This window comes from Aythya marila (genome assembly GCF_965140915.1).
Source record: "Aythya marila genome assembly, chromosome: 1".
NCBI classification, from domain to species: domain Eukaryota; kingdom Metazoa; phylum Chordata; class Aves; order Anseriformes; family Anatidae; genus Aythya; species Aythya marila.
The window spans coordinates 16,874,776-17,018,954 of NC_139042.1; the positions used below are offsets into that span (position 1 = coordinate 16,874,776).

The 144,179-nt window shown below is 41.9% G+C and overlaps 3 protein-coding genes across 6 annotated transcripts; 1 reads left to right on the forward strand and 2 right to left on the reverse strand.

Annotated features, from left to right (window-relative positions):
• Nucleotides 1–2,429: 2,429 nt before the first annotated feature.
• ALKBH8 (alkB homolog 8, tRNA methyltransferase) lies at nt 2,430–50,392 on the reverse strand. 3 transcript variants are annotated; one of them, XM_082752034.1, is made up of 13 exons: nt 48,707–48,845; nt 47,631–47,717; nt 45,931–46,074; nt 40,579–40,819; nt 39,350–39,481; nt 38,416–38,511; nt 36,851–36,955; nt 34,570–34,640; nt 16,977–17,083; nt 13,086–13,240; nt 11,986–12,251; nt 4,185–4,334; nt 2,430–3,121 (listed from the first exon to the last, which is right to left on the reverse strand). In XM_082752034.1, exons 3-13 carry the CDS (start codon nt 46,063–46,065, stop codon nt 2,552–2,554), a joined length of 2,028 nt encoding a protein of 675 aa, XP_082608160.1. In that variant the 5' UTR covers nt 46,066–46,074; nt 47,631–47,717; nt 48,707–48,845; the 3' UTR covers nt 2,430–2,551. The 3 variants fall into 3 exon arrangements, with proteins under 3 accessions (XP_082608160.1, XP_082608161.1, XP_082608162.1); XM_082752035.1 differs by lacking the exons at nt 47,631–47,717; nt 48,707–48,845 and adding an exon at nt 50,376–50,392; XM_082752036.1 differs by lacking the exon at nt 47,631–47,717 and having other exon boundaries at nt 48,707–48,844.
• An 11,602-nt stretch (nt 50,393–61,994) lies between these two features.
• ELMOD1 (ELMO domain containing 1) lies at nt 61,995–103,901 on the forward strand. 2 transcript variants are annotated; one of them, XM_082776158.1, is made up of 12 exons: nt 61,995–62,046; nt 76,664–76,758; nt 87,888–88,033; nt 88,180–88,208; nt 89,434–89,531; nt 92,987–93,116; nt 95,720–95,853; nt 97,096–97,164; nt 97,451–97,474; nt 99,979–100,029; nt 101,253–101,386; nt 103,498–103,901. In XM_082776158.1, exons 2-12 carry the CDS (start codon nt 76,742–76,744, stop codon nt 103,668–103,670), a joined length of 1,005 nt encoding a protein of 334 aa, XP_082632284.1. In that variant the 5' UTR covers nt 61,995–62,046; nt 76,664–76,741; the 3' UTR covers nt 103,671–103,901. The 2 variants fall into 2 exon arrangements, with proteins under 2 accessions (XP_082632284.1, XP_082632285.1); XM_082776159.1 differs by lacking the exon at nt 97,451–97,474.
• A 19,243-nt stretch (nt 103,902–123,144) lies between these two features.
• Nucleotides 123,145–125,165, reverse strand: SLN (sarcolipin). The gene is made up of 2 exons (XM_082757039.1): nt 125,051–125,165; nt 123,145–123,784 (listed from the first exon to the last, which is right to left on the reverse strand). The coding sequence occupies exon 2, from the start codon at nt 123,676–123,678 to the stop codon at nt 123,583–123,585; it is 96 nt and encodes a 31-aa protein (XP_082613165.1). The 5' UTR covers nt 123,679–123,784; nt 125,051–125,165; the 3' UTR covers nt 123,145–123,582.
• Between the last annotated feature and the right edge of the window lie 19,014 nt (nt 125,166–144,179).

The following is a 144,179-nucleotide window of genomic DNA, read 5'->3' on the forward strand; positions in this document are numbered from 1 at the left end:
GAGAGGAATCCCCACCTGCTGGGTGCACTGAGAGGCACTTCGAGGACGTCTGCCTGGCCCTGGGGGAGGACTGCAGCAGGAGACGCATTGGCATTCAGAGCACAGGTCGTACCCACGTGGAGCTCTGCCTTCCCTTTATCTCCTAGACCACAAATGAATAACTATTTAAGCGCATTTGTTATTTAAATAAGGCCAAAAAACGGATCACAGTTATTATGAAAACCACTGCACTGTGAAACCTGTAACATTTAAATCCAACTGTTGACCCGAAAGAGCTTCAGCTCATTACGCTCCCAGGGAGAAAACAGGGGTGAGCGAGAGCTGCAGAGGGCATCGGTGGTGGCACGTAATTCTGTTGGGTAACGAGCTCCTCAATAAACCTCCCCAACAGATTCTGTTAACATCTACCTGTCGTCCTCCCTCGGCATTTTCATCCTCTCTGAGCATCTAAAGAGACTGGCTGGCTATAATCAAATATAAATCTCAGAACATTTCCAAGCCTTGGAGGATGTCAGAGTCATTTCAACTCTTCACACGTCTTTAAAGAGCTGCCATGCTGCTGGGCCAGGCCTCCAGCTCGCAGCCAAGCAGCACCCTGCTCCCCATGCAGAACTGCACTGGGAATGCCAGGAAAACCCCTTTGGTAAAGAATTACACATGGCAAGTTTAACCCGCCAGCCAGCATCTCCCAAGGTGGCACTCTCCACGTGAGAATCTGCTTTCACAACCAGTAACATCACTTGGCTACACCAAGTCCATGCTCAACTTTCAGGGTTTGTTTGCTGCAGCAGGGCCCTTGATTAGGATAGTGTTTAAGCCCATGCCCAACTCAGCACCAGTGGTGAATACGGAGGCACCACAAAGTGCTCTCATTCTGACTGAGGTGCCTGTGCACCTGCTTACGCCGTGCCCCAGTGCCAGCAGCATGCAGGGAGAGTCCTTCACAGCTAATTGCCACAACTCCTTCGGTTTTCATAGCTTGAACATACAGTATTCGGTGTTTCTCTTTACTTGTGATGTAAATAACTACCAGCACAGCACACTCCTGTATGTCTTCCCAGCACTGCCCTCGGCCCACGGCATGTCAGCTTCTAGCAGAAGCAAGGATAAGCAAGTTCCCCTCTTGGGTCTGAGCTCAGCCCCTTGCCCTCTGTGACTCTGCTGGGACACACACCGAGCTGAAACACCCAGCAAAGACTGATGCTCCTGCAAGGGCAAGCCTTAGTTTCCTCCTGCACATCTCACCCGAGGACACCAGGACTTGCTCACATCACTCCTACAAGCAGGCTGACCACAGATGTTAGCAAGGGGCAAGCAAGGCTTCTCCTGCAGAAATTCACCATCCAGTCCACAAACACACATGAAGATCTTGCTTACCAGCTACGTGGTATGCATTGAATATATGCAAACCGACTCCTAAGCGTGCCCAAGAGGGCTCACCTGCCAAGGATGTGCCTCTTTGCCTCCACATGGCTCAAACAAAAGAAATCAGCTAGGACAAGGCTGCTGCTCCAGGGTCAGTACATGCAGCTGAGGAATGAGATCGTCTTCTCCAAGTGCTCTTCGGGGGGCTCACTAGGTCAGGTCACTCAAAGCCCTGCCAATCCCATTTTCCACACTTCCAGGGATGGGGCATCCACAACTTCTCTGGACAACCTGTTCCAGGGCCTCACCACCCTCAGTGTGAAAAGTTTCTTCCTGATATCCAATCCAAATCTATTCTGTTTCAGGTTAAAAGCATTGTCCCTCGTCCTTCACTACGGGCACCTTGGTTTAGATGCTGTTAATTACAGCAGCATTGACCTGCTTATGCTGTAGAGCTACCCACAGGCAATGAATCAGTGAAAAGGGCAATGAAGGCATAGCCCTGCAGGTCTGGGTTTCAGAGACACCGATAGCCATTCACGCTGAAAAAGCGAGTCCATTATATTTTAATTCTGGAAAGTCACTGCAGGTGGCGTGCCCCTTTGATAGCACGAGGGCTGCGTTAAATAAATCCTGCTGTGACTCTGCGCTGGTCACTGCAGGCAATGGCAGCAGCGGCTGCGTAACTGTGAGTCAGCCAGCTCAGCGTCAGTTCTGAAGCACAATAAATAAAACTCGTTCCAGCTACCAGCATTTATGGGTTGAATCTACCCTGCAGAAAATTTGCACTGCTTCTGCCCTTAATTTAATCTTTTTCCTGAATTTTTCAGGGCCACCTAAGCTGGCACCACACCACAAGGCCACTACAGCAATATCAGCATAAACTGGCGTAAGAGAATGAAGAACCAGGCCTTTTGTCTTTAAAAGCTCAACCGTGGCCTTACTGACTTCCATGGCCAGTATTTTACTCATTGCATTCTCTTCCCTGTAATTCACAGAAGTGAAATAAACACTCCACGGAGGTAATATCTGAATTTGGTCCTTATTTAGTTAACACAGGCACACAGTGATAGTTACTAATTCAGTAAACAACCTTTTATTCTGTTATTTTAAAAGAGGTAATAGGTATAGCCTGCATTAAAAGTACTTCCAGAAAAAAAACAGGTAATGGAGGAAATACCAAGGACTACAACTTTTCTAGAACCACACACCAGTTTCCCTGATCATAGTAACTCTTCTGAACCCTCACACCATCCAGGGATCTGCACGCTGCTTCCAGCTCGCCTTCGCAGAAGACGTGGTAATAGCGGTGGAAAACAGGGCTGGGTCCTTGCGATTCCTTAGAGCCAGCTGGAAACAACACAGTCTCACCACTTTCCCCTCTCTTTTTAGTGCCACCTTTCAGGTGCCAGGGAACCAGCAAATCCTGAGAGTGAAAGGAGGTTCGGTTGGTGTGAACGGGCAGTCTGCAGTCCGCCACTGGCTTTGCACCACAGCCTTTGTCCTTGGAGTTGTCGAGGAGCTGGTCAGTACACGCTGAGTCTTGGCTGCTGCTCTCAGGCATCTGATCACCAGGCAGTCTCTGGGCCATGCCAGAACTGATTTCCTCCTCCTTGTCTTTATTGCTGTGCTTTTCCTTAAGGTATTTAGACTTCTGGTTCTTGTATTCTTGTTCCATTGCCCAGACATAAATGAGTGCTGTTCCCCCAGGTCTCAGAAGCCGGGCTAGTTCACGGAGAGCTGCCAGCCTCCTTTCCTACAACAGAAAAGCAGAAGTGGGAAGTTAGTATATAAACAGACATAATAACAGACCTGGCAGCACGTCCTGCTTACTGCCGTCCGTCTGCTCACCCCCTGATGCAATGAAGACCAGAGGAATTTTTTCCACTCTGCATTTTGGGCAACGTCCATTTCTGCCTGACATGCGTGGGTACAGAGCACCATAATCCACTAATGGCCAAGCACTGGTAAATAACTCTTAGAATCACAGAATCATTTGGGTTGGAAAAGACCTCTAAGATCATCTGGTCCAACCTTTAACCTAGTACCGCCAAGTCCACCGTTAAACCAAGTCCCTAAGCACTACATCTACACATTTCTTTAAGACCTCCATGGATGGTGACTAAACAACTTCCCTGGGCAGCTTGTTCCAATGCTTCACAACCCCTTCCGTGCAGAAATTTTTCCTAGTAACCAACCTAAATTTCCCCTAGTGCAATTTGTGGCCACTTCCTTCTGTCTTATCACAGTGCTTAGGAGAAGAAACTGACCTCCATCGCACTACAACCTCCTTTAAGATCATTGTAGAGAGCTATAAGGTCTCCCCTGAGCCTCCTCTTCTCCAGGCTAAACAGGAGAAGCTTACACAACCCAGACAGAAGGCAGACAAATGACCAGTCTCCCTGTTGTTCTTTGTAGATGAAGAATGAAGGCACATAGGAAAAACGATGAGATCTGTTCAAGATCTGGGCTAGGAAGTAACGTATCTGCTGATTCCCAAAGCAAAGCCCCTTCCCCAGAGTCATTAATTTTAAGCAGAACAAAATGAAACACAAACACCCAGAGATCCAAGTGCCAGGAGGAGCAAATGCACCTGACAGGGAGAATGTAAAGAGAACGTCTCAAAGGCAGCAGCACTGTAACAGCTTAACTCTGCTCAGACAACAGCTTATTTGAATTAATAGCAAACGCTAGTCTTCAATTTCACCCCGCTTGTTCTTCCCTTGTGCTCCCATGAGCCCAAACCAGCAGATTTTTATACCATTAGTAGCTGTGCACAGCCATACAGCAGTACAGCGGAGCACAGGGGGGCGACTTACTGCTGTTGAGAAATGGTGAATGACGGCGATAGAGATGCAGGCGTCACAGGAACCACTTCGCATTGGCACTGACAGGGCATCGCCCACAAAAGCCTGGAAATTTTTTTCTCCACAAATATCCACAAGGTTTTTGCTGCGATCACAGCCAATCTGTAACAGAAAGTGTTTCATTAAGCTTTTCCTAAGAGGACAATTACAAGACTGGAAAATGATTTTCACTCGATGCTTACACTAATGGAGTCATCACAGTCTCCTAGCAAGGTAACACATTTTAGTTCAAAACAAAAAAGCAAGTGAGCATGAGAAAAGTGTCAAATAAGCAGCAAATATGATTCCTGGGTACGGACAAAAAAGAAAGAAAAAAAGTGTTTACTTAAAACTGAAAGATAACAGATGGGCTATTAGACAGCTCATTATAGCACCTTGATTTTGAACCAGCATACGACAGAACAGCTTTCAGCCTAACATTTCTCAAAACTGGTCACAAAAATAGCATAGGAGCCAGAAAATAGTAACGGAAGAGATGACCCAACCTAACCTCGGTATCGTTGTCTCCTTTCAATTGCTACTTGTAATCCGATGACATTTTAAGCAGCCGAATTCTGAACTCACAAATGCTGAATCTACAAGTATAAACACCAAAGTGTCGACTTCGGTGGCATCTCTAAGGCATGTCACACAGCTTCATTAATCATCCAGGTTTTGTCATTTCAGTGTAAGAAAGTGTTCAGGTACAGTCCTTTTCAACCTCAGCACCAAAATGCACAAAAGATTAAGCTTTCCTATTCAGCACAACAAAATTTTCAATGTCCCTGTACAGTCCAAACAAAATGATCCCCAGGAAGCATTTCAGAACACGTCATTAAATGTTTCTTTTGGCCTTTGAATCTTACCCAGTGTTTAAGTCAAAGATAGTAGGAAAAAGCGTCTAGAAATTTTTTTTTTTTTTTTACATTTGCATAAAAATAATAAATCCAAACTAGTCAACACTCTTCTGTAAGAGGAGACAGCGTGAGGCATGTACCACTCGTTTGCATGTCAGCCACGAACATTCACTACTCAAACCAAAGCCCCACTACCAAGCCATATATATCAAACTCAGCCTGCATCAGAATATTACGTTTATTTTGATTTTCAATGATTAGCAACAAGCAAATACCAGAGCACAGATTCAGGTTCCTATATAAGTAATTCTGACAGTGTTTATTTTGTTTGATGCAAAAAGAATACTAAACTGTCCTTGATGCAAGAAGAATAGCAAACTGCTCTGGTTAATCAACCCAGTAGAGACAACAGCATTGCTAAAATTCAAAATCTCTTTTGCAATGATTAGTCTATTTGCAATGATAAATCTATTTTCCAACATAACTTCTCATTTTATCAGTTCAGTTTATTTTAGCTTTCCACCTACCATCACAACTTTGAGGAAAAACATGATTCTGTCCCAGTCAGATTTCCTGAAAGCTTCCAAGTGAGCTTCTGTCTACTGATGCCCCTGACTTTTGGTCCAAAGTAAATTAAACTGTTGTGGAAATGCCAGTCTGACTACCCAGGATCATTTTCCAGAAAGCCAGCACTATGGTTATGTACATATCATCCTGCCAATTAGCTCTGAATGGACCTGAAAAGATCAAGATCAATCCAAGTATTGCTTCCTTCCCATTTATTTCTTGGCCTCTTCTCAGAATTTACTGAAGCATAAAGTGAATAAAAGAGGGAACTCTTGTCTACTTGGAAGTACACATAAATCCCCACCATTTCATGCTGGAAACCAACTGAAGTATCTTTAAATTACTCTCATCAAGAGGCAGGCTTAGCTGACAACCTGCATGCTGGTGATTCCACACCTCATTACCAGTGCCTTCAACTACTTTTGCAATTAAGACATTAGCATGGGGTACTTAATAAAGCTCAAAGGGTCCAATTTGATGCAAACCAAAAAAGAAGGAAGAGCATTTGCAACTTCCACAGGCTTTCCCAGAAAGAATTGCTCGGGCACTACACTACCACAGTAAAAACAGGCTGGAGAGTGAAGTTCGATCCTCCCCTCCTAAAATGACCTTGAAAAGGACTACGTTGTATGTTGATGAAATTCAGTGAACTGAGAACAAGAACAAAGGCACGACTGCCAGAATGTGAAGTCCTCATTTGCATCTAAATTACATCAAATAATTACGAAGTCAGGCTTCCTTGTAATGTCATACTGGTTAAAGTGGATCTACATCCAAGCAAAAATATTCCATTTTGCAAGGAAAATTGAAGCCTTGAAATGGATCAATTTGGATGCACAGCTGCTCTGAAACAGGTATATTAGGCTTACCTTTAAACTGGTTTTAATGCTTACCTTATAATAGGTGCTACATATATATGCATAAATACTGAAGTTGGGGAGTCACCACAAACCTGCCTGGTGCTGGAGCTAACCAAACTTAGCACCCTTATTCAATAACCTCCCCATGATATTTTAACAAGACTTCTAGTCACCACATTCCTGTATTTTGTAGCTTACAAGAAACGCATTCATTCAAAACCAGTATCTGTTGGTTTCAGTCTCTTTGAAACCATTAACCTAGCAAAAAGCAGCTAACTTCAGCGGTGTAGTGCCAGCTTATAGGTAGAAACTGGCTCTATCTATGATTTTTAACATATGGGGCATTTTCCAAAACAAGACGGACATCCCATAAGAAAACATTTACAGCAAGAGACAGAGACCTGAAACTAAGCTTCTTCCAGTCCTGTTACTAACAGATTTCTAGTTCTGAAGCAAGTGGAAGCTTTGATGTGATGAAGCTTCATTTACAGAAAATAGTCCAAAGAAATGTTTTGATTCAAAATAGTTTTGTTTTTTTTTTTTTTTTCTTTCTCCAGTTAAACACAAATCATTTAAAAAATCTTAAAATGAAACTGGAATGCTTTAATTTTCGCCAGTTTGTATTTCTGATGTTGAAGTTTAGCACAGGATACTGTCCTTGCTAAGCTCTCCTAGAACCACGTAGAAAGGTAGAGAAAGTGCTATTAGCTCGGTGTCCAAAAAGAAGAAAATCTTTATCTAGCATATTCCTTGATGAACCAAGCTGTATACATTTTAAGGTTCCCTATTTCTCGTTATCTTTGAGTCTTCTCTAATATTTCTTACACTTTTCTCAAAGTTTTCCAGATCAAACTGCTTGCTTCAGCCATGCAATTTCTTACATGTATCCCCAACAGCATGGCTGACTGTTCAGCTGAACCCAGCTCTTAGCCAGTCCACCTCCAAGCAAGCTGCTCTGCTCCTCTCAGTGTTCCCCCAGAGGATGTCTGCTTCTCAGGATTCATCAATTTTACTCCAGGCAGCCATTCCCTACATCCCTGCCTTTTTGTCAGGCACGTACAAACTTCTTCACTGTTTTTTGTTTGTTTGTTTGTCTGTTTTTGTGATCACAGGAGCTCCAGAGTCAGAGTGGCCACTGACACCTATTTGTTGAGGCTCATGGTACACTTTTTTTTTTTTTTAAACAGGTATATCTGCCACTGATTTTCATTTTATCTGGATAAAACCATCTACATCCAACTCCTGTTTTAAGCCAGGAAATGTGTATTATCAAACCTTTAGACAAATTAAAGAAGCATCAAAAAAGACTAAGATAAAAGATGGGGAGAAGGGAAGGGAGAAAGACATGTAAAACCTGTGATTTGTCTGAGTTTCCAGCAGCTCTGCACTGGGTTCCTCGGAAAGGGATAAGACAGGCAGAAATCCCATCCCAGTCCTTCAGGTTCTCAGGCAACTTCACCTACCCCATTTCAGCTAGGAGTTGTTAAACTAAATTTTATAAAATCTTGTTAATGCAGTTGTTTGGAATTGATCATTAGGGGCCATAAGACACTAAATAAATAGCTTGCTTTGTAACGGTACTGCAAATCTGCAAAAGGTAAATCTTACAGGCTTAAATAAAGATAGGTAAAGACAGGTCAGTGGTGCCCACCATTATATATTTTCTATGTTATCTCATTATTACTAACTCTACCTGGTTGAATTAGCTCATTTAAGTATCTGGGAACCTGATTGATTCAGCACATTAGAAACTGATGAAGAAAACCACATCTAATTCTGAAATGCAACTACCAAATGCAATTATGTGGCTCCCCGGAGGAACACCTCAGCTATAACTAATAGCGTCAGAGCCTCAAGGAACCAAATTACATTCCAGCACTAATGCACACACACAGGAAGAAACACCAGCGCAGACACGGCAAGGAAGACAAATCTCCTTGCTCCAGTTGGTCTGCCAGGCCTTCAGCGTTCTCTTCACGCGGTGCTTTGTTTTTCCATCGCATGCAGTCAGGGTGCCTATGGAAACTGCTGGGACTAAACCGGGAAGCTCATTCCTCAATTACACAGCAACAGAGCCAAGTTGAGCAAGTCAGTGCTCATTCTGGTTTTGTCTTGCTCTTGTCCAGTTCCTTTTGAGCCCCGAACTCCCATCAGTTTAACGACTCCTAATTCAGTGAGAGAAAAGGGCAGGAAAGGTTCCTCTGCCTCACCCTGCAATCACTGAAATATACAGTGACCTGGCTCTACGTGTACCTTGGCCAGATAGTTTTGTCCTTCCTCACTACTAAGGCCTTCAGATAGAAATCTGTTCTCAAGCAGCATGGATCCATTGCAACTAAAAACCACTCACAAGTACGCAACATTAATGCAGCTGATCTTCACAGTCCCTCTTCCGCACACCCTCACAAAATCGAACTTACATGTACTTACAGTTCCAGCTGGTAACAGGTTGGGACAATAATGCAGGGGGGAAAAATAAAGGAAGATACGCATCTCACTGCCATGGGGTGATTTACAAGGTCACATGAAATACAGACAACATTACTGAGTGCCTCTGAATGACATGCAACGCAGAAATAGGAATGTCTGTATTAAAACAAACCCTTTAGGCTCCTGTGTTGTCATCATTTTTCTTCCTAGCATCAGTATTCTGGCAAGTCAAGTCATTTCTTTTTATATAAGAAAAACAGCTACCCAATGCACGGTCAGTTATTACTGGTTTTCCCACCAGTTTTAGTTCAACTGCAAGTGTTAACCACAAAACTGAAAGGCTTCAATGGCTTCCACTCACACTAGCCCCACAGGAATGCTGCACATTTCTGTGGTGATTTACACATCACCACACCTGCTTGGACACTGGGAGACAGAGCTACAGCTCATCAAAATGGATGAGATACACTGCAATGATGTCAACAGGCTCTGGAAGGAAACCCTTGTGGTGATGGGGGAACAGGAAAGGCTGAAATACTGCGTTCCATAAAAATAAAAGTGCTGCTTATACATATGAAAATTAAGCTTGAAAACGCTTACATATATAGTGTTAAAGTAATCAATCCCCCCAAATGAGGTTAGGTAGGAAAACAAACAAAAAACCTGTAGACATCTCTATTTGCATTCCTTCCAATATAAACATAGCTGGGGGAGACAGAGAAACAAAAGTAATCTGAAACTAGAAGTCAGATTTTCTCCAGTCTCTGCCCTAACTACATCAGACACAGATTCTCTCTCTCAAACATTCTTAACCTGAACTTGTGCTTGTCACGAATTTGCTGTTCCTTGACTGTGTCAGAACAATGCAGCTGTTGCAGTGCTGTCATTTTCACTGAGCACAGCTGGACTCGCGTGCATTTCGTTGTAACACAATGATACCCGGGTAGGTAAGGCTCTATGTAATCATCCAAAGAAACTGAAGCAAATTCAACTGCTCAGGCCACGGCAAAGACATTTTCAGGCACTGCCTGAAGATTAAAACATCAAGAGAGATACCTTAGCTGTGACCCACCGTTAGAGCTGCTACTTGGAAGCATCCTGTCTAAAAATGTACAGTAACCTTTCAAGTACATCACTTTACCTCAGAAAGTGCTTGTCTCAGGTCCCTCTGCCTAATTTTCAGTATTTCTGAGAAAAACATTTCCAAGCTGCATGGCTGTCCTGTTTTTCTCCTTTCCCAACTAGATTCAGAGCTCCAATGCACTGTGCATAAAAACTTACCAAGAGGCACAGCAATCCTGTGAAGGAAGGATGCAGATGAGTAAGTTTCCTCCTTGACTTTATGCTCACGAGCTACAAGGAGTAAGCGAGGGAGGAAATGGGTGCCCTGTATCTAGAGACCGTCCTGTTAGCCCAACAATGCACCTGGTATATAAAGCATGAAGCACCCCCTCAGCCTCAGATCCATGCCTAACCCATGGTAAGTGGCCAGCTGGAGGAAACCATCTCCAGATGCTTATTTTCAACTGTCTCAACTGCTTTAAAACTTTCCTTTCTTTCACTCTCACTTTCCACTTTCGGGACTTCTGCAGGCATGTAGGAGATGAGTTAATACCCAAGGGAACAGAAGGGCAGGGCTGGCATTCAGCTGACTGCCAGCAGAGGCATGATCCTTCTTTCCCTCCGTTGGTTAACTGTGGGCTCCAGAACACAGCCTGGTCCTGGGAATTTCCGAACCTCACCGAGACTTCACTTTAAAAGCCTACCAGAAACCTATACAGCAGCAATTTCTCAAATTCATTCTAGCACCAGGTGACTTACACGAAGCCCTGGAAAACCTTTTTCCCCTCTAGTTAGGTTTGCTGATTTTTCTTACAGGAAAGCGATTAGTTGGGAGCAGAAGACTGAAATGTATTGAACATTAATAATTATTTTCAGGCTACTGCAGTCAGGCACAAACATGCCTACTTATAAATCAGTTGCTTTTTTTTTTTTTTTTCCTCTATCTTATAAGAGCTGTAATGAAAATAAATGCATTACAAATACAGACAGGGCTGTAAATAACAACTTATGTCTTATAGCTGAATATAAATAGCAGTACAGAAACTCTCGTTTCTCTTTTGCAACAGACAAACAAGTCTGACTTTTATTATTGATAATGAATGTTTTGCCTTGCATAGAATCTTTCAAGCCTGATGGATTTTTAAGTGTTTCATGAAAGAATCAGTTCTGGAACAGGGGACAGCTTAATGTACACCTCTCAAAGTTTTGCTTTGGGTAAAAGGAACAACAAAAAGTTTGACCCTGCAAGAAAGTCTTTGAAACATTTGCAGTAAAACAGTCTGTTGGTCCATATTTGTATGTGCTTCATGATCCCATAATAGGAAGGGAGAGAAGTAAAACTGAGCTAAGCACAGACTGTGCGAGAGGGAAGGTGATGAGAACACAGGAACAATGACATCAAGACGACTGAAAAGTGAAGAAAAGAGTGAGAGAGAAATTATAGAAACATGTGCTGAAGTTGAAACTCCCGCACGCATTTTATGTTGGTATATTTACCGGGACTATGCACAGATTCCAGTGGGAAGGCCAACCATGGTATCATTCACAAATGAGCCATGCCATCAGGCCAAAGGGAACTGAAGATGTATTAAAACAAGGAATGTCCATGGAGACCTCAGCAACCTGTACACTGCATTTCCCACCCATCAGCCACTTCTTGGAAGAATTCAAATTGCCCAACTATTTTCCCTTTAATAATCTTACTTAATAACAATAACAAAAAACCAATAACATGCATTACAAATTTTCAATCAACTGCACCCATCACAATTTTTTTTCTTAACATATTCTGACTTGCAAAGCAAAAATTGTTTTGAAAGGTTAACACACATCGCAAATGGATCAGGAAGCCTAACACAATTGGTAATTGATCTTGGATCAGGCAACAGCTTTCTGTTCTTGGCACTCCTCCTGCAGTTGAAGCTCCAACATAGTACAACTGCACAACAGAATAAATGCTAGTACTAATGAAAACAAATGACTTTGGCTACTACTTACCATGTACAGATCCTTGTTGATGCCCAGATATTTCCCATTTCCACAACCAACATCAGCGACTACTGACCCTTCTGGTAGTGACCTGAGAAACTCCACAATTTGGGGCCACGGGCTATGCCTGGTACTGCTGAAATGTGTGGCAATCTCTTCATACACCTTGTGGACATATTCCTGCTCCAGCTCCGAGGCTTCCATCTCATTGTGGGGAAACGATGGTTGTACCTGTCTTTGCTGTCCTTTCTGGCTGTCACAGACAGATGGGTAAACTAGATGTACCAACAGATATGCAAACAAGAACATCTTTTTTTAAACAAAGTCATTTCATATTAATTAAACTTACTTAGCAAAACAAAACAAAAATAAAAGTGAAATATTAAATTGCAACAAGTGTTTCATTCCTTCCTTTACCTTTTAAGAACTGAAACACAGGTCAAACTGCAGCACCGTTTGATGATTTTACAGCAAGCAACCTGCCCATGTGTACCAGAGGCTGTCTACAGCGATCACTCATCCTACTCTATTAACAAGGTTTGTGTTTTCAAAACTGAGACAGTGCCCCTAGCATCAGAGACCATGCCATTGCAATTCTGCCTCTGAAATTCCTATGAAATGCTGTTCTGAGGGCACAACTGGACTTCAGGTTCCACATAACAACTGAGCAATCAAACAATTATTATCTGTACTGCCCTAAGGCACTTACATGGTTCTATCATTGCAGATCTGACTGCTTTTCCCACTCTAATGTACTTATTTCCACAAAACTACAGTCCACTTCAAATACCCAGAACTGAAGAATAGTAGCTACTTCTGTTATATTACATTCTTCCAGCACTTAAGGTCCCAGAAAAACACAAAATTCTGTATTAATCATCTGACTCCAGTGTTAGACAAATACCTTCCTGTATACTGAAACTCCAGCAACCACGCAGATGCAACTAATTCAAACCATACTGCATGGCTAACCCCGTAGTGTTTAGGAACAACTCCCAGGACTGCCAAAATTATCTAAAGGCATAAACCAATTTGCTCAAGAAATGTGCTTACATATTGATGATATGCAAATAACAGTTTTGACTGGGAGATCACCTCAAGACACTTACTGCAGTTGCAAGGGCTTCTCCTCACTTTCCTGAATGTAAACGATGTCCTTGTTTTCCTTTGATTTAGTGTTAAATCTCCAACATCAGCAGTGATCGTTCCAACTTTCTGTCCCAGCTCAGAAGCTTGAATGATATCATATTTTCTGGGTGTAATCCTAAAACAAAGTAACACAAAATCAACGAATAATTCAATTTGCATCAGAAAAAAATAAGCAATCCATCTTTATAACAAGGCAATTCTTAAATGCTCTGACAAGTGTGATTACAACATGCCATTTAATGTACTGTTGCTTCTATTTTCAGCTTATTCAATTTCAGAGAACAAAAAAAGAAGTGCTGACACATAAACTAATGATGTTAATTAAAGTGTTATTTAATTGAAAGGAACTATATTTCCCTTTCCTTACTTCTTTTCCCTCCACAAGTTCGATTATTTTTTAGGCCTTTATCTGAAATATATTCATTAAAGATAAAATACACTAGAAAAAATGGAGGCTATGGACTTAGAATAGTATTGACCAGCTCTAAACTGGCAGATTGAAGGTTCTTGTTACAAATGAGCCTTTTCACAAAGCCTGCTTTGCAACAGAATTGCTTTTCCATTTATTGACTGCAGAAGATGCAAAGACTAGCACTTCAGAGATCTGCAAAAATGCCTGAAGGGTGCAGCTCTGCTGTTCATCTTTCTTGACGAAAATCTATCAATCAAGTGAACTGGGAACAGAGCTTCGTAAGCTACTTCTGGCTTTGACACAGATCTTAATGGAAAACAAAAACATTTTTGGAAGCATAAAATTCATAAAATGAAAGCAACTTGGAACATTTTTTGGAGGTGAAAAAAGTTTCAAACAATTTTATGAAGAGATTTACATCGCAAAAAGCACCACAATGTAGAATTTTGAATAGCTCTACAGTAGATCTCTTAAAATTGACAAGAGGAAAATGAGAAAGTAAAACGGGAAACACAACATGAGATAAGAGATACAGCTGCACCCACATGTGGCTTCCTATCACTTGCACATGGGATAAAGTAGATATTCTTTGAAGAAAATCAAAACTCTTTAGGGAAATAGCTTGGTACTTCAAAGCTGCTACTGTCACTGATACATTTCCCTTTCCTGAACTTAGTCATCAAGGAGACAAATGCAGAAATTTTCCAAAGGAAAAAAAAAAAAAAAAAAAAGAGATCATCTCTAAGGAATTGGCCTCAGTGAAGCCTCTTCAGAGCTGCTGACTTCAAAGTCCTTGATTCCCAGAAGGAAAAACTCTCAGTATAAAACTGACTTCCATATTGGTTAGCTGTGTTTAACCCTCATAAGCTGAACTAGAAGCAAGGGGAAAAGTCTCTGATATTTTTCAATAAAGCAGAACAGTCTCAACTCTTATTGCTACTGGAACTTGTTTGCAGGTCACACGAAACTACTGATCAGTGCCTGTGCTTAACCAAGCAGCAGAATGATGTGAATGCCAAGAAGGCAGCCTGATCAGCGGGACAGTACTTTGTTGTATGTCACCTTTCCTACCGCAGGGAAGCCAATCATTAGTCCCATCACAGAGAAAGAGCACAGGTCCTTCCTGTCTGGAAATCACTGATGGTCCATGAAGATCTTGCACAAAGACAACACAGGGCAGACCTAGTAGAAATCTCCCAGAGACAGCCATGGGAAGCATGGGATCTAATAAGAAAACTGCCTTGTCCATGGCAGTTATTACAACTATGATGAAATAACCAGCTAATGATGGCCAAGATTCCCTTGACAGCAGAACTTCAAATCCCAAGTTTGCAGATTTGCTATTTGATTTTCTCTTTACATAAAGTATTTTTGAATCTGCAGCAATAAGCTGTGAATGCTGTGAATATTTTCAGATATAAGTCTTCTTTTTCTGGGCTCTGTGGTTCCAATCTACATGCTTTCTCCTTTTGTCCATGCTACAAGAAAGAATGCTAGATAAAGGCTGGACTGATAACAATATTCTCAATGTCAACAATAAAATGCTGTAAAAATCCTTTTCCTGTGCACCTTTTGTTAACAGGGTTAATTAAAATAAAATCTCTAGTTCTCTTGGCTCCCAAACAAACAAAGTGAATACATTTCCAGAATGATTCCAAAAATGAACCTTTTGCTCTCTAATTTGATTTCTGGGGAATAGATAAAAGGCATCACAAACGATCTTAAATACATATTGATGTTATGTATGCAAGTGAATTAACTACACTTGTTTGCTGGATTATTCATCTCATTAATTGCAACGGCGTATTTCACTAGCATGAAGGAAAACTTGCTCTTTACTGGCAAACTGTGCAAGCCCACCCTATTATCTCTGTTCTCCTTGGTTTCAGATGATGCCCATTAAGTAACAAAGTGCACCAGGTGAAGTTGAGAGAAATATCTGAAGTACCTATTGTTGCAACATCAGAAAAAAAAATAAGAAAAAAGATAAAAGAAAAACATAAAAAGCGTTACCCATTCTGAAATAAAGAGATTCCATTACCCATCTACCTCAGTTGAGCATCTTGACCCACTACTGCTTTTAAAAATATTTATCGTACAGAAAAACTATTTTTAAGGAAGGCAGACAAGCACCAGGAATGAGAATATATGGGTAGAAAGTCCCAGGGCTGGAGACGCCCTGCCAGCTCCCCTGGGCCACCTCCTGGTCCCCAGGCCAGCAACATCACTGACATGGAAGCAACTATGTTCTCAGATTTGTAGACAACCCTTCCAAAAAAGACTGACAGTATTTGACAGAACAGAGTAAGAAGTCTATAATGCTGGACTTCATTGCCCTGGACTTCTTTCAGGTTGGAAATGAGGAGACGTTCCTTCTAGGAAAGAGCAGTCAGGCATTGGGATGGGTTGCCCAGGGAGGTGGTGGAGTCACCGTCCCTGGGGGTGTTCAAGGAGAGGTTGGACGTGGTGCTTGGGGACATGGGTTAGTGGGTGACAGTGGTGGTAGGGGGATGGTTGGACCAGGTGATCTTGGAGGACTTCTCCAACCTTAATGACTCTGTGATTCTATGATTCTATAATAATGCATGTCAGGAGTGCCAGCTTCTTTTTACAATTATTTAATTTAATGAGGGAATATACAGGTAGTGTAAGTGCTCTATAAAAATGAACAATGTAAGCATCATTGGGGAGTTCATATTCACCCTTTTTCATAATACAAATTAACCAGTAAAATTAAAAGGCAGAAAGTCTGCCAATAAAAGGATTTGATGTTTAATTTACACAATGTAATTAGTCTCTCCAATTCACTGCTGTAACCAGTGACTGCTTGGGTCAAACAAAGGAAGAAACATTTATCATGGGCATTTTTGTCCAATACAAGGGTTTACACATTATTCCTCTGAAGTACACTACTGTCACTCTCAATCCTCACCAAGTTTTTAGCTTTCTTTGTCAATTTCAGTGCTCCTATTGTAAGTATTTCCCAGTGGTGCACGATTTAAAAATCTTATTGAAACTCTACAATAAGCAAAGCCTCAAGACACCTTTAAAGAAATCTCTTTTCCTAAGATCCCAAACATGTTCACTATACTGCAGCCTTATCAGTAGTTAAAGTGGTCCTAAATCAATGGGAAAGAGCCCAGGAGGACTTCCCTTTGTGACCTTGTGGACTGACAACTAGCTTCCTAAAATTCCCTTTTTTTTTTCTTCAATTTAACCTGAGCAGAATCTAGACAGAGGAGAGAATGTGTATAGTTATCTTAAAACCTCTTGGTTTCTTTCAGAGTAATTTTAAATACAGAGTCATTTTAGATACAGATAATACATTATTTAATACATTATCAAAGCAAATGAATAATAACATTTAATACATTATCAAAGCAAATGAATAATATACTTTCTCCTCCTATTATCAGCATGCAAGGGCTCTTACACATACCCATGTGTCCACAGGTATCTGGATTCTCCAGACATCACCAATAAACTGCATCGGGGCAGCAAAACTGCCACTGTGTGGCCATCAGGGTGTTTGAAATCCATCACAATCTAAAAAGAAACAAAAACGACCACCAGCAATGAGTACGACTTACAGAGCATCACAGACATGCCAGGCATTTCCAAGTCTCAAGCTATGTTTGTCTCCTCATTGTGTTAATCAGAATATTGCCACAAAACAGCTACATATGTCCTAGAGGAACAAAAGCCTCTAGGTTTCTATCCTGCATCCTTCAGATCTCTTCCTTTCAGCAGTGTGTTCAGAAATCTAAGGCTGTCACAAAATTTTTTATACACATTATCTTATATATAATACAATTGAGATACTAAAATAAATAGTTTATTTTCACAATAACAACTTCATTTGCAAGATCATGGGAGCTCTGTTTAATCTTTATACATACCTGTGATGTAGGAAGAGATGATTACCTTACAACTAAAGGCAGCTGCCTAAGGAGAGGGGTCATTTGCTAGCCCAGATGTGTAACTTGGATAAGGCAGTCAGCTACTGCCTTTTTGTAAGGTTTATGCAGAGAGAGAAAAGTATCTCCGCACGGCAATTCATCATAGTCTAAAATGCAGCTAAGTGATGTGGGATGACCCCAAGCCCTCTAGAAATGCCCATTTATTCTCAGCAGATTGAGCTGAGACAATTAACTCAGGGTAGATACATAACATTTAAAGAACAAGTATTAGGGCAGACAAATCATTTCCAACCTGTCCACGTTCTTAGAGCTCTGCAGCACAAAAAGGACAAGGAGTCTCCCAAGATCCTGACTAAGATGCCAACTACCAGAGCAGCCTTTTCTTACGTGCCACCTGGCTTCTACCCATGCCAATATACTGAGGTAATGCTTTCAGCTTTACAAAACTTCCCAAATGAGAGAAAATCCTGCTGTGAAGAACAAGGAACAGGTCCTTTAAGCATGCCAAATGATTAAGACTTAACGATAAAAAAAACAGTGGTCAAAAATCATTCAAGTCATGGTTCTAACTACACTGAGAACAAACACCATGAAAAGTGGTGCCACCTGATTTGTAACCTACTAAGGATGCAATTTAAAAGCAGACTTACTACGCTACACCAGATTGAAACAAATTAAGCAGTTTTGCTTCTGCATACAGATGCATTAATCAAAAGAAAACAATGGTGCAATGATTAGTCATTCAGCACAAAAAAAAAAAAAGACAGACAATAAAACAAGACTGTTTTAAACACTATAAATTACCACTTGCAACTATTGCTATTTATTGTTGTGCACACTGGAGCAAACTACAATGCCATTTACATTTTTAGGGAAAAAAATATTTATGCTTTAATACCACCTACATAGAGCACCAGCTTCTGCTCCTGATGAACTACATAAAATTTGAGAAAAGAAATCAGCATGACGAACAGTGGGACAGAAAGGGTAAAGGAAACACGGAAAAACAGGAATACAGCCTACCTGTGAGCTCTGATTAATTACTATGAAACATTTCAACAGCTACACAAAAAAATGAATGGCAGCCACTTTCTAATATACTCCTTCCCTTGCACATTGCAATTTCTTCCAGGTAAAGAAGCTTCACAGATCTAACAGGGGGCTGCGCCACACAAAGCATGGCTAGGCACATGCCTCTGTGAAAAGTAGCACTCTGGTAAGGTAAAGAAACCAGAGGATGACTGATCAAGAACAGCAAGTAGGGGAAAGGCATGAGAAGAAGTGAAGAGAGAAGTGGTTGGATTAAAGGGATGAGAGGACACCTCAGCCTCTTTTGCTTCTCTGTCCAGCTGCTGCTCAGGGACAGGTGTAAGGAGCATGAGACTGGGTTCTTCAGGAGCGTAGCAGAATAAACTGAAAAAGAGACACTGTCCAGATTCTTTCTTTGGAGGCTTAGTTACCCCTCTGTCCCGCTATCTGGTAGTAGCAACAAAGCCCAGTTCTTGCAGATGACATTCAAGAGTTACATTTTCTCCAAGAGCTAGTGCTTGCCCGTTCTGTAGGGTCTCCTACACTTCCAGTTCCCATCTCTCTCCAGGACCTGTAAGAGGACCTTGGCCCCTTTCACATTTTCATGTGGGGATTTACATTTCAGGCTGTATGAAGCATCTGGCAAATCTAATCCTCACCAGCAAAGGATCCCAGCTCTGGCCCTGCTCCCTACTCTCCTGTGTAGGAAAAGTTTCTGTGTTATTATCTCACAGTGTGTGGCTGTTCCCCTTCTAAATGTATTTCACCCTTATGTCAAGCAATGATGATTTGGGGCAAAATATAAATAAAGGATTAATTTATTTGCAAATGAGCAATGACATTAAGTAATTAGCTGTAATGGGAAGAGTCAAAAATCCAAATTCAAAACTGATTTCTGTTTATGAAGCAGACAGATATCCTTAGCTGAAGAATACAGAAATTCTGCAATTTTCTCTTAACAAATTAGACACTGCAGTTCAGAAAGAGAATCAAATTTAAGGAACCCACTGTGAACATTTGAAGAAAAATTAGTGCAATTTCTGCGTTAATGTTTTATGCCTTCATCTATAATACCTGCACCTGAAGGCTTAAAAACCAAGCCAAAGTACTTCTGGTCTTTGTCTATTGTACAGTAGAGAGCATTTAACCCAGAAGGGTTTTGAAGAACCCCGTTCTTATCTCTGAAAAGCCTATTACTGACTGAAGCAGATAACATCCCCACACTCCTATATGTGTCTTTATCCTGACAGAGCATTCTCAGTTGTCACTGTCACACACACACACACACAAAAGATTAACGCATTCAGCCCGCTTTTTAATTTACTAAGGACTCACAGTCAATAAAGTAACTCTGTCACTGCTGAATCAATCCGCTTCATGACAGCTTTGCTCCACGGGAGCTATTTCCAATTTCTTTTTTTTTTTTTTTTTTTTTTCTTTTTAACCTATTTACTTCTTTCTCTTAGGTGGCTGAGTCAATAAAGATCAAATTTCCTGCTAGCCCATGGTGCATCACCCAGGGATTACATTCAAAAATAAAGAGAGTGGATGCTTTGATCTTACATAACTTCTACCTTCTTTCTTCGTAGTGTGGAAGAAGTGTCTCTCTATATATACACCAAAAACTTGAAAGAAACACAAACAGCTAATAATACCTACTCGTGGATTTAAACATCTTGTCATGATGCCAGGTTATTTAAGAGTGTTCATGACGAGGGAGCACATGAAGCAGTAAACAGCTTTCAAGGATGGCTAAACATCAAAGCAAAACAACACCCACATCACAAACATTGTTCCTCTGGTATAAAATACAGCTAAACAAACACACACAAAAAAAGAGAAAAGAATCCAGCATGAAAGTAAAAGGGAAGAAAGTATGTTTTTCTCAACTCCTCAGGGAACGAGAAGTCTGTGCTACCTTTCAGTGCTGCAGTAATGTACCTCCCAAAAGTGCAGGGGAAAGGAGGTGAATGACTGGGCTATCAAATAAGTACTGATCCAAAGGCAAAACAGAAGTAGAGCAAGGGGACCGTAAGGACAATGTCAATAAGAATTTCACTGCTACAGTGGGGAACAACAGGTTTTTTCTAAGCTTCGTCTCCGATGCAATTTGTATTTGATGTTAATAGACTACCTTAGATGAAACATACTCTAAAACTCAAAGAAGTGCAACATGGAATATTTTTCCATTCTCTGACATTATTTACTGAATTTTCAGAGAGAAAACACACATTATTAGCCTACACAGCAGTTTCCCGCGTGTAAAACAGATGAAAAAGAATTTCTACTTCAAAGACAGCAGAGAGGTTTAAAGCCCACACACAGAGCTTGAACAACACAGTGCAGAGATGAGAGCCTGTTGGCCTATGTGGGACTCAGGGAATCAATCAATAACTTCCAGCATCTTTCATTGACTGCAAAACCCATACGAACTTACAAAATTTGGAATTTAGGAATATTCTGAATATTTAGGGGCAGAGAGTAGGATTACCTTTCCCAACCTATGTCATAGGAAATTTATCTTATGTAACCTGATATTTACATCCACTATCATGGTCTCTAGCCATGCTCCAGAAAATGAGTGCAATGATCACGATGATGAAATATTACTTCACTACTGCCTACCTCAAAAGTCTCTAACACATGCACCAGGCCTCACCCAGATCAGATTTAAGTTAAACCATACCAGCTCATGCTAAGCTTGCTTATCTATCTAGACACTACAATGACACTAATCAGATATTTAATATAATTCTAGGTTCTCTTTCTTCAAAAATTGTATTCAATATTTGATCCATGCAATGCATTATTTATTCCTCTATCATCCTATTATTATATTATTTATATCCATATACATTATATATAGTATTTAGATTTATTCTTGTATTATTTATTCCTCTTAGTTTTTAAGCATTCATTTCCTAGACCTCAATTATTCCAAAAAACAGAGTACTAAGTTCTTTTCCTTCTGAGGTCTCACCTTGCTGTTAACTGTCCTGATAACCACAAGGAGATTGTATCCATGGAACAAGATAGCAGTACTTCTCCCAGCTCAGGCTGAATGTTTACCTACAGTACAATGGATCAGTTGCATTACTACTGCTTCCCTCTCTCTTCCACTACAGTTATAACATCGTCCTTTCTGAAAAATACCTACTCAACCCCAGCATATGACCTCAACGTCCTCCTGTGAATCCTGAGACAGAGTGTTCGTCAAGTTCTCAACATCCAGTTTATTCAATTTTTCAAACATGCCATTTTAAATCTTTAATAAATGGCCTCCCTAGGTCTTAGCTTAAATTATTTTAGGACACAGAAAGCAGGAGGCTAATGCTGTTAGTCTCCATTTCATTTCTTCTATTGACTTAGCCTTCTCTGCACTATTTTCCATCCTTTCAGTCGTATGTCTTCCCTTACATCCATGGGCAGTCCTACACTGACATACTGGGAGCTGCATCCACCTACACCAGAGCAGAGCATGCCCCACATGCACCAAATCTCTCATCTTCTTTTCCTGATACTGTGTAATCTGTACTGTTAGCTCTGTACTGGGACTACAGTTCAATGAAAGAGCACAAGAAGACTATAATAAAAAGGCAAAATCCTAATCCTAGTGGTTTCCAGAGGGCTCAATCTGCTCACGATTTAGAGCCAAGACAACCCAAGGAATCAGTTCTGTACCTTCAAATACATCTCCTCAGACTTGTACTTAATGTATTACTCCACGTCCTGAAAGCAAATACTCCCTCTATTTACACATTTAATGCTATACCAAATGACCACCAAGAAACCACTGAACAAGTCTTTTCAACACAGACACAGATGTTCTGTAATAAGCACAACTTTATTATGCAAGTGTGATGACATTTACAGAGTTCTAGCATGCACATCTGTGCACACGCTGCTCTGGTGTATCCACTTTTTTTCCTACATGTGATAAAAACTTGTAAGATCTCAAAAGAGATTTTCAGGATCTCAGTAGAAAAGAAAGGATTTCAGGGCTCAAAAAGAGTATATCACCTTTTAAAAATCAATGGTCATTTATAAACATATGTGGAAACACGTTGTAAATCAGCTATTTCCGTGTTCCTGAGGTTACAAATACATGTGCAGAACTCTTCATCCCTAACCTTGTTCCCATGCCACCCTACCTGTACATTTATCATCCTGTCATTGACAATTATAATCTTTAACAGCAAGCTTTCTGGAGCAGAATCAGCGTGAAGGACTGTGAACAGTGCCTCCACATAACATCAATAATAATCAATACAGGACAAACCAGTCCTTGGCTGAGTAAAAAATACTACTACATGTGGGATAGGAAACCCTTACAGTAATGAGACTCATTTCCAGAAAAGAGGACCTGAAATGCTTACAACTGGGGTGATACTCACACCACTTACTAGTGTAGCACAGCCCTTCTAGCTGACATAACACTCCAAGTCCTTCCAGGTTCAGGATACTTCATGGCATGGATAAAACACGCTGCATGTTCATCATCCAGTACAGTGGAAGATCATCTTCCCTCACTCTTCCGGGTTGTTCATCAAATCCTACTCTCCTCTGCAGGTCTCAGCTTTCTGCTTGTAACGCTGTGGTACAGGAAGCCAAGGTAACTCCAAGCAGTAGGGTAGGATTCAGCTCAAGATGAAGACAACTACATTTGTCCATAAACTCTTAATGCTTACATTAAGGTCCTGTTAGGGCACTGGAAGCTGTGAAAGCAGGTACTAGGTGCCTACATTAGCATAACCTGAATCACTCCCCAGGCTGGCCTGACTCAATCCCCATTGGTATCAGTGGAGCTCAGGCATGAAGTGCACATGTACACCCATTCTTCCAAACATAAAATTTTAAGTGTCTTAATCCTGGACTCAATACCATTGATGACACTATTAAACACAGCACTTAACAGTATAGATTCACCAGATGCCTCAAATCTGTTTAAAACAGTCCTGCCTGAATTAAAACTTCTTCCTGCACTATCGTCACTATGAACTTGCCCCCTACACACTGAGGAAGTAGTACGTAAACAGCCCGGTGCTGAGCATCTGTAATTCAGCAGGATGCAAGGATGAATCTGCTCAGCCTGAGACTGAAGCAAAGCTAGCCGCTCTCATGACTCCATCTAACGACAGTCCCAGAGACCACAACAATAACAAAGAACTGACAGAACACAAGACATCCAAATCCTGTTTTTTCCTGTTTTTTCAAACTAATTCTTGCATCATACCTCACAAAAGAGAAGTAACAGGTTTGAATTAGAAAAAAAAGTAGATTTCGACTAGCTCTAAGGAGGAAATTCTTCACTCAGAGGGTGGTGAGGCCCTGCCACAGGTTGCCCAGGGAAGCTGTGGATGCCCCATCCCTGGAGGTGTTCAAGACCAGGCTGGATGGGGCTTCAGGCAACCTGGTCTGTGGGAGGTGTCCCTGCCCATGGCAGGGGGTTGGAATTGGGTGATCTTTAAAGGTCCCTTCTAACCAAAAGCATTTTATGATTCTATTCTATAATTCTACTATGAATGTACCACACATCTGAAATATACATATTATTTTCAAGTAGGTAAAACGAAGAGAAATAAACATATTTTGATGTTTGGATAGGTGTTGTTCTAATGCTGCTGATTTTCATCACAAATACCATATATTTCTTCTCTCATACCCTCGAACTGCTTCACTTGCTCAATGAGTGTCTTCACATACTGCAGCTGGAAGTTATGCACAAGGGCTCTACCACAGCATCAGCACCTGGCCATGAATTTACAATTGATGGCTTCCATGCACATGTACTGCAGAGAGGTGTAAGCTCTAAGAGAGGAGGAGGAGGAGGAACACTGCACAAGGAACTCTGAAACATGCAGTTGTCCCTGCCTTCAGCTGCACCATCAACCTGGGTTCCCTGCAACACTCTCCTGCAGCCCTAGCAAACAGACCAGAGCTTCACCTGCCCTTTCCCAACAGTCTGCCTGTCCACTTTCTGCTCCTCTAAGAGCACAGCTCTCTCTGCCCCCACGCAGAATCTATCTGTCAAGTGTAGTATCAGTATCACAGGATTGATAGCTTTGGTTCCAGCACACTTTTAACCTCTCTAAATTGCTAGTTCCTCACTCAAAATTTCCAGAGTCAACTCCACTGGATAAGAGCTCTGTGGAGAAACTATTAAAACACTAAACACAGATGAAAAGAAAAACAGAAACAAAATTGGTGCAGTATACAAGATGCTCACAGAGTATAAAGGCAGGCAGAGTTCAAACCCCATTTGCTGTACTTACTGGTATTATCTAAGTCCAGGAGTGACAATATACCACAGCAGGAGCTTAACAAGTGAAGCTTGTTTCTTTGCTTATAGACTACTTGTGATTGTTATTACTGTTTGTCATTTCTACATGAAACTTGCCACAGTCTTAAAATAGGCTCCTGCAACAATAGCGATGACATCACCACCTAATGAAATTAGATTTCTCTATTGAGTTCCAGAGCTGAACTGCTGCTGAAATGCAACAGCTAAAGATAACGACTTTTTAATGCCCTAGAGCTCAGTCTGTTTGCTGTTAATTTGTGGCAGACACCAGGATTTCATTTCATGCACCAAGTACCAATCTTCTAAAAATAATGTGAGGAATAAGAATAACTTCCACTGATAAATCTCTTGCAGAGATTAAAAATTCTTAAAAAAAAAAAAAGGAAAGAAATGAGTAATTCTACTCAAACAGAGGCTTCTAAAGGCAAATATAGCAGAATAGTATTTAAAGAATGACAACCTAAAACTTGGCTTAAAAATAAATTAAGCTGTAAACATACTAATTGTATTAGTTTTCTTCTATTACATGATTACATTTTTCACAGGAATTAATAGTAACTTCATACGGTTAATCCAACCCACCACAGAAGAGTAGTTCATGTATCATAGTGAAGGGTACATGGGAGAAATGAAGTGGAGCAAGAGAAAAAAAAACAGACTTTAGTTTATAAACAACAATATCGAGTTATAATCTAATCCATTTTTTCAAGAGTTTTAACTAACTTTGTACTTTATATGATATGAAAACCAATTAGAAGTTTCTAACACAATCTATGGAATTGCGAGACAGTTTCTAGAGGGTCTCTTTGATTCCACTGAAAAATTCAACCTATGTATTTGTGTGTCATAGCAAAGCATCAGCAGACAACTGAGAACTGGAAATGAAATAACGCTGCCTCAGCATATGAAATAAGCACACTACAAAAAAAGCAAATAAGTTTGGAGATAACATGTGGCATTAAAACAAAACCAAGTTGATAAAGTGATTACCTAGTTCTCCTTCATTATTTAACAGCTAGGACTGCAGTCAGATAATCTTAAACCCTATTGCAGACTACAAACATTTTAGAAATGTGTTTTCCTCACAGTTTCTTACAATCAAAACAAAATCCTGCTAAATGGAACCATGTCATATTTTTCACAGCATATCTACATATTCTTCCATGCAATACCAAGTGAATTTCATTTTTAAATTATATCATCCTAACTGCAGTTTCTTTTGTCTCTCATTCCAGCAGTGGACACAAGTTGATGTAACTGCCCAGAGGAGGGCAGGACAAGAACATTCTTCCCACATCCCCTTCTCAACACCAGGGACTCAAAGAAAATGCAGGATTCTAAAGAGCAACCAACCGGGTGGAAGGAAGCAAAGTGATAGGAACCAGGAGGAGCTGCAGCTCTGCCTTCCTCTCTCAGCAGCCAAAATAATGGACCACATGCAAGAAACACAAAACTGCTACAGAGAATACAGTAAGACAACTTCCCACCCTAGCAGAGCCAGGAGAGAGACCTCAAGTCACAGCACACTGCATATTCCTACAGCAATCTAACTGTGGTCTGCTCTTCCTCAGGGCTGACACAGGATTTTAGCCAATTTAAGAGCAATCAGGTCTTGCAGCGTGGGGAACAGCTTTACAGAAATGCAAGTCAGACGACACGTTTCTTTCTTTCAGGGAAAGGAAGGGAGGCTGGTATGATTTGTATCTTATCTGTGGCAATTCTCAAAACCAGGCTGGACACAGTCCCAAGCAACCTGCTGTAGGTGACCCTGCTTGTGAAGGGAGAGTTGGTCCTCCAGAGGTCCCTGCCAACCTCGGCTATTCTACAAATCTATGCAATATGAGTCCATGAATCTGATAAAGTGAAGATGAGAGATAAAGCTTTCCAGAGCTATTGGCCCAGTACTGGGCCCACCAGTAGTAAATGCCAGATGTCTGGGACTCACCACAGGAACAACTCATACAAAAGAGACACATGGAAGTTGGAATGTCTCACCAAGATGGAAGAGCAGAAAACTACATACAAAACTTTAAAATACGGGTTCTCTCATAGTTTAGCTTTGATTTTGTTCCTCTGATGTAGCCGAGGAGGTAGTGGGGACGGTAAGATCTCCATGCTCTGTCTCATTTCACAGCAAATTACTGTCATGCAGCTTCTACAATGAGAAGACCTTATAAACAACCAATGCTACAGGAGAGTGGAAGGAGGTGATTAAGTATTGCAGCACAGACTCCCTCTGAAAAATGTACATGAAAGCGGGCTTTCATGACCCTTGCAAAGATCAAAATAACTGATCAGGTGGAAATGTCAGTAAGACACCTTGGTATCTGTGAACAGGATCCTGTATGAAAAAGGTAAGGCAATATCCAGCACAGAAATAAAAACTCAGAACAGTTCATTTACTGAATATTCATCTTTCCCTGAAAACACAGTAAGACTACTATAAAAATTCCCATGAAGGGCTGCAGGCATTGTTGCTTGTCTTGGAGGGTTCAATTCTCTATTCATTTACATCAGGAAGCTCTCCCTTGATTTCAGTGGGTCTTGTTCACTTTGTTGGGATCCAAGTTCAAATAACAGTATGCTGTGGAATGATGTGGGCAGAAAGAGACACACAGGACATTTATAGAGAGTAAGCATGAAGAGCATCAAGCCATTATGAAGCCTGATGCATTTAACTTGTGGTGCTCAGGACAAATTTTGCATGGAGAAATTCTTCAGTAGTTTTTAAAAATGAGAAACTACTTTAAATGGTAAAAACTGCTAACTGATAAATTATTACAAATGCAACCCCCTTTGGGTTTCCAACTAAATGATACAGAAACTGATGCAAACTGCTCTTCTTCAGAAGCAGATGAAATCCATGACAGTAGGTTACAGCTCAAGAAACCTGTCTTATAGATCTGAAAAACACACTACTGAGCTTCACAAATACCACAACAATCATTTGAGCAAACCTCTGAACTGAGCATTAGATCTTAGCAATTCAAATGAATGTCTTCCATTCAGGCCAAGAGACGTTTTGGTCCTGCCAACCCAATCTCATTTTTAAACATGCATTGCTACTATTACATTTTCACCCACTACAATTATGCTGCTAGCATGGACAGAGTTAAAGCTTTGTCTTAGAGCCTCTATCAGAGTAATTCCTTAAATGAGTTAAGATGTTTTGTGCCTTCCCCTAAAACTGAATCAGCTACTAACCAAAATAAGCAAAATATGACTGAGACCACACAGTTAACACAGTACCATCCAGTACCTGCCTACCTTGTTAGAGCTCCTGCAAGAACTGAAACAGGTACCAACTGTCAATGGCTGGATACAGTCTAGGCTTTTGAAAGGCTTCTGATAAGATCTGTCAAGCAGCTTATTACAGACCAGCGGCTGCTGCTACAACAGCTACAGATTTGTGTTTGTTCACCAAGACAGATTAGAAATAGATTAACAAATAAGAAGCAAAAGTGCAGGAATAAATGGTCAATTCCCAGCCTGGGAGAAGAGTAATAGCAGGGCACCTCATTCTATCAGTTCTATGACTACCACTGGTCATTCATATTTCAGAAAATCTAGTGGAGTACTTCTTTGTAATATCACTCTGTTTTCAAGGCTTAAGAGAGTCATGACTTTTCTTTACAGATCAAGGCCCTTAATATCTGCAGGCTAGGGCATGATGGATGTGTGTTCAGATGAACAGAAGTCAAGCAGAAGACAGGGATGATCCACGCCCTCAGCCTCACTGTTTAACCTTGAGCCACATGTCTGCCTCGAAACCCTGAGGCTTCCCTTTCACAGAAGTTAGGAGCCTCAGCAGGGCATCAGAGCAGTTCTCCTTGGTGATGTCAGTTTTCTGCCAGGACAAGGCACAGGGACTGGAAGTAGAGTAAGGCACTCAAGGGGCAAAAGCAAAAGCTAAGGAAAAGAGAATGACAAGCCTGTGATTTTCATATCAGGGACAGATATTAGGGAAAAAAAGAACAGAACACCAAAATTAGAGCACAGTGCCAACATAAGACACCCCTCAGGAAGACTACAACTGGCTTCACCCTCTGGCATGGGGGTAGTCCCCCCCGGTTTCCAAGAGAACGAGGCAGGGCTGATAGGAAGAGGGAGTGCAGTGTATCACCTGCTATTGACTGGGGGTGAGATCTGCAGCCAGAAAGGGAAAATTCCTTTCTGAGTTTGAGGCTCTCACAGTGGCACTTTCACAGAAACATTACCTCTGTATTTCTAAAACTCCGATGAATCAGGGTTTACATAACAGCATGTTAAATGGCAAATTAGGAAAGACAGAAAAACAGAGATCTCAATATTGATCGAGCTCCTGTTGCAAGCCTTCAAAGGGAAATTTGACATGGGTTTTGACTAGGATTTTTTCAAGGCAGCTGCAAACTTGGCCAGGCTCCTAAGATGAAATATTGTGAAGTTACGTACCGTTAGAGACACCAAATGGAAGCACTGAAAATAACACCCAAATCAAATCAATATAGAAAATTCTTACCAGAAAGGACTATTCCCTGCTTTGTAGCACTCTCTTCAGATTCACAGACACAAGGATATATGGTTTACCATTAAACTTAATAAAATCACTTCAGACTGATTTTACCCAACTACCTTTCTTTACCCACTGTGGCAACTTCTGAATTGAAGAAAACTATATCCAATATCCTAACATCAAAACTGACATTTATTAATATTTTTTGGAAATCAGCTCATATAAAAAAAGGTGAACGTGATAGTTTATAAAATGTCATTAGAAGCCCATAGGACATTCTGGAAGTCTCACTTCATTCTGCAGTTCCCCAGGAGATGCCAAAGAAATAGATCAAAACCCGAGAAGTGATTACCCTGTCCTGACACTCTCACCTTTTCTGGAATACTGTGGGACAAGACACATCACGTCTCACTGCTTTGCCTTCAAACTGTATAGTGGTTTGTATAAGATAGACAGAAGCCCAAAATAATAGTGACATTTTCTCCTTCAAATCATTTAATGCCTTGTAAACTCCATAAAGCACAACATACTGCAGCAACTAGAACAAAATTGAGCCACTTGGTTTCACTGCGCCTCTTGATAGACCAAGTTGTTCCATGCGACTAAGATGGGAATGAGAATCTCACACCTCCATTTCTGCCTCATTTCATGGAAGTTTAATAACTTGGATTGCTGGAGGTTATCTGCTATACTACAAACGCAGTGTTGTGAAGAATCACCCCCTTCTCCAGATTGTTCGTATTTTTAAAAGTACATTCTAATGCCAACAACTATTCCTTCTTCAACATAAATGAATTTTGCAGAAACAAATCACACTTACAATGATTCCCCTAACAGAATAGTCCAAAGTGCTTTCTTGCTGGATAAACTCATTCTGCAGAGGAAAAAACTGATTTCAGTAGTGTTTCAGACTGCAAGGTAGCACTGACGGTGGCAGTGGCACTAAGGGAAGTAGGAGACATGTCAGTGGTGGTGTCCTCTAGGGGTCAATACTGGGGCTAGCACTGTTTAACGTCTTCATTAATGACCTGGACGATGGGACTGTGCCCCCCAGCAAGTTTCCAGACAATACAAAACTGGCAGACTGACCAATACACCAGTGCTGCCATTCAGAAGGACTTAGGCTGGAGAATCACAGAATCACAGAATTTCTAGGTTGGAAGAGACCTCAAGATCATCAAGTCCAACCTCTGACCTAACGCTAACAATTCCCACTAAACCATATCCCTAAGCTCTACATCTAAACGTCTTTTGAAGACTTCCAGGGATGGTGACTCCACCACTTCCCTGGGCAGCCTGTTCCAGTGCCTCACAACCCTTTCAGTAAAGAAGTTCTTCCTAACATCTAACCTAAAACTCCCCTGGCTCAACTTAAGCCCATTCCCCCTCGTCCTGTCACCAGGCACGTGGGAGAACAGGCCAACCCCCACCTCGCTACAGCCTCCCTTGAGGTACCTATAGAGAGCGAATGGGACAGACAGGAACCTCATAAAGCCCAACAAAGGGAAGGGCCAAGTCTTGCACCTGGTCAGAAATAAGCCCAGGCACCATCACAATTTGGAAACTGGTCAGCTAGAAAGCAGCTCAGCCAAAAAGGATATTGGGGTCCTGATGAACTTGGCCGTGAGCCAGCAATGCACTCTTGTGGCCAAAAAGGCCAACAGCCTCCTGGGTTGTATAAGGAAGGTCACTGTCAGGAGTTCGAGGGAGGTGATCCTTCTTCTCTGCTCAGCAGTGGTGAGGATGCATTCGGAGTACTGTTTCCAGTACTGGGAACAAACTGGGCTCCCCCATATGAGAAACACAGAGACTTACTGAACAAATCCAGCACAGGGCCGCAAAGATGATGAAGGAGCATCTTTCATATGAAAAGCTGAAAGAGCAAGGACTGTTCAGCTTGGAGAAGCTTCAGGGGAGATCTTATCTATGTGTATAAATACCTGATGGGAGGGAATGAAGAAGAGGGAACCCAACTCTTCTCAGTAGTGCCCATGGGCAAGACAAGAGAGAATGGGCACAAATTAAAACCCAGGAAATTCCATGTGAACATAAAAAAAATAATAATAAAGTGTTTTTTTTATTATTATTATTATTTATTTTTTTATTTTATTTATTTATTTATTTTTAACTCAGAGGTCAAACACAGGATGCTCAGGGACAGTTTTGGAGCCTCTATCTGCAGAGACAGGCTAAATGCAGTCTGACAACCTGCTTTAGCTGACCTAGCTTGAGCAGGGCTTGGACTAAAACTCAGGAGGGCCCCTTCTAACCTAAACAATTCTGTGAAGATACCACATGAAGTCTGTAAACCTATGCTACTGATTACTAAGGCACTAGGCTAGGAAGGCACTCATGTTTAGTCCACTGGTCTGCCTCAAACTCCCTTTTCATATGCCAAGGCATTTATTTCAATTACTAGTTACTAGAAGCTGCCTAACTCAGATCCTTGAAGGACAAGCATACAAACAATGGGAGAAAAGTTCTTTCATGACTTAACACAAGAATTATGAGGCTTTCTGATTTCTTTTTTTTTTTTTCTTCTGAAGTGTTTGGTTAGCCAACTTCAGAAAAAGGTTACACAACTAGTTGGGCTGCAAGATTTTTTCTTTATGACACTCCCTATTTAAATGTGTGCATTTCCTTTGGAGAAGAACACAGAAAAGACTAGACATAAGGCTTTATGTTTTTTTTTTTTTTCCAGTAGGTTGCAGCCTAACTTATTCCAGTGAAAAAAAACAAAGTCACACTACAAGGAGAGGAATAGAGAAAACACAAGAGTCAGGATTTGCTGACGTAGATGCTACTCCAATTACTTATTATCAGAGCGTATACATTTTATGAACTGTGATGGGAATAGAGTTGCAGGCTTTGAGAAACTCTTGAAATAACTCACGTATTACATTTTTATCTGATTTTAAAATGTAAACAGCAGTTGCAGTAAGTGCACAAAAATGTATTAAAGAAATAAAACGTTATAAAAGTACCAGAAAGCAAAGGCATCAAATAAAGCAGCATTTTCTGTGCCACTGGCTTGTTTTACTGCATGCGTGCTTTGATTGACTGAATCTGAAAAGTTCATTGATAGCCCATTAGGAAAAGGCACTGAAACTTGGACACAGTCTGTTAGCTCCCAATGTCTGTGTCTGAAATATCTATAAGCGGCCAAAGTCTAGCTGTTTCCCTGATTGAATTATATACATTCCAATTTTTAACAGCACCATAATCCTCCAGGCAGTCCTCTTCACAGAAAGGTTTGTATTTCTTAAGTGATTAAAATCACTCTGCTTTTGGCCATCTGTTTGAGACCATCACAAAGCTACGTTGTAATATAATCATCTGGAAATGCACTGCCTATGGTGCCTTATTGATGAAGTAAGAGAGCATCCAAGTCAGAGTCAGTCTTTTAATTGAAATGAAAAAGGTAAGAAAGCCTGGGGCTGCAGAGTGAGGCAGAAAAGGATGTGAAATTACAGCAGCACCAATATAGCTTTTATAAAGAAAACTAAAGTAACGTTTTCACTCACAAGGTCAACATAGGATTAGATGTAAGGCAGGGTCATCTATCTATTGCTGCTGTGCTGCTCTACATACTCAGCATGTATTAGAAAATTAAACTTAGGATTGATAAGCTGCACATAAGATCAATTACAGCTCTTTCCCTAGAGAAATTGCATGAAGAAATGGATGTTCTCAGGTACTATCTAGCATGGAGGTGCTGACACTGTTAAAAGATACCACTGCCATTGCACAGATCAGAACACACTGCCACAGAAAGTGTTGCCACACTGCCACACCAAAACGAGTGAAGACTACTGACAGTGTTTGCAACACCATCACACCTAATTTTAGACTCTCCTACTCTAATCTGATGCTTTTCTTAATGTTTTCATGGCTTAGATTAACAAATGCATCCATAACCTGTCTGAGAGGACAACGCTGACACTGACACTTCCCTTTCAGGGCATCAAGAACACAGAAGTGCCACTGCCACACACAATATTGGGAAGGTTACTCTTCCTCAGACTCACCCCTAGTCCCAGAAGTAACACATCCATTTTTTTTCTTGAACATTTTTTTAAAAGTCAGTGTAAGAACCCAGATTAAAGATGCAAAGAATGTCAGTGCTCATAATAGCCATGGTCCTCCCTCTGCCTAAAGAGTAAGACAAACCAAGAGAAACAATCAAAGTTGCTGTTTCATAACAGAAGGACACTGTCTATTGGTATGCAGGTACATCTAACTCTATATGCACACACATCTGTGTCCTCTACACACCACTGCCAGAACAAAGCAGCAGATCAGATTGTCCTCACACAGGGTTTGCAGCTTTTCAACAGAGAAAAAAAAAAAAAAATCAAAACAGCAACAAAAAACACTAACAACAAAATCAAACCTCTAATACCCACTGCAATGACCTTTTGTTCTTAACACTGTTAAACTTCTAGTTATACAGTGCCATGGGAACACACAGCAATATATACCTTCCCTGTAACAAAAAGCACAAGGTCTTAACGGAAATAGGCCATGCAGCTATGTCTAGAATATGAACACCCTCAGGAAAACATAAGAAGGTGCAACGGCCAACTAGAAAAGACTCGCTGCAGTAGTGCTTAAGGCAGAGTAGGTACCACTAAATTTGTGAAACAGGATGGCACAGGTGCAGCACATGAATTTCAATAGAGTAGAAGTATGGCCACTAACTAGAGGATTAGATGATACAGACTGTTCTCAGCCCTACTACTGGGACATCGTATAGCTTCTTTCCACTTCACTTTTCTTACACTTCCCTTCCTACTCTTTGCCTGCACCACCTGCACATGTTGGAAGCTCTTGAGATCAGGGCCTACCTCTGCATGCATTATGACTAGCTGAGTAGGGTTCAGACTCTGACCAGACCCTCTACAGGTCTGCCCATTTACATTACCTTACTGTAAACACACTGAATATAAATATTGCAGACCAGAGAGAACAGGGGATGGCACAGGAAAAAATGGAAGTAGAAACATAAACAGGGTATATACTCCCTAAGATGAATACAAAATGAAGGAAGGTCAATGCAGCACTGGATGCTAAGATTTAAAAACAGGATATCACTGCCAAATCATCCAGTGACAACATCTCATTGCAGTTGCTTATTTAATTGGCATATCACATTACCTTGCATGCTTGAGATTGAACTCAGATGAGTGTGAATAGACATTATGCAAAAACAAATTAAATTGTATTAAACAATATAAAAATGAAACTTCTCAGTAAAGCATCATCAAAATATATACAGAGATAAGTTTACCTCAGCTCCTAAACTGAGAGAGATTATTTCATCCTCAAAAGCAGAATGTGTATCAATATGAGGAGGAATTCCTGCACACAAAAGGAAAAAAAAGTTGTTATAATAACAGAGGGGTATCTCTTCAGGCAAACTCTATTTACATGGATGTCCTCTTTGAATGGGCTGAAGAAACAAAATTTATAAAGGAGCCTTCCAAAACAATTCAGGACAGGATCAGCCCATCGGATTTACATGCCCAGATTAGATATTAACCACACAGCTAACCTAAGTGTTCTCTATAATCAATGGAAATACCTAGAAGACAGTTCAGAGCACCCAAAGGCCTCACTCACCCACTGAAGACTCCTACTGGTCACCTTGCTGCAGCAAGCACCTGAGATCATTATGCTCTCCTCTTGGCTTAAAACTAACAGTTACATTATGCTGGGTGTCTTTGGGCCTTAGCTCGTCCACGATCATGCATTTCTCCCTCAAACTCTTCCCCAGGAAGGAATCACCCCAAATACCCCTTGCGTTGCTAAGCAAATGAAGGTGCAAAGGGTTTCAGCTTCAGAATTAGGACCTACTAACAGATACTGTCAAGGTCAAACCCTGCCCCTCTGCTTTGGAGTTCTCAAGAAAAATCTACACACCGCTGCTGGGCTAACCCCTAGGTAGTAATTCTTTCTGGGGTGTGTATGAGTAACCACATGGTTCTGAGAATTTCCAAAAGGACAGCAATTTCTTTCTTTCTATTAAAGAAACTGCCATTCCCTGCAGCCCGCGCCACATATTTTAACACAATCAAATTTCTTAGTTGAAAACATTTTTTCCTAACACTGTCAGTCAGCTCTACAAAACATCATTCTACACCAGATTTTACCTCCAGATATAAATAACCTGAATTTCATTCATTTCAGTGAAAGCAATACTCTTGTTTTATGGAGGCCAACATTTAGTCTAATAGAAAATCAGCCAGACTTGAAAAGCAAGGACACATATCTGCTTGTGTTTGTTCATAAATTTTCTTCTGTATGAAGCACTGAAACTCTTCTTTCAGACGCCCACTAAAGGCAGCATAATTCACTGTGCAACAAGAGGACAGTTCTGCATCACCCAAACAATTCAACCAAGACCACACTGACCTTCCTGCCGTTTACGCTCCACCTACACAGCACATAGTAAGAAACAGTCACCTAAGCATTCAAATGTGGGTGGTTACTTTCAAGTATAAATCCAAAACTTAAAACATTATTAAGATCCTGAATGAAAAAAGTGCTTTCAAAAATGAATTCATTTAATGTGTCTTCAACGTGGCCCCTACAGTTTAGATACAGCTTAGTCATCATTCACTTTTTAAAAATCTCAAGTTTAGTGTCCAGTGACAGAATCTGGCTCACAACACAGGTACTAAAGGCATTAATCTGGCTGCACTCTATGTTCATTTATATCCTAACGATTTGCACTCCAGAAAGGGTATTGCTTTATCTTGGTTTGTTTTTAAAAAACTGCTTCTGTTCTTGATAGAAATCTACAATCCCTGCTAATCTCCTGAGGTCCCTGCCAGGAGTACATGACTGTAACAATTTAACAGATCGGCAGATACATAAACAAATGCAATCAGCTTCTCAGACTCCTGTTTGGCACACACTAAATTAGCTGTCAGACATTGATTCTGAAAGAAAAGCTGTTGTCCTTCGTTCCTAAGGACAAATTAGATATCCACTCTAGAGGATGCCAGATAGTTAGCCTTGATGACTGACCTTAGCAAAAAGCACAGCACATGATTTATTCCCTAGAGGTGTGATGAGAAGCAAATTTCTCTCCAGTCTGGGAAAGATTACAGAAATTGAGTAATTTCTTATTCCCCAGATAAGAGAACACTTCTTGCAGCATACTTAAGAGCCTACTAACATTATACCATGTAGTAGCAGCAAGAGCTGTTTTCTGGAGACTATGCACATTACAGGGAGAAAGTAAAGCTTGGGGAAGCAATGAAGAAGTACACAATTGCAAAAGCAAATACAACTGCTTATTCCTGTATCCTTTTGTTTAGTTTCCATGTTATGGTCTTGCATTCTGGAATACCATTAACTTCTGTAAGTGTTATCAAAAACTGTACTTCTGAACACAAGCTCCTGGGTTCAGAAACCAGTATGAAGACATTAGGTTTGATATCAAACATCTCAGGTCACAAAGTAAATACATTAAGTAAATGCTTAAATCCTATCCCATTAAATGCTACTCTCTTCTGAATTTCAATTAAAAGTACAACATTTTTGAAAGATAAAAAAAAAATTACCTTGTCCAGGTTCATACTGATTTACAGTCAGTTGATCAGGTTTATGTTTGATATATCCCTGCTTCAAGCACTTCTCCAAGAACAAGCTACAAATTTCAGGAAGACCTATTTACAGAAAGAAAACTTTAAGCAAGACAGCTTTTTACATTTTTATCCTTTCCGTTTAGATTAAATATAATAACTGGGCAAAATACACAGATACAGCTTCACAGATATGTAAGGCCATCTTTAATAATAATCACTATCAATTTGTTCTAAAAGACACATCAGAATCGTTGGTCAGATCTTCAAGTACCATGTGTATGTAACACCTCACAATTAGAAAGGCCGTTCCTCCAAGATCACATTTAGAGGCAGGCCAGGTCCACTCCTAACACATGCAAACTGTGTTAACCCTACATATAGTCACGGAATCGTCTAGGTTGGAAAAGACCTCCAAGATCACCTAGCCCAACCTCTGACCTAACACTAACCAGTCTTCCACTATACGAATAAAAGCATATCAAATCAAGGGCAAAATTTCCACCAACCACTGCAATAAGGAAGCTGCAGACAAGAACTATATTATGCAGAAAGTCAGAAATTCTGCAGAAAGCTCACTAAACAAAAAAAAAAATACCCCCTAAAAGTCTGTTACTGAATTAAATATCACCACATAAATCTGCTGAAGTCAACCTGTTTTTGAAACAGGAACAAGAGTCCTTCAACTAATCTTTAGTGTGCTATTTTATTAGAGGACGTCATTTCTATTCTGTTGGATATAACACCCACAAACATGTTAATAGCAGCCCTTTCACAAACCTATTGATTTTTATTTTTTGTCTTCCCCCAGTGAAGTATTTCCATTTATTCTCTGCTCACACGTAAAGAGCACTAGCTATAAGACTAGAAAATACTCAAATATCAATGCTTTTATGATTATATACAGTTTCACTGCTAGAACCAAAAGTAACCAGAATCCATCTGTTGAAAGCTACATCCACCACAGTACCCATGCATGACCTTAAACACCTTCAGGTTTCATAGGAGTTTAACCTCCCTATTTTACTATTTTTAAATCTAAGACTATAAGATGACTCACTTGATTTGCTCTGACTTCACAGCCATCAACTCCAAATAAGAGAGTTAGTCAAACCTTTTCAAGCTTGCTTTCAGTCCAAAGGAAAATTTTGGAGCTTCAAGCACGTCAAGATAAATATATGTTGCAATACACACTGCAACCCCAAATTAATATGCGATTTTAAACACAAAATTATTTTATGGAACAAAAGGAAAATAAAATAACAGTTAAAGAAAAGACAATTATAATCCCCAAAGCCTTATTTGATTTGACCTCAACAAAGGGCAGTAACTCCTGGCCACAAGTGTCTGGAAAACAAGCTTCAAATGCTCACAGCAGTCTGGAATGGATCCCATTCACAAAAGCGCTGTTCAGTGTGTGCTTAAGATACAGTGAAGATTCTCCTTTTATTACAATCTCAAATCTATACCTTAGTGAGGATTAAAAACTTTATATAATGGTTCAAATATCAGTGCAAATTATTATTTTATAGGGAAGTTCTTACCTCCAGGTAAAGGTTTGTCTTTATCAACGTTGTTGTTATCATAGCGAAACTCATATCCAAAATGTTTTACTTTTCTATGCTTTAAAGTCTTCTGGGCTGTGAAAAGACACAAGTTTAAAGTAACATTAGACTGCATAAAAGAGTAGAGGCAAATTGCTATGCTTCCCTGTTCCATTTGACCTCTGTTAAACCTAAACATTCTTTAATTAACAGTTAAAACAATCTATGCAACCCTTGTTATTCATGGCACATAATTCTTCTGCCTTGTTACCTTTTGTAACTGCATCAGGCATTCACTGTTGTTTAAAGTCAAATTGACCCTGCTTTTGTACATGCAGGAAGTAGAGAGTACCAATTTTCCGGACTCCTAATGCGTCTTTATTCTTGCTTTGACCTCTGGCGTAGCATTTGACTGATAACCCAGGGATACAGCAAGATCCTCCACTTTCACCAAGTTATATGTTAACTAAGGTCAATATAACCATTTGTGTTGTTCCAAGGGGAAAAAAAAAAAAAAAAAATCAAAATCTTGAAGTGAATTCCAAGACATTCGTTTTTTAAGAGACTTGATTCCACAGAACTCGTATGAAAGCACAGAAGCATCCAGAAAGCGTGTTTCACTAACTTATTTCTGATTTAAAAGAAGCAAGATTTTTAAGTAGGACATAAGGGGTTTTTTTTAGAAAAGATTGCCACATCCAAAAACAACTACAATCTTATTCAAGTAAATCTGTATTAAGATACCAATTCAGACCACTTCGCCCAAGTAGTTCATGACTTGTAATATAAGACCCAATTTCTAAAATACCAAAAGCAAATACACAATGATTTCAAACAATACATTTATCAACATGCAGACTTTCTTATAAACTGAAACTGGAGGAAATAACAGCATAAAATCATAGGAGGTATGAATTTCTTCGGTTTTACCCACCATTTTGAGCATCTTCATCTCCTATCCAGTCAATACTTTCCAACATTCTCCTTTCTTCTTCTGGAGAAACCACCTTTTCAATGACTGTGAGGCCTGGAGGCAAGTTTGTAGGAACAGCATTCTTCCAGAAAACTAGGGTGTACGGAAAAAGAGAATATTGTCACTCTGTAGGGAAAATAAAACCAGGTATTCCCTAGAGGATTATTGCTATGTATGGGAATATATTATAGCTGTAGGAATATTTGCTGTAATGATACAATGGAGTATCTAATTTAGTGAATGAGTAATTCATTTTTGACACAGGGAAACAGGGTAAGGCCCAAGTTTTGCATCACAAAAAGCACTTTTTAGATGTTCCTGCGTAGGACTCCACACTACCCAAACGCAAAACCACCTGTGATTTTCCTGTCAAAATAATGATAAAAAAAAAAATCCAATCATTTCAGGATTCTACCAGCATTTTAGTTTTCTACAATTTTGATTTACCTCTACTTATAGCTCAAAAGCAGAGTGCCACTGTAATTCTAATATTCCACCTACCACTAACAGGAAAAAACGTGATTTCTTATTTTCTATTAGTTTTTGATATTTGATGTCTAGGGAAGCAATTTGTAACCAAATACAGACAGCCATAACACAAAACCTAGAAAAATAGAAAATGCCTGTGGTATACAGGCCTTCAATTTGATGTCCTTATTTTAAAAGCTTTTCACTGGCAGAATATACAAACCCAGAAGTCTTTTCACTAGACACTATAAGAACTCATAGACAGAGGAACCAATCTTGTATGAAATAGCTTATAGGCAGCCATAAAAAAAAGTTTGAGAAGAAGGAAAAAAAGCAGAAATTTTATTCTGCCTATGTTCAGTCTTGGAGCTAAGATAGAGATCACAAGACTGTCACCACACAAGAAGTCCAATGAAGTACTCAGAGATCCCCTGGGTACCAATTTAGCTCCTTATTCACAAAACCTTCAAATGCAGCAATGAATGGTCTTGAAACTACTTAAGAGGCCACCCTTCTCCTCATGCCTCCAAGTAAAAGAGTTCAAATTCAAGTATCCTATCATGGAACACAGACAAAAAGTTATTTTCTGTGCTGAATCTTAGATTCTGGCTTTCATTCTCTTTCTCTACTTAACATACTGTGTGCTTTTATCTATATTTACTGTCTAAGAAGTTAAAGCAAAGAGAAGTGTGCAAGTTTATAGATAAGCACAAAAATAATACCTTTTTCCACAAAATTACAATACAGTACAACATTTTGGTCGGAGTCTCCCAGCATTAATTCTTTTCCATTGAGGGCATCAAAGGCTTTCTTGGCTTCTTCCGTTGACCCATATTTCACAAAGGAATATGGTTTATTTGGTGGCATTAGAAGTGCTTCCACCAATCCGTATTCTTCTACTGTCTTGAGAAGTTGTTGTCTACTCATCCCATTACCTAGGCCGGCATTGGCAATAACTAGGCTCTACGTGAAGAGAAATAAAAGAAAATTTAAAGTTATTGATTACTGCTGATTGATCTAAATCTAATACTAAAAAATCAGCTCTCAAGAAAAACGAAGAAATCCCATGATTACTTTTTAACATATTCCACACAAAAAACTTGTATTTTAATTTGGTAGGTATATGAGGCTACGGCAACCTGTCTTAGCATAAATTCTAGTAGAAATGCTTGCAAATGCTATTATAAGACCACTTAAGCTTCAAACTGGCATATGTAAGAAGTGTTCTGTATGCAAAAAGTGACACCTGCAAAATCATTTTGGAGTTTTCCAAAATAAAATTTTTCTAGAGCCCAGTTACTGCTAACAAAAACAAACAAGAAAAAAATCCTTCAAAGACTATGATTCTTTGTTGTTTTTATGAAAGTTTTCTCTTCTTTGCCAAAGAATCTTTCTAAGTATAGAGTGACTGATATTCCCAATCACACCATACACCAGGTTCACAAAAAAAAAGGCAGCCTCTATAAACAGACCATTAAATTCTGCTCCACCACTCTTTTCTGAGAATTCCCACTTTCTTTCTTTTCTAAGCAAAAAGGATTTATGGCCCATTCTAATTAACACAGATTACTTTGAGCACCATCAGAATAGTATGGGTTTGAAGGGACCTTAAAAATCATCTAGTTCCAACCCTCCCTGCCATGGGCAGGGACACCTCCCACCACACCAGGTTGCCCAAAGCCCCATCCAGCCTGGCCTTGAGCACCTCCAGGGATGGGGCATCCACAGCTTCTCCGGGCAGCCTGTGCCAGGGCCTCACCACCCTTCAAGGGAAGAACTTCCTCCTAACCTCTAAGATAAATCTCCCCTCTGATAATTTAAAACTATACCCCTTGTCCTATCATTAGTCTGTACTCATGTCTGGAATTGCCCCGACCCAGGTGCAACACCTTACACTTGGACTTGTTGAACCTCGTTAGTTTCACGTGGACCCATATCTTTAGCTTGTCCAGGTCCCTTTGGATGGCATCCCTTACTTCAACTGCACCACTCGGCCTGGTGGCATCTGCAAACTTGCTGAGGGTGCACTTTATCCCATTGTCCATGTAATAAAGATATTAAACAGCACCGGTACCAGAATAGACCCCTGAGGGACACCACTTGTCACTGGCCTCCTCCTAGACATAGAGCCATTGACCACCACTCTCTGGGTGCAACCTTCAAGTCAACTCCTTATCCACTGAATGCTCCACCCATCAAATCCATCTCTCTCCAATTTGGAGACCAGGACGTTACATGGGACAGTGTCCAAGGACTTACAAAAGTCCAGGTATGACATCGTTCAGTCTTCCCTTGTCAACTGACGCAGTCACTCCATCATGGGATGGAGTGGTGGTTGCACACTGGAACAGGCTCCCTAGGGACATAGTCACTGCACCAAGCCTGTCTGAATTTGAAAAGCAATTGGACTGTGCACTTAGTCACATGGTCTAAACTTCTGGGTAGACCTGTGCGGTGCCAGGAGTTGGACTTGATGATCCTTATGGGTCCCTTCCAACTCAGGATATTCTGTGATTTTATGATCACAAAACACCACCAGATTGGTCAGGCATGATTTACCCTTGGGGAAGCCACGTTGGCTATCTCAGATCACCTCCTTGTCCTGCATGTGCTTTGCGAACAATTAACTGCTTTACTCTAGGTCTTCACTGTGATTTATGTACAAAATTCTCAATGAGTATGCAGTTCGTAATACTACTGCTGGTTTGCTAAATATTAGAAGAAACAATAATATAGAACTTTAAAAAGGACTGTTATAAATATATATACATATATATATGTGTGTATATATATATACACACACATGTACTTCGCAAATCCACAATCTTTTTAAAAAGATTTAAGTTTTTTTTGACATCTAGAGTGCTATTTGCTGTAACTGGATGTTCAGTCTAATCATGGAAGTTTAAATCCCTTTCTAAGGACAAATAAGGATGCAGTCTTGAAGTTTTGACTGAGCCCTGTAACTCCAAACAACTAGCAACAATTTACTCAGATTGACTCGATGCAATACCTTTCCAGAAAGCTTTCACACAATCTTTTCCTTAAATGCTATAAATGCTCTATGACCTTTTCTGAAAGCAGCTGGCAAAGCATTCAATAGTTTCAAATTGTAGTGTTGCACTTCCCTAAAAGACAGAAAATTATGTTTAAAACTGAACAGAAAGATTATTAACAAGAAAGATTTTTTTTTTTTAAATCAGTGAGCACGCCTGAGATACTGCTGTGATTATGCCTTTTGTAGTGGCTCTGTTAACACCTGCCGTTAGCAACACATCAGGCTGTCCGTACCGATGACATTTTTCAAAGGTGACCGTATCACTAATTATTATTTTCTGGAATGTTACTAAAGGGGAGGCCCATGTGTGCAAAGGAAATGAGGAGACTCAAACCAGTGCTCTCACTGGCTGTAAGCAGACAAAGCAGACAAAGACCTTCACTACACCACAGCAGCATGTACAGAGATTGTTCACATTCTCATGACTGGGCAATTTCAGTAAAATCACTCTTATTACACAAAGCCTGCAAGCATTTTCTGTACTCTCTGCACAAGTTTGTTGTGGTTTAACACAGCAGGCAGCTCAGCACCACATTCACTCACACACTCCCTGCCAGTGGGATAGGGGAGAGAATTGAGGGGGAAAAGAAAGTAAATGCTTGTGGGCTGCGATAAAGACCATTTAATAGCACAGAAAATGAAAGAAATAACGATAATGGTAATAAATTGTGCAAAGCAGGAGATACACAACTCAGTTCCTCGCCACCTGCTGAGCAATGCCCAGCTCCTCCCCAAGCAGCAGTCCCCCTCAATCCCCGCCAGCCACCCCATTAGTTGCTCAACATGGTGTCATATGGCTTGGGACATCCCTTTGGCCTGTTGGGGTCAGCTGGATGTTCAAAGGAACGATGCCTTCTACGCATCATGCGGCTGACACTACGTGGAGTGAGTGAATTACACTGATCACACAATGGGATCGAATAGGAAACCCCAGTCACCCAGGGATCTGGGAAGTGATCATGGACTGGCCAGAAGGCAAAAATTTTGGATTATCACCAGAGGAGGAGATGACACATGCTGAAGAAGCCCCACTGCATCATAAGCTATCAGCAAATGAGAAGCAATATGCCTTGTTCACTGGTAAGTCCTGACATATCGTGGGGAAGCACTGGAGGTGGAAGGCTGCTCTATAGATTCCTACAAGGCAAGTTGCAGAAACTGCTAAAGGAGAAGGTGAATCGAGCCAATTTGCAGAAGTAAAGGCCATCCAGCTGGCTTTAAATACTGCTGAACAGGAAAAGTGGCCAGAGCTCCATCTCTATACTGACTCATGGATGGTAGCACCCCAGGAAGAACTGAATCAGACAACGAGACTTATTTCTGAAACAACCTCATAGATACCTGGGCCAAAGAGCATGGTTTTGAGTGAGTGTATCATACCTCCTCTTATACACCAGCCTCTGGGAAAATCGAGTGACATAATGCACTGTTAAAGACTCCACTGAAAGCAATGGGTGCTGGGACATTCAGACTTTGGAATACACATTTGGCAAAGGCCACCTGGTTAGTCAGCACTAGAGCATCTGCCAACTAAGATGGACCTGCCCAACCAAACCTGTTACGTAGTGTACAAGAGGATAAAGTCCCTGTAGTGCATGTAAAAGACATGCTAGGGAAGACAGTCTGGGCTATGCCTGCCTCAGGCAAAGGCAAACCCATCCGTGGGATTGCTTTTGCTCAAAGATCTCTGTGCACTTGGTGGGTAATAGTGAAGAATGGGGAAATCCAATGTGTACCTCAAGGGGATTTAATGTTGGGTAAGAACAGCCCATGATTTGGGCTGCATGATGTTAATTACTATATAATACTGTCTGTCATCACTACTGTGATTGCTGTATGTCATACTACTCATGGTAACACAGTAAGAGTCACCCAGATAATCACGAATGTTGATAGAACTCAACAAGCACGGCAGTGATGGAATCAGAATTGGCTTCAGCATGCAACAATCCAACAGCACACACCATCTCTTCTGTCCTGAAAGATTGTTGTGACAGGTGGAGCCCAAAGTCATGGACTAAACAAACTCAGTGGACATTTTATATATGAATGTATATATTGTATGCATATATATAAATATACATACATTTCTGTATCTGAATGGGAAGAAGTTTTAGGATCAAGATGAACAAAGCTAGAGTAAGTGGTATAGCTCTACAATACGTTCCAAGCCAAGTTAGCAGCTTCCCACAACTGACAGAGGGAAGTAAGACCCTCTTTAATTTCTTCTTTCTACCTGAAAGTTCCCAACACTTATCTTCTGCTACACCAGTATTTGCCAGGTCCACTTCTGATCTCCTGAAACTCTCTACTATAGCAAAAAAAAAAAAAAAAAAAAAAAAAAAAAAGTAAAAGATCAAACAGATGGGCAGTTTGCTGGTAGGTTAGGAAATAAAGCATCTTATGGTAAAGTTCATTGAGTGTCATAAGAAAGAAGCAGAACTGCCCCATGTCCCCTTTTGTGCATGTGAAGAGAAAGTTCTCTTTTTAACAGCTGAAAGTCAGTCAAACAGTTCAACTCCCACAGAGCCACAGCCTAAATCAATTTAGGTGAAGAAAACAATGTGGAAAAGATTTCTAAGACAGACATGCTATTTTTTTTTCACCACAGAGTTAATAGATGAGACAAATTATACTTGATGGAGAAGTATAGAAGAAAAAGATACAAAAGCTAAAAGCCAGAGAAGAAAAGAAATCATAGAGAAAAGAGGAGAAAAGCACATCTCCTTCAAAAAGGTAACATTTCTCTTGCTGCTGTCTTCTCCTCCCCAATTCAAGGAGCTACTGTTTCAGATACAAAAAAAAAAACAACCTTACCTAACGATTTTCAAAGCCTCTCTGCAGACATTAAACTGATGAAGTACACTTCTGCTTTGAACTCAAGAGGGAGAGAAAACCTTTAATCTCAGGAAGTGCTTTTTTTGGGGAGAACTGCATTTTAGACAAAGCGTATGCGAAGACGGAACACATATAAACAGCATTTTCTCATATGATCAAAATCAGAACTGTCAATCACCTGTGTGGCATGGGAGACACACTCAATGCCCTCATGTCTCATCAACGTATGCTGAGCTCTGACCTGTTTCCTCATTATCTTCTTCTTCATTTTGCGGACTTTCAAATGATCTTCACCAGTTCTGTCAACTTCCATGTTGGTGATCTGGGAAGCAAAAGTAGCAACATATACTAAGTGTCTTGCCTAAAAAATGAAATGCATCGGTCTGTTGTAGAGAGATACAGCAAACCTCCCTGTCCTGTAAGTCATTTTTAGGACACCAATGGGGTTTGTCTTGGGACCAGTGCTGTTTAATATCTTTAACAAAAGATAATTCCAGACTTTACAAACTACTGGGGGCTGACAAAACTGAGTCAGCAAACTATGCTATTCCTCAGTCAATAGGTCAATTTTCCCCATTTTATAAGTTTTGCTGATTAACTCCTTTATTAAAAGAATGTAAAGTAAATCTTTATAAAGATTGCCGTGGTATTCGATTTCATTTTCCAGTTTTTATCTTCCCCTTCACTTCCTTATTCACAGTATCACTACATTCAATCGCAGTTTTTATGCTGCCCACCCCTCCTGTTTTCACAGAATACTTTCAATTGATTTCTTTCTTCTTGCATATGTGGAACTGCCATGAGATTTGTACGATCTTAGCTTCTAAGTTAGTCAGTGCCTCACAGAATGCTTAAGCTGGAGATGTACTGTTCTTGTTTAGCCTCCTTTTTCATAATTGACACTTCCAAGTGAATGGCAAAAATTGCTTTTTTTTGCACACATTGATGCTCAAGGACTAGCCATCAGGATGCTCCATACCTCATTTAGCACACCTTCAAAGACCAAACCTTAAGTAAATCACACACTTGTCATGAGAAAAAACAGAAAACTGTGTACATCAATTAATACAACTAACTTATTGGCAACTTACCATCTACCTGCCAGCAAGCTTCTGAAACATAACCTCTTCATAGAATACAATCATAGAATCTTTCAGGTTGGAAAAGACCTCCAAGATCATCTAGTCCAACCTTTAAGCTAGTACTGACAAGTCCACCACTAGATCAAGTTGTACATCTACATGTTTCTTGAAAACCTCCAGCAATGGTGACTCGACCGCTTCCTTGGAAAGTCTATTCCAATGCCACATAACCCTTTCAATAAAGAAATTTCTCCCAATATCCAACCTAACACACACACCAGCACAACTCGAGGTCATTTCCCCTCGTGTTGTCACTTGGTGCTTGGGAGAAGAGCCCAGTCCCCACCTTGCTTCACTGGCCTTCTCCAGGTTTTGTTGCATCTTTTGCCACTTCTGTTCTATCACTTAGATCACACAGCAGCTTCCTACACCCCCCTGAGCCTAGCTTCTTTTTCTTTCTTTCTTCAAACTTCCTTTAAACCCAGAGGAACAGTCCAGACCTCCCTTAAGACACTGACGTGGCTAGATTTTGCCTTTTTTTTTTTTTTTCCTTCTCTTTCTCTATAGCATTATTTCTTACCCATGTTTTAGGAATTTCTTATCTTCTTTCCCCAAAATCCTCCTAACTATACAGAGTTGGACAATCAAACTGCAGCTGTGTCCTTTCTCACTCTTTTATTACTGTAGAACTGATAACAAACTTTCCACCTCATTTTCACTTCACCTCAAAAAAACATTGTGGAGTTTTTTGTCTATTTGAAGAAAAAAAAGTGACATCATCCACAGTTATATTTACTTATTTAAATGTGTCAGCTGCTTTCACAGTCTGTCATCCACTTGAATATCTTCTGGCTTGCTAGACTTCATACCTGGTTCATGATATCTAAATTGTAGACACAATCATGATAATATCACAGTGAGCTACAGGAAAATGGTAAAGGTCAAAAAGAGTTTCACACTAGTAGTTGACGTAACTTTGTTTTGAGTCTTAGCAACTGTTTTCTTTCAAACAAATGCAAATATGCTAGTAAAATTGTTACAAAAATATTAAAGAGCCTCATAGGATATGTAAGTATATATTCCTTGTGACCGCTGCAGCATTACCATCATCAAAACGCACAACTATTGCCTGCACTGAAAGAAATATTCTTTAAAGGGAATCAGAATGATGAGAGCAGCAGCAGGTAATAACAGATTCCAAAAAGGAGCAGAATAAACACTGCTGAAGATTCAGTCTTTTGCCTTTCCTCACCTTTTGTTGGTTTTCTCCTACCTTTCCTCTTCCACTTCCAAACCCAATTTTACAGCAGTCTCGAATAAATTAAAACAGCATGCAAAGAAATTAACAACAATTTCTGTCAAACCTAGAAGGTTACTGGCATAGCAGGCTCTAACAGTTCTATCCTGAAACCGTGTCACATTCCCACTATCAACTCTGAGATGGTACGTGCATGGCCATAACAGTCTGAACCCTGACTTCCTGGCCAAATAGAATTACTGAATTTTTACAGAGATCCTGACCACATAAAATTTAAACATACTCCTGAGCATGACAAAGAAACTAATCAATTAATAAGCACCATGATCCATCCTATCACCATGAGACTTTTGCCAGTTCTTAGAGTTTCTTACTCAGAGCTAAATCAAGCATAACTATGCTAACATGCAACGTACAAATAACGTATGAAAATCTTCCTAGTGATAAGCTGCAACAGGGAACAGTTTCTGAAAAAGGAGACTACTGAAATCATAATTTCCTATGACTTCAGAAACATAAAGAGTAGAGGCTGAAAATCTCAGTTGGTTATATATATACACCAATCCTTCTGTAAGATTGTTTTTCATTTTCAATTTGTTAGCAAACACCCTTACCAGGATTCATCCAATTTGCAGGCTTGTTCAGCAAGCTCATCCCTGAACAGGATGCCCAACTGACATATTTGGTCCAAATGGCTTGGCCTGCTAGCCTTCCTTGCCACACTTGGGTGAAAGGAAGCCAGTAACTTCACTGACTGCCTATGTGCAGGTTCTCATCTTCTCAGCAGTGGGGATAAGCAGCCTCAAGTTACTTTAAAAGAAAGTATAATAGAGACATCTTTTATTTGATGGGATAGGGTTACAGAAACAGCAACAACATGGGGTGGTTTACTTTGTGGAACCATGCAAATCCGGTTGAGAAGGAAAAGCATGTAGCTACTTTGCCCAGACCACACAGATTACTATTGGGAAGCCTCTACATAAGAGACCCAGATGGAAAAAAAGGATGTGGAATTGAACAGATCAGGCCTCTTACAAAGTATCTACACTTCCGTACACTGTGTGACTCCATCCAGTCCCAGGGGAAAGCCACTCTGAGTTTAGTCAGGCCTCAGACAAAAGGTCCTTACAAATTCCCACATTCTCCAAGCAAAAGCTAATAAGTCACGGCTCAATACCTGACAAGCTAGCACAGAAACCGTAGCTGAAAGACAACTTTATATCCTTTCACTACCTCTGAACTAAGCAACACAAGGGCCAAGCAAGGTACAACTCAGAAGCCTAAACAAAAGAGCTGGTGGAGAAGCCCCAACCCATGCTGCCTGGCCTCACAGCTGTTGCTGAAAAAGCTGCAGACTTTCCCCAGATGCTGTGTAATGCTTGTCAACATCACCCAGATGTCTCCAACCCCTGAAGACATCTCAGACAGCACCACCTGCCTTCAGTGGGACAGCACAACACTCTCTCCATCTGTGTCTGAACTGAGCCTGAATTCTCTGCCTTGTCAGTTACATGAAGTCAGTTCTGCAGCCAGAAAACCCCACAGTCTGACATAATTCCAGACTTAAGGAACCATGCTCAGTTGTATGTAATTGTATGCAAGTATATACCTGTATTTGGTGGCTTCTCAGACCCACTTTACAAAGCCCAACATGACTATAAGGGTAGAAAAACAAAAAAGCATGGAGCAAATACACCGAAACAACCTCCCCCGCAATTCTAGCTCAGGTTACAGCATCAGTAACCGGTCTGACATTACAACTGGGGTTAATTTAAAGTTTAGCAGCCACCCGGGGGCCGCTGCTGTGTGCGGAGCTGAGCGGCTGCTGCCAGCGGGGGGAGCGCTGCGCCCACTTATCAAGTTCGGCAGCTTATTAGTGGTTTGGGGTCGGGTTTGTTCCCCGGAAACCGAAACACGAATGTAGGCAGACACTGCATATATACACACAACAAAACTCGTGGAAGAAATAAAATTCAAGAACGGGGAAATGAAATTCAATTCATGGGGATACCTGGATGTTCCAGCATCGCCCCTAAACACCTGAAAGCGCCAGCGCATCCCCGTCGGTATCCCCACCGCTTTTTCACCACTGAAAGCCAGCACCTAAACCTCCCACCCATTTCCCTCAAATCTGCAGGCTCTGGGGACGTGTGAAAAATAGTAAAATAGTAGCTATTTTTTAAAATAGTAAAAGTAATGACAACAAGGATCTGCGCACGCTTTTCCGCCCCCCCTTTCCGTTGGGGAGCTGCCCCCCTCTCCCCAGCCGGCGCCGCGCGGTACCTGGCTGGCGGCCGCCATCTTGGGGCAGGCAGCCCCGCCGCTCCGCCCGCCGACATGGCGGCGCCCCGCCCTGAGCCCGCCCAGCGGGACGGGTGCCCGCCGGCTGGCGAAGCCTGAGGGAGCCCTTCCCTGGGCAAAAACACTGCTGGGTGAAAAAAGAAACCCTTAAACGGTGGTGCTCGGGGCTCCCTGATGGGTTTTCCCGAGCGCTGGCGTGGGCTAAGGCTGTGTCACGGTGGTCGGGGACCAGGAGGCTGGGCGGTGTGCGGAGGGAGGGGAGTGGCCGTGGCCCTCTCCTTCTGTCTCCTGTCAAAGATTCACGGTTCTTTTTCATCACTGAAGTGCACAAGATAGTCGTCATCCTCCTTCCAGTGTATAAATTCCTTCCAGTGTATGAATTCTAACTCTGAAACGGCAGCAGAAGCACAGCAACATTTGAACCCTCATCCCCAGTGGAGCAGCAGCATTCGGCCTCATGCTGGACTCTGTTTCACAAAACACAGTGTTAAACACAAAAACCAGAGCAGACCCATCCAGCATACCCTACCCACAGCTGGAACCCCAAAACCTGGCACAGAGCTATCACCCAGAACTGTAATGTCAGTGCCCACAGAGGCCACCGCTGCAGACAGCGCTGATCAAATGACCTTTAGCAAGCTCTGCGCTGGAGGCAGAGGAAAGCAAAAACACCCCAGTAAAGCTAAGGCCACATGTAGACTAAGCCAATGTTTGTATTTCCCCACACCGCTTCTCTGCTCATGAGTAAACCCACTAAGCCTGCTCAGTAAATCTGCACTGCTGAGCAACCTGTGCCTTGCTGAAGGAAGTATCTGCACAACTCACTGTGCCTTAAAGTCATCCCCTGAGTCAGAGAGAAAATGCCTAAATTTTCTGTTCCCTTCATTTTTCTCTGCCATCATCAACTAATCTAGCCTCATGCTACACCACCACCACAATATGACCTCTTTCCCCTTTTTTCTCCAAAACACTGAAGTTCAGCATTACCTACTTTTTTTTCTATTAGCATTCTATTCTCACTATAGCTTATTATCTAAAAACTGCATTTTTTTTTTCTCTATTTAACTACCAGGCTGGTTTCTTTTCTCTCTCTCAACCTCCTCTGTGGGTATTTAACCTTTTTCAAGATCAATTTGATGTGGGATTCCCAGGTGGGTGGTATGCAAAGCAGCCAATGAGCCTTGTAGACCTGCAGTCAGAAGCCAGCTCCATGACTTTGTCCCACATCCACACTCAGAAAAACTCTCCCCATATAGTTCTGTAGGGCTGTGCTTACCCAGGAAAAAAGGTATGTTTTGCTTGGGGTATATACCATGACCTGTGCTGCAGACAAAGCTATCCCATAGTATAAGCACACTGAGGATATGAAGCTGATGGGGCACATCTGCTAGCCCATGAAGACAGTATTTGGTCAGAAAGGGCAACACACTTCTTTCCTTCCACCACAGTCCATGGCCCTACATCACTCTCCATCTTTGACCCACACAGGCCACGTGTACCCTCACGAGATACTGTGATAGCAAAAATCTTATGCTTAAGTTTTCTCACACATACAGCATGGATATGAAATGTCTACCTAATGAGAGTATGGTGGGGAGCTTGTTAACCCTTGCAGACACTAAGTATTAGCATTGTCTGGTCTTTTTATAAGCCAGAATGAACAGAGGAAAGAACAACCACGCAGTGCCAGCAGCTGCTGTCTCTATAAGGATATTCTGTGAGGCTCTCAGCCCTGGAAACTATGCAACCCAAAAAACACTGAAAGGATGATTTTAATGAATTCAGTTTGTACTTCATTACCATTTGTTCTGACAAGTGGAAAATACCTGCCCAAAGGTTGTTTCTCTCAAGTGCCCACATTCCAATTCAAAGCCCTGACTGTGTGGGCTCTCAGTTCTTGTACTTGGCTGTCTATGTGTATTTTATTCCACTGGGACTCACTGCTGGTAGGTAAGAAATAGAACATAGACTTAGTGGGATGTTACATTTCAGAGCACAAACCAAGAGATTCTGGCAGCTGCCTAATCCTATGTTCTCCAGCCATCGTTTGGGTTTATTCAGCTTCATTCTCTTCAGGATTGCTTTCTGGGGGAGAAGAGACATATAGTGTAATTTTTTTCTTGAAATATCCCCTTATGATTAACAGTAGTGAAGAATTCGGCATGCATATTGGAATAATCTTTCAGTTTTTCCATTGTAAATGTATCAATTTGCATATCAATATAACTTCTATAAACAGCGTTTGCACATAAGAAAATTCCACCAGTTAAAAGTAATACAGTTAAGAAATGGCCATGTGGTTTTGTTGTTGTTGTTGTTGTTTTGCTTGTTTGTTTTTTTCTTAATATAAGCTTATTTTGGTCAAATCAGAACCACCATTTCCTTTACAATTTAAGCCCTGAAGCGCTGTGCAGTCCCTTCTAATGCCAGCTAACATGGGCACAGATTCCTCCCACAGATAACACCGTGCTTATTGACCACAAGTAAAAATACATCTCCATATGGTTAACAATATCATCACTGACTAACCCACAAAATAGCTTACAGAAGAAGGGATTCAAACACATTTGCATTTCATGTTAATATAATCACTGATAAAAAGCACTTTGGGAGAAATCTCATTTTTTCTTTAAAAAAAAATCCAGTTTTAGAATAATATTTTGCTTTGAAAATTCACTACATATTCTAGTTTGGAATTAATTAACAAATTAATTTCATATTTTTCTTAAACGAAAAAATCTCTGTTAGAAAGACTTGGCTTTGTCTCATTTTATTTTATTTTTTATAACTGATAATCAGGAAACATCTTCTGAAGCAGAATGTACCCGTTTACTTGTAGGTGAGGAATAAAATGCTTATGATTTATTCCAGGAGCAAATTACAATATTCACTATGCTGTTAGCTGTTTCACCTTTGACATATTTGCCTATTCTCTCTAATTCCCCATCCACTTCATATGATAGTAAGCAAACAGATAAGAACACTTCTGTTTCCTTCAACAAAACACAGGTTATGGAAAGACAATCTCACTCCCTTTGATACTGCTGCAATCCAAGCCATGCTTTAGCCTAATGTGATCACAATGGATTTCCATCATTTTCAAAGCCAATTAAAAGAATGTCACAGGAAGGTAGCAGGATTTGTTGTATCAAATCTCTTGATTTAAGAAGCTGCAGTTTAAGAATCATGACAAATAGGATATGTTCCAGAATAACATTTTGTTACAGAAATAAGAAACCTCTTAGCTCAAAATCACCCGAGAGTGGGTACTGTATGGTACTGTAAAGGAGTACCATAGTAAGTGATGAGACACAGATGGATTGTTTTAGGATAGCATTCATGTAATAGTGAGGGACTTTGACAAATGTCTGTTGACCTAAATTCAAAATGTGCTACTGCTGCCGCTTACAACAGTAAAATTCTCCATAACAAACCTCTGCAATGCCAAAGGCTTATATTTTTCAGGAAGATAGCAAGGCTGGCTCTGTGCTGCATGTCATTTTGATTCTGTATTTGTGCTGTTCAATGCTAGATTGCATATTTCTTTCTAAACAAAGAAAAGCAACCCCCAAATAACTTTCAGAATCTTTTAGCGATTGCATAAGACCAAGAACAGAGACAGGGAGAAATCTAGGCCCTGGTAAAATCAATGGGGGTTGTGCCAGTTATTACAGTGAAGGCAGGATTTATCTTGATTTTCAAATACTAGCAAATAAAAATATGTTATTCTCAATAGAATCAGAACATTAAATAATATGTGCTTGAATACTTGTTTTCCCTTTCCTTTAATATAAGCTGATTTTTTCCTGAAATCTTTAGACTCAGGGTATCAGAACTTTTAGAAATACATTACATAGCATAAATCTCACAATAACATTGTATGGTTTGTGTCATAAACACAAAATTATTGGTATGTTCAATTCCATCATTGTGAGGTACCATCCTCCTGTGCAGCAAGTTTCTTTGACACAGTGATACAACTTTCTCTGAGTTTCTGAGCAGGCAGATCTCAGCGCTGCGTTGGAACAGCTACAGACCTCATCAGCCAGGGAATGTAAAAGCTCAATGAATGTTTAGGATTGGGCAGAGGTTAACTAAACCAAGCACTTCTGCTACACATTGAGATTGCATTAATGCAATGTAAATGTGTTATCAGACTTGGCAGGGAGAAAATTTTAACTTCCATAGCCAGATACTGAGTCCCCATTCCTGGAGGTCTTCAAGAAACATGTAGATGTAGAACTTAGTAGCATGGTTTAGTGGTGGACTTGTCAGTACTAGATTATAGGTTGGACTAGATGATCTTGGAGGTCTTTTCCAACCTGAGTGATTGTGATACACTACAAAGGTGTGCCTGCATTGCTGGATCATCATTGATATGTCACTAGAACAGGGAGCACAATTCTGGAGACTTCAATGAACAGTAAATATTTGATCCTCTCCTGGAAAGACCTCAGAAAATTCTTCTAAACTTTAAGGCATAAGACAGAAACAACTGTAATTCCAATGTGCATGCCACAGGTCTAAAGACCTTTCAGTATCAATACTGCCAGTACAGAGCTCCAGCTCTTGCAAGGTTCCTGACATATGCACACAAATGTTGACAGAGGGTTTCCTCATTTGATTTAAGGAAGATTCTAAGAGATGTAAATTCCCTAGACACAATTAGTGGAAAGCATAATATCCATGAAGATCAACTAAAAGCTCCCAGTGCAGCTCCTGATATGCTGTCTCCTGCCAGCTTTTTCTGCTTACATAAAACCTCTCAGCGAATGGTACCCTGCCTCTGAAATCCTACATGCACTGATACTAAGCAAATCACACACTGTAGGCAATTATTTTGCCCTCAGTTTTAATCTTCTGAGTTTTCTCTGACCATAAGCAATCTTGGAGACTTAGAATTTTAAACATTTCCAGAGCCTTGACTCCTCTGCTGTAAGAATACTACTGGCATTCCCACTGCTCCAGAACAGCAGTCCTCATGCACTTTGAAACAATGAGCCACTACCAGTTTCTCATCAGGCACTACACACCTTTATCATCATATTTTAATTTGAAAATACAATTGCAGTACTACATGACATGTCCATGGACCATCTACTTTAGGCTTGGAGATGATTACATCCATAAATCACTTTCAGAACCACTTCTCCAAAAAAAATAACGGAGTCCTCTGTTGGCTCTGCTGAACAAGGAGTGCTGCTTTCATTGCCCAGATGACTTTTTCTTTGCAATTCAGGCAAAGTCTGGGGAAGATTATCTTGTGCTAGTCTAGTATAATTTCTAGGGTGTCAGAATGTGTAGAAGAATAATATGAATAATATATATAATATGAATAATAATAAGAAGAATAATTTACTGAAAGAAACATACAAAATATCAATCTCCCTCCAAATTATTGAACACACCAACACATCTTTTAGTTTAGCCTTGAAAGTCATGTTAGATTCAAAGCACAAAGGCTGAAAATGATCGTCTCTTCTTCAAAGCCTGCACATACTTTACATTCTCTTCTTGCTCTTTACACCTGTTCCCTATAATGAGACAGGAAGCATTATTTTCTGGAATTACTAGTTGAATTGTATTATTCTCTTCTAGCCCTACAGTCAAAATCTTACACTAACCTGGCAAAACCCAGTTCTGTCACAAGCAATTAGGATTTAGTAGGTGCTCAGAAAACAACTCTACACAGGGATCCTCCCTGATATATATCTATACTAGGTAGGCAGTCTGCTTTCTTGCATACCTGGAGACCACTATTCTTACGGTTATCCTTCAGGGTATAAATGTAAGATAAAGACAATCACAGAATATCAGGCAGTGAATACGCCTATTTCAGCAGTCAATGCATTTTTAAGGACACAGTGCTTGCAGTCCAGACACAATCTGCAAAGCTAATTTTTAAATGCATAGTGTTGTTTACACATAACTAAATAATATTAAGATTTCTCAAGTTTTTTGCAATTCCCTAAGTCAAATCCTCAGTTCTTCAACAGGACTGAAGAAAATACTGCAATCTGTTCCATGGGCTGCGACTCTATACTTTCAGCCCCTTCCAGGCATCATCTCAGAAGGTCTCATTAGCTCTTGCTCATGCAATAGATTTGCTTTATCTGGAAGAATAGCTGTGCAACCATAAGCAAAGGATTTTAAGTTAAAATTCTGAATCATGAACAGTTATTTGGGTCACTCCACTTGCTTACTCTTGTAATCCAGCCTTCATTGACTTCTCTGGGTCCATAAACATGTTCAACACATGTGAAAAAAAACGGAAGTTGCAAGCGTTTCAACTGGATAGGACAAAAAAATTGATTCATCCAAAATTAGTGGATTTTTTGTCAAACATCATTTCTCTGTGACTCAGTTTGTCAGTCTATATGACATTTGAATAAATATTTACCCAACTCACCAAGGGTTGTGAATCTTTATGAATCATTGCTTGTGTAACACCTTGTAATCCTTGAAAGAAATGCAGCATGTGCATTCAGAGTATGGATCTGCTTAACTGCAGAGGATACAGGAAAAGAAGAATAGATAAAGAACGTTCGTGTCTCTTCTTTTCCCTTGATCAAAATTTGTTTTCAAAGAAATTCTTTATTATAACTACAGTTCTTTCTTATTCAAACATGTATAATATGGTTGGTACGGATCTTAATGAAGAAGATTAGGACACAGTCTGACTCTAATCAGCGTATTCAAGATTGTTCACTTTTATTAGGATAAAAATGCAAGCACTTTTAGCATATAATAATTGAAATTCTTGTCTTTTTTTTTCTTTCTTACTATTTCTATGTGAAAATATCAAACACTGATTTAAGTTAAAACATAATGACATTAAATGCTCTTAATTCATACGAAGACAAAGCCCTTTCTGGTAGAATTCTTTGCTTCAAGAGACGGGTAAGCTAAATGAGCATACTGCCTGCCTCACTTAGCTGTCATCTCTCTAAAGGCCATATGAGTAAACCTGACACACTTCATCTCTCTTCTTACCATCATCTACATGCTTTTGCTATTGTCTCCCATGTTAAACTTTACAGCATCTTTTGTGAAAGAATACAAGAGAAATGAAGTATAGCACTGTAAATAAACAACATATCTAGGAGAGAGGTTTAAGAAATGATTGTGAAGGTTGTGTGTAAAGTGCTGTAGTTGCAATAATATCAATGCAGAAGAGCCATGCAATACACCATCTCAGGACATTCCTGTGTTTGATGATTGTCCTGAGCTAGGCACAAAGAGCTGCCAGCTGGTCAATATTTCAAAGCAGAACATTGACACAAATTTCAAATATTGCAATGATTTAACACACAGTAAGAAAATAGTTCTTAATTTGGGGAACCAGATTTCTTAAGCAAACAAAACTATAGATGGTAAGGATTGAAAACATATTTTGTCATCCTACTATTCTCTTCACCACAGCAGGTTAGTTCTTTACAACATATTTCTATAGTTTTCTGCAGCTCACTTGTAGGAATGCATTTTGGGGGAGGATATCTGCAGGAAAGTCCCCATACATCTGTCAGTTGCACAGGACACTGTCCCAGGAATGGATTCAGCACGTACTTGAATTTCCATGCAGACCAAAGAGGGGAATCCCTTACTGCATCACATAATTTGGGATCATGGCCATTACCTGGGCACTGTTTGGAGAGGGGAGGAATGAACTACAAACCCCAGACCTCACCCAGTAAATCCCAGCAAGGATATGCCATGATTATGCAGAATAAGATCAAAAGGTTTGTAGATATGTTGTGCAGTATCAGACATACAAGAGAGATGCTAGCCCAATTAGCACATGAGTATCCTAAGATGAAAGGCTCCAAAAGTGCTATAATTCTTACTTATAAGCAAATTTGGAGATATTTAGTTCTGTTTCTGATTTGTATGAATCCCCTAGGGGCCTGTTTCCCCTTTTCCTCTTATATTTCATTTTATTTATTAAAAGAAAACCATAAAGCTTCAGGCAGATGTACAAAAGTTTCTGGCTATAATGATATAGAAGGAAGAACTGTACTGGGAGCACCTGTCCTGCATACGTGGTACAGAAAACAATTTACTATTGGCACTTTTCACAACCTCTCTTGCGATTTCTGCTCCCACTAGCAGCCTCCCAAACTTCAGATTCCTCCCCCTTACTGTACTTTTTATTTGGCAGGGAGCTTACACCCAAATGCGCATGTGCAGAAAACTGCGGTAAGCTGTGCTCAGATGAATGTTGTCCTCCTGTCTGTATTTTTACATGAGTGTCCTGGTCACCTGAACCATATGACACCTCCCAGAAGACACAGTTTGCGTGATGCCATCCTATACCCTGGGTAATCTGAGCTTGATTCTTCCCTCAACATCTTGACAGAAGCGCTAGCATCAGACTTGCTAATTACAGCATTCCTTTGTCATCTATTTGCGACTTTGGAAAGCCTCCAGTTCACCACAGACCAGCATTTGGTCATTTCTCATGGGGCTCTAAAGCCCACATTCAGCAGTTTCATGCAAAGCCCAGGGTTCCAAATGACACGAGGTGTGATGTATTTTCATACAGAGTGACAGCAAATAGCTATTTTAGCTGAAATCACCCTTCTTGTCTTCCAGTAGGCAAGAACACCAGGAGAAAACAGCCTTTTTAATACAGAGCTTTTCCCCACAAGCAAAAAAGTTTGATCAGCTCAAAGTAATAAAAACCACACAGCAGTTGGTCCTGCAGTACTTAATCCACTATTGTTCCTTTGATATCATGAGTATCATTCTACTTAGCAGTATGCTTCCATTACAGCAATTTTCTTTTAAACGCACAGCACTGTCACCAATTGCCTAATATATTATAGGCTCTTAAATCACACCCGTCTCAGTAGAGCCAGAAGATCAAGCGCTAAGAAATAAAAAATACAAACTTTCAGCTGATCCACAGGTTCCAGGCAAAGTGCTAGCAACAGGACTAAAGATGAAGGTGTGGTTCATCACACCCCAACACCTCCCAGCTGACAAAAGGGTCCCCTGCAGGCTGGGGCAGCTGAGGAGGATTAAAAGTAGCCTGAAAAGGTCTTAACTTATGCTGAGAGTAGCATGTTTTATTCTGAGCAAAATCTAAATAGAATGATAGTCTAGGCTACTGGCTTTTACAACTGAGGTAAGAAAGTCCTTTATGTAAGTAAGTGGTTGTTTTTATTCCTTTCTTATCTTTCCTTACTATTTTTATGACTATTCTAGCATTAGGTAAAATACATTCTTTCTCCTATCTGTTTTAAGTAAAAAAATATATATATATAAATACAGCTTGGGCATTTAGCCACTGTGTTACCAAAGCGTGAAAAATCTTATTTGTCAAAATGAAATAATACTATGAAAGCATTAGCTGAAGAGTAGCTCCTTATGGTGCATTTAATAATGCTTGGGTGGCACTTCTGGGAAAAGCACTGTGTGGTGTCAAAACACAGCAGGTTCTTCACAAGGGCATGGCATGCATGCTCTTTATCAATCTTGTCCTTATCAGTGAATGGTACAACAACAACAAGAATTTCCAACCAAAATAATGAGGGACTTGAGCTTTTGATTTTTCACCAATATCTGAGCTAGGTCGTTATCTCTCTCTCTTTTTTTTTTTTTTTCCTTTGACCACTTCTGTCACCTTCTTTCCAATACTAAATTAATCATGCAGGTGCCCTTGCTGCTTTGTTTTGTTTTTATTGCATACAGCAGGCTGCATGAGCTATTGCTGAGAAAGTGTGACATTGCTCAACTAGTGGAGTCCTCTACCCCTTTTTTTTTTTTTTCTACCCTTTTTTTTTTCTAGGCTGCATTTAGAAGTAGTGAAGGAAAGTATTTCTGCTGTAATGCACAGTTTCTTTCATTTGCCATAAATTAAATATAATTATGCTGTTAGATGGAAAGTACAGCATAGTAGGAAGTTCTCTGTTCATAATCATAAGAGCTAGGAGCTTTTTAATCCATGCCCCCGATAGCTTTAAAATATTGTTTAGCTTTAACTTGCCATGAGAACAATGATGTTCAACATAAGAGGTGTAAGCACAGGTAGCTTCCATCCTAAGATGCTGAGGGAATGGATACATCGAACTACAGCTGGATAACAGGGGCTTGTCAGTAATCTCATCTGGTCCTAAATGGCATTGTATGACTACCTTATACCAGGTGCTGTGACCTGTGAATGGGCAGGAGGCCCTTTAGAAACTCCATGTCCAGTGACTTAATCTCTTAAGTCTGCTGCAAGAGGAAGGGGCTACAGTCATTGATCCTTTCCAGCTTATGTTTTAAATGCCTTCGTGTTTGTGGGCAAGAGCATGGCATCTGGGAAAAGGGGCTGCTTCTATGCTGTGAATATGTCTTTCAATGTTCATGATGCATCTTGCAGGATTATGAGTGAATTGTCTCTCGAAGCTTAGTTTGTAAACCAATTTTGGGAAGCATCTTTGAACTCTGCTACTGAAGCCCCTGAAAGTGGCTTCTGCTATCTAGGGTCTAGTGTCAAAACAACTCATTGGGATATAGTTAATAGGAACACCACTGTAATGCAGGAGACGGGAAAAGGAATTAGTTTTCTGTTTGCGTTCACACATGGAAATAGGCTTGAAACCTTCCTTGGCTGTGCAAGACATGGCTCAAATGCAGCAGGAAGGCTGCCTGATACCCATCACTTGGTGGGGCTTCTCTGGGTGCTGGGCCTTGGCTGCTAACGGGCAGCGCAGCTAAATGGAGGCTGCTGAGGCCTGTCCCTGCCTTCACACCAGCCCTGCAGCTGCCAGCCAGGGGCGTCAGGCACATTGGTGTCATGAAGTGGAAGAGCCAACATAGCTCCAGCGGAGGAGAGTTAAGAAGCAGTTTGTTTCACCTTTGGTTGGAAGACATGGACAGCATTTCCTAGCCATCCTTAAATGTGTAACTTAGTGGCCTTAGTGTTTTCACCATGCTTCTTTGTAACAGTTGATAATTAGCTGGAGTTGGATGATCTTTAAGGTACAAAGCATTGTGATAGCAGGACTGAAGTGACTGGAAAAGGAGACTTGGAAGAAATTAAACTATGTTCCTTTAACAGGCACGCAGAGCGCTATTTTCAGGTCAGGCACGGAAAACACTTTGAAAATGCTAATTAACCTCTATTTCAAAGGACATCCCCAAACTAAGACACTATTGGACCAGGCAGGGATGCGAACGTGGCCTGACAGCGGGCTCACGGCTTCAAAGAAAGCCTCCTGTGGCAGGGGGGACGGGCAGCCCGGTCGCGTTTACAGCACGGGGCAACCTGAAGCGCTGCTGGGGCTACCTCGGGCTGCACGCCTGTGACCCCCAGTGACAGGCAGACAGACACAGGTATTTCCTCGGGACTGACTGTCCGGGTCATGAATTAATTAATTAATTAATTCCGGGCCAGCCTGTTTAGAAGCAACCCTATTTACACAGCGTGCCCGGGGGGAGGCGAGGGGCTCTGCCCTTGAAGGGACGGAGCCCCCCAGCCCCTCGCCCGCCGTCCCCTCCCCGCGGGGCGGGCCCGGAGGCTGCGGCTGGGCGCTGCTCCTCGCCCTCCGGTAGGCGGCACCGCCTTCCTCCTCCTCCTCCTCCTCCTCACCTTCGCCGGGCGCCGCAGGAGCGGAGCGGGGCCCGGGCCGGCGGCTGCGCTGCGCCATGGGGCTGTAACGGAGCGGTGAGTTAGCTCGGCACCGGGGGGCTGCTCCCCATGCCCCTTACCCCGCGGGACCCCCTCGGCGGGGAGCACCGGGGGGGCTTCGGCTGCCCCGGCGGCGGCACCTGGCCCGGGTGGGTTTGTGTTTTTTTTCTTTTTTTTCTTTTTTTTTTCCGCTGGCTATCACGGGCTGAAGTTGCAGTGGCTCCCGAGTAACTCCAGGGCTGATGCTCGTCGCCCCCCGCGCCGTGCCCGCCCTCCCCTCCCTGCTCCGCTCGCCCCCGAGGAGCCCGAAGGGGCCAGCCCGGGGGGCGCCCAGGTGGCCCCGGTGCCGGTCCGGGGGGCAGCGCAGCGAGCCGGCTCCGTGACAAAGGCGTTTGGAACAAAGGAGCCATTTTAGCAACTGTTGGAAAGAAATTTCTGCCGCGGCTTGCATGCTTTAGTAAACCCAGGGCTTCATTCATCTCCCCCCAGTCCCCGCCCACAGCTAGCCTAATTTATCCCGAAATGAAGTAAAAGAGAAGAAATGGCATCTCTCCCCTAAATCCTGCATCATCCCCCTGCGCTGCAGCCCGCTCGCTGTTTGCCTTCCCTCCCAAACCTGTAGTTAGGTGTTGTTAAAGAACATTATTTTTGTGCCGCTGGAGCCTGGAACAGCAGAGGCAGCTGAGTGTACCTCTGGTAAGAACATCTCGTCTCCATAGATGAGAACAGCCAAAGACTTGTTATGTGCAGTAATTTAGTACGTATTTATACTTAAATCTATTTGGCATTTTTAGCAGGACGCAAATCCAAGAGAGACTTACTGGTATTTAGAAGAGCCTGCCTTTTTTTTTCTTTATACATATACCATTGCATTTCTAAACGGAACAGGTGGAGTTGCATCTAGAAATATCTTTTGACTTGTTCAATTCTCATAACTTGCATATTTCCAGCAGTCTTTGAGCTGAAATGAGTGCAAACCACATTCCTGCAACAATAGATTATCAGCGAGCCTAATAGATGCTCAGAGACAGGAAGCCTATGACTTTTCAGGAGTGAAATCATGTGACAGCGTCAGATACTGTGTGTATCACTGTTTACAGAAAGCCAGCAGAAAATACTTCCAGGAAAGCACTAAACAATGGGAAATGAGCTAACAGCACACTTGTTAACACTCCTGCTGGTTCACCGATGCACAGTAAATCACATTCTGCTATGAAAACCTGCTAGGGCTAAGCGTATAACTCAAATGCCCACAAATCTGTTGCCTGCTCAGCTCTTGAGACAGGGCTTTATTAGCCATGGGACAACATCGCATTGACTACATAGACAATTCTGAACCCAATAATTTCTCCTCTGATTGCAGATCTTTGTCGCTCTTGCACTGGAATTACAGTCCCTTGAGCTAAGCTATACTTATGTTGGGAAACTTCAGGGCTGTGTTGCATTATTTTATGTCTTCTTCCCTGCACAAAGGACTCTTGCTGTTGCTTGCAGGAGTGTAGCTCTACAAGGATGGAAGCAGAGGAAATGCTGTTGCACAAATGCTTATGTATGTATGGCTCCAAGCTGCTGCTTGTATTTAAAGCTTCTTGTGTTTTAATGCTGTCTGGAGAATTTGTACTTACAGTTAAGCTGTGATCAGCTGTAACCAATGTTAGAAAAAAAAATCTGTTTAGTTGTGCAGACAGGGCATGAGGGGTAAACAGAGCCAGGCCTGCTTTATTTTTCCCAGGGGGTCATTTGAAGTGTTAGCAGAAAATTGCAAGGAGAACAAGCTGGGGTTGCCTGGAGATCAAATCTTGTTGGATTTAATGTCCTCTGGCTCATGAAGCTTTTTTTTTTTTTTTTTTTAATGAACATCTGCTTGTCTCTGATTGGAAGGCTTGTTTTATTTGACATTTCTTTGAAATCTTCTGCTCTGTGATGTAGGCCAAAAGAATGCATGAAATATGTTACTCTTCTTGAATTCAGGCTTTGGGAAGGAAGCAAGAAGAGGTCTCAGTCCTTTAAAGAAGGTATGGTTTGCTGGAACACCTGGAAGGAAGCCAGACTATGAAAATCCAATCAGGAAAGGAGGATAAATTGAGGAAAAACAGAATGAAAAATGAAACTAATGAGGAGAGATGCAGGGACTGGTCACAGCAGCGCAGCACTGAGGCTGTGGTTCAGGCTTAGCATCCCCAGCATCCACATACCGTGAGCTCGAGTGCTGAGTTGTGCTGCACCTCACCGTGTGCCAAGTCTGAGCTGGGAGACGCGTGGCAGCGCCTGAGCTCAAGCTGGAAAAGCTGCTTGTTCCTGCCAGGCTGTGGAAAGAGAAGCATGACGGCAGGGGCTGCAGGAGCAGCTTCCTGAGTCACATCTCGACTGCATGTGGGACTGTGTGAGCATCCCTTCTCACAGTGAAGTCAAGCAGCTGAGTGGTAAACTAACCTGCTTGCCTTGAAACAAATTATGGGTATGCTAACACCAGCGAGGTGGCTCGCAGCCAGCTTGAATGTTTGGCACATCCTTTGGAGACCTTCTCCAGTTGCCATGAGCTGGTTCAGGTCTCAGAGCAGGCTCACTAGGAGAGAACTGAACTCTCCCGATGAAATGAAACCAGGAGTCCTGCTCCAGGAGCATCCCCGTTCAATTACTGAGACTCCACAAAGTATGTTGGTTTCCTGAAAGTACCTCTCAGCTGTAATTGAGTGAGCAGTTCTCATCCACTTCAGCACAAAACCAATTAAGAGCCCCACACCAGCTTTGTAAGCTTAAAACACTTCTGGCAGTTCATCCTGGAGTGCTCTGTCCCTTGCTTCCAACAAGATGTGAGCAAGCGCTTCTCAGCTTTCTGTTCTGGCTGAGAGGCCCTTCAAGAAGATATATCCAGGATAAGTGCTGGAAGCTAGTACCTGCCTGTAACCAAGTGGCTGGGCTTGGTGTTTTCATGTACTAATCTGTCTGCAGATCCCTGGACTGAGTGCCTTGTTATGTTTTGGCCAGCTTCTGTCACAGATGTGCAGGGGAGGCTAGAGAATAGGGGAAATACAGGAGGTGAAAAGAGTGGAATTGAAAACAATTTGCAGATTGAGCAGGTGCAGTTGTGATTTGTGAAAGCAGCTTTGGGAGGTACAGTTGTGAGCGCTGTGGCCATAGGAAGCTGTGCATCTATGAGCATCCCCCTCTAATGTCGTTGCACCCAGAATTACTTCACAGGCATTTTTAATCTTAATAGATACGTGTACACTAATGTTTTAGCTCACAGTGTTTTTTGAAGCAAATGTCCCCGTTGTCCCTGCTTTTTATTCTTCAGCTCACGTTGTAGACTAGCCTAGGAGCAGGTGAAAATAAATGAGAGAACCTGTTTGGGAGTTTTCCTACTGCATCCTGCCTGTCACTAGGCATCCAGTCCCAGGGACTGAGCTGGAGCTTGTCCAGCATCTGCATCAGGTGTTTTTTTTATTTAAAAAAAAAAAAAAAAAAAAACACTTCCCCCCCCCCCCCCCCCCTTCCTGCTATGTAGTTTCAGTTTCAAATGCTTGGCACCAATTTTTTCCTTGGCAGAGCCACTTCTGTTGGTGTGATCTAGCTGTAGCTTGTGTGGTAAGTATGCATCTTCCTTCCTGGAGAAGGATGCTGAGGCAGAGAGACTGTGTTAGGACCAAACCCAAGAAAATCAGTCATACAAGAACCTGTCTCCACCTCTTTGTGCCATGCTGCTAATCCACTCACGGTTAACTGATATCTTCTGAAGGTGCATAAGGAAGAAAGCCCTAAATAAGCATTCTTTACAGAAACAGGCTGTGTACAACTGGGTATCAATTTCACAAGTAGAGGTGTTATTCCTTAGTGTATTCCATCTGCTACACTGTGTGCCTGTGTCTGAGTCTGCCGAAAGAGAACCGGTAAGTTTCATAGGGCCCCAAAACTGTGGTGCTACTGGGGTCATCATTGAGCATGGGCTCCTGTGGCCATTTCCAGATTGTACTGATTACTAACAGAGGTTTTGCCACTGATTTTTAGGAGTACTATATAAATTTTTAAAAATAAATTTTTTTAAAAAAAATCAGAATTCTTCATGTATTGAGACTTGTCCGTGGTGTAGCAACAGTTTGTTTGATGTACTGATGATTGTGCAACTATCAGGTGGACAGGTAGGTGACAGGAATAGGCACTTTAGTACAATGAAATCCTGTGGTCATGGAAATTGTAGTCCTTTTTCACAGCTCTGGCAGGCAGTTATAAGAGCAAGTCTTTTATTCCCTTTCCCACTTTGCCTTCACAAAGCCACATCCATATCAACATTGGCTTGGATGTGTGCCATCAAACAGGTTGTGCCTCTGTGAAACATGAAGATCGATGTGGGGTTTGCTAAATTTGGGCTTGCTAGGCCTTCATGCTGTCAGTGTTAAGGCAGCCTGAGGAGAACAGATGGACTGAAGGAGGGAAAGAGGAGTTCTTGCTGTACCACTTGCGGAAGGGAGAGGAGTGAGGCGCATACCCTGGGTGCAAATTAAGAAGAGGCAATACAGTCTACCCAAACTATTTGGAGGGGCACCACTATGAAGTTTCCAAGAATCTGAGGTAGTCATGTTCTTCTTTGAACCTTGCTTGTCCTTACCATCTACAGTACAAGTTTTGATACTCTGGACTGTTTTAGCTAGAGTGACTTTGCCTTCCCCTCCCTCTCATTTATCATATTGTTGTGATAGTTTGGGATTCTGAGGGGTAAGTTGAGTGGCACAACATGAGCAAGGAGTTCTCTTGTTCTCATGCATCTCAAGCGTCCAGCTAATAACATATACAAACCAAGCAATTTGGGAGTAGTTTTGAAGCACAAGAAGTGAAATTGTGGTCATCATTCAATTGTCAAGAACCTGGAGGAAATTTGGGTATGCTCATTGTGCTGTATCATATAGTCTACAATCTCAGATATGTTACCAGTTTATATTCCTGAATTATTATAATGTATCTGCTGCAAATGTTTTGGAAACTTCTTTTTAAAGAAACAAAATAAAACTATTTTTTAACTATTGCTTTGCTTTTGTAGTAAAGGGTAGAACTATAAAATGTTTGTGCCCTGCTATTAATCTAAGTAGAAAGAGATGTTGAAGGAAGAAGGCTCTCGGTTTTGGATTGTGTTAAGAATGAGTGCATTATGGCAGTGGTGTCAATCATCCTGTCCTAGTTTGTATTCTTCCTGGCTTTGCTTTGTTCTTCTTCCCCCTTAGTAGTAGTGTTTCAGGACCAGTTTCCAATGGTCTTCATGTTTGCTCTTTTTCTCCTTCCCACGCTGTCTTCTCGCCATTTTCCAGTCTTCTGCCATCTGATCCTTACCAGGATCCTTATCTACCTGAGAGTAAGCACCTAAAATAAAGCAAAGCCTGTCAGAACAGAGCAGGAGGAGGCAGAGGAAGGAGGGCACCATGGTATCTCACTCTCCTTGCTGCTGACCATCTTCCTACTTCTTGAGTAAGAACATCTTCCACAATTACCACAGAAAAATTCTTTTTGAGCCTTGTATGAAAGTGTCTCATCTGTCTTGCCTACCAGCTGGTATAACTGTATGAACTTTCAAACTATTCTTCCTGTCTCTACCTCTTGCAGATTTTATCACCTTTTCCTTAGTCATGTTAGTGGGATGTCTTTGTTACTGTTACCCTCCTCGCTGTGGAAGTACTTGTCACCGAACCCCATCCTAGCTTTTTTCCACCTCTGACAGAAGCGAAGTTTGATTTTGGTGCTGCCTGGGTTTAGCTTAAGATACAGAGGGTGAAATGAATCTAAATACAGTCAGTTCTAGTGTTCACCATTACATTTCCAAATTTTACTTTCCATTAACAAGGATTGTTAGTCTTGCAAGCTGAAGAGTCGACTGGTAACTGCTGGTACGTAGGCCTGTCTGAATGACAGACTTGAGAAGGTGCCCCTGAGTTCTGACCATGTTACTGTTTGGTTTTCAGTTTTCATCCCCCCTACAGAAGGGTTGCTGTAGTTATTGTTGTTTTCTTTTTTCCCTAAAGAAGGGCTTTTGGCTGCAGTCAAAGCATGGGGTTTGCAGTATTTAGAGCAACAACTTAACAAAACTTTCTGGTTTCCTTGAGCAAATAGATTCTTTATTCCACTTCTCCTCACCCCAGACATTAATAAAACCAGAGCAATCTACCCTGCAAAACTTAAGTGCTTGCAGCTCAGAAGACCCAGGGCATCTAGCAAGGTCGTGTACTTGGAACTGTCCTGGTTTTCTGCCCCTGGGGATGCAGAACATCTCACTGAGCGGCACACAGGTGATAAAATAGTAGGCTATGAAATTTGGAGGAGAAAAAAGTGCAGTGGGATTTTTAGTCATCTCGACTACAGATTAAATAGTATGCTGCTCATTTATTGTGGTCCATCTGCAGATTGCATGACCTCAGGCAGCTAACAGTTGGAGCATAACCCTTACCATAGGGCGCTCACTGCTTCACAAATATGCTACTTCATGGCATTATCTACCGACTTGCTTAAGGGGAAGTGGTTATTCTTGAGCCTTGTTTTAGGGAACAGTGGGCCTATAAAATCATAGGAGGACATACATAAGCTCTGATATGCTTTACTCTTGCATGTCTGCCTTGGACAACTCCATGAAAAAGTTGTCACTGGCATGTCAAAGTCATCTCGATGCAGTGACAGGAGAGTGGGGTACCACATAGAACAATTTTCTGTTAAATCAGAATGAGTTGTCTGACCGTTACCAATTCCATGGTAAATAAATTGCTTTGCTTTCCTGTAGCCTGCAAGCACTGTCTGGCCTTTGCCCTGACACCTCTGCTGCCCTTGTTTTGTCTTTTTGTCAGCTAACCAAACAAATATGAAAGTCCATGGTCCTACATGCTTTCAGGCTGGTGCTTGCTGTGAGGTTGCATTATCTGATAGCTGGATTTATTCTACCTAGCCCAAATAGATACAACATATGTTGGAAAGGTAGGGGAAAGAACAGAGTAGACATCTCTGGTGCAATTCTATCAATGTTGCAGATGTGTGTGTGACCCATTAATAGGATGTTTCTTCCACATAAGCTACTGTGTATTGGGAATTGGTGGGGCTCTAAAGCAAATCTGGACTTCAGTTAATCTTGGTAGCAAGCCCATGCTTCATCTTTCCCCTTTATCTATACCCTCTGCTAATCTAGGCAGTGAGGTGGAAACCATGAAGGAAATGCAAAAGGGTGTCAATTCACTGAAAGTAGTCACTTTGTGTGTGTTGGGGTGTTTTTTGGTGGTGGTTTTGCCTTTTTTTTTTTCCTTCCATGGAGCTTCTGCACTAAAGAGTCTGGGACCTAACCAGGCTGCCTCTTCTTGATTTTATGTATCTAGTCTTGTAGGATTTATTCTATGCTTGACGGAATGTTGCTACAAAGTGTGATGTTTTATTTAGAACAGACTTCCTTGTGGTACAAGCTGTTGTAGAGTATGTATGGAAACAGAGCAAGTAGGCCAGAAACATCACACAGAAAGCCATGTAGGCAGACCTGAGCCACCCAGATGCTGCTGCTGTTCTCCTGGGTGAACTCGTCAGGGGTCAAGTGAAAGTTCATGAGAAACGGCTAGAAATAATGTATTTTTATAATGCATGGAGCAAAAATAAACACTTTGCCATAGATTAAAGGCTGTTTTCAATTTTCAAGCATGAGACTTATTTTTTTTTTTTAGCTGATGTTATTTACTCAGTCTTCTTCTGGATAAAATACTTAAAGGGGAAAACAAGCTTGTTAAGGATAGAAACACTGAAGACGAAGATGACACTTAAATGAATTACAATATGTAAGCATCTGGCTGCATTTCTGGAAGTTTACTGTAATCTGGGATTCAGAAAGCTTCCTCTCTGACTTTAATTTCACATTAGAAATAGAATGTGCCCAGTGAATTCTTCACTGGTGACCTGAAGCAATCTAATATATTTTTCCTCAACATCATTGAACACTGTAATACAGCAGAGCTGATAGAAATTAGTAAAAGTAAGTGTGCCTCTGTTATTGAGTTTCTTGGACATTTTTTTTCCTCTTTAAAAAGTCAGGTATGGAACAATAGTCTTTTTATTTTCAATGGCAAAGATCAACAATGAATTGGTGAGAGACTTCTATGATGTTGAGCTTTGGTCTGATGCTATCTGTGGCAAAAAGTGGCTTATCTACTTAGTAGTTGCCAAGTGATTGTTATCTGCTGAGGAATTGCAGTGGGTAGACTTAACTGGATGCTGTTAGAGGTAACTTGCAATATGAGGTTTGTCAAGTGAGTTTTCTTGACTCCAGAGGCAGTCCCCTCTTTACTCTTACAGGTACTGTGAGACCCTCTTGAAGCTTCCTTGTTTCTGTCACACATCTCTGAGGCTATTTACCACTTTAAAGAGGCAGTAATGGACAGATGTGAAGTGTTGGTAAGACTGTACAACCAGAGACTTTAAAAGCTCTGCAGTTTGGGGGGAGACTTCATGTTCTCCCCTGCCTCCCCAATCCTGATATTATTTGAAGCTTTTACTGAGGGCTCTTTCTTAGTATTGGTCAAGCGTTTTATGCGCTCATAGTCAAAGAATATTTTAGGCAGGACTAAAATTCAGTGAAGTTTGTCTACACGTCTATCCTTTCCTTCACTCTCCTAGTGAAATACAGAAACACAAAATGTCAATGTGTGATGGAGATTAGGAGAGAAAATCTTATTACCTGTGACAGTGTGACTGAAGTCAAGCCTTGCTCATTAGCTTCATCAATCAAGTGTGACACTTTGTTCCAAGGCTTCTTTCTACTTGAAGTTGAATACAGCTTTGTCTTGAGCACATAGAAATGAAAATTCCCTTCTGTACTGAGCTGGGAAACTGAGCTCACACAACAGGTATCAGCTCTTGGTCTTTGAGGTGGGTCCTGCCAGTGGCTGCATCTGTTAACATAGAGCAAAGCCACTTCTGAGTCAACACTTTTGGACTCCATAAAACTTTAGTTTGAGGTGACCTGTTCCCAAGAGACGTTTCAGCAATGGATCAGTTTCCAAGGATGTCTTTTGATTTGTAGAGATCTAGGTGCTGTAACATGTAAAGACCTATAAATGAGTATACTGCAATTAAGACTGTCAAAGATCCTATGTTTTTACTGGGTTGCTAAATAACTTTAAGTGAATTTTATTCCGCCTTCAGGTATTAATGCAAATTGGGAAGTGCTGTTAGGTACATTTCATGGGAAACACTGCCAATTATATGTGATTCCTAGTGAGAAGTTGGTAGCTCTTAAACTAAAAAAATAGCAAGACCTTGGGCACCCTGATGTTACTCTGTCTGAGTACTCTATGCAATAGACATAACTCAGGATGTCTGAGATCTCCCCATAAGAATGATTGGGGGAAAGCAGAAAATCAAAGGCTGGAAGGGAGCTCAGGAGGTCAGGATCCAATCTTTTGCTCACAGCAGACTCAGCTCTGAGGTCAGCCCAGGCTGCTCAAGGGTTTGTCCAGCATGAAAACCACCAAGGATGGAGCCTGCACAACCTGCCTGGGCTGCCTGTTACTCTTCCTGATAGTTCTTGTGTGTGTGTTCTGCCTTTATATCCAGGCTGAACCTTCTCTTTCAGTTTATGTGCATTATTATTTCTTGCCCTCCTGCCCTATGCAGCTGTAAAGAGGCAGTCTCTGTCTCCTCTGACCTTGTAGCAGTCACTGGGAGCTGCTGTTAGGTCCCCCAAAGCCATCTCTACTACAGACTGAACAAGCCCAGCTCCTCTGGCTTCTCTCCTGCCTAGCAGCAGCCCAGGGTGCTGTTGGCTTACTTTGTGTACTGCTGGCTCTTGGCCAGCTTGCTGTCCCTATCTGTAGGACCTCCTGGGACACTTAGTGACATAGATCCTCGTCCCCTTTCTAGTTCAACTTATTGCACATTGGTGTTCAGGATAGAGAAACATTAACACCTCCATCTCCAAAAAATATACAACAAGAAAACACTTCCCATGACATAAGACTTAGAGGGTTATCGCTTGCATGTGTGTAGGCCACTGGGGTCAATGAGAGGAAGGTGACAACCTGAAATGCTACTGGAAACAGAAGTTGCCATCCAAAGTCAATGTCATGGTGCTTGCTGCTATTCAATTTAGAAGAACCTCCTTTAAAACGGCAACTAAACCTAAAAATAAGGTCTTCTTTTTTCTCCTGAACTTAAGATGACTGTACAATTACTGCCTTCTACTTCAAACATGTCTTCTTTTTTTGTTTGAGGAGGAAAGTTTGGATGAATTGTAATCTAATCATCCACGTTAACGAAGTCCTGTGTTCAGCCTGCTCATCTTAATGGTTCTGATGATTTGTCTCCTCAGCACAGCTATTCCTTCTTTATAATTAGGATATAAACCTTCTAAAAACGTTTGCAATATGCCAGGTGAGTCATTAGCTTGCAAAATAAATACTGTGAAGATAACTACCTAGTATTATATCTTACTCTAAATATGGTGATTTACGTTAAATAAGACATCTTTTCCTCAACTGCATCTGCAGCTTTCTTGGAGATGGAAAAAGCAAGCCCTCAGCTCTAGAGAAGGATGTGACTTTTAAGTTTTTCTCTTGACTTCTTTGAGCCTACAGCAACTGATAACCTTTCAGATGGATGCTTGTTTTGCTCTGCTACTTAGAAGGCCATAAACAGCCTCACGAGTGCAAATAGTTAATACTTGTTTAAGGAATTTATATTTTGATACAGAACTCAAAATAATTCTGCTGTTCTGTGTAATAGTACTGCATCTCAGTGAAAAAAATTTGCAGCTAGCTTAAGGAGGGTAAACTCCTGTGTGGTTTAAGATAAACTGGTTGAAACCACTTCATTTACAGTGAATGGGGTACTTAAGTGTTGTGGGAGGGAAATGTGGGAGCAAGCTCATGGTTTGAGTCTCACCATGTGAGAGTGTCATCACAGGCTCCTGGAGCAATGGGTGGGTGCTGTGACCAACACGCTTGGAAGTGCTCCCTACTGGGGGCCTGCTGGCTCTTTGCATTCAGCTGTGAATCTGGTGCTTCCTGGCAAAAAGTGGTATTTCCGTGGGAGTTTGGGTCTTGAGAAACTGATCTTTGGGTCTCCCCAAATCTGCAAGTGTTGTAAACTTTGCAATTAAGGGTAAATTGTGTAAGAGTCAGTTTCTTCTCCCTGACCACAGATACTTCTCCTTTTGGGACAAACTGCTGTAAAGTGGTATAAACATAGTCCAAAGATATACCTGCTTTTCTTGCTCGCTCAGATGTTGTAACAACTTTGGAAGTAAATTAGAGTACTCATTTATTTTGTTTGGAGTTTTGTTTCCTTTTTTTCCGCCCCAGCTGAAAAGAACTTATTACATTTTGTGAGGAAAAGCCATTTGTAGAAACTAGGTGTTGTGGCTCTACAGGCTTATGAATAATTGAACTTACTTGGCTGTGAATTGTGGCAGTAATTTGCTTAGCATAAACATTTTCTACACACATAGTCTTTGCTGAATTCCACCATCGGATCACTTACGGAGGCATGCAGGAGTGGGGAATGCTGACCTCGAGTCCTACGTGTTTGAAAATGACCAAAAACTCCTGCCCTGTGATCGGGCATTGATTTCTGTCCCTGTACTAACTTACAGTTGGCTGTAGTTAGTAACTCTACTTGAAGAGAGGCTGCTTTGCAGTTCCTATCAAGCCATGCTTTGATGAGACAATCCTGGAGTGCAGGCAAGTGTGACATCTCTTCCCTTTGCTGCCTTTTTACTCCTGATGTATTTCCAGCGAGGACCTTGATCAGAATCAAGAAGGAGCAGCCCTCTGAGGTGGAGGCCAGTGCACCCTTTTAGGAGGGGTTGATCTGACAGCTCCTGGCACTTCTGGCATCTTCCTTATACTGCTGCCCTCCTGGGTCAAACATCATGGTGAAGCTGCCTTTGTTCGAGTTGATACTAAAAAGCTGAGACTCAGCTGTGAGAGTCTTTCACAGACTACCTTTTAAACAGCAAATTATTAGACTGGAGAAGGGGGGTAGGTTACATCCCCTCCAGTTTTTGCCTGTCTCCCATGCCGCCTGTGCTCGCTGTCATCAAAGGCCTATCAAAAGCTGCAGAGGGAAGCATTCGGAGACTGCCTACCGTGTTCATTAACGAATCAGGGTTTGATGTTAGCCTCTCTCTCTGCCCTTGCAAGAAGGTGTCACTGCAGCCAGCACCAATTACAGCTGTATTCAGGGGACAGCAACATGATTCAGCCAGTCAAAAACAATATAAATGAATGAAGCTTTTACAGTCCAGGGATTATATATTTTTAGTAAATGGTATGTGATGTAATCCAACAAGATAGCTGTATTTTTCTCAACTTAAATGCTGCTTCTGCTCCTGTCAACATGCAACAGCATAATGTAAAACTTGCAAGTTACATATTGGAAAGAAAATAAGAACAGGGTAGGGTGAAAACATTTTTATCTCCTCAGTGCTGTTGGATCCTGGGGAAAAAAAATAATTTGAGGTTTTCTGGACTTAAAGCTTCCCATTATATGACAAAAGAGGCCAGATTTTGAAGGCCTTCTGGTACTTTTCAGCAGGCTGCATGCAGTGTTAATGAAGAATGAGGTCTTAAATAATTTCTTAACAGTGCAGCTTTCAAGCCTGTGTGTGTGGTTTGTACTGGTGCAGAACTCGAAAGTGTTATCTTGTTCCCTGTAAATCTTAGATTAAGCTGTCCCAACAGTGTGGAACAATGCTGTTTTCTGGCAGGGAAAAAAAGGATGTTGTGTTGACTCTTGCAGGATATGAAGAACACTAATCTGAGAAGTATGAATCTCTTACTTATTGCTCGTATGTGAATGCTGCTTTTGGGAAACCGACAGTAAAGAGGTGATGGGGGGAGAGGATGTGGAACATGGGCAGGGTTACACTTAAAAGTTGGTTGGCGTTTGTTTTTTTTTTTTTGACCTGAACTCTTCTTCTCCACTTGAACAGAGATGTAATAGTAATGAAAATTAACTGTAGGACACCAGATCTCTGAATGGATGGTCAGCCTGGTCAAATAAATCTATTTTAAGACATCATATGTATCACTTCTTCATAAAACTTGACACCAGGGAAGCTGATCACTTAACATACTGTATGTTGAATATGTTAGGTAGGTCAGTGTAGTGGGTTTACGTTTTGGTAGCAGGGGGCTATAGGGGTGGTTTCTGTGAGAAAGATCTAGAAGCTGCCCCATGTTTGGGAAGGGCCCCATTGTTTTCCAGATCTGAGCCAATAAGCGATGTTGTTTTGCGCCTCTGTGAGAGCATATTTAAGACAGGGAAAAAATGCTGCGCCAGACAGCAGCCAGGAGTGAGGAACAGCCTTGCAGGTGCCAAGGTCAGTGTAGAGGGAGGGGGAGAGGTGCTCCAGGCGCCGGAGCAGAAGTCCCCTGCGGCCTGTGGTGAGGACCATGGTGAAGCAGGATGTCCCCCTGCAGCCCATGGAGTACCACGGTGGAGCAGGGTTCCACGCTGCAGCCCGTGGAGGAGACCACGGTGGAGCAGGTGGCCCTGCACCGACGGAGGCTGCCGCCTGTGGAAGACCCCAGATGCAGCAGTTTCTGGGCCGGACCTGTAGCCCGTGGAGAGGAGCCCACGCAGGAGCAGGTGACCTGGCAGGAGCTGCTGCCCGTAGGGGAGCCAGGTTGGAGCAGTTTTCTCCTGAGGGATGGACCCCGTGGTACGGACCCATATCTGGAGCAGTTCTGGAAGAGCTGCTGCCTGTGGGAAGCCCACGCCGGATCAGTTCATCAAGGACTGCATCCCGTGGGTGGGACCCCACAGCACAGGGGACAAGAGTGACTGAGAAGGAGTGGCAGAGAAGAAGTGCTGTAGACTGACCATAACCCCCATTCCCCGTTCCCCTGCGCCGCTCGGGGGGAGGAGGTGGAAGAGGGTGGATGGGGGGGAAGGTGCTTTTGTTTTTTTTCTTTTCCTTTGTTTTCTCACTTCTCTCGCTTGTTAGTTGTAGGCAATAAATCTTACTATCTCCTTATGCTGAGTCTGTTTTGCCCGTTACAATAATTATTGCGTGATTTTCTCGTCCTTATCTCAACCCTTGAGCCCCTTTTCACATGTTTTCTCCCTGTTCCTCTTTGAGGAGGGGGAGTGAGAGAGCGGCTGTGGTGGAGCTCGGCTGCCCACTCGAGCGGATCCACGACAGTCAGTTTGGTGGCTGGACTTGATCTTGAAGGTCTTTTCCAAACTAGATGATTCTACGAACTAAATCGGGACCCAACAGTGGCTCTTTGCTTACAAGCTGCTTTTACCCAATGTCTCCAAGTGCTGTTGCAAATTCTGTAGAGCAAAGAGCTTGCAAACAGCTGGGAGAGCTGAGTATCTCTTGAAACTGCCACTTGGAAGCTGCTGTAAGCCTCGCATGTTTGAAGTACACAAGTGTTTGAAAAAGCTTGAAGAAATATCTAAATGTTCTTACTTTGTGCTCTTATTCAAATATTTTACTTCTCAGAAAAGAGACATGGATAGTCTGGTATATGTCCAGGCTGAAGAGTGTTAAATTATGGTTTTTATATTTGTTGACATAAGATTTCTTAAATACCTATGGAAATATGTGGGAAAGGTGTTGTTTCAAGAGCCATGTAGAAAGTATAAGTGCCACTTCTTTTTCTCTGTTAGTAAATGCATCTCAATTCTATTTTTACAGCACTGGTATCACCTGCAAAGAAGAGGCTATCAGTGATCAATTGATTACGGCTCCTGTAACGCAAGCAAAACCGCCATCATGAAACACTTCCTGAGGTAACTGTCTTGTGTGTTTTTCGAAAGTATTAAATGATTGTAATTACTTCCCTGCTGCCAGTCTAGTGTTTTAGCTCTACACTTTCCATACAACTGATAACTAATTTATACCAAATTGCTTTCTGTTCACCTAGATTTCTCTAAAGCTGTTAAATTCAAGCTTTTCCTCTTCAGTTCTTCATAAAAACAAAGAATGTGGGAAGTGTCACGTGCGTTTGGATTGCACCATATCAGTTGTGGATCTCTAGTACTCAATGTGTCAGAGGAAAAGAGGAGAAACAGTGGCAAGAACAGTGCTTGAAAAATGTTAATTTTTTTTTCCACCCCCCTTGTTCTTGGCTATATGGATTTTTGAAGTGCAGCTTGTGAAAGCAGAGAAGGGAGATGCTTGCTGAAGAAATACAAGTATTTTTGAAGCTGATTGTGCTCCATTTTAGGAGAAATGTCTAACGAGTACCTGCTACTGTGTGTGACTTGCTTGCAAACGCTAACTTCCACTGTGAAAGCTCATGTCATCTTTGTTCTGTAGTCAACCAAGAGAGTTGAACACTCTTATAAATTAATACTTTTCAAGTGCTTAACTTGTCTTTAAGCCAAAGCAATCATATTCTGTCTGGTTGGAAGAAACCTTTTCAAGAGGACTGAAACATATGCTTCTGTATAGAGCATCTGCCACTATTTTTCTCTCTTTTTAGACTGTTTATAGTAAAGAATATTTTTATGCTATGGGTATCAGCATCATTACCTCTAGGCTGATCATTTGTAATGACTATTGCCATGCCAGCCTTGCTCCAGGCATTTCTGTGGGGTGCTTGGATTGTTTTTTTTCAGGTATCTTTGAGCCAGCTGCAAAAAGACTTTGTAAGCAGAACATGCACAGGTGAAAAGTGTAAAGTAATTATTTATTTGCTAACACTCCCAAAAAACAGCTAAGAATTAATGAGCTATTAGGCTAAGTATTAATGTGATTTCTCCTGACCTTATCAGGGTGGTGAGAGGATTGGCCCCTGCAGCTCCTATGCAGAACTCGTGCTGTTCTGGGTATTTAGGTTCCTGTGGTGCTCCTGAAGAAACCAACTCCTACTTCTTTCCATGATATTTCTAAAATTTATCCTAAAAGCTTACAGGATAAGTCCAGGTGGTGCTGAAAACAAAGGTAGAGAAAAGCAACTTACTGAAATGGTACAGTAGAGCATTTTCATAACGAAGTCCAGTGTTCTGAATGTGAAGCAGAAGGCAAGGTGAGGGGGAGCATGTGATAGAAGACAGCTCCTCAAACAGGAAAACCCATGAAATATGAAGCCTCTATTCTGTTTACTTAGAAGAATATGGATTTTTCTTATTTCAGATTAATCCTTTTGACATGGGACTGCTAGGAGTATTTCTCAAGCTTCTTAGTTATTTCTTACTGTTCTTATATTTTTATGAATGAGCTATGGTCATTCTCCAAGAAGAGTGCTTAATGGCAACAGTCAACTCTGAATGTGGTTTTTGTGGTTGCAGGTTTGTGATAACAGATTAAGCAGATTCAAATTTATGTACAAGACAAAGATGTTCAGCCTTCCAGCTTGGAAATCAGGTGGAAAATTAACAAGCTAACATATATTGTGTACCCTGGTGTTTGTCCATTACCAATAGTAGCAGACCAGGAATTTGCTTAAAATTGTCGTAAACTGTTTTTGAAGATCAAATGCCATGCTGAGTGCAGTGTACTGCTGGTGAGGACTGCTCAGTAGGAAAGAGCTTTCCTTTGGTACGCAACATGGAGCAGGAATTGGACTAGTTGGTGCTGATGGTACCTATAGTTTATGAAATTTTCATCTTACCTGTGTTCCTACTTGGATGGTGTTCCTGTAAGTTTAAATACCAATATGGTACCCTAAAACAATAGGACAGGGTAAAAAATCAGGAATGATGATCAAGAGAGGAGTTTGAAAAGTTGTGGGGAGTTCTTCCTTAGAGGAATAGAGACTGCACAGATGAAATAAACTGTCCCACTGATGGTTCTGAAGGAGTACGTGTAACCTGGGACTGAAATAAAGAATAAGAAGTTCTGACAAAATCTTGCTGCATAAGTGCAGATTCTGTGGTATGAAAATACTTTCCTTTATTTTCAATTTACTATAGGGCTATTTCCTCTATTTTAAAGATAGAACAGAAAAGGAACAGCGAAGGGGCAGAACACTGGATTGGTACCACAACAACTTCCAGCATGTGAACTAGCTCAAATATATTTGCACAATTCCACACCACGCTGTGTGGATAGATTATCTGTGTCTAAAACCAATGAGTTCATTTAAGTCTTCATAAACTGCAAGTCATCTTGTTGACTGCAACATAGAAACTGCCAGTAAATAGGTGAAAAGAGGAGCTTTCATCTGTAAAGTGAAGACAATCTGCACTGCTCTCTCAGAATAGTGACAGTAGCTTCCTTGCAGCAGCTTCTGGCTGTAGATAGTCACCTGGAGACCTAACAAGGAACAGTGCAGATGTGAATATAGAAAGTGAGGAATCAGTGTAATGTCAGTGATTTTACTGTGGCTACTATTCATCTGTTATATGATGGATGTGCTTTTCATAACTAGGTTAAAATCTCCTGTCTCTCTTTTTACGTAGTCTGTTTTGTATTTACCATCAGTGAATTGTTGGGGTCCTTTTTGTTTGTTTTCCCCAAAACTATTATTACTATTTAGCATGTTCTGTTTAACTGTTGCATAGTTCTGTGGTTAGTGAGGCTGGAAGACAAATTGTCAAGTTCAACTCCTGTGCTCAAATTGGTCACTTACAGCAGGTTGCCCAGAGTTGCGTAGCTCCACCTACTTTACTACCCCATGAGGTATTTATACATGTAGATAAGATTCCCCTAAGCCCCCAGCTCTCAGCCTTTCCTTGTAGACCAGACAATCTAGGCCCTTAATAACCTTCACAGCCCTTCTCTGTCCTTGTACTGCCTAGTGCAGCTGTGGGCACAATGCTCCAGATGCATACCACCAGGGCTGAGCAGAGGGGAAACATCACTTTCCTGAGTAGGATCCACAAATATATGGAGCTTTAGGGACCTCACATGAAAGGCAATGGGCATGTAAAACGATGCTGACCTCTCTTCCACAAATGCAATTGTTTAGTTTTGTACAAGTTACACCTGTACAGCCTCCTATTTAAAGGAAAGCAGTAAGAAGTTTGCTTCATGTTGTTTACATAAGCAAAATGTATTTTACATGAAGTTGATGAATCCTTTCCTACTGATATTTAACACAATAGACAAGTATGCAACATCCCTTTTAAAAAATGATAGCATGATGTTTTACTACTTTGATACATATATTTACTTGAGGTGTGGATCGGGTAGTTTAGTTCTGAGGGATTTTTGGTTTTGTTTGCGTGGGGTCTTTGGTTATACAGGTTCTGTTGTTTTTCCTTCTTGTGCATTTTTTTTTTTTTTTTTTTAGATATCCTTTCTAAGGTAGTCTTAATGCATAATGGCTTCACCCTGAAGTTACTGATCTTCACTGACAGTCACTATCTCTGCTCTAGCTGGAAAGTGAAATTGCCAGTGTAAAAGAAGCTTAGAAATGTAGCTTATAATCAAATTCCGACATTGAATAAGGCCATAATAAAAAAGATGTGAGAAAAATGTGTGCTCTGGTGCCATGTAATAAGACTGCTTTTAATAAACTTAAATCCTAAGGCACTTGAACAATTAAAATGCAAGAATTCAAAATAAGTCATAAATTGAATCAGTTGCTTATGCATTCTCCCTTGGTCCAAATTACTTCATGCATTCCCACCTGCCCCAGGCTGTATTGCACATCAGAATAGCTAAGAAAGGGGATGTGCTTATACTAGTAGTGGTAGCTACTCTGACATCAAGATATTTTCTACAAGTGTCACTTTCAGCTGTACCGAAGATATGAGTCTAACATTACTCTGCCTCTTCATCTACCTGTTTTCATCAACTGTTGCTATCCAGGGGAAAGAACAACTTGTTTGGACCAGGCAGTACAGTAACTGGAATAACTCCATATCTAGGAGAGTGTCTTTGGCCAGTAATCTACAGGACTCCAATATTTATACCTCTAATCTAAGGCTATGTCTAAAAGAGAGCGGCTGTTGTAGGTTTCTTTTCTTTCTCAGCTTGTTCTCCTCTGAATTATTCCTAAAGTTTGAAGTATTACTTATGAAATAAAAGAGCTGTTTCTCAGTGAAATGTTTAATCCTTTGGTGCCTTTTTTTTTTTTTTTTTTTGTAAAAAGGTTTTTGAGGAGTCTGTTGGTGACAATTCCACTTAGCTTGTAACTTCTCTTAAAAATCTGAAATAATAGCAAGCTGGAGAACCAGCTGTAGCAGGCAGATTTTTTCAATAAATCCTAGAAACCTTACACCTCTTCTTGATCTACTGCAAAACAGTCTGTAAGCACTAGCAGACTTTAAGCATAAGTTCTGTTTGACTGGAGTCACATCAGATGAAATAAAACCCAAGTCAGTAGGAAGCAAGAGAAGAGCGTGGAAAGCTGCTGTTAAAAACTACTCTTATGTTTTCTTAAGTTGCCATGGTGACTTGCTTTCATCTCTAAATGGAGAGCTAAAATGGGTTTCAGTTGTCAAGTCTGAAAAAGCACAGAATAAAAATCTCTTGTTTTAACAGAGTTAATAGCACACTTGTGTATGGCAAAAATTATATTGGTAGTTACTTCTTGGTTGAGCTTGTATACACAGCTTACAGTGCACAAATAAGCTAAAGATGGTCAAGTTAGTTAAATCTTCACAATGTGGTATCATTTGCTAACTCACGTATTTGGTCATCTTGTCCATCCATGGTTAACTTCTGTGTCATCAACTTCTAAAGATGTTATCAGAATACTCAGTAAGGAAATATAGATGTGCAACTCTTTCCTCGTTGAGCTGAGTATGTCCTTCTGGAAAAATAGTTGCAGAAATGCTTTTCCCATCCATAGGACCTAAAACAGGGCACAGGAAAGAAAATGGTGTGTAAGTGAACCTACTGACTTTTATCTTTAGCTCTTTGTTTGTTTTTTGTAGTATTTATCTAGCTTTAAGTCCAATCATTCTAACTAGATGGCCAGTATTAACTTTCATTTTACTCAAGGCATTTGTTTGTTACTAGCTATGAAATCACTGGTAATTTCAGAACATCAGTAAAGGGATTGAGTACCTTCAGTTTTCATCAGTTTCAAGAATCCTGTGCAGGAACCCTGACTTCCTGACGTGCCAGTGGAATACTGAATGTTACACTAGGCATACTTCCAGTTTAGACTGTGGTAGTAGCTTTAAATATCAGATAGCATTTCACAAGTCTCTTCTAGTCATGCAAGGAAACGCATGCTCACTTTCAATTGCATTTTTGTTTCGTCTTGGAGCCCTAATGATAAGTACAAATGTGTAGTATGGTTGTAGCAAGGGAATTGCCTGTTGGTTAGGCCTGTGTGCATTAGCATCTGGTTATGCACAGTTTTCTTGTTTTACCTGAGAGAATGTTCATATGAACTCTTCTGAAGCCCTTCGCATGTATAAACACAATCTGCAGATGGGTACAGTAGTATGTAGTACTGGAGGAGGAGAAGGGGCTCGCATCAGGACTGGGAAGAGTAGAGTATCAGTCTCCTCAGAACACCTTCCTTTCTGTAATACTCCTGCTCTTGAAGCTCACCTCAGGAACAGAGTTATCACTTTTAAGAACTGTAAACACAGACTTATAGTGAGGCACGCTGTTTTCTATGCCAAGACAGCCTTCAAGGCCAAGCAGGGAAAAAAGCCAAAAACGCTGAGATTCAGTGGAGAGAAGGCTTGGAATCAGACTCTAAAACAAACAAGTCGAGGCCACTGTAGCAGTCAGACACGTGGCTCATTGCAAGGCTTCTGTGAGGCCTCTTGGTAATGGCAGGCTGTGTTTTGTTTGTAGCTGCCAGTGTCTCTGCTTTGCTGAAGTGAGTGTCGTGGTTCCGCTCGAGTGGGCAGCCGAGCTCCACCACAGCCGCTCTCTCACTCCCCCTCCTCAAAGAGGAATGGGGAGAAAATATGTGAAAAGGGCTCAAGGATTGAGATAAGGACGAGAAAATCACGCAATAATTATTGTAACGGGCAAAACAGACTCGGCATAAGGAGATAGTAAGATTTATTGCCTACAACTAACAAGCGAGAGAAGTGAGAAAACAAAGGAAAAAAAAAAACAAAAGCACCTTCCCCCCCCATCCACCCTTTTCCACCTCCTCCCCCCGAGCGGCGCAGGGGAACGGGGAATGGGGGTTATGGTCAGTCTACAGCACTTCTTCTCTGCCGCTCCTTCTCGGTCACTCTCGTCCCCTGTGCTGTGGGGTCCCACCCACGGGATGCAGTCCTTGATGAACTGATCCGGCGTGGGCTTCCCACAGGCAGCAGCTCTTCCAGAACTGCTCCAGATATGGGTCCGTACCACGGGGTCCATCCCTCAGGAGAAAACTGCTCCAACCTGGCTCCCCTACGGGCAGCAGCTCCTGCCAGATCACCTGCTCCTGCGTGGTCTCCTCCCCACGGGCTACAGGTCCGGCCCGGAATCTGCTCTGGCAGGGGTCTTCCACAGGCGGCAGCCTCCGTCGGTGCAGGGCCACCTGCTCCACCGTGGTCTCCTCCACGGGCTGCAGCGTGGAACCCTGCTCCACCGTGGTACTCCATGGGCTGCAGGGGGACATCCTGCTTCACCATGGTCCTCACCACAGGCCGCAGGGGACTTCTGCTCCGGCGCCTGGAGCACCTCTCCCCCTCCTTCTACACTGACCTTGGTGCAAGGCTGTTCTCCCACTCCCTTGACTCTCCTGGCTGCTGTGTGGCGCAGCGTTTTTTTCCTGTCTTAAATATGCTCTCACAGAGGCGCAAACAACATCGCTTATTGGCTCAGATCTGGAAAACAATGGGGCCCTTCCCAAACATGGGGCAGCTTCTAGATCTTTCTCACAGAAACCACCCCTATAGCCCCCTGCTACCAAAACCTTGCCACGTAAACCCACTACATTCCACCCCTCGCCTCTGTTAAAAGCATATTTAAGACTACTCACAATATACTCTTACTTTACAATTATCACAACAACCTTCACAAAATTCACTTAAATCAAAACGAAAAAGAATTCACCACACCAAAATAAACATAACATCATCACAGCACCGACAAGGTGGACATTTTACACACACACCACCCCTCGTCCCTTCACCACACTAACATATCACAGTTACTGCTTTCTTAAATTCTTCACAACTTGTACGTTCCTAACAATCATCCTGCACATATTTTTGCCCGTTACTTCTACTAACTATCATCCTTATCTCAAATTCCTTGAGCCCCACGTTGGGCGCCAAAAAGGACTGTCGTGGTTCCGCTCGAGTGGGCAGCCGAGCTCCACCACAGCCGCTCTCTCACTCCCCCTCCTCAAAGAGGAATGGGGAGAAAATATGTGAAAAGGGCTCAAGGATTGAGATAAGGACGAGAAAATCACGCAATAATTATTGTAACGGGCAAAACAGACTCGGCATAAGGAGATAGTAAGATTTATTGCCTACAACTAACAAGCGAGAGAAGTGAGAAAACAAAGGAAAAAAAAAAACAAAAGCACCTTCCCCCCCCATCCACCCTTTTCCACCTCCTACCCCCGAGCGGCGCAGGGGAACGGGGAATGGGGGTTATGGTCAGTCTACAGCACTTCTTCTCTGCCGCTCCTTCTCGGTCACTCTCGTCCCCTGTGCTGTGGGGTCCCACCCACGGGATGCAGTCCTTGATGAACTGATCCGGCGTGGGCTTCCCACAGGCAGCAGCTCTTCCAGAACTGCTCCAGATATGGGTCCGTACCACGGGGTCCATCCCTCAGGAGAAAACTGCTCCAACCTGGCTCCCCTACGGGCAGCAGCTCCTGCCAGATCACCTGCTCCTGCGTGGTCTCCTCTCCACGGGCTACAGGTCCGGCCCGGAATCTGCTCCGGCAGGGGTCTTCCACAGGCGGCAGCCTCCGTTGGTGCAGGGCCACCTGCTCCACCGTGGTCTCCTCCACGGGCTGCAGCGTGGAACCCTGCTCCACCGTGGTACTCCATGGGCTGCAGGGGGACATCCTGCTTCACCATGGTCCTCACCACAGGCCGCAGGGGACTTCTGCTCCGGCGCCTGGAGCACCTCTCCCCCTCCTTCTACACTGACCTTGGTGCAAGGCTGTTCTCCCACTCCCTTGACTCTCCTGGCTGCTGTGTGGCGCAGCGTTTTTTTCCTGTCTTAAATATGCTCTCACAGAGGCGCAAACAACATCGCTTATTGGCTCAGATCTGGAAAACAATGGGGCCCTTCCCAAACATGGGGCAGCTTCTAGATCTTTCTCACAGAAACCACCCCTATAGCCCCCTGCTACCAAAACCTTGCCACGTAAACCCACTACAGTGAGCTGAAGTGCTTAGCAGCTAAAATAAAACTTATCTTTTTTTTTTATTTGAGTGTGCTTTTGTTACAGGATTTCTGCAAGCAAGAGTGCCTTTTTGTAAAGAACAACCCATTGAAAAGAAACTTGTGTTCCTTTTTATGCTGTTTGTGTTATAAACGGAAGATTTCAGCTGTTGTAAGCTTGAGATGGATGAGTAGTAGAAAATTGAAGGTATCCTCAAAGGCAAGCTTTCTAAGTTAACTAGTCGAAACTAGTGTACTAGTCAAAACTAGTGTTTGTCTGCTTTCTTAGTTACAGCTGCTAAGTATATTTTAGTGAATCACGTGTAGTGTTTGTGTGGTGTAGTGACGTTCTTTATTAGATGCATTTTTACTTGGTTATTCTTTGTGCAAAACACCGCCAAAGCAAAATTTCAGTTGTGGATGTGATTTTGTAACCCTGGAAGATAACAGCTCATCCCATGTGGAATTTTTGCTTTGATTTACTAATCTGTCCTTGAACCTTAAAGCAGCACATATAACCCAAAAATTAATTCAGATACACATAAAACATTTTATTTCTTTTTTTCTACTGGGAATTCATCCACATCCACACCATGGTAAGAAAGAAGGTTGTTAGTAGTGAAATGAGTTGTGATGTTTCAGCACTAGAGGTAATTAAGTGTAGGCATGAACTTTCTTACAGGAGTTGCCCTTTTCTGTGGGTCTCTCATTCATTAGAAGGTATTTTTTTTTTCCATATGGGCTGTTATATGAAGTTAAGTGAGTCTTTCTTCCTTTCTTTCCATATAAATGATATCTCTGGGTAATGGATTGTTCAGATAGAGACCTAACCCTTGGAAGCAAAACAGGCCAAAAATAAAGTGAGTGCAATTTCCACTACAAATGTGAGATGAAAGCCCAGAACTTTGTTTTACTACATTCCACCTTTCAGTCTGATGTTAACCCTCTTGAACCTGTTTCTCTGGACCTTCAGCCTGAGTACAGAGCTGGGGTGTGCTGAGGAGGCTGAGGGCTGGCTGTGTATGCATTGTGTGCTGATCCTTGGTAGGGGAGGAAAGGGTGTTAGTCAACTCTGTGATGGTTGACATCAAAAAAAAATGAAACACCCAGCGTTAGCCTGTGGCTTTGTTTCTAAGCCACTATTAAATATTGCAGTTGAAGGCTTTAGCTGACTCTAAATGAGACTTGCTCTTTAAAAGGCTTATACTTCTGTTTGGCTGCTGATGGATTTACCTTCTGATAACTGGTTTTGTTCTTTAATACTGAAATGACACTGTGAAGCACATACAAAATTCTTATAACAGTGAGCAGCCCATCTTGGGGTAGGAGGACCCACTTATTTCAAGGTCAGCAACTGAAACTTTTTTGCTGGCCTAAAGCTTGATTCCCATGTGGAGTTCATTGCTTATTCTTTAGGTTTCACTTTGTATATACAACAGAGGCTCCATGTTGCATAAAGACAAGGGGGTTGCCTACACACAGGCATTCAGGAATGTTAAGTGAATTAACTAAAAGTGTGAAGATAAAGTGGATGTTTTTAAAGCATGTTAAAGACTTGTGTGGATGCCCTTCATTTAGGCATAAAATGGCTTTATTTTTCTTTAGCTTAATCCCTGCAAAGGGGATTAAGCTAAAGTGAACGTAAAGCAGATTAAACTCCTGTGTGGACATTAACATGAGTGAATTTATCTTCCTTCTCTTGAATGTCCTTTTGCGACATACCCTTCTGGATGTGTTGTGAAGTGGTGGAGCTCTTAATAAAGTATAGCTCTTAATAAAGCTATACTGATTTGAGTATCTAGAATTTAGTATTTCAGAATAAGCAACAAACTCAACTGAAAAGGGTATTATGGAGCCTTTTAACAACCGACTTTCCTTTGAAAGTGTCAACAGTATGTAGAAGAGATAATAGGCTACTAATGTCTACGCATGCACAGCTGACAATGTAATGGATCTAATTATTTCTGACCATTCAACAGCAAGCTAGCTTATTAAAACTGTATTGATGTTTTCCTAGAATATAATTGTGGAGTATAATCACAGAGTTATTAAGGTTGAAAGGGACCTCTGGAGGCCGTCTTGCCCTCCTGAAGCAGGGCATGGGACCACCTAGAGCAGCTTGCCCAGAACCATGTCCAGATGCCAATGCTTCCATTGTCAAGTCTTTGCAATTCGCCTTTTCTGAGATGTGCTTCTGACCCCTAGGGCACTGGGCTATTTGTGCCCCGTCTCATGTCCTGGTGCTTCCAGCTGGGTATTGTGGCAGGGGCTGGGCATTCATAACCACAGAAATGAGAAAGTGAAACTTTCTCCAAATGAGATGTAGCCCATGAAACCTGTTTTTGGGGTGTGTTATATAATTGTGGTAGCACGTGGTGTGTGGGCTTAGGTAACAGCTGCAATGCTTTAAAAACAAAACCCAAAAAACTTTTAAAATAAACTGTTTCTTGTGAAAGCCTGAAAAATAAACATCATAAGATGACAGAATAATCCAGGCCAGGAGGAACTTCAGGAAGTCTCTGGTCCTTTAAAATTTATTAGGATAAATGTTTGTATTGTGACTGCTGCTTTTGCTTTAAAGCTGCCATTATGCAATGAGAATTTGGGGTGAGGAAGTACCTTCTATTTGGGTGGTATCTTTTGTCTAAACAAAATCTGCTCAAGTCTTATTATCAGGCTTTCTTTCTTTTTTTTTTTTTTTTTTTTTTTTGAACAGGATGTTTATCCAGGTATGCCTGTACTTCTACTGCAAGTTCTTGTGGCGCTGCCTGAAATTTGTGGTGAGGAAACTAACAGGGCGATGTGAGTTGCAAAGGATCTGTTACAATACAAAGCCTGGAGCTGCCAGAACTATGAAAATAGGTAACTGAAGAAATTAGTTTTGCATGCCTTTGTACGTTTCTGCATGTGCTAAAAATAGTATGACTTTAAGGAATAATAAGCTAAATGTATATTGGATTAATTTAAAATTGTCTGACGCTCTGCTTTCAAATGCTGTTCTCTTACAGAGGCATCACTGAAAGGTTCAAAAAGTAAGGTGAGTGAAAGATCTCAGTTGAACTTTCCTGTTGTATCCAGTAGTTTGTTCAGTCAGCTGTTTACTCACCCCACAAAATCACTTTAGAATCTGATATGGTCTCACGTTAAAAGCATCTCCTACCGAGGAGATGCTGTGACCATCACAGCAAGTGGCTTCCCAAAGCTGGGGGGAGTGTCCTGTGCTCCCCCAGCAGCTCAATGTGGTACTAGCACTGGGGGAATCAAGGGAGCAACAAACCAAGGAAGAAACAAGGGTGATGTTTTGTGATTTAGGGTTTCTTAGGTGGATTTCTCATCCTATCCAAAACTTCTGTAATCTGCAGTCAGTCACTTACAGACTTCACAAGTTTTTGTTTCTTTGCCTTTAAAGCAAGGATAAAAAGAGGTTGAAGTCAGAGTTACTTAGATTGCAAAGACAACTTAGATCTCTGCTTTCTTGTTAAATACACTAATGGACAAGACTTTCAATTCATTCTTTCGCCATAGCACTGGTTGTACTAATATAAATGCTTCTCACTCATCTGAAAAAAGCATTTGTGTATGCATTAAGATTACTCAACCGTTCATTTCTCCTTGGTATGAGAACTAGTGCTGTTGAAAAGCTTACCTCAACACTAATGAGAATGGTGTCACATAGTTTATAGTTTGGCATGGCACTTCCAAATGTACTTTTAGCACAATAAGAAAGGCAGATCCTTATATAAGAAAATTGTTTAGATGCAGTATAAATTTATGTAATTTTAAGACAGAGTACCAGAAAAGTCTTCCTTAATTTTTTGGAAGGCATGGTGACTTTTTTTGATATTGAACTTTTGTAGGTATCTTCAAGGCGATGATGTGCAAGAGGAAGGAAAAATGTATTTGTGTTACTGCAATATGTTGGGAGAGGGGGGTGTCAAAATGAAGGGTAGCAATCCCATTAATGAAGTGGGTGGCTTGAAGCTGCTTCTCAACTGAAAGCCACAATGCAGATCTTCTTTGCTAATAGCTGTTGCGGACATAACTGGCTCCAAAGGCATGGGGAAGCAGCTCAAGTTTTCATATGGGGATTGTGCTCTGAAGCTAGTCATTAGGGTTGAGTACATTGGAAAGGTGTGCATATGGAGTTGGCTATTCTGGGCTGCTAAGCTAGAAGATTTTAGGTATTAAATTTACTACTGTTATCCTCCATTGAACAATAGTTTCCATAAGAATTAATGCGTGTTTTTAAAACCTCTTTTTAGCGTCTGCAAACTTCAGTAAGTGTTCACCCTGATGCTATTGAAAAAACTATAGATGACATCATGGAGCTGAAAAAGATTAACCCAGATATAAATCCACAGTAAGTTCATGACTTCCTTATAAATAAATGGGGAATTATTGATTTCTTTTCAGTACCCAAGTCCATGGACAACTTTTTTCATAGCTATTTTGGTACACAATCTGAAGATGAATTTTGTTTCTCAGTGTGAAACTACAGCTTAAGCTTTGCTGTCAAAAAGCTGATGGAAAAATGAACGATCTTTTGTAGGGACTGTAACAGGCAAGTCCTGAAAGTCCTGAGTTTCTTTGTCTAGCTGCTTCCTGAATCATGCTTAGTGCATTGTTGATGCATTGATTTACGGGGACCACTTGCCCAGGGATAAAATACTGCCAAGGCAGGTGGTCGTGGAAGTGACAGTGATGGCTTCTTAGCAAGGCTGTAGGTAGCCTTTTGGGCAGGGAAGAAATTGGTCTGTCGTAACTGGCAAACCAGTATATTGCTTCTGTCTTAAAAGTGCTTTGAGTTATTAAAACACAAGGTTTACCAACACAACACAGTTTTTTTTTTTTAATGCTACAAGATTTTAGTGGTAAGAAGTTAACAACAAATGACTAAATTCAAAAGCACGTATTTCAAGAGCATGTAGTAACGCTTCTGTTATTGGTGTAAAAATTGTGTTTCAGTGGGCAAAGGAGGAGGGTTCCACAGCTTAGATACTCAGTGTTGCACAGGACACTGATAGCTGAAATTCAGAGGGGGGAAAAAATTGACAATGAAAAATTAGTGAGGGTGACATACCAGAAAAAAATGCAGAATGTGCATAGCTCAGAGCCTGACCTGTGGACATTAGTAACCGCAGCATTAGCAGCTGGGCTAATTGAAGTACTCACTTGTCAATATTGGACACTTGGGTAACAGGGTGGAACAATGCCAAGAAGAAACAGGAAATTCATTAAAATAATATTGTGTGGCACCAGAGATCATCAGATCTTTCTGTGGCTTTGCCTTTGGCCTCTGAGTAAAAGCTGTCTTTCAAGAGAGGGAGAGCAGAGATACAGATGAATGGTGCTTGCTTGAATCTTGCCCCTGAACTAGGTTACATTTGAGTGCTCTGGTCCTTGTATAAGAAAGCAAAACTTAATATTTTTCATTTAATCCAGGTGTTGTTCATATGCCAAGCACAGAACAAATGCTTAATTATTTTTTTTATTTTTTTTTTGGACAAGAAATTATGTGCTCAGTGTTTTTACAGGACTGAGTCTTTCATTCCCATGCCTGCTTCCATGGCATCTTCCCCTCTTAGTTCTCTGATCTCTTCAAAACAGTGAGGAATGTGAGCCTGGGATGGTAGTCCTGCATGCATAGAAACAAACCCTGCCACTAAATTGCTCCTTCCTTTACATTTTTTATAGTTCTACTAAATTGCAGTCATCTGGACTGCATCTTTATATGTGAGGCACTTACTTACTTTATACAAAACTCTTCTGGAGAAACTTCAGCAAAAGCAGGTCAGCTATTTCTCTAGGCAGGATTAAGGAAAATCCATTGGTTTGCCTGCTCTCAAACATCAAAAAACCTGCATCCAAGCTGTCTTGTTGGGAAGCTCTGGCCTTCCCTTGCATAGCACAGACTTAAAATCTCCTTGGGGAAAGGACGTGGGGACATGTCATGCTATGTGTTTGCACAAATCTGTGTGCAGTCAGTTTTGTTCATGTAGCATCTTTGCAGAGCTGAGCTAGCATCCCAGGCAAGTTTGCTCCGAGCTGTTCTTGACAGCAATGGGCTGCCGTGATCTGAAGGAAAGGAGGCCCAGAGTAGTTTCCCTCTGTCAGCGCATTTAAGCTAAGTGTGTATCTGGTGGTGGGAGCGAGTAGGTTGAATAACCAGGTGGTGACCCATGCAATTTGCACCAACTACAGGAGCAGCCTGTGAAATGCTCCTAGTTTGAGGCTCCACGTGGGGTGGGGGTGTGAGCAGGCTGCTCCTGCACTCTGAGAACCACCACTGCCAGCACAGGGACAACAGGAGGTGGTGTGAGGCATCAGCAGTTCATCTGCATCCTCTGCTCAGTGCTGCTGGGGAAGGAGGAGAGCTCATGAACAAAACAAAGAAATTTTTCCTCCGTGAAGAAATTCCCTTTCCTCCATGAACAGCGTTGCACTGAGTACTTGACTGGCTTTAAATAGCAAGTTCAAATACTGCTTGCTTAGTATATAGTGTTCAGCTTGGAACTTAAACACAACATTTTAATATATAAAATTGCTCTGCTTTTCCACTGCTTATGATGTTTTTCTCTGAACTACCATGAGGTTGAGTAGTTAAAAACATGATGGCCATGGCTTAGTGATGCACTACGGCAATTCTGTCAGGCTTCTCAGCTTCCTTTGAAATGCAGCCTTTCGATAAAACTGTAGGGTATAGCAAGTGAAGCATGCAAAAACTAAACACCAAAGGGGGGAAATGCTGTTTAGGTTATTCAAAAAGGGTTACAGACAGAAATAGCACGCAGTTCTGGCAAGAGAAATGGCCTAATGATGACATCTCTCTTATTCTGGGGATTAATCTCAGAAGATAAGCAGTCAAAATCCTTCTGCTAAGGAAAATTTAACAGTGTTATGGAATAAACAAAGTATTTCAGAGTACCAAATAGGGCAGATAAGGAATCTGTGCAGCTTGATATCAGCACAGCCTGTGTTCCAACGAGCAGTGAGGATATAGATCTGTGTTCTCCAAATTTATACGAGGCATTTGGATCATTTTAGCCTTTATTTAAAATATATAAAAAAGAAAAAATTGATGCCATATTCCTATACATAATTGAATGTTCAAATGTAATATAAAACTGACATGCTTATAACTTGTATTTTATTAGGAAAAAAAAAAACACTAAAACTGAACAAATTGTAATTTAAAGTCTTCAAAGCCAAGTTCGGCCTTTTTATAAGGATGCATCAGGTTGATCTGCATAATAATGAAAAGAGCCGTTATTGTGATTCTTAACATGAGTCCAACAAAAAACAAGTCTACCTAGAGGCAGATCTTTGAACTGTTACTTCTTTTTTTTTTTAATATTCTTTATGCAGGCTAAGGCGGCATGGAAATAAAATGCATGTTTTTAGCTTTTTGCTGAGTTTTCTCCTTTCCTTTTTAAGTTCACTTCTCTGGTCTCAGGGCATTGTTTGGGAAGCTGCCATTTGAATGGGGGTGAAGATTCAGTGATGTGATTGTAATAGGCTTTGAAAGCTGCTGTGTATACTTATGAGACTTCCCTACGTAGAAATTCACCATTTCAAGTTTAAAAATCCATATTTTTTTGATCAAAGTAGAGCACTAAATAAGACTATAATTTTCACAAGGCCTCATTTAATATAATACTAATCTCCTGGAAAGTCTTTGGCAGTAAATAAAATACTGGATTATTAATTCATTGATGTAACATTACTCGTGAATTAAACAGGTACGTATGCTGTAGTGCTGTGGCTTGGTTGCAAATGACTTAGTTGGATTATATTTTTTTTTTCTCCCACTCCCAGGCTGGGAGTATCTCTTCAGGCCTGCCTGCTGCAGATCGTTGGGTACAGGAATCTGGTTGTAGAGGTTGAAAAGCTGCGCCGAGAGCCGTACGATTCAGAGAACCCGCAACATGAGGAAATGCTCCTGAAGGTAGGTGCTTAAGAGACACTGATAAGGTGTCCTTTATTCATGCCAGCTCCAAAGGGCTAGTTTGTAAACCTCTTAAAACATCGGGAGATAATATCACCTCCCTCCATCATGTACCTGCTTTGAGATCAGACCGTACAGCATGCTCATCTAGTCTGGGTGTAACACCTGGCAGGCAAGCAGCTTGTTCCCTGTTGATGAACACGTGTCACTTGGCTGAATTGTGTCTAGGTGCTGGATATACAGCTCTTACTGCAGGCAACAGCTCAGTGCTGAGCTCTGGATAAAACAGCAGCATGTCCTGCTTCAGTTCACCTTTCCTCAAGTTCTCATAATGAGAATAAACTTTTTTCTCCTCAGTTTCTTGTGTTTTTTGAAGACGTTGTTCATATATCCCATTGATAAGCCACTAGCTTTCACAGTGTACGATGGCAGGGTGGGAAATAATGTGCACATTTACATTTAACAAAAGTGTTTTCAAATGAAAAGAAAATTAGACCATTCTTTAGGTAATATGTGAACAACAATGAAAACCATACCAATTGGGTTTTACTTCATGCTTTAAGGAAAGCCTGGCACAGCACCAGATAAGTGTTTTTTTTTGAGGAAGATGGACTTGAAGCTGTAAGCTTCAGGGAGAGAGCTAGAGAACTTGTTTATATTGGAAAGAAACTGAGGAGAGAATAAAGAGGATGGAATATAGTCGAATAACAAGTCCCAGTATTTCTTCTTATTCTTCTGATCCTACTTCTGATCATAGCTAGTGCAAGATGCTTCAGAGAAATTGCAAGAATAGTGAATACATTAACTTGTACAGAAAAAACGTTTTTTTACATAACTGTCAGAGGTCATAAAATAAAATCAGGTTTTGTTCTTAAATAAAAATACTGAAATCTGTTTTTACTGTTTTTAAATAAAGCAAGTTTAAGTACTGAAAACTTCAAGCAGTTCCTTTGACTCTGCCCCTGCTCCAGGAAAATATTCCTAAACACATTGTGCACCTGCACTGCCCAGCATGCAAGAAGTAGGGTGTGAGGTGATCATGGGTAAGGAGCACTGAGGATCTGCCTCTTTTTTTTTTTTTTCCACCTGGCATTTGGGGACCTGGTTCTTAGCTGCTCCTGAAAATTGTCGCTGTGATGTGTAGTCACGTAACATTTAAAGAGAAAAGCAGAGTAAAACCTGAGCATTTGTCAGAAGGGAAGCTAAACAGTTCAGCTTACATTGTAAAATTCCTAATGCTGAAAGAAGTATCAGTGTCTCCATCTGTCTTCAGTGTAACCTGTGCAATAGCACTTGCAAAAGTGAAAAGCCTGCTGTAAATTAATTGTCATGTCAAATAGAAAGATGTTCAGTGGTTTAATTCAGCTTCCAGTCCACACTGGGGAAGAATAAGCCAGTAGATTTTCTTTGCTTCTAGGTATTTTGTGAAGTGATCTCTGCAATGGGTAATTCAAGTTCCTAATGCCTATCATTTATTCATGTTTACCAGGAGGGCAATTTATGAATGAGAGGAAGATTAATATAATGTGATTGAACTAATAAATAATACTATGTTTAGTGTCAATGGATGAACAGGGAAGACACTAAATATGATTTAAACACTGCATGATGCTTTATGCAGTCACAACAAAGTGAAATCATTGAAAGTTTTAACTTTCCAAAGGTACTGAACTTTAAATGCAGTCTGAATTGCTAAAATTAATACAACTGCTGTGTGGATTACTTGAGAAATGTGCATACTGCTCTTTCCATTGGGTAGGCTTTATCTTTTATCTAAGTGTCCCGAGGCCCTATTCACCAGCTTATTGGTAACACCTGATTTCTCAATACACTCTGGAAAGCATCGGTTTGCAATATGGCACATAAGATGTGCAGAAAGGTATGTGTTTGTTGGGTGTCAATTTAGGCTGCTTTTAGGTGCCTAGCAACATGATATTTAGGCACTAAGTCACTGGCCCAGTGCAGCTAAGTAGATTTATTCTAGCTGAGGATCTAGCTTGTTAAATCACTTTCTCCTTTTTATTTATTTATTTTTAATGTGAAATCAATGAATGATTCACCCCTTAGTTAAATACGAAGGTGGAAAGTGCTGTTCTTGTATGTCTTTTCTTCTTTCGATGTTCTCTAATTTGCTTTTTAGCTCTGTGGTAGCCAAGCCAGCACCCTCTATTTATTACCCTTCTGGAGACTTGCAAAAGATGCTGGAGAAAAGATTGCTGCAGAGCCTTAGGGACCTGAGGGCTGATTGCCTGCCTCTCTGCCAGTGATTTACAACCAACTTCCAGCCCGTTCCTATCTCAGTGCTTATGGAGGCAGGCTCTAGTTTGATACACAAAGCACGATCAAAATAAGTCCTTGTGTGAGATGTTGCTGTGCTTGCAGATAGTCAGAAGGACCTTCTAGGGCTGAAATGGCTGCAAAACTTGAGTGTTTAGGCTTCCCCCTGCAACCTTCCTCACCCCCAGGAATTTCATGTGTTTTGCTGCTCTGGTTGCTGGAATAGCAATACAGATCAGTTACACAAGAATTTACCTTGCTTTAAAGAGAAGAAAGTCATGCCAATGTGTTGAGGCTTAATTATATTCTACCTGTGATCTTCCTAGTTGTGGAAATGCTTGAAGCCCAATTCACCACTGAAAGCTCGGATTTCGAAGCAGTGGTGTGAAATTGGTTTCCAAGGTGATGATCCTAAAACAGACTTCAGAGGGATGGGTCTGCTGGGATTATATAACTTGGTGTAAGTATGCTCCTTTAGAGATGTATTTATGTGCATCTGCAGTTGTGAAAAGCAGCATTATATGCAGGTTTTTTAGCAAGTCTGTAGGAATAACTTTGAAAAGCATTAGGGACTCCATATCAAAAACTGAAAGAACTTTTCTTTCTTTTTTTTTTTTTTTTTTTTTGAGGGGGGGGCCTCTCTTCTGGAGGGTCTCCCTTTTCTTTTAGTATTTCTCATTGAACAAGGTTATACTGCTCGTTAAGTCTTTTTTTTCCCCCTCCCTCTAACACAGTAAGTTAACACTCTTCCCACAGGAGAGAAACTGTAAAATATATTTTCACCAATATCTGGAGGATCTCTTTAAACAAAATGCCCTGGAAGTGAGTAGGTGGGAGGGTTATGTCACTGCTCATCTTTCTTGATTTGGAACTTTTATACTGAATTCTTAAGTAAAATACTTGAAGTCTGGCCACTGATGGCAAACTTCTATAGCTGGACTGCTTTTTAAATTTTTTCTATACCCAATATTAAGCAGTGAGGTTTACATAAATATTCCCTCTGCCTCATGCAGGCCAGGTGTTTGATGTCATCTGGGGCTAGCAATTTAAGAATTGATTGGTCCCTGTTATTTCCTCCAGCCCTTGTATCTGCTGCAGATAACAGACGCAAGATTTATTTTGCTAAGAATAACCTCTCCCTGGTATGGCAGGTCAGGGGAATAAATATTTTCTGTTTTTCTATGTTGAGGGACACTATTTAAAAAATAAAATTAAATAAATAAAAAATTAAAAAAATTACTGTCATTCTCTAGCCAAGACCAGTGAAGGATCTGGACTCTAGAGCCTGATTTGAACTTCCACTGTATGTGACTCCCTACCACGTATTTCAGTCTGCTGTGTTGACTTCTATCTTGCTTAGTGAATCTGCCAGATCAAAGAGCCTGATCTGCTTTATCTTGAGTTCTGCAGTCAACACACACTAGTAATAAGCAATAGATGTTCTGTAGGATGGACACAAAGGTGAGTCTGATAACCCACACTCACTAGCAGCTTATGGGATTGCACTTGTCATTTCAGGCTGCTTTTATCTTTCTCTTTGGGGGTCTGAGTGGTAGTTGAATTAATTTAACATGTTAAAGTTACTAATTCTGCGTAGTGCATGTAGTGATATTTAAAGGGTCTGGCACTGGCATGTATGGACAGCTTATGACTTAAACAAAAAGGCAAAGTTTAACAATTTAACTGAAACATCTCTCTTCAGGTATTTTGCCGAATGGGACACTGAGGTAGCCCAGCAAGTTCTTTCTGATTCTCTTCAGCCTAAATACAGGTAATGCTTTAGCCTAGAAAAGAATAATCTGAGAGAGTACTGTACTGGCTGTTGTTCTGGGAAGGGGGCTGTGTTTTCCTTTTGTTGGACATGTGAGTATTGCCACGTGCTATCTGTTTTCAAGTGCTGATCTTGAAAACTGATCAAATTCAAGAGGAAAACTTGTATACTGAATACTAGAAATAGTGAAACTTAGCATTAAATGTTTTCGCTTAATTTCTGATTTCAATTGATTTTATGTTTTTATTTACCTTTGTTTTAATTCTTTTGTCTTTTCATAATGAAGGGAAGTCTCTAAGAAGGAACTAAGGTATTTTTTTCTTTTTTTTTCTCTTAGTTTTGTAAGAATCTACGTGTAAATAATCAAACCATGCTGCAATTTAGTGTGTTATGAACTGAACAACTTTAATGCAACACAGAGATTCCCATTCCTTTCTCTAAACACTGCAGAGTTAATTCCAACTTTGGCTAATGGTTCAAGGCTGGGTACATCTGACTATGCTAATATATATAAAGAATAAAATCAACCTCGCTTGTTGTAGCCAAGACACTATTTTTTTTAAGAGCTATTTAGTAATAAAATTTAACCAACAAATCCAACAGATTTGGGGTAACTTTTGGGGAGGTGTTTCAGCTGTGCAAATATGGTCACAGCAGCTGTGACTGACTTTATAATCAAAAGCACTCTATGCCAAGAGTTTATTAGCACAGCTGAAAATCCACTTTATTTACTATTCACATACTTTGGCTACCTTGACTAATGACTGGTCTAATCTGGCTAGTCCAATGTCCTGCTTTCTGGTACTTTCAGGTGCCAAAAAGCTGGTATTGTGAACAACAATTTGTGAGAAGACTTATTCCATAATTGCTGGGGGAATGGGTGCCTCTTAGCCAGTTCCACGGTTGTCAGTTGTCTCAAAATACTTTTTTTTTTTTCCTCTCTTCTTCTGCCAGTAGTGCTAAATACCCCCATAGTAGGGTGTTTACATCTGAATCCTGTATAGCTTTTGATATCCCCTGCGTTTTGTGGTTGAGTTACCAATGGTAATTCTGTGACAAAAAGTGCTTGGAGGGTTGAGGGGAATGGAAGTGCAATAGACGTTGGTCTTTGACTTAAATCCTCAAATTTAGTTTGTCTGGCATTTCCTTTTATATTTTCACATTTATTTTCTCACTGCAAGCTCCCCCCTCCAGGTTTGGTCTTCTCTTTATGTATTGCGCTGCTAATGGATGCTTTTAATTAATGTGCCCTGATGAATAGGAGTTTTCACAATGCTTAAAAAGCATTATAGAAAATAACCAAGATTTTTGTTTAACTGAACACAAGATTTACATGGGAAATAAAACAATACTACACAGGTGCTGAATATTTGCTGTCAGGGCTGAGAATCCCATCAGTGTTCTCCACTCCTATGTGAGATTTCCAAGGACCATCTTGCAGTTCTGTGTGAGCATGTGCAATTTTTACCCCTTGAAAGAGCATTCGTTAGAAGATAGATGCTGCTCGTGGTGCCTGTGGTGTTTTCCTGGTGTGGTTGCTTAGCAGCAGTGCTAGTTTCTGATGTGATAATGATCAATGTAGTTTCTATTTTTGTTGAACTGCATTGCTTGTCCACATCCTAAGTGTGCCACCTTTTATTATTCAACACTTGCTTGGGGTTTTTTTTATAGATGTTATGCCACAACCTACAAAAATGACAAAATTTTTATAGAATAAGCATAGACTGGTGTAATCCTGTACACCAAGCCATGTAAGATGCAAAATTTTGTTCCAACATGCATCACCTGGTAACAGGTCAGGATGGGTGTGAACCTCTCAGCATCTTTAATACTTAAAGGCAACAATTCTTAAATATTTTACTTGCCCGGAGTTCAGGGCATGGTTCTTACTATAATATAAGCTTACTGTAATTCAAGTATAGTCCAAGAAGGACACTTGCACACAACTGCCTACATGTATAATTTGGGATCTAAAGCCTGCAATCTCAGAGCTGCCTTATAAAGACAAAACTCCCACCAGACTCTAAGCCTTAGCCCACTGGTGAGGGTCAGTCCCTTGCTTGCTTGTAGCTGGTAATAAATGCAGGCAATGATTTCTTCTAAATTTACTCTGAGTAGGTACAGGTAAAACCTGGCTAGTGGAATATCAGCTGCTGCACCATGCAGCTTTCTTTTTTTAATGTTGAACAACAAATTTAAATTAATTCTTCCCTCTCCAGGACTGTTTTATGGGAGGGGATCTTCTGTATTCTTGAAAACATTTGCATTATTGTGCTAAACAACAAAAAATTCCTTAATTTTGGCTGTTGAATGACTTCTATTTTGGTGGGACATGAAAAATACTCCTGCGATAGAAAGCTCATGTTTGCCTCCTCAAGTGGATTGCATCTCCAGTGATGAATGTCATGCACATCTTTGAGAACATGAAAGCTAAAATCATCATCCATTTGTTGAAAGAAATTTGGTATACTGCTTTTGTTTGTTTTTTTTTTTTCAGCTCAAAATTAATTGAGGTGGATTATTTTTATGGCCAATATAGAAAATAACTGGCTTTTACTGAGAGCAGTGATGTAGGCTTTTGTCATCATTACCAAGTTTACTAGTGATGCCATAAATCAAGCATCTATTTCTAGCTATGTCCGGTCTCCCTATACGAATCGATTCACTCAGAAGCAGAGTTAAAGAGGATTAGCCCTATCAACAGAAGTAAAACACATAGTCTGTGTGTGTTTAATGTTGTAATAACAAAGAAATTGGAGGGAGATCTTGGAACTAGCAATTCATGTTAATATCTGGATTTTATTTTTTTTCCAGCCAGTTCAGCAAAGCTGAATGGGAGAAGAAAAAGTTTGATAAGGCAATTGGGTAAGTTTTAGCCAGGAACACAACAGTTAACACTGATGCTGCATATTTGAAGGGAGCAGGGTATTGCTTGGTTACTTCTTTAAGGATTTTTTCAGTGTACATGCTAACATGCATCATCTTAACCATATCTTCATTTTGATCAAAGATTACAGGATAAACCTACTTTGAAGTAAAAATTGGGAGTAGGGGGGTGGAATCTTGTAGCAAATAAGTTTGTTGGTTTTTTTTGTGCATGCTATGAATAGTGCAGTTATAAATACCTGTTTAATTCTTCTTAAAGCATAATATGACCAAGTCTCACCTGTCTCTCTGTCAGAGGCAGTTTCTGATCTGCTTTCAAGAAAGTATAACTGAGAGTAACTGAGAATCTGTAATGCAGTATTTTAATGCCAGGACTTCATTGTTCTGTGAAACCTGCTGTTAAGCCTTATGTTAAGGACTCTTTTCCTCAAGAAATATTCAAAAACTAAACAAGTTTGCTTTACTGTGTTTTCTTGGGAAATTGTCATTGCCAGAAATCTTGAGCTTTTTGTGCAACAGGTCTACAAATTAAGAAAGAACTTCTAATTTCTGAGTTCTGCTGTGCCTAAATATACTTTCCTTGCTCATTTGTCTTAGCAGGACAGGGTGTTGGTTCATAGGTTAGATACCCTTTTTTCTGTTCCTACCATGACCTGATTTAGGATTTTGCTTGTGTATCTAGTTCTCTGTTGGGAAGAAATTGGAGGTGATTCAGCTAAATCTCTTTCACAGGCTTCTTAGCCATATGAATATCATCATAGGATCAATTGCATAAACCTTTATTTTCCTAACTGTGCATACTGAATTCCAGTTGGGCAGATGGGTTAAAATAGCAAGTGTCAGGTCACCTTGCAGGCACAGCCACCGTGTGGAGTGCTTACCCTGTATCAGAAGTGAGTCCAGGGACTCCGGGGCTTGTTTTCATTTCATAGGAATGAATCTGTGCTGCTCCACTGAGAACACTGGCACGGTGACGAAACTCCTGTTTTCACTTCGACCATGTGTTTCACTAGGGAAACACTGCCATTAGAGAGTAGAAAGCAGATAGGACAAATGTTTTTGTAGTTTTCCATCACACTTGGAAGCTCACAAGAGGGAGAGTCAATACACCTCAGTATGACCTAATCTGCAATGTCAGTGACAGTTTCTTATAGCCTGTGGAAAGAAGACAAGCTCTCAAGAAATGTTTCTCTTTCTTCCAGCTACTCTTTTGCTATTGTGGGTATTAACATAACAGACCTTGCATATAACCTGCTCGTGAGTGGAGCTCTGAAGACCCACTTCTACAATGTTGCTCCAGAGGCACCAACACTCACCCACTTTCAGCAGACCTTCTGTAAGTGATGAGGGGGGGGATACCTACCTAGTTTGTACTCCTACTTTTGTACTCCTGCTTTTTTTTCCTGCCCTTGCAGATAAGAGTACTGTAAATTGGCTGACACTGCACAAACAGTGTTGTGCTGGTCTTACTGTCCTGACTTTAGAGTACTTGGATCCACTTCTGAGTTGTGATGCATGTCACCATCAAACCAGGGAGTAAAACAAAACAAAGTGACTGAACTAATGCCTTCCTACCTGCTTAAACTGCTTTTAAATAATAAGAAACTAAAGGTATTTTCCCCATAAATCCATCTGTATTAAGATATCTACATTCAAGTGCCTCACTGCACCCTTCAGTAGACTTGTCCTGCTGGAATTAATTTTTTTTCCCAGCCCTTTCCCCTGTAATTGAGCATCCCTTCTACAGCACAGACCTACTGTGCATCCTTGCCAGAAGGGCACTGCACCAGGTGCTACATTTCTAATGTTTTTCAAAATGTAGGCAAGGAACTGATAACAAGAAGTCAAGATGCACTGTTTTCCCTATTAATTAAAACCAAAACAAAACCTTCTCAAGTTGGCTATTTAGGTAGCAGACCTTTTTGTTTTGCTGTTTTAATACTCTTTATTGATTGACTGTATAAATAGCGAATATTCGTGACCAGCACATCTTCTGTTAAAAAAAAATGCAGGCATTTGAGGTTGCTATTCAAGACTCATTCACCCAAAACCTTATATGGGCAGATTCCATACTGCAGCGGGAAGTCTCTTCTTGTGATGACTTCTGGGTTGCTGCCCTAAATACACTGGCTGGTAGAAACTTCAGCAATTTAGCTGTTACACTGTCTTTGTCAGTGGTCAGCCTGATAAATAAAGGACAGATAAGTACCTAAATATCTGCTAAGATTTGAAGATGTGCTTAAGATACCTTTTGAATAAAGTTTATCAACTTAATGTTGAAAGGAAAAAAATGTGATTTTGCAAATAGTGAAATTTAAGTTAGAGTTATGTGTGGTTTTTGTTTCAGATTAGGATATAATGAAATAAATGAATAAAAGCAATTAAGCCCCTTTTACAACAAATGCCATTGCTTCTTGAAAGCACAGATAACTTGCAAATTTTGCTGTATTGGGATGAAAGGTTATGCATCCTCAGTGGCTTGTCTGCTGTGGATGCTGGGATCAAGAGGTTGTGTCCAGTTCACTGGATAGTACTGTCTGTAAGGTTTTTCTTGGTGGTGGCTCCTCTTCAAGCCCAAGGGTGGCACAAAATTTAAGAGGGTAAAGGCCTCAGTAAAAGCTTGTGTGTTAAACACAATTTTGTCACCAAGCTTTTTCCTGAGGCAAGGATATCTTAACAAAGCTAGTGTCACCTTGCTTGTCTTTCCAGGACCATGGGCATAAATGTTAAATAACCCTTCCTGCAGGGTCATGCACATACAAGTAAAACCGTATGAGGAAGCTGTAACTGTTAGTTACTTAGCCGTATGCGTTTTTTAGTGGAGAGTAAGCACTTAAGCACTGTTTCTATTGAGGAAAAATCAGTGAGGCAGAACTTCAATATAAACAAAAGGCCAGTGGAATATCATCAGTAGTATTTTCTCCTACTCATTAGTTTAATGTTTTAGTTAATGTTATTTGGCCATGTTAAATGATACATGAATAGCTCATCATCCATATGTCAGGATGCTTAGTGATTTCTTGAAATCATTGGAAGAAGTTCTGCCAGTGTTCATCAAGCCTTGAATTTGCCCCTGAGTGAGACTTCTAAAAAGTTTCCCTAAAATTCTTTTAGGGGGAAATATTCCCAAATCAAGGAAACATAAGTATGAGATGTTTTTCCAGAAATGAATCTTCAGTTGTTTTGTTAAATGTCCAGCATGTGTAATGCCAATGCTATGGCAGCAAGCACTTCCAGATGTTTTAGTTTCATAAGCTATGTCATACATAGTGTTGGAGCAGGTGTCTTGCAGGTGGGTTTAATCTTATCCCTGCCATAGGTTCATGAAGCCTCAGACCTCAGTGCCCAGAATTCTTTGTGTGCATCATAGTTATTAATTGTGTATTTTTTTTTAATTTTGTAATCTTTACTGTATTTCTCATCTGTTTTTTATTATTCTTTTTGTAGGCTACTTAATGCATGAATTCCACAAATTCTGGGTTGAAGAGGACCCACTGGATATAATGGAGTTCAACCGTGTCAGAGAGAAATTTCACAAGCGAATCTTGAAACAGCTCCAGAACCCTGAGATGGCTTTGTGCCCTCATTTTGCTGCATCAGAAAGTTTAATCAATATGTAGTTACTCACTTGATTTTATTTGGGAACACTGTCTCACTCTTGTGTTAGGTCACTGTTTAGACCATCACTAGCATACTGAAAGACCATGGCGATTGTATGCATGTTTTTGGTGCAGTATTCATCTATTTTTGTCACAAGTACTAGATCCCCTTATGCTTCTTGGGGGATTTCTCATTTTAAATGGGTGCTCATATTGCGGCATTATGCAGTGTTACATTCTGAATAGATGTCCAGGTATCAGAGTTTTTTCTATTTTTTTAGACTTTCCTCATATTTCAGCATTGAACAATTGAAATGTATTTCTCTAGCTGTGTTTTTGTATATGTGGAATAAGTAGCTGGATCTTGTATTGTGAAAGCTTTTTAACTTCTTGGTATGTTTTAAGGTAACTATTGGCATTTCAAGCAAAATATATGTTTGGACCTCATCTAGAAGATAATGTGTGTAACTTAATCTGATGCAGACAAACACATTAAAGTCCAATTTTCTCCACACAGCCATATATGCTTAATGCAGAATTAATGAGGCTTATGAGATACAAGTTTCAGTAAGAGATTTATGCAGAATTACAATCAGACTCCACAGCTACATGAATACCAAATGATTTGATGATACTAATACATTCCTAGTGAAGTGCAAACACACTCGCAGCTACTGGTTGTCGGCACCAACACCACCATGCTGAAGCATAAATTCCTGCATGTTCCTTTGGCTGTACCGGGGTTACTATTCTGTGTCACATGTTGGAAGGCAATGTGATTTGATCACACCATGCTTGGTGAATTCAGGGGAGCAGAAATGAATATATATATATTTTTTTTGAACTACTCAAACTGTAGCTTTGGTTGTCAATTCAGTTCATAAGAACTAGGAGAAGTAATTGACTAGAAGGTTTAGTGCAAAGCTACCTAAGTTTCCTAGACTACTTTAAAAAAAAAATAAAAAATAAAAATGGCAAACCACATTTTTTCTAAAAACATGAATGAGTGAAAGTGTCTGACACAAAGAATGTGTAGTATATTGAACAGCATCTACCATGGCATTTCATACCCATGGTATTTTTTACCTTCTAAGCAAGCAATTTTAGTATTATGTTTGTGTAAATCACTTGCATATGGAGATAAAAACTTTGAGTAGTGTCCAACTACTTGTGAGTTATATGAATAAATTATATGTCATTCTAATCTCAAGCACTACGTGTCTTATTTTGGAGATAGGCAGTAATACAGATGTAAGCAACTCTTAATAGATCAGTTCAAAGGGGGTGTGATGGCTTTGTGGTATTTCCTGAGTCTGAAGAGTGGTTTAAATTTACATGGGTCGTGTTCACTCTAGTATTTCTGGTTATAGCTTTGAGCATTGCTTACTAAATAAATAAAGCAATGGGGAATGTTTATACTTCTTGGGAAACTTCTTAGCTCAAATGGGAGATGGGGATCTTTTTTTTTTTTTTTTTTTTTTTCCTGCAGGGCTAAAAAGTTGTGTTCTTTGAGAACTGAACTCTAGGGCTGTTGCAATAACTAGTCTTCTTCAATGACTTAAGAAATAGAGTTGGAGAGATTAACTATGGCATATTTTGTATGAAAATATAACGAATAAAAAAGCATGTATGTTTAGCTTGTAAATAATACATGGTAGTAATACATAAAACGGGAGGTTTGGGTATCGCTCCTGATGCTAATAACATTTTCTAACAACAGTTTTCATTGTTTTGAATCTTACCCTCTCACCTTTCCTTCCCCATCTCTGTGACTTAAATTCTTTCTGCAACACATTAGTCTGCAATGGTTTATTTTTAATCTTCTGCGTGGAAGTTCATGGAGCTGGCGTGAAGGCCCCTGCTACCTTTTTACTGGTGTGATCTTCTCAGTTGTTATGCCTTTTCCCAGGGTGTCAACTTCAAATAAAATCAGCAAATGTCATCTGGCTCCATGTCAGACTGTGCCACTATAATCTAGCTGCTTTGGGTGATTTTTTTCTTCCTGTCTTGCAGGGAGATGGATTTAATGAAGCTATGTGTGAAGTTCTTTCTCCTGTAGAGCTCTTGCTTGCTCCCCTGTGGAGCTTATTTTACTGCCCACTTGTGCTTTAGCTGTGGCCTGTGACATCCTTGCTCTCAAGGCTCTTGTCAAATCTGGGGCAAAGAGTGTTCTTGGTGACTGTGCCCCAGGCTGAAGCATAAAAAAAAAAAAAAAAAAAAAAAAAAAAAAAAGCTGAACACTGTTCTTTTAGAAATAAATAAATAAAATCATAACTTATTCTACCACCAATATATCTCCAAATTGTGACCTGTGAGGAACTGGTTGCTGCTTTCTCTAGAGAGGAGAAAATAAAAGAGGCAAAAAAAGTGTAAAAAGTTGTTTCAGTAAAGTAGACTTAGTGTTTATACTCCCTGCAGGGCACAGGTTTTGCTTTAATTAAGAGCAGAGTAGCTTTTAGGCAGCTGGTGTATTTCTACGCACGTTTATAACAGTAGAGAAAGTTCCTTGTATTCATGCAGTTATTCATGCAGTGAGGCTTCGAGAAATGTTTCTCCTGGCTGTCTCCTGCAGCAGCACGGAAGCTGGACTGGAAAATTTCCTGTGGTGTAGAGGGTAAAGAGCATTAGTTCACTGTCCTCATTAAAAGAAGAACAATCTTTATAAACACCTGTACCTGCTTTGTGGTCTGTGCTGGGTGCTCTGCACGGCAGTGCTGGCTGAAGCACTTTGCTGCAAGCAGAGAGTGTCAGCATGTTTCATGTCAGCAGCTGAAAGAAGTGCTCTTAGGTGGAGCAGGAGGTGTGTGAACAGAGTGCTGATGCTCGGGTTAATGAGCCCGGGTCTGCTGCTACTCAACAAAGGAACCAGCGGTAGCAAAGTGCAGCTTTCCTTTTTGCAGTTGTATTATAGGTTCCTTCTTGATCCTGTCCTTCGTGAGCTAGAGTTAGCTTTAACATCTCATTTGTTAACTTGTGCATTTCTGTCATAATGTGCCCTGTGGTTTTGATCCATCCATGAGTGCAGTCAGCATTTCAGGGTTATCCATTGGGGTCTTGGAAATCAGAGTCGTTCCTGTGTGAGCTCTAGAGGAAACCTTGGTCTGCAGCTTTGCACTTGGACAGATCTGGCTGAGGTCAGAGTCAGTTACAGGCTGTAACAGTAATCACATGCAGTTTTATAAATGCTAACTTCAGGTGTTTGGCAAACACTGTTGGGACATCTGGGAACTCTGTATTTCCTTCTGTCCTACAGTTGGCTCTTGATGACCTTGACATTGTCAACATATGACCACCTTGGCATCATAAGAAGAGGTCTCTGAGAATGATGGTGATAATCTTTGATTTTCAGAGAACTGTCCTATTGTCTTTGTAGCTTGCTAATGGACCTGACTTTCACCTCTTAGTCCTTCCCTGGATTTTAGTCCAATACGACCTGGAGTTTTGCACTAATGAATCCTCCAGGCTATGCTGCGAAAAACAAAATGTATCGCCTCTATGCACTTGCATCTACAGCATGGTGCAGCTAAAAATCACATAAATTATTAAAATAGATGTTGTGCAGAAAACAATCCTGAAACAGATAAGAAAATGAATTATTCATTGTTTTCCTTGGTTTGTAGCAGTGCAGGCTTCCTATAAGACTTGCCAAAGATTAGACAGGAGTCTTCCTACACGATCATGTAGAAATATAGTAGGACTGGCTTTGTGCGTTCCCCTGTGAGCAGCATGCATAGAAATCAGGTCGTTACTTATTCTAGTAAAGGAAACTGTTCTTCCCTATATGGAGCTATAATTAGAAAAAGAGATTTAGCTTTAAAGCTCCGAGCAAGAACTGGGTAGAGCAGCTTAGATCATAAAGAACTATAGAGAATGGCAGAGGATTTATCTGTGTGGCCATATTCTTAGACCTCTCAGAGCCTCTTAAGCTCTGTTGTATTGAAGAACTGTAAAACCATGTAACTAAAGGTGGTCTGTGCCCCAAAATGCTTACAGTATGAAACAAGGGAAGTGAGCAAGACAAGGGAGCTTGGGGTTAACACCTACACCTGGGAGCTCAGCAAAGCAGAGCTGGAGAATGGGACACGAGGAAGCTTGCTCTATATATATGGCCTCTTTTTCCCAATTGCAAGGGCAACTAGAAAGGGACATGGAGATGACTGTGAAAAACAAGCAATGGACAACAGAGCCCACTCCTGTAACATGCTGGAATTGAGGACAGCCTGGCTGGGGAGGTCACTGACAGAAAACGCAATCTGAAGTGTGTGTTGAAGGAGGGGTTCATATGGAGACAGGTCTGATTAACATGGGGCTGGTCTGGTTGACACAGAGAGATCTGCATGGGCTGCCTGCCAGTATCCTGAATGGGACTGAGCATGGCAACACTGACAGTTCCAGAGCCTGAGAAGACAAGGACAACTTGGGGGCAAGTTTCACTTCTGGGGATAGATAGGAAAGGCTGTGCTTCTCTAGAGAAGCCAGTCAGGAAGCCTTAACAAGATGTAGATATAGCCCAGATGTAAAGAAAAGGGATAAGAGGCAAAGTTGGAGCCCTTGATCATGGTCTAAAGAAAAGACGGTAATGTTCTCCACAGCAGGAAGGAGCTTTGTCATCACACCAAGCTTAAGAAGGGGAGGGAGGTAGGAAATTGTGAACAACTTGGAACTGTAATATGGACATCAGGATTAAAGTCTGGCGTAGAGACAGCTCTGTGACTCATTGCCAGAGCAAATGATATTAACCAAGGAGAAAATGTTGAAACAGGAGAAAAAAAAAAAAAAAAGAAAAAAGAAAAAAGAAAAAAGAAAAAAGGCCATTGGCAAAGCCCCATGAAGAGTCCCATGGAAAGAAAGAATCCTCCACTGGACTCGAGGCAGTATGCCCAGGAAGGTGGGAGGCAGGAGAGGACTGTCTCAGAAACTAAGGCCAGACCAAATCTGAGAAAACAGCTGTGGTGATTTGTGTCAAAGGCATTTGGCAGCTGAGTGCTCTGCTCTATCTTTTCCCTGGTGATGTGCTCTGTTCTGAGCAGATTCATTTCAGTCCAATCAGCAAAGTGCTTGTGCAGTTCCCATCTCACCACAGGCCAATCAGTAGTGAGTACATCCTATAAAATCACTACAAAAGCCCTCAACAGCAGTAAATCAGCTCAGCTCCTTAACCTTCGTCACCTGCCCTTGTCCAGCCGAGGCATCCTCTTGACAAGAACCAAGCCATCTGACCAAGTCATCATCTGCCCCTTTGCTTTCCCCCAGTTTTCTATTCACATGGGTTTACTAGTTTAAACTGAAGCCAAGGGACTTACACTTTGCTTCAGGTTTTAATGTCTCTACCTCCACTGCCCCTCCAGCCTCTCTTCCTTTCACCCTTTCTTGCACACTTTTGGCAGAAAGACGTTTTTGTGGTGGGTGTGGGTGTCACTAACTCTGTGGCCAAAAAGCAGGAAAAGAACTACAGGAGTAGATGTCTGAGGAGACAGCAGCCAATCTGGCAAGCCCCCTCCTCACATCCTGCCCTGCCCCAGCCTGCAGGGTGCCACCGTGACACCAGAGGCAGGAGGGCTGCTCTTAGCTTGGCCATCTCAAGGCTGCTGCCTCCAACTGTCTTGCCCTTTTCATTCGCTCTCTATAGGTACCTCAAGGGAGGCTGTAGCGAGGTGGGGGTTGGTTTGTTCTCCCACATGCCTGGTGACAGGACGAGGGGGAATGGGCTTAAGTTGAGCCAGGGGAGTTTTAGGTTAGATGTTAGGAAGAACTTCTTTACTGAAAGGGTTGTGAGGCACTGGAACAGGCTGCCCAGGGAAGTGGTGGAGTCACCATCCCTGGAAGTCTTCAAAAGACGTTTAGATGTAGAGCTTAGGGAAATGGTTTAGTGGGGACTGCTAGCATTAGGTCAGAGGTTGGACTCGATGATCTTGAGGTCTCTTCCAACCTAGAAATTCTGTGATTCTGTGATTCTATGAGGGCTATGGGAAGGGGTACAAGCATGTGGCTGCACTGGGAAAGCAGAGCTTCTCTAGCTGAGCTGCTAGTTTGGTTCACAGGGTTGTTCTGCCCCTAAAGCACATTCGGACTCCCACCAAGTTCTCTCCGAGGAGAATCAGCTTCTTCTGGCTCACAGAATAGATTTATTTTATTTTATTTTATTTTATTTTATTTTATTTTATTTTATTTTATTTTATTTATTTTAATTTTACTTTATGCCTGAGACAGGCCTCAGTGTAAGTCATGTCTGCCTGCTGTGAAGTTGCACAGATTTAGGTTGGCTCCAAATCTGGCCAGAAGAGGTAAATCCAGCAAGCAAAGAGTAGGGGACCCTGAGCCCCAGCAAAGCTATACTCCCAACATGATGCTCTACCCTTATTTTCTGGATGAAGAGAGAGATCTAAGGGAGCTGTGAACATCAGCTATCTACTGAGTGGGTCAAAACATCTCCCTTGATCAGTGGTGTGAATGCCTTTGTGTTAAAAGCTAAACTAAGTATTCGTATCCTGGGAGACTATTCGAAAAACCAGGCAGTGACTCTGTTATCATGTAGAAATGTCAGTGCTGTTGGAGCACTAAACTCCTTTCTAATTCCAGTAGAGATCCAAAAGCTGTAGAGAGGCACTTGGGAACCTGCAGCAGTTCAAGTCATTTTAGAGCTGTCTGAACAGCAAATAATAGAGAGAGATGCTGGCACTTCAATGTTTTATTCTATATTCTTAATTTGCACCTAAAAATGCAAATTAAACATCACTGTCTATCAGCAGTATCTTTTGTGATTCTCTTAAATTTATTATGGATGTCTATAATCATTGCCTATGAGTCTCACACATAATGGTAATTAACTTCTATGCAGAGTTCTATTCCATTATTTTTCAGGTATAGCAATGACAGCTCTTAGACATTTGAATGATGGGAGTTAGAGGCTCCCTTCCTCCCAGAGAGAGATTTGCCTTTGGGGTAGAGCACAGTGGGAGGCAATGCAGCCTATGCCATTTTGGTTAGGTTATCTGTGATGCTATTGAAACTGTAATCAATAATTTAACAGTAATATCAAATACCTAAAATTCTGAGAGGTTGATAAGCACATAGTAGAAATTTTTACAAGACCATGTCCCTGCCTTAAAAAAAAAAAAAAGAAAAGAAAAGAAAAAGTGGGGGGAGGGAGCCTGTAATACCCACAGGCAGCCGGAAACCAGGAGTGATGAATTACCTGCATAGGCAGTGGAACTTCTATTCTGCCAGGGGTTAATTCCAGCGTACCACAGCTCACTGCTCCTAGGATCAAAGTAGCTGTAATAAATTGATTTTCTTCATATTAAATGACGTGTAGAAAACATTTCTGTGTTTTAGAGTGAGTAAATTTTTGTTAACAAGCCCACATAATATGAATGTATTTCAGCAAGATGGTGTTGTATGACTGATTACCAATAACCTTGTTCCTGCCAGGGCAAGCAATATTTTGCACATCAGAAGGCATTCAGTTTAACTGAATCCCAATAGGTGGACAAACAACACCTACTTATCACTTTGGGGAAAAATGAGTTGCAATGGAAAATAAGCCAGGATTAAATTACATTAGAAGCTGGGAGAGAACTGAATTCCCAATTTCTCCTTCTTTGCTTTCATGAGAAAGCCTTCTCAAAACAACAGCAACCAAGTAGGACTTTCTTTGAGAGACGAATGCAGTGATTTATGGTTGGTGAGTAAAACTTTTGGCTAGGATCTTTACTAGGACTAGAGGGGACGGCCTCAAGTTACACCAGGGAGATTTAGGTTGGAAATTAGGAGACCTTTCTTCTCAGAAAGAGCATTCAGGATTGGAACACGAGGTGGTGGAGTCACTGTCCCTGGGAGTGTTTAAGGAAAGTCTGGATGTGGTGCTTAGGGATGTGGTTTAGTGGGTGACATTGGTGGTAGGGGGATGGTTGGACCAGATGATCTTGAAGGTCTTTTCCAACCTTAATGATTCTATGATTCTATCTTGACACATCTACTCTAGCATCTAATTCTCTGCCACAGCTGAAGTTTACGTTGGACAATAGACAATATATACATCATAGAAGACATTGTCTTGTGTAAGGCTATTACATCACCATTCCACAACACTTGGGACCTGACCATTAAGCAGTGCCTTGGTGTAAAAGTTGGATCCCCAAGCAGAGGGGACATTTCTCCTACCTATGTCTCCAATCCACATCCCCAGTCTGCGCCTTTCAGCACCCTGGACAGTGCCGGGTATCAGCGCCCTGTGCTGCTGAGGCTGCGGGACCCTATGGGACCCTACGGGACCCCGACTGCCTGCCACCCCTCATCCCATCATCTACACCTTTGTTGCAGCCCCTTCCTGATGGTTGACTGCTGGGACAAAATAATTTGGGGTGTTTCTTAACTCCCTCCAAGAAAACACCATTCATCAAATTATTTATACTTGAGTTTTCTGGTGGAAATCAGACTCTGGCAGTCATGCCAGGACTGTGCCCCTTAAGGGGGTTGGAATGGTTTGGGGAGATTTGCATTCAATTTTCCATGTTGCCTTCACCGTAGAGAAAGACTCCCACACACTGAGGCCTGAGGAGGCTGCATCAGGCTGGAGGAAATAAAACTTCTGTAGCACTTGTCTTCCCTGGGGCAAGAATTTTCCATGCTGGGAAATGCTGTTCTAGTCACATAAACACTTTCCAAATTCCACTTTAAAAAGTGCATTGGCCTATTCACACACTCATTTTTAGTTCACTAAATTGCAGCAACACTCTACAAACATTCATCCCCATTGTAAAATACCCTCCTGAGACAGGCTGGGGAACTGTGACCTTCCAAGCACTTCAAGAAGAGTAGCTTTTGTTATGTGTTTTAGTGGAAGCTCTGTGAGAGATGGTGTCTCTTTCCAAGCTTGGACAGCTCTAACTATTTCAGGTGGATGTTTGGCCAACACATTCTTAAAAACCTCTGATAGTGCCTTTTGGTATTGGTAGCCCCACATTTCTCAACAGTGTAGCACAGTACTCAACTATACCCTCTGTCAGTTAATCTTCAAGAAAACTGCTTGGAAATCTCCTTTGCTAACATTCAAGCCCATCATTTTTTTGTGCATGGAAAAGAGTTCATCGTTTTCTTCTTTGATGCTATGTTGTACATATTTGAAGGCTGTTGTACCTCTTAACAATTTCCTCTTTGTAGTGTGGCCCTGTCCCCAGTGAGGTTCCTGGTGCCCTGTGCTGGGGCTGCCCCAAGTCTGGCCTGCTCTGTGGCTGGGGTGGTGAGAAGGCCTCTGGCTTCTAGTCCTCACCCTGCTGCAATGAGAAGCTCCCATCCATCTCTGATGATGGGTAAACCAGGAGAAATAACTCTTCAGCATCTCTTCAGCACACCTTCTCAGTGTTAGCAATCTGTGGCTTAACCTTTTTGTGGAGCCAGTAAGTCTATCCTTATATTTAATAGCTCTTTATAGTTGTGTGGGTTTTTTTCTTCCACAGATTTGTCTAAACATTTTAAAATGTATTTGTACTGTTTTCTTTCAGAACATCTTGTACTTACAAGTTTTACAGTTCAATTTTGCTCATAGAAATGCCTTTCTTCATTTTATATGTCCCTATTTCTTTTGCTGTTTATGTGATGGACTGAGAAACATCCGGTCCATATGGCCTTACTTGTTACTGCTACCATCCTTTTTTTTTCAGTCATTTTCCCCCCCCAGGTTAAGGAGACCTAGTCTACCTAATTTGTTCTCACTGAAGTTGTCACAGTGTTTTTTTATCATTATTATTGCCCCTCTCTGCAGTATTTCCAACACTGAGCATGGAGCTGATGTGTTCAGGGAGCTCTTTGCAATGATTCCTAGATCCTTCTTGTGTGCCAGTATCTGCCATGCTCATAAATCTGTGTGTTGAAGAGATTTTCTCCTTGGGTGGCCTACTTCACGTTTGTCAATCTGGAACGTCATCTACCATTTTGTTACTCGTCATTTGGTATTGAGACAACACTACATGACATTTATGCCAACAGCAAATTTTTCAATCTTCTTGTTCATCTGCTTTACTTGTAAGCATGTTAAACAATGCATTCCCTTATGGACCTCCTTCCATTATGCAATTTCACTCTTCATTGCTACCTTCTTTCTGTCTTCCAACCAGTTAAAGGGAGAACTTTCCTTTCTACTCCATGACAGTTTAGTTTTGTGGTTTTTTTTTTGTTTTTAATGTATGTATTGATCATTTCTCTTTTTCTGACATGTTCACTGACTCTTTCAGAGTTTAAGAGATACAGAAAGAATGATGTTCCCTTACAGAAGCCTTTCTGATTTTTTTTCACTTATATACCTACAAATGCTATACATTTTCTGTGTTTGTGGGTTCTATTTGTTTTGTTTGATTGTTTTGTTTTGTTTTGTTTTGTTTTGCTAGTTTCTTTGTTTTTCTGTGTTTTTGTTTGCTTGTTTTGTTTTATTTAGTTTTGTTTTCCAACAAGGAAATGAAACTTCCCATTCTGTAACTCCCCACCCATCCTCTATAGTCCTCTTAAAAACTGATATCTCATCTGCCACCTTTTCTTCCTCTGCTACCAGTCTGACATGAGCAATAAATTACACTCCACAGTAACTAGGCAGGCAATTTCATATCTGAGTTTCTTGAAAATCACGGATGAACATCATCTGGTCTTTGTGATATATGACTGCTTATTCTATTGATTTTTGGCCCTTTGGTTGAGACCACTTCTCCAACTCATCACCTTCAGATAAAAGTTATAGTGTGCAACCCCCCCCCAAGCCCTTCCACAGTGAGAACTACTGCAGATAATTAATATACCTTTCCTATATTAAACCTATATTCTCTGAGCACTACCATTCTACATCTATCTTCTGCAGACCCTGCAGTCTCTGTGGCAGGTTTTCTCTTCCTGATATCTTTCAATATTAGCTTTTAATGCACCTGGCCTATTATTTCTCAACATCTATTTCTTGCCCTCCTTATGATTTTGTATTTAATTTCCCTCTCTTCTTTTCAGTCTTTCCAGTCTTGATGCAGTTTCTGTGTTTTGAACAGCAGTATTTTCTTTGTAATTCCTTCCTGTGCTTTGTTGACTCTTTGTTTTTTGCCTTCCCATTCCCATAAGGATGTTTTACTCATGGACTTTGGTCACTCTCAAACCATCATTGTTCAAAAGTAACATTTTGATCCTGGTCCCATGTGCTGGTCATGACTGCCCAAGAAACAACAATTTATGTTGTTTAAAAATGTAGCTTGACTCAGAGCCCAATATGATGCCTCCCCACCAAAGATCTCCATGACCTCTGCGCTTTCTGCATTACAGCCCTGCTGGTCTCCTTTAGCATGCCATATTCTGGTTGAGAACACAGGAATAATTGCACTTTTTCTGTTTAGATTAGAAATGTTAGACTAGAGTGGAGTACTATATTATTTTTGGGGACAGTTAGTTTATTTACCAAAATCTTTCTTTAATGTACGCTGCCACTTCCTTACTGACATCATCTTTGTCCCTCTGTTATTTGTGTTATTACAGTGTCTGACTGGTTGCCTTCTGGTTACCATGTCTCTTACAGGCTGGGTCCAATTTTAATCCAGATGTTCCAGTCTACCCAACTTCATTTTGTAATTGGTAATATTTCCAGAAAAAAAAAAAAAAAAAAAAAAGAAGCAAAAGCGTGTTTACTTTTTGGCTTGATCTGATACTGGCTAAATAGTCCTTCATTTGTTGAAATGGATGTTTGCTGTGTTTCCCACCAGAAATTCATTGATGTCCATCCTGTTCTTCATCAGAGGACACAGCGTGACATGACTTTGCTTCCAGAATATGAGTAGTGTATCTTTGGGGCTGGCTTTTTATGCAGACAAGCTTTCCCCAAGCCAGTAGGGGATTCTTCAGTATTTTCTGTACTTAGGTGAGTACAGCCTCAACAAAGAAAGAGCCAAAATTCACAACCACAGCGGTAAAAGGGAGCATGTGTGACAGGTTCCTGCTTACTGTTCTCATGAGAGAATTTATTTAGCTTCATCATGACATAGAGCTGACTAAACCTCATTGCATAGTTTCAGTTTAATCTTTATGCTGGTCCATAACTGAAAATACAGCTGACATACCCAGAGGTAAGGTTAAGTAGGGAAGAATCCTAAGATGAAGAGAAAAACCTAAGACTTCGTGCTTCCAGTGCTTATTAGCTTCTGAGCTCACTTATATTTATACCATAAAAAAAAAAAAAATCAAAAAAACTGAGCTAGATTTAAAGTCCTACTAGGACTATAGAATTTAATTCATTACTGAAAAAAATAATAATATTTGTTATTACTTATTCTGTTCATAGGCTAATACTTTTTAGAACCTATTATCTCACATTTATATATAAGACACTCTCTTGGATTATTGTTTCCAATTTTTATGTTCATTACATTTGTTAATATAGTTTAATAAATTTAGGATATAAGATTTCATATAGCAAAATTCTTCTGTTCAAACATGCATTTGAGTACTGTGTTCAGTTTTGGGCCCCTCGCTACAAGAAGGACATCGAGGTACTTGAGCGGGTGCAGAGAAGGGCGACGAAGCTGATGAGGGGCCTGGAGAACAAGTCCTACGAGGAGCAGCTGAGGGAGCTGGGCTTGTTCAGCCTGGAGAAGAGGAGGCTCAGGGGCGACCTTATTGCTCTCTACAGATACCTTAAAGGAGGCTGTAGTGAGGTGGGGGTTGGTTTGTTCTCCCACGTGCCTGGTGACAGGACGAGGGGGAATGGGCTTAAGTTGAGCCAGGGGAGTTTTAGGTTAGATGTTAGGAAGAACTTCTTTACTGAAAGGGTTGTGAGGCATTGGAACAGGCTGCCCAGGGAAGTGGTGGAGTCACCATCCCTGGAAGTCTTCAAAAGACGTTTAGATGTAGAGCTTAGGGATATGGTTTAGTGGGGACTGCTAGCGTTAGGTCAGAGGTTGGACTCAATGATCTTGAGGTCTCTTCCAACCTAGAAATTCTGTGATTCTGTGATTCTGTGATTCTGAGTGGAAGAACTAAAACTAAGTCTGATATATCCCTTCTAGGTGATGCTAAAACAGACTTTTGCAGAGAATCACTGAATGGCTTGGGTTGGAAGGGACCTTGGATATAATTTAGTTCCAAGCCCCCTGCCATTGGCAGGGACACCTTCCACCAGACCAGGTTGCTCAAAGTCCCATCCAACCTGGCCTTCAGTGCTTCAGGAATGGGGCATCCACAGCTTCTTTGGGCAAGAGAGCAGATCAGAACTGGAAAAACACAAATGGGCTGGTCCCTGTCTGATGTAAACAGGTTCAGCTCCACCAAAATCCTCTGGGAAAATGGCCAGCAAAACGACCCTAGTGAAACCAGCAGTCACATGCGAAACTGTGTTGCAGGTATTTAAAAAATGATGTCCTCTGCTTTCAGATATGCCAACAGATTTCAGTGGACAAGAAGCTGAAGAGTAGAATGGTCAAACACTGCAGGGAAAAGAGGTACATGTGAAATCCATTCCAGATTATTTATTGCTCAGCATGTTCCATAGTCCTAATTAAAGAATTAGGTCATTCCCACTAGATGCTTTGCTGCGTGCATCTAGGCCAGTCTGTCACAGCAATGTGCAAGAGCAGAGCTGTGCCAAGTGCATGTAGGAAAGTGCAGATTTCAATAAGCACTAGGCAGGATCCTCTCCAGGAGCCCTTCTTCCAGTGCACATCTTTGAGAGAAATTAAGTCCCTTCTAAGAAAGTGAGAGCACCATTAGATATCTGAGTCTGTGTGAACATCCTGACCAACCAACTTGACCTTCATGTCATCTCAATCACACACATTCGAGGACTTTGTAAGCCATGGACAGAGAAGTTGAGGGGTGTAATAGTGCTGTTGAGCATGTACCACTGCCATAAGGACAAAAGATAAAAGCCACTGCCTGGCTCCCAAGCAGGGAGAAGTGGAAGACAAGGAAAACAGCCATTTGAAAGAGAAATGCAGCTCTGGTTTCTCTTCTGGGGACACAAAAGGGGATGTATAAAAAGCCAATAGATGAATGGACTTAAGTAGCACCAGGGGAGGTTTAGATTGGGTCTTAGGAGAAAATTTCTTCACAGAAAGTGTGTTCAGACATTGGAACCGGCTGCCTGGGGAAGGTGGAGTCCCTATCCTGAGAGGTATTCAAGAGATGTGTGGATGTGGTGGTTAGGGACATGGTAATGGTTAGTGGTGGACTTGGTAATGTTGGGTGATGGCTGATCTTGGTGAACTTAAGGGTCTTTTCCAACCAAAAAGGTTCTATAATTCCACAAAGTCTCATCTCTGCACTGAGTAAACATCCTTCAGGACCCTTCAGTGCAGGCTGCAGTAAAAGGAAGCATATGTGTTCATTTAGCTAACGGCTGCCAAAGCTGAATTATTATTACTCATCACCCTCATCCACCCATAGCAGTGAAGGGCTGGCAAGTGCTGGTGCAGTACAGAAAGCACACAGGCACAAACTGACCAGCGCCATTCATTCTGCCTGAACTGATGCTTCCTTACCCTCTCTCACCAAACAGCCCAGCGAGCGCAAGCAGAGATTAGCATTAGCTGATAAGCATAATGGAGCCTGCTTGAAAATGCTGTCATCTCTCTTTAGAAGCTGACAGCTGAACTGTTAAGCTAAGAGGTCAGAGTTGATTGGCTTGAGCACCAGCTGTATATGGCAGGGAAGGATGCCAAAGGCATTTCCAGCCCTGACCTGTGAGAGGCTGATCTGTGGGCAAGCCCTAAGCCCAAGGGGCGAGCCAGCTCAGCTGTGGAGGTGAAGAATGATTTAGGAGCCCCCGCAATGGAATCCCAAAGTGTCAGCAGCTGTCAGTCTTCTTGATCCTTCCTAGCTTCTTGCACCAGTAAAATATAGATAATTACTGTGCAAAGTGCTTCTTGAATTGCAAGAGCCCCTATTGCCTCTGGGACACTGCCAAATGCGGTTGTATAAATAGAACAGTGCTGGACTTGCAATGTAGCAAGGAAGTTATATATGCTCAACTTTTTCTTGGTTTGGTCCAGAGGAAAATTATATGCATGCAGAGGAATGCTGTCTTGACACAGATGAGAATCTTGGTTTTGCTTTTCTTTCTCTTTCCCTTCTTTTTATTTCATCTGCTGAACACACACATGTAGATTTTACACAGTGTGCATTTTTTTCCATGGGTAATTCACTTTTGAGTGAGTGTTTGCAAACTAAAACATGTCAGCAAGAAAACAATGGTTTGTAGTCAAACAATTTAGAAGCAAGTATTGTTCCTCAGCATCACTTGAAGATGAAGATGAAGAGAAAGGAGACTTTCTCTTCAGTCTCCTGCCCTGTGACTCAGAGGTGGTGCACCGTGAGAGTTGCTGGTCAATTCACCCAGGACAGACATTGCCTGACCCGGAGCCTGGGCAACAGAGGAGAAAAGGGGCACAAGCTGCACAGCCTACAGCCAATGCGATATGGACACAGCTGGTTTTCAAGCACGGCATTGGTTGAAACTAGCAGTCCTTACAACTAGGTTGGGGTAAGTCTTACAAGGAGGACTTTGAAATTCATAATTACAACTTGTAGGGCAGCAGAGGATAGACTGTGATGTACTCTGGAGTCATTACTGTCTTGGAACCACAAAATTTGAATGCATGTGGGCTAAATGTCTAACTACTTTCACTAAGGATAGAGAACAACAGGCAATCTGGCTGAGAAGAATCTGGGGAGCATTTGCTGGATTTTTGATATGTTTTTGCTGGAATTTAATTTTCCTTGAGAAAAACAGTCTTGTAAACAACACAGAGGAACCTGTTTTGGCTAAAATCACTTTTGACAGAAGCATTTTGGTAAACCCTATCAAACAATTTTTAAATACCTGGCCAAAGTTTAACATCTTGGTGCCCAACATTTGGTTCCCAAGTTGTTATCCAGGCACCCAAACTGGTGGTCTGATTTTTCCCAAGAGCACATTGAACATCCCGTGCCTCTAGTTGCTGTGGAGTGAAGTGCTGAGAGCTTAGCAATTCTGAATTACCAGGCTCATCGCCAGACTTCTGAAGTCTGAACATCTAAAATTAGAGAGCTAAGGTCTGGTCCAAAGCCCAGTAAAGTGAATGGAAATGCCACTACTGAACTTCTGGTTCTGGGCGAGGCTAATTTGTGTGTACTTAAATACCACAATAAAAAAGTGCCGTATTCAGGTCAGTTCAAGTTCATGAGCAGGCACAGTTTTGCCTGAATTTGGAAGTTTCTGAGGTGGCAGAGAGAGTGCCCTCTTTCAAAGTAGGTGGGGTGGGAGAGGAAGCAGGTTGAGTATAGTGTTGCCTTCACAGTCCTCCCCAGGAGGAACTACTGTGCTGTGTTCATGTCCTATACACAGTACATAAATCTTAGAGCATGTCAAACATTTACGTGTATTTATATATATAATATAAACTCCAAGAGCATGCATATTATGCAAGCATGCATACTTATTATGCTTGCATAATAAGTACTTTTCATGGTACATCATTCATAATGTGTGATTGACTGTAAAGAAGGGAAGGAAGTCTGCGGCTTAAAATAGTTATGGGTTCATTAAAATGATTTATAGTATGCAAATGTATGTATGTAAAGAATTTATGTACATAAAGATGTAAAGTAATGATACAGAAGGGGAGGAGTGGCTGGCACACCAGACGGGTGTGCTGTCATTCAGAGAGGTCTGGGCTGGTTGGAGAAACTGGCGGGCAGGAACCTCATGTAGTTCAACCCAGGGAAATGCCACGTCCTGAAGGGGAACAACCCCACATGTGAGGACAAGCTGAGGCCACTCAGTCCTGCAGAGAAGGTCCTTACTGTTCTGGTGGGCACCAGGCTGACCATGAGCCAGCACTGAGCCCTTGCAGCAGAAGGCCTGCAGCCTCCTAGGCTGCATCAGGAAGGGCACTGCCAGCAGGTCCCAGAGAGGTGATCCTTCCCTCTGCTCAGATCTGGTGAGACTCATCTGGAGTGCTGTGCCCGGTGCTGGGCTCCCCAGTACAAGAAAGACCTGGATGTACTGGAGAGAGTCCAGCTAAGGGCCAAGAAGGTGATTCAGGCTCAGAGCATCTGTCATACAAGGAGAGGCTGAGAGAGCTGGGACTGTTCAGCCTGTAAACGAGACGGGTCAGGGGGATCCTATCAACATCTATAAATACCTGAAGGGGTGTGTAAAGGGGACAGAGTCAGGCTCTCTTTGGTGGTGCCCAGTGGCAGGAAAAGAGGCAGTGGGCACAAACTGGAACACTGGAGATACTACGTCTGGGCTTAAGAGAACACTTTTTTACAGTTGGGGTGGATGAGCACTGGAATAGGCTGCTCAGAGAGCAACTCCTAAGTATAATTTAAGTATGTGTTTTGCCTGAAATAATTACACCAACAAACTAAAGGCAAATCAGCATTAGTCCAGAAGTGCCCCAGTGTTCTCAATCTCCCTTAGGCTGCAAAGAGCTGGTAATAGAAACCAGGGGGACACAGAGCCACCTCTCTCCTCTCAGGCATCTTTGGCAAGCAGGAAGATAATGGAGGGAGTTTGAGACTCCAGTGGCACACCAAGCACCCACATTAGGGTCCCTCAAACTGGGGAATTTGCCCTGGTCTCATGTGCCTAGGGACCAGCACAGTGCCGTAACATCAGGGCATCCAGCTCTGTTACTGATGATCGAATTTACATTTTCTTCAGTTTTAGGCCAATGACAGAACTTAATGTAGGGAAATGACCTTTTCTCATTGAAAATTTGCTTAAAAACTAGAAATGCCTGAAAACAGAAATAGTTGGACTAGTATTCGCCTTTCCAACATGTGGTTTGGAGTGTTTAACTTTATTCTTGTTAAAGGTAGAGACTGATGACTAAAAGTTGTGACTGCCCCAAACTCTCAAGGACTTTCTTCCTACCTGAAAATGGCCAGGTTCACCCTGAGCTGTGACTGTCCCAGCCACTGTTGTTTCAGCCAGGGAACCAAACACTTCAATTTCTTCATTGCTAGTCTGTGATGAGCCCAAATGTGCTCACAACATCACTCTCCTTGGCAAATGGCCATGTACTGGCTAAAAAGCCTCAGTCCTCCAGGTGGGACATGGGCGCAGTGGTGAGGCCCCTATTGAAAGCTGTGACGCATGGGAGAACCTGAAGATCTATTTTTAAACCTCAAGGAAGGTCTGATAATGCTGGCTGAAGATGCAGCATTCAGCTGAAGTAAGGAGTCACAGCCTGTGAAAGATGAGAGTCTTTGATATTGAATTATCAAGTATTCACCATATTTAAAAATAGATTTTTCCATGTCCTTCGCCAGCCACTGCTGCGTGCCACAACCAAGCCTATGCACACAAGCAGACCGTGTAAATTAGAGAAATTATAGCAGGATCTGGTGCAAGGTGGGTCACAGAGACAGGCTGTGAATTCATTTCAATGTCTCAGTTTTCTCACAGAAAATTTGTCATCCCAAGAAATGTTGGAAGGAGGTTTGTTAAACCATAGCCACAGCCAGGAGGAAACAAGGGTTGATTTTTCTCATTGCACCAGCAATGAGTAGAAAGAATAGAGTAGGGTAGAACAGAATAGAGTAGGGTAGGGTAGGGTAGAGTAGAGTAGAGTAGAGTAGAGTAGAGTAGAAGAGTAGAATAGAATAGAATAGAATAGAATAGAATAGAATAGAATAGAATAGAATAGAATAGAATAGAATAGAATAGAATAACAGATTTTTTTTGTTGTTGTGGGGCCCAGAACTGCACACAGTGTTCAAGGTGAGGCCACACAAACACTAAATAAAGTGAAGAATCACCTCTTTTGACCAGCTGGTCAGAAGGTGAAGAAGCATCTGCTTGTAGAAGAAGCTCAGTCTCTGAAGCCATTAAAACAACAAGGGGGATTGCATAAGGGGAGCTTAACCACTGATTTCAGTCAATGACTTTAGCTGTTTACAACTGATTTTAGCCACCGATTTTAACCACTGATTTCGCAGGGACTGCAGGACATTGGGCTCTTCAAGCTGGCTGCAGATTTTTTAGCAGGCGACAACAGCTCGGCAGGCAGGCAGCAGGCAGGCTGTGCTCCCATGCCTGGCATGGCGCGGTGGCCCCCAGGGACCGCCACCCCCTTGCAGCAGCACCGCGGCATCAGCTCCTCTCCACAGGCACGGCTCCAAGCATAGCTTGGCCAAAAATAGGACCCTGGGAATCCCCATCCAAAACCCAGCTTCAGAAAATGCAATTATCTGAAAATGTCCCCATGAGACAGAGAGTCTCTTTGAAGTTGACATCCACAGCATAGGTTGTGTAAGTCACTCTGGACATAAAAGTTGCTGGAACAGCTGGAATCAGCTCATTCATGTGGCTAAACGTCAGTTAACCTGCAGCACTGGCACTGTTACTCTACAGACATTTTTGATAAAGTACAAATAAAAATCTGGGTGGGAGGAACAAGCGAACTGCCAGACCTCGTGATGTACCATGCTGCACCTATCAAGTTTTCCAGTGAACAGCTGTCAGACCAGGAAAGCTACAAAATAATGGGTTTACATGTTCTTTATTTAAGTGAAACAAGAGCAAGCGAAAACAGAAGTTTCACATTCCTGTCTGCTAAGCAAGCCTGTGCCTTTTATACCGGCTAACACAGACGGATCCATTGCATGCTGCAGGTTTATACCCTACCCTGACGCCAAAGAAGCCAGCACCGTGGGCAGAGGGGTACAGCATTCACATGGCCACTGGGGGAGAGCCACATAGGACATTTCCTAAGGATCGTGCATTTTACAGTTGGATCACTGCAGAATAAAATAATTACACCATCATAGACCCATTACAAACATTAGCACAGGCAACAGAGATGAGAGAGTAAAAAAATATTCACGGCATCCCAAACTGACCAAAAGCTGATCACAGAGGTGTGTGGTGGGTGTCACTGGTGTCTGCAGACACAGGCTTAGACCAGCCCTGAGAGTTTTTGATTGTCTTTTACTCCTGATAAGACTTCACCAGGAGCCACATGAGCAACACAGTAATGAGGACGATCATGAAGTTGAGGAAAAGTTCTTGTGTGGATCTCTCCATTTTCAGGGATGTTCAGGGGTGGGCAGAGGTCAGCAGGCAGAGCAAAGGGAAGCCTTCGGGGACTTATCTGGGAGTGTCCTTGAGCTCAGCCTTCAGGTCACAGGCTCTTTTAAGGAAAAAAACATGTATATATGTGAAGAACAGATGTATGAAGGCAGGAAGCTCAGCAGAGCTGTATATATTGGTATGAATAAATGTTCCTGCGCCTAGAAGTTAGTAAGCACTGTGAATGCTATGAAGTACAAGCTATCTCGAGAAGCTTATCACCTTCTTTGATTTCCAGCATTCGACAAGAAAGTCTCTCAGTGCTACCCCAAAACACATCTCACAGGGGTGAGCAGCCCCTGGAAAGTCACTCTGCTTTGTGCATTTTGTAATGAATAATGCCAAAACCCCATTTATTATTTGAACTGATATACACTATAAATATAGTACTGTTTAACATTCTCTAAATTCCTATATTTGTTTGCATATTTTATTTTTTTTAAGAAAATAATTGAAACTGTTCTCCTATAAAGAAAGGGTAATAAATCTCTAGGATTTTTACCCCAGTCACTTTTCCAACATTTCTCAAGTAATCTTTGCTGTAAATAAAATTTTGCACAGAAATACTACAGCTTGAGAAAAATGAATTTTAGCCTCTTCTGTAAAAGTTAGAAGAAAAAGCAATGAATTATTTACAGTATCACTAAAAGTACAAGGAGAACCTAAGGTTAAATGTTCTCATTTCTGAAGAACTTCTTAGATTTTATAAGTAAATCCTATGGATGAAATAGGATTTTTGCAAGCATCTTCTGAATTTCCTGCACTTTCAAGCTGTTATAGGTATTTTACTTCCAGAAATCCTGTCTCTTACTTCCAGAAATCCTACTTCCAAAAATCCCAGTCAAAGTCATATTCAAAAACTCTTTTGTTGGTTATTCTTTTCAATTACTTCATCACAGCAAGTTTTGATTTTTGTATGTTCTTGAAGTTCATGCAGAGAAATTAGAATACTTCATCAGGAATGACATACACTAATCCCATCGTTACGCCAGGTAAATAAAATAAAAACCTTTAAACAAATGAGACATAATCTCTAGACAAACCAAGAATTTCAGCCACACAACCAAAATCTTAGAAGAGAAGCTAGACTGGGCTGTAACATCTACAGAGCAAACAAGAGAAGCCTTGGGACCATACCAGAGTGAAGACAGAGGGTTTAAATAGAAACTGCTTTAGTTTGCAGATTAAATATTAAAAGCCTAGTGCATGCAGTTAACAAAATTCCTCCATTCCCAGGCTGTTTTGCCAGCCTCCCGTGTCCTTGGGAAAGAGAAAAATCTGACCTAATAAGTAAGCCAAGGTTGTTGTTGTTGTTGTTGTTTTTTACCTTAAGAAGGTAAATGGAGCCCAGCGGTTCTGCCTCTGGGGCTTTGGGTCACTGCAGATATAATTTTCCTCTCAGCTTCTGCCTATCTCCAACTCGGTCTGGATGCCCCGTCCCTCTGTGGGAACTAAAGTAGTCTGAGGGAGGAGAGCAACAAGTGCATTGGCAACCAAGGTGCTGACATCACCCCCAAAATATTTTAAAAGGGCTAAGCTGGGCTGCAGGACTTGGTTAAGGCTTTTTCTGCTCTGGGGTCCACGGGCTGATTTACTCGCATTAGTTCTCCTGGAGAGAGCAGGGCTATGGGCAACCCTTCGGAGGCAATGCGACTTTACAGGGTGATTCTTGGGGCCCGTTGGTGTCTTCACACCCAACGTGGGGAAAAGAGAAGGAAAGAAGGATCCACTTGCAGAAACCTGTGTGTTGATTTCAGCTTCTCTGAAGATCATTTCCAATTGCCCACACAGTTAACTTCTTACGTACTGTACGGCTGCTGCTCTCCTGCTTACAACTGCATACTATCCTTATCGTCCAACAGCTTCTCATATGCATACACTTTTAAAATAAGGTGAAGAAGAACAAAACATGCTTTGCATTTAAATGCAGTGTAAGGAAATCCATGAGCATTTGCTGAATAGAAAAGTTTGGTACAAGGAAGTTTGAATAACAATGTCCTTTGCTTTAGAATCCGCACTCACCTGCATGCTCCTCCCTCATCCATTTCCCATGCTGGTATTAATGCTCCAGATTCTGGAGCAGACAGAGAAGTATTTCTGCTGCCCTGTAGCATTTCTTCCCAGAAGGCACACCACTTTGCAGCCCAGATAGCTGGAATCCCCACATAACCTTATCTTTGCCCACGGCACCGCTAGAGCTTGTAGTAGATGCAAACAAAAGGAAATGGCAATTTGTTCCCTTTAAACCAATACAGATGACAGGGTATCTCACCAGGGTGGGCTAGACTGAGTCAGGAGCAGAGTGCAGCCTTGTGCTGCCACAGGTCTCCCTGGGCCGAGTGCTCGGAGCCTTTCTCTCAGATAAATAACACGAGTACCTCCAGAGAGGGGTCAGCTTCTGCTGCTGGCTGGGCAGGAGGATCCCGGTCAAGTCAAAGTGTGTAAAGCTAGCCTCAAAGTTGGCCCTCATCCTCATTGCCAAGCCCCCCCCTCCCCCCCCCCCCCCCCCGGTATACAGTATGGAGATTATCTCCTGATTCTGATGCCTTTTGTGTGTTTACGCATGGGAGTATCAAGGCTGGCTGGGAGGGTCCCATTGCCTGGGTTCACCCATCCCCTTGCACCTTGCACGTCACCGTGATGCCCCAGTGAGGGAGCCTGGCTGGCTGGAAACCAATCCCAAGAAAAATAAACCAAAACAAATAGTTGTGGGTGGCTGGGGGGAGTGGAGGGGAGGGTGGCTTGGTGTTTGCTGGGTGAGCTCCCTAAATAGCATCTCCACATGATCACTGGAGGCAGGAGGTGGACAAGTACCATGGAAACCTTCCCTCTTGTTGGCTTGGCTGCCTTTCTACTGCCCTCTTAGACATCCAAGCAGCAGGGCTGTAAAAGCCAACACGCTGAGTGGGAGTCCTATGCTAAAATATGCAGAGGAAGGAGCTTAACCCATTCTTTGTTCAGGTCTTAGATTTCTATGTAGGTTTGCAAGGCCCTATAGTGATATGTGCTGGGCTGGGCTGAGCCACCGCATCCTGATTTCTTAGGGAAGGCTTGAGCAAATTTGATTTCCTCATTTTGCTGGTGTCCTGTGGGATGGGATTTGGGAAATCCAGGTTCAAAATGCCCAAAGTAAGCAGGAACATCTGGTATCCGCATGTTCTCCCAGCACTCCCTTCATCTCAGACTTCATCCACAATAGCTAGATATGAAATGTAGCAAAGCAAATATAAAACGGTCTTTGCCTGAATATCTTCAGATAATGTCTTTGACTGAATATCTTCAAATGTTTAGGATTTGGCTTATTAGGACTTCCAGACTGGCTCTACAGACAGGGTTGGGTTTATAGCTCCCTCACTGCTCATACTGTGTGAAGGGTGTCCCTTCAATACAAGGGCCTGTCCCTGCTGCTGTGATAGTTCATTGGGTGAATAGTCCTAGACCAGAGAACTTGTTCATAGTCAAGTTTCTCTACACAACATCCTCAATATTTCTAACATTGCAAAAATGAAATGGCAAGCTCAAATATTCCATATAGCTGAGAAATTAACTTTCTTCAACCTATCAGCAACTTGGAGGCAGCTCATTTGCTAAAACTGAGACCCTACTAGCTAGGAAATACTTTCTGATGGACAAAGCTAGTCCCTAGCAGCTTTAGAAGAGCCAGACTAGTATGTTACACATACTTTTGAAGCCATCAGACAGAATGCTCCTATATACATACAGATATACACGCATACATATGTATTTCGCAAAGACTTGTGAGAAAAAAGCATGACACTGAATAAGGGTTACCAATAAACACACCTGAGCTGTGGGGCCTGCCTGGATGTTGTCTGTAAACCCAGCCAGTGCCTGGAACATCTGACTCCAATACGCTGTGGATTAGACTCTGTAGTTGCCAGAGGCTGACTCTTCTGAACCATCCCCAAATCCATAACCTTGCTATTTACAAACAAAGAGCCCAAAAGCTTTAATGGTCATATCTTTAAAAGGATGTTTTATTTAGTAAAGTTATGTAATACTGATAAGGAAAGCAGAAAGCAGGAAAAAAAAAAAAAAAAAAAAAAAAAAAAAAGAGAGAACGAATTAAATGGCTTTACTTTAAATGCTACCCTAGAGGTTTAGATACCGTGCTAAATATTTTTCTTGTCACTTTTATTTTCCTTCTTTTTCTGACAGATCTGGTTCTCAACTTTCACATGCCCTGTGCCAAAGCTCCCTCTTCATGCCTCACATACTCAAACTTAAGGCTCTGGTCTATATTTAAAGTTGCTGTGACTATCTCAAGTTCTTCCTAGCCCACTAATCAAGTAGCACATAATCTTTCAAAACCATTCTTATATAATCAGAGCAGATTGTGTTCATTTTGGTTCTCATCATTACCTTTTTCACTACATGCAACATGTGTATATATTAAATCTACTAATAATCAGTTCACTTTTAAATTGGCACCTACTCTTTCTTGTAATCATGAGCATTTTCTTAGAAGACCCACTCAAAACACTGATATCTGACTCTGTATGAAACTGAGTTTGCAGCAGCATACTGCACTTGTAATCACAGCATGTATTTCATACATAACTATCATGTTATGTATGTAACTATCATGGGACCTGAGAATACGCATCACTTAAGTCTGGTCAGCAGATAGCCCACATACATATCTTAAATCTGCTGATTTACAGTACTTCTAACTGGGCACCACCAATGCAAAAAGCTACTGGGCAGAAGACATACGAAGGAGTCTGGATATTGCCACATCTCACTTTTAGGGTCCTGGCTGAATTCACAACACCCACCACAGCGTCCTGCCACAGTGCTGGGCAGGTGCAGGACCCACAGCAGAGACTCCTGCAGAAGTGGTCACCAGAGGCTCCCTTAATAGAGTCAGTGAAGGAAAAACACACACTATGTAGGTGCAGGCTATCTGCGTTCTGTAGAAGTCTGCCATAGGGTGAGCATCCCTGAATTCCACAGATAGCACTGACTACCTCTGAAGGGAGCTTTGGGAGAACAGGAAGCATGAACCTAGCTAAAAGGCAGAGGTCTAAAAATTGAATGCATTGACATTGTTGAGCTCCTTCCTCAATGCAAGGAGTAAGACTTTACATCCTCCAAAGCCAATGGCACACCATGTCCCTGTCCTGAGATCCCACATATTATTCATATCTAGAGTTGCCTATCCCGCAGATGAGGAGAGTCTGACAGACATTACTGTGTCTGTGTGACATGTACATTATCACCAGTGTGCCTTTTTCAGATTGCTGAAGCATAAAACAGATCCTAAATTGGGCAGGAACATCAGATCAGCAGAAAGAAAGGGGAAATCATTAGATGTCTGGAGTACCCAGTCACAAAAGGATTACCAACTACCTTTGCATCCATCTCAGTCACAGGCACATATGGGAGGTAGAAATCTGGATGCATTTCTTTTCTCCCTCCAGGCAGATGGGCAAAGGACTGCACAGCCCTGTGAGCAGGATGCAGAGAGCTAACTGCCACTGCAGGTCATTCAGTTCCTAGGGAATTTCACTGATGAAAAATATAAGTCCATCCGGACAGTGTCTCCAGGATGAGATGTCAGCCCTGTGAGACAGTCAGAATTTATGTTTTGGGCATGGTGAGAGTAAGTGCTCCATATTGTTGATGTTTGCAGCTCACCAGTCTTGTCCTTCTGGAAATCACTGAAAATGTCCATAGAACTTTCACATTTTAATGATCACAACACTCTCTCTCACAGTCATTCATTCATGTTGAGCTTTGCTTCATGCAGGCTAGTTAGCAAGGCCGAACCTCAATGGGAACACAACAGGGAATCATCACAATTTTTTGGTGTCTGGTGAGTGGGATTAACCACTTCTAAGTTGAAATATCACACTGCAGTCAGCGGGGAGAAACAGTACTCCAATTGGCAATTCATTTCACATAATATAGATATTTACAGTGGCGTGCAAGGTATTTAGCTGTTATATCTCCACAGTTACGTGGGAAGAATATGAACTGAGAAGTCCAAGATAACAAGGCAAAATGTTTTAGAGAAGATTGAAATAGCCAAAGTGTGGGTCACTTCACATACACATTTATAATTGCTGCCAGATCACAGTCTCTTGTTCTCTGTCAGATTTTATTTATTTTTAGACTTGTTATTATATTTCATTAAGTTTAATGTTTTCATTTTGAGCTTTATTATTTCTAGACTTCTTTTCACAATAAGCCATGAGACAGAAAACATTCCTTTGTTATTTCAATCCAACATTTCCAACTGGATAGAAGCTGCAGTACTATGAGCCAAGTTACAAACCCACACGGTAACACAGTGAGACCAGGTCGGTGGTTTGGACCCACAGAAAGTCACAGGCAGCCCTGAACACAATGGGGAAAGAGGACGACTTAAAATTGCTTCTAAGGCAACACCAAAGAAAGGTAAGGCAAGAAGGATGAAAGAGTGGGAGGCCTCAGTTTTAGTCTGTTATAGCTTGCTGTCTTCAAGCTGCTTTAAATGTCAGGCCAAGAGTGATGAAAACTCCAGTTCACCTGCAATAGCAATGACCTAGTCACCTCTAGGACAATCAGGACAGTGAATAACATTTAGTGAATATCAGAGGTGAAATAATGTGGAAATGCTGTAGAAAGCTTAGCCAAAATAGTTGTATTTTACCTCTCAGCTTGAATACACTCACACTTGCTCAGAATAGAGCCATGTTGTAGGACACAGCCTTTGTTTTTCACTAGGCTTTAAAGAAAAATGTTGAAAGGCAACTTCTCCTGTGATGCTAAGCATCAGACCTTGCAGATAATGAATTTCTCCTGGAAGGTAACTGAAAGCTTTCAGGGGATTCAGGACTGTGCTCTGGGACATGCTCTCACTGCACTCCCTTGCCCAGCCAGCATTGGCTGAAGCTATGGAGAGGCTTTTGAGCTTAACTTTCTGCAAAGCTAATTTCAGCAACCAGGGTCAAGGTCACAGCGAAGTAGGTTACCGTGACCACTCTCCTCCACAGTGTTAGAGCTTAAAACATGCTGCTGGCTGGAGCTGAAGCCCCAACAGGCAGGTGCAGGATCAATCCCTGTGGCTGCAGGCCCCACACCAGCAACATCTTCAGGGGCAGAATGGTTCTGGTAACTGCCAGTTCAGTAAAAGTTTCTTACTGCAATGGATGCAATCTCCAGGTTGTATGTTTGAACTGGCAGACTTCCACCCACAAATACAGAGCACTAGGGGAGCAGAAAAATAATCTAGTCGGCATTTGTTCTGAGGAAAAACAACCTGAAATGTAGCAGATGAATGCATGAGAGGCATTGATATCAGAATCTGTACTGGAAGGAGAATGTGTGAAAATATAATTAGCTTTGTTTTCTGAACTGATTTCTGCTCACAGGTGGTGAAGGAAAATCTTCGGTGCAGCAGGGTCAGAGGCACACGCAGAGAAGAGCAGCTTTCTGTACGCAGACTTTGAGGCTTGAACAAACTTCACATGCCTGGCAGAGAGAAGACCGGAGTGGTTACTGCAGTCTCAGACTAAGAAAATCAGCAGGTCTTCCCAGCTGCACAGCATATAGCGTTCAGTCTGGGAGGTCTATAGTATTGCTAGTGGCAAGCAGTGTGAAGACACCCTTAACGTCAGCTTTTCCTGACCTGCTAACCTAACACATCGTAGGGTTTCACAAACATCTTTTGGAGCTGGTAGCCAACATCTTTTGGTCTTCACGAAAAGCTCTTTGAGGTTAATGGACATCTGTCTACTCTTGTCAGTGGGCCTTGCATGAGAACTTTACACCAGGATGCTTCCTTGGGACGAGTATGATACACTGATACACTGATAAAGTAAAGAAGTACTTCCCTATAACTCATGTTTGCTTATGGTATCACATTAAGGGAATACTTTGAGTGAAACTTTACAGTGCTCTTATATCAAGACTGACTGATGCCTCTGTTGGTATTAAAGTAGTGAAAGTCTCCAGCAACAGGTCCAGCCACCCTGGCACAGGAATGGACACAAGGCAGCAAGGGAGGCTGTGCTGTATAAGCACAGGCAGGGTGCTTATCTCAGTGACAGCAGGGCAGGTTACTGTGAGCTTATTTCTGAGTAGGATATGAGGTACTGCCGATGTCCAGCAGGTTCTCCCTTCACCCTACCCCAGAGTGAGGTGTCTGTGTGCCCACAGCTTGATTTAGTTCTCTTACATGAAAAGAAGTGAGTCTTTAATAAACTATGTCCTGGCACTGCATAGAAATATATTGTTTATCTCTGTGAACAACCATATCAGCACTACTGCTATGTGAAAAGCTCTCAGCTCGAGCTGATACAGCTGTCGTGTGAGTTCTTAAATCTCCAGAGTCATTTATAAGGCAGCCTGTAAACAGTCCCTGTGAGGAAGGTTTGCCTTTAGTTACTAGGTAGCCACCAGCCTTTGTTCCAACACACCCTGGTGCCTTCGGCCTGCAGTGTTTGTGCAGCTCTGTAGGGCTGTGGGTGGATGAACCTGCTGCTGAAGGCTCACAGCCTAGCTCTGCCCCAGCGTGCAAGCCTGCATGGATGCCCTTAACCCAAAGCGGTGCTTGCTCCTTCTCTGTGGGAGAAGATGCTTCGTATTTGCCACAGAACAAAACAGATGTTATAGAGAAGGTGCTGCATTTCAGGAAGGCAGAATTATTTCTCCTCAGATGGATGATATCTTGCCCAAATCCACATAGCTAAGCTGCAGCAGCTGCAGAGAAGTGGGAACCATTTCTTGGTGGCTATAAAGGCATGTAATGGGGTATGCCTAGGTGGGGTGCTGGGGGCTGTCCTGAAGGACAGGGGCTGCTGGAGAGGTAGCACAGCATTGAATACACCATGCAAAAGGAGTGGAGTCTGGGGGTATTCCCTCCGTGTACTCCTGGGAAACCTCAGGCAGCCCCACCTGAGTCCAACAAAGCAAAACCTCTGAAATTTCAGCTAAACCCTAGCAAAACTGGGCCCTTAAATAACTTTGGGCAGACAAATACGGAACAAGTTCTGGGTGACACTCTGCCTGTTAGCATGAGCTTTCATTTCCTCCCATTCTCACCACTTCACAAACACCAACAGTGAACTCTTGGACTGAACTGTGTGGTTTAGTTAGATGAAAAAAAGAAAAAAGAAAGAAACAGCACCACGGTGGGATGTCATTCCCTCAGCTAGAAGATCATCAGGAAGATCATCTAGCCAGCAGTGGGCAGTTTATATAATACAACATCCACCATGAGAAGACAGAGCCCAAACCTAAGTACCTGGGAAGGAAACCGTGATCTTCCCTAGGGGCACTCAGAGCAGTGGGCAAACAGAGCCAGCAAGCTGAAACCCTAACCCGCATTCCACTGGGGGGAATAAAACACCAGATAGAAAGCGCCTGCCCTGCTTCTACATTTGTAAAGCTCAGAGGTGGAAGCAGCATATTTCCAGCCAGGAAGTACTGCAAGAAAACATGAGGGGCTGCAAAGAGGATACGTACGGATGAGCTCCAGGGCCAGCCCTCAAACCACAGAGACTAGGCTGGATATCTGTATTAGAATCAAGAATATTGTTGAATTTAAGCAAAAAAATGAAGCTTATCTCTGTAAATGTTTCATAATATGAGCCACGATGTGACTGCAGTTCAGCAGTTATTGATTAGAAACTGTTTTTTACAGTAGTTTGAGTTTCTGGATGCTGTAGACAAGACCCTTGAGTTAGTCAGGAGATGCCTGAGACAGGGGCAATACCACAAATCTTTTGCAAGGTGTAGTGCACTCTAATAATGTAAATGGAAGTAATGAGTATATAAAGTGCCACTGAATGGTGGCTAAAATATGTTTCTGCTGGCTCACCACATTCATAAAGACCCTCTGCAGAGAGATGCTGATATTTACATTTCTATTTTATTTATTAAGCCAAACACAAGGCCAATATAAACTAGCCTCACTCCAGTGAGAAAAGTCATGATCCTCATCTTAAAATATTTTATTCTGTGAACTAAAACCAAGTGAGAGACAACCCTCAGTACAAACAGTATTGTTTTCATGATTTCAAGGCAGTCAGAGGAGTGCTGGAGTGATTAATGCAGTGTTTGTGTTATTTAGTTTTCAAATTGCACACATCCACCATTCCAGCTATAGGCTGAATTTGGTTTGCATAACAGCATCAAGTAACCATAGCAACCCAGATAAGTGGTTGATTCCTGAGAAAAGTATGAAATAAGATAGCAAACGTGACCTTAATTTAAGTAGTCATGGCCTAATCAGCTTTCCTTCCTACCTAGGGGTGTTTGGTGTTAATGAGCCCATGAAGGATCTCATTCTTCTCTCTTGAATTCAAGTCGAATCTTGATACAGGTTTTAGCCAGGCCAGGAATGAGCCCTAAGTGCATGGCGGCCCTATTTCATTTTTTTTTTTTTAGGACAAGCAAAGCTAATATGTCTGCAGTGACACCACAGGGAAGGCAGGAGCAGATCCCCTCTCAGCACTGAGTCACCCTTCCATCTTTGAAGTACTAATACACAGCCAAAGAGAGTCAAGAGCTCTCTGATGACTTTCTAATCACATCAGTCATTTACCCTGAGTGAATGGAAGCAAATCTGAAATGAAACTTGGCACAAGACTATGCAGACCAGAATTTTGTACATAACTATTCAAAAGAAATTGTGTGATTGTTTTTTGTGTGTGTGTGTGTGTGTGTTTGTTGTTGTTGTTTTGTTTTGTTTTGTTTCAGTACAATTATGGAATAAAAGAGAAGTCAGACACAGATACCCTAGACAATCCAGCAACCCCCTCTCACTCCAGGACCCAGACTCTTGCTCCAGGCTATCACTAATACAGCCAAGCTTTAGGGACTGTCAGGCTCCAGCCGAGACACAAAGCTTTGAACATCCAGATCCTGGAGCAGCCCAAGTAAGCACCCTCAGTCTGGGCTCCCCCAGTGCTTCTTTCCTATTGCTTGGTCAAAACCCACATCTGATATAAACTGATACAAGCCGTTTAGATGTTGCCCTCCCCATCTGTTTTACTAGATGTGTTTGGGCTTTTTGCAATACAATTTTTAAGAATGGACAGTGATTTTTAACAGGACTGCTGGCTAGGAACATACAGGGAGCAAAGTCTTTTAACACTCAATAGCTACAATACTAAGGTAAACCTTCCTCTTTTGTTTCTGATGAATATCTCTTGCCCTCTTCCTGTCTTAGCGACCATACCTCGTGCGTCACTGGTGAACAGTTAAATCCACTTTTTGCTTTCTACAAAATCAATTAACACATCTCAGCATGAGCAGATGGAGGCTTCATTACCTGAGGGTATACAACTGCAGACAGAGAGCAGCGAGTGAGCAGTGCACAGACACCTACATTTGTGCCTACAGACTTCAGTGTGATACAAATAAGGGAAAAACAAGGCCACCCGCTCCCTGCTCAGCCAACATACCTTTCCTCGGCAGCACCATACCCTCTGTTAACACATTACCATTCATTCCCTTCTCTGGAGTGCTTTACGCTCCCAAGGCTTGATTAGGCAACCAGTAAAATCAAATCTGCGTGCAACCAAACCAGCTGTCAGCGTACTTTTCCCTGGATTCAACCACAGACAGCCCTGCAGCTGTGAATCCAACCACAGACAGTCTGCAGCTGTGAACAGACAGCACACAACCGGTGTTTATGGCAGGTGGTGCCAGGCCTCCACCCTCCACCCCTGCTTGTAGCTGGCCTTCTGGAGGGGCTGCCCGCTTCCAGGAAGGGTGAGCCTGGAAACCCAGGGACTCTGAGATGTTCCCAGAGCACCTCCTTTGTTTCCCTCTCCATGTGCAAGCTGCTCTCAGCAGACCGTGCTGAGTAGCAGCAGGATCTGCCCTTGGCAGGGTGCTACAAGTGGCCTGGTCCCATCAGTAACTGCCTACTGGAGTAGGCAGTTAACTATACTGGCAGCCCACTTCCCACTGTCGGAGCAGACACTAGAAGGAAAAATTGGCCATACATCTATTTTTCCTTGCATGCTGGCCAAACTGAGTGAAAAGGGGACCGAGGGCTGTTGTGTCCTTCAGCTGGTGCAGTGTGTGCAAATATCTCCTCAGGTGTGTAAGGAGAAGTGTGGCGGGTGGCAGGTCAGGCTGCCTGTGTGGACACATCACCAGCGGTGTGGTAATTTCGGACTGGGAGCGGTGGAGGCCCATGATGAACCCACAGAAGAAATGAGAGAGCTGCTGAAGATGGGCAGATGGCCGCACTGGGCCTTCAGAGCTCACCATTATTCGTTGTCATTATTTCACTGTAAAGCAGTCTGAGCTTTGACACCTAGCAATGGACATCTAAATGGTGACACCTAAATGGTGACCTGGACCAGCAGGAAAGTGATTGACCTGTATTGTCTGAGAGGGGTGGAAGCACAGGTGGTTCCAACATGCTCTGCTTGAAAGCACTGTGTTGACAACGCTGGCTGAATGCACCTCTGGCATCCGCCCCTCTCTGAAGCCCGTTTCAGCTCTTCTTCACTACAAGAGGTGTCATCTGCCATCTTCCAGGTCTGTGTGGATCACAGGAGACACTTTCCAGATTGGAGGTCAGGCTGAACTGGCAGCAAGACCGAATTCCTACTCCTTCGTAACTTCTCTGACAGAGAGGCTCAGGCACACAGGTCTGTACGCTCCTTGCCTTGGCCTGGTCAGATGAACAAAATCAGTTCTTCGCCTTGTAACCACCTGCCCCTAACAGTCTGCTGACGCTGGATGACATGACATTGACCTGTGCCAGCCCCAGCTAATGAAAGCTTCTCTGTCGCCAGCAGGAACAGGCGGTGAACCATGCCCTGATCCTCCGCAGAGCTCCTGCGGGGCCCGCTGCACTCTTGGGGACAAGTGGCAATCTGTGCTGGGTCAGACAAGAAACTCGTTATCCCAGGAAACATTAGCAGGATGTCGCTTCATTATCTTGAGATAAAGTTCAGTTTTTCTACCCCGACATGCTGGCAGGGGTTGATGCTTGTTTGATGATTACCTGGGCAGCAAGGGCACACGCCCTGTGCTAGCTCGTGTTGTTTTCTCTGCACAGTTCTCGTTGCAATAAGAAATGATTGCTTCAGTGCCAATTATTTTCTGAGGTTTGCCGGCTCATGGCTTGGGTATGACCACCCTGGGAGAAGGGGAGGTGCTTGGGAAATGTCAGCCAAGAAGCAATGCAGAAGTGTGCGTGCGTACATGTGTGTACAAGAGGGGCGGCAGGATGCAAGGGATACTCTAAGCAAACAAGCTTTACCCCCCTTCAAAGGCACAGCTATGTGTGCCTGTGCATCCCCAAAGCAGCTGACTTGGAAGAAGAAGAATGTCTTGCTCTGTCAGCACCCTAACGAAGAGGGTGCATGAAACATGGCTGCAAGGAAAAGTGGCAGGCAACAGAGCTTTCTGCATCCAGCCACAAGTATTTTTGGACAGGACTGAACCCACAGCCAATTTGCACTTGGTCAGCAGCGGTACCTACAGTGGGATTTACCATTACGCCTTCTCACTGTACTGCACTAGGCAGGGAAAGCAGAGCTGGTTTGGAGTGGTCAGGGAAATGCATGAGATTTGGGGCATCACCAGAATACTGCAAATAACACCATGATTGTATAAATTACCGTATTATACCAAGTATCATCAAAATCATTTCTTCAGCAGAAACTCAGACTCTTACCTGTGTAAAAGCATGGTAGCAGAGAGATCAAAAAGACAAACAGAGTTTCAGTCTTCAGAGACTGTTTCTAAAATCAGGGTTATTTGGGCAGCTTTCCTTCCTCACATCACTCCTCTGTTCTTTACTCCATATCTGTCCAAATCCACGTTATCTTACTTGTTCAAGCCATGAATTTCATAAATGCCTTTGGCACTTTAGCTGGCCTATGCCTGTAAAATAACTGTAATCTGAGCAAGAAATATTTCTGGTCCCACCTACAAATCTTGCCTTGAATTGGGGTTGCATCTCAGCACTGCCTTTGTTGCCCAGTCACACACACCACAGATGCTGCAGGGGAGTGAGGAGCTTTCTGACCAGCCTTCTGAGTGCACAATGGGGATGAAAATTGCAGCCATCCATCTGCAGCATCACTGGTGCCCACTCTGAGAGCCTCCCTGGAGCACCTGCTGTCCACTGGGTCCTGTCTCTGTGGGGGAAGGAAATTTAGCCTTCTGACATCAAAAGAACCCTTTTCAGGACTCGATGTTCGTCAGCTCTGAACTTCTTCTAGATTCACTGCTCGGTGTTTTTTTTTATACCCTGTTTATTGTATTTTATCCAGATATTCCAGATTCCCATCCCAGGTTACTGATTACACAGAAAGTGAGGGAAAAGAGGTGCTGTATTACTTGATCTCAGTCCCAGCAGGCTTAGCATAAAAGCAGAAGTATCTCCTGCAGGAGGCAAGCTCCTTGTGTCATGAGCCAAGCCTTTTGGACAGATGTGACAGCCCAGCCTTTACACTAATTTCTTTGGCAGGAGGTCCTCATCACATAGCATAGGTTGGTAACATCAGCTCATGTTTAACATCATTTTTGGGACAAAGCACAGCTTGCCACACCTGACATTTATCTTTCACTATGGTTAGGTGCAAATCCCAGTTTATGGGGTTGATGAAACTTTAGCTAAGCACCGGTTTAAAAAAAAAAAAAAAAAAGGCAATGGGACAGGATTCACCTACCCATAAATTTGTCAGGCCTGTGTCTCTGCTGCTCATCCTTTCTAGACAAAGCCCTCAGGCACACAGGGAGGGGGGTCTTTGCTCCCCCCAGACCCTGGGATTTCTCCCCTACCAAAAGAATGCCCCTGCCTCTGTGCTCCCCACTAGTCCCAAAGGCCCCATCTGCTCTGTGATCCAAGCACACCCAGGACACACACTTGTCCAAGATCCACGGGCCTTGCCTCCTGCCCACAGGCCCCAAAACTGCCCTTGGACTACTTTATTCAGTAGGTGCAGCACACAGGACTAACGTCACACCAGGCTGGCCAGCCTCTGCCTTGCAGGACCTGCCTGCCCTCTTGGCTTTGCTCAGCCATGGCAGAAGAGCTGTGCAGTGAGGATATGTCCTCCTTTCCCTTTTGCCCTGCGAGCTACGTGCTGAGCTCTCACACAGTCCCCAGAGCTGAGATGGAAACGACTGCTCAGCACAGGTCGCATTGCCACCTCCTTACAGATAATCACGTTCCCTGCTTAGGTCTCCTCTCACGGCAGACCTGCCCGGACCTTTATTTGGCTGCTTTGGGACTGAGATACAAAGAAAAGTGTAAAATTGTGCTTGGGGCAGCAGCAGCACCTCTGCTCATCGATCACGCAGGGGACGAGCAGGCCGGAGGCAGCCCTGCGGCAGGGCAGGAACAGGGCTCGTGGCAGAGAGGGTCTGTGCTATTAATGGTGCCGCGAGGGAACAGCTGCTCCACTTACAGCCCATGAAATATTTGCAAAATAAACTTCTGGAACGTGATAAGGACATTTAATAGGATGTCATCTCCTGGGATTAATGGGGCACTAGAAGAACCGTAAGGTCATCCTGCTGCAGAGAGTGACTCTGAGGGAAAGTACGCTGCTCTCTTCTGCTGGTTTGCAGTGCTAAGGCAAGTAGTCAAGAAACCCTTTGTGCCAAGCACTGGTCAGACACAGAATGGGCAACAGGCACAGGTGCAGACCTGGGGAGCAGGTGCTGAACCCAGCCAGGCCTCCACTCACTCAGAACAGGCAGAGGTTTGTCTGTGATCCTGGCTTTCATGCATCCATGCAGGCTGCAAGAACATTCCCTCTTCCCAAGTTGGACTGAAGATTTATCCAGCCTCCCACGTTGGTGTTTAATCTTCCTGGGACAGGCAGAGAGGAGACTGATGACCCAGCCCCAGGGCAGCCAGAGCAGCAGAAGACAGAGCCATGGCACAGCCTCAGCATCCTTATGGCCTGCAATGTCAGCACCACTGGGCTGAGAACAGACTTGTGCTACTGAATTATAGACTCATTAAGGTTGGAAAAGTCCTCCAAGATCATCTGGTCCAACCATCCCCTACCACCAATGTCACCACTAACCCATGTCCCCAGGCACCACGTCCAACCTTTCCCTGAACACCCCCAGGGACGGTGACTCCACCACCTCCCTGGGCAACCCGTCCCAGTGCCTGACTGCTCTTTCTGAGCAGAAATGTCTCCTCATTTCCAACCTGAACCTCCCCTGGTGCAACTTGAGGCCATTCCTTCTAGTCCTATCACTGGTTACCTGAGAGAAGAGGCTGACCCCCAGCTCCCCACACCTTCCTTTCAGGGAGTTGTAGAGAGCAATGAGGTCTCCCCTGAGCCTCCTCTTCTCCAGACTAAACAACTCCATGCCAGTGCTCGAAGGAGTTCAGTTACCCAAACATTGTTGTTGTGCCTGTTGGAAACAACGTGCCAATGGGACCCTTCAAGGTGTCAGCCTCTCAACACTTTGATGACCATTTTTAAAATAGTGCTCACCTGCTTGGTGCACACGGCAGTGAACAACCTGCTTCACCCAAATCTGCAGGAGATAAACATGGCTTCTGTGCATGTGCTGGTGACACCACTAAGCCAGTTCTCTCAAACACTGCTGTATGGCCTATCTGTTCCCCATGAGCCGTCAGCAAGCACAAGTAGCTCCAGGTATGAAGCAGCTGCCCTCTTGCCAGCAAGGCTTGCTGTGTCATTTTTCCTGCTTTCTCCATAAATCTCCATGAAGGCTGTTGCAGCACATTGTGCTCCAGACCTCTGTGGGACTGAGGTCAGCATGGGCTGGTCAGATGAGCACAGAGCATGAGCCACACTGGGTGAAGGCTGCTAAAGGGGATGGGGAACTGCCCAGGGCCTGACGAGTCTACCTGATGGTTCCGTGGAGGTATAGAAGGCAAAGTCTACTTAGGCAAGTTCAGGCAGCCAGGCTATGCGAATCTTACAGCATTTTTCCTGCCTGCAGTGCAGTGAGGCTAATAAATGCTTAACTGAGGAGGCAAATCATTCATAGCTCCACTTCTATTTTCAAGCACTTATAAAAGGGTGCAGTGTTATACAGATGGAAATTTGTACTGGGATGCAGACACTGCACAGCAGAACCATCCTCGCCACAGAAAGCTAATGTAGGCAGAGGGAGGCCCCCCTTCTCTGCAAGCTAAAAAGCCAACTCCCACCCAGTATTCAGCATAGTTTATACACCAAAACCTAAAATGAGCATGGTGGGAGGGAGGCAGTACCGGGAGGCAGGTCCAGAGGTGTGCTTGCATGGATTTTGCTTGGTATGGTACATCCCAGTTTGCCTCATCCTGTACAACCCCAGCTGCCAGAGAATGCCAGGGGTATTAAATTGTCTGCACTGGGGTTCAGATGAAACAATTCCCATCAAGAACATTTTCTCTAAACTGTTAGTAAAGACTATATTTTTAACGATGCTTTGGGGTTTGGTTTTGTTTTGTTTTGTGTGTGCACGTGTTATTTTTGGCTAAAAGCTAGAGCTAAGAAAGCTCTGGAGAAAATCTCCAGCACCTTAGGAGAGATTTTAAGATGCTTTTTGTCCCATCTCCTTTCTTGGTAGGACGGAGAGGAATTATTCACAGTTTATTTCTCACTATCATTCATGAGAACTGTTCAAGATTATGAACATGTACATAAATTCAGCTGTTCTGTAAGTACTTTACCATTTCTTAGTTTTCCCATTGTATAATCATGGGCAAATGGGCAAATGTGAAAATTTCAGCAAAGAAGCAGTTAATGTTTACTGCGAGTTGTAGCTGCAAGTGTGTTCAAGGAGAAACAGCTGGCAAAATAACCTCCCTCAAGGGCCTGCTTTAAGCCCCAGGAAAGCCAGAGATGCTTTTCCATGGTTTTTGGTTCAAGCAACACTTATTCTGCTTATCTCTTGGACCACTTACACTGTTGTAAAATTTGGATGGACCTGCAAGCCAAGGAGAAAAAAAAAAAAAAAAAAAAAAAAAAAAAAGACATAAATTCAGATCTACTTATTTCATTTGGACAAAAATCTTTGAAATAGAATGTGGACTTTTTATTACATTGAAAGAAAGAAGAAAGGTTGTAACAATTACCCCAATAAAGAAGAATTAGTTTTTCCATTCAAAAGCATGAAGCATGTTATTTATTTACTTTATATACAGCAAGTTCCTTTGTCTGAATTTCAAAGCTTCTGAGTATCACTACAGACCAAGCTATAAATTATCTATTTGATAAACTGCATACTGGAAAGCTGTTTTGGTATAAAGGGTTCAGACAATAAAATGGTTGCATTGGCTGTTCTTTATTCAAAGATAATTCCAGAGGAGAGAGGGGGGAAAAAAGGAGAAAGACCTATACAGAAAACAAGTGTGATATTTTCTTTGCCTGCATGATTAAGACTTAGGGGTGTACAGATAAAGCTCATCTCCAGCCTAAGGAGATCAATCTTTCTGAAATGTCCAAAGTCTTTTTGGAGCTCCAGGTCTCAGCTAGTTCTGACCACCATGGACAGGGAGGTGGTGGGCAGACGTGGGAAGGTGTCTGCCTTGCTCCCAACCACAGGTTGTTGGGAGGGTCTCACCTGCAGCCCCTTGAGAACAGAGAGAGGGTTTCCTGAGTGCTCCTCTCCCCTCTGGTGTCTGCTCAAGCCCATCACTGGGGCAGGAGGCTCCCTGCCTGCTCTGCATTTTCAAGAAAGGAAGAGTCTTGCTGCAATTCATAAGGTTGGGAAAGCTTTTGAGAAATTTGCAGAGGCCAGAAAAGCCAAAAAGAAAACCATCCATAAATTCTCTGCCTTTGCACTAGGTGGCAACTTTGATTTCCCTATTATATTGGTACTGTGGATATTTTACATTTATGGATTAGGGCATTTTACTTGAGCTCCAGAATTTGTCACAGGCTGTGGGTAGATAATCTGAAGCCCTTGGTGTTTTCAGACAGGTAAGGGACAGACTGCAGTAATTTATTGAGGAATGAAAGCTGGTCTTTACAGATGCAAAATTCCAGAGAGAGATTGACTTTTCAATCATTAGTCCTTGCTGAAGCAGCATTTAAAGTATTCCTTACTGCCTGCGGTTATATATATTCACACCAGCCCTGTACAGATACGGGCTTGAGGTTTGGCAGGGTTCCCAGATCATTGTTGTGCTCCACAAGTCTCAGACAACAGAGGTACGATGCACAGCCAGAGCCTGCTGTGAGCCGAGCAGATGGGGTCACATCGTGTCACCGCTGCCATGGGGTTTTGAGCTCCGGCACTGCTACCATGGCCATCCTCAGCTCTCACTTCCTTCCCTTCCTCAGGACAGCTCTCAGCCCGTGCTTCAAAATCTCTTTGAGAAGGGGCTGGGCATTCTCTGATCCCAGAAAGACTCATTTGGGTGAATTCTTTCTGCAGTATAATGTTTCAGCTGCCCTTACTCTTCCAGGCATGGAAAGCAAGAGAACACGTCAAGAAGGATTAGGTGAGTCTTCACTTGGAGGACTGGTTAAATAATCCACTGTCATGTTCAGGTGAAGAAAGACGTGGCCTGGCTACAGAGGCAACCCCAAAATGGACACTGCAGATGAAATCAATCAAAACAACACCAAAAATGACTCTGTAAGTGGTCTGGGCCTGAAAAAAAATGTCTCTCCACATAGCAGCAAAAGTGTCTGAAGCCAGTTAAAAGATGCCTTCATTATTCAGTGGAGGGAAGGTGGATCTGTGGTGCGGCTTGCTGGGTGCTTGCAGCCAGGCGGACACTAAGGGTTTAAATCCACAGAAAGAAGCTTTCATCTGAGAACTGCAGAGTTGGAGAACCTGGGAAAAAGAAGGAAAGCTCAACAGTGTCAGTGGCTTTTAGATGCTAACGTATTTTCTGCCTAGTGGCAAAAAAATAATACTAATACTAAATGCACAAGTCTGACAGGTGGCCGATCCACGCACCCACAGCCTGGCTGCGCGCCGAGCTACCCAGAGGCAAGGAGCCACGCGACAGCATCCCATCAAGTGCTCAAGTGCACGCTTAACTCTACGTGAGTCAGCTGCTGATTTCAGAAGAGCTCTTCTCACACAGAAAGAGGAATGCACTTGAGGGGTTTTGCTGAATCAGGCCCCAGGGAAACTGTGATAGGGTGTGTTAAATTCTAATAGTGATCTCCTTACTGAAAGATGGTCCAGTCTTATTTTAGCCATTTGAGGTACTGCCACTGACCATTAGAGGAGCTCTCTGTGATCCAAAAAGTGTCAGGGAAATGCAAATGCAGCTAAAGTGTAGCCAGTTTCAATATTTTAAAAGCTCTTTCAATTTTATTAGCTAGAAGCTGCGTGTATGTGCACTGTGTCAACTGGTAAGGAAGAGGAGCAGATAATTCTGCCCTGACTACACATCTCTGTTAATCCAAAAGCTGCATCTTTTGTTGAAGGGAAACACAGATGGTCTGATGTAGAGTCAGTACATTTCATTTCAAAAAGGGGCTGCAGACTCCTAAGATGCACCAAGATGCTTAATATTAGAAACCAGACAG

Coding starts and splice junctions, on each gene's coding strand:
- ALKBH8 (XM_082752035.1), bottom strand. CDS start 46,065: ATGGAAGTTGACAGAACTGGTGAAGATCATTTGAAAGTCCGCAAAATG. Junction 40,820..45,930: donor GTGTCTCCCATGCCACACAG/GTGATTGACAGT, acceptor CTCTTCACGTAG/AGCCTAGTTATTGCCAATGC. Junction 13,241..16,976: donor AGATACCTGTGGACACATGG/GTATGTGTAAGA, acceptor ACTTTGTTTTAG/GATTACACCCAGAAAATATG.
- ELMOD1 (XM_082776158.1), top strand. Junction 95,854..97,095: donor CTGGGATTATATAACTTGGT/GTAAGTATGCTC, acceptor ATCTCTCTTCAG/GTATTTTGCCGAATGGGACA. Junction 101,387..103,497: donor CCACTTTCAGCAGACCTTCT/GTAAGTGATGAG, acceptor TTCTTTTTGTAG/GCTACTTAATGCATGAATTC.
- SLN (XM_082757039.1), bottom strand. CDS start 123,678: ATGGAGAGATCCACACAAGAACTTTTCCTCAACTTCATGATCGTCCTC.